At 54.2% G+C, this 120,624-nt stretch overlaps 4 protein-coding genes across 4 annotated transcripts; 3 read left to right on the forward strand and 1 right to left on the reverse strand.

Annotated features, from left to right (window-relative positions):
- Positions 1-8,543: 8,543 nt before the first annotated feature.
- On the forward strand, positions 8,544-10,181 carry LOC142922610 (uncharacterized). The gene is made up of 3 exons (XM_076063429.1): positions 8,544-8,555; positions 9,021-9,200; positions 9,346-10,181. The coding sequence occupies exons 1-3, from the start codon at positions 8,544-8,546 to the stop codon at positions 10,165-10,167; spliced, it is 1,014 nt and encodes a 337-aa protein (XP_075919544.1). The 3' UTR covers positions 10,168-10,181.
- Positions 10,182-42,484: 32,303 nt separating this feature from the next.
- Positions 42,485-56,541, forward strand: LOC142922609 (uncharacterized). Its single transcript, XM_076063428.1, has 4 exons — positions 42,485-42,849; positions 43,903-43,966; positions 50,326-50,465; positions 56,357-56,541. The coding sequence occupies exons 1-4, from the start codon at positions 42,506-42,508 to the stop codon at positions 56,514-56,516; spliced, it is 708 nt and encodes a 235-aa protein (XP_075919543.1). The 5' UTR covers positions 42,485-42,505; the 3' UTR covers positions 56,517-56,541.
- Positions 56,542-57,026: 485 nt separating this feature from the next.
- LOC142922606 (cholesterol side-chain cleavage enzyme, mitochondrial-like) lies at positions 57,027-86,600 on the forward strand. Its single transcript, XM_076063425.1, has 10 exons — positions 57,027-57,088; positions 64,528-64,742; positions 70,667-70,870; positions 71,933-72,034; positions 72,745-72,917; positions 75,302-75,465; positions 78,635-78,713; positions 80,066-80,177; positions 85,024-85,244; positions 85,914-86,600. The coding sequence occupies exons 1-10, from the start codon at positions 57,042-57,044 to the stop codon at positions 86,037-86,039; spliced, it is 1,443 nt and encodes a 480-aa protein (XP_075919540.1). The 5' UTR covers positions 57,027-57,041; the 3' UTR covers positions 86,040-86,600.
- Positions 86,549-117,946, reverse strand: LOC142922608 (nondiscriminating glutamyl-tRNA synthetase EARS2, mitochondrial-like). Its single transcript, XM_076063427.1, has 8 exons — positions 117,767-117,946; positions 116,105-116,289; positions 112,809-112,969; positions 110,672-110,780; positions 102,681-102,816; positions 95,025-95,155; positions 93,616-93,757; positions 86,549-88,136 (listed from the first exon to the last, which is right to left on the reverse strand). The coding sequence occupies exons 2-8, from the start codon at positions 116,200-116,202 to the stop codon at positions 88,053-88,055; spliced, it is 861 nt and encodes a 286-aa protein (XP_075919542.1). The 5' UTR covers positions 116,203-116,289; positions 117,767-117,946; the 3' UTR covers positions 86,549-88,052.
- Between the last annotated feature and the right edge of the window lie 2,678 nt (positions 117,947-120,624).

Below are 120,624 nucleotides of genomic sequence, written 5' to 3' on the forward strand. Positions count from 1 at the left end.
AGTGAGTGGTGAGTGAGTGAGTGAGTGGTGAGTGAGTGGTGAGTGAGTGAGTGGTGAGTGAGTGGTGAGTGAGTGGTGAGTGAGTGAGTGGTGAGTGAGTGGTGAGTGAGTGAGTGGTGAGTGAGTGGTGAGTGAGTGGTGAGTGAGTGGTGAGTGAGTGAGTGAGTGGTGAGTGAGTGGGTGAGTGAGTGAGTGAGTGACTGAGTGAGTGAGTGAGTGGTGAGTGAGTGGTGAGTGAGTGGTGAGTGAGTGGTGAGTGAGTGAGTGAGTGGTGAGTGAGTGGTGAGTGAGTGGTGAGTGAGTGAGTGGTGAGTGAGTGAGTGGTGAGTGAGTGGTGAGTGAGTGGTGAGTGAGTGAGTGGTGAGTGAGTGAGTGGTGAGTGAGTGGTGAGTGAGTGGTGAGTGAGTGGTGAGTGAGTGAGTGGTGAGTGAGTGAGTGGTGAGTGAGTGGTGAGTGAGTGGTGAGTGAGTGAGTGGTGAGTGAGTGAGTGGTGAGTGAGTGGTGAGTGAGTGGTGAGTGAGTGGTGAGTGAGTGAGTGAGTGGTGAGTGAGGGTGAGTGAGTGAGTGGTGAGTGAGTGGTGAGTGAGTGGTGAGTGAGTGGTGAGTGAGTGTGAGTGAGTGAGTGGTGAGTGAGTGAGTGGTGAGTGAGTGGTGAGTGAGTGGTGAGTGAGTGAGTGAGTGGTGAGTGAGTGGTGAGTGAGTGGTGAGTGAGTGGTGAGTGAGTGAGTGAGTGGTGAGTGAGTGGTGAGTGAGTGGGAGTGAGTGAGTGGTGAGTGAGTGGTGAGTGAGTGGTGAGTGAGTGGTGAGTGAGTGGTGGTGGTGAGTGAGTGGTGAGTGAGTGGTGAGTGATGAGTGAGTGGTGAGTGAGTGGTGAGTGAGTGGTGAGTGAGTGAGTGGTGAGTGAGTGGTGAGTGAGGGTGAGTGAGTGGTGAGTGATGAGTGAGTGGTGAGTGAGTGGTGAGTGAGTGGTGAGTGGGAGTGGTGAGTGAGTGGTGAGTGGTGAGTGAGTGGTGAGTGAGTGAGTGGTGAGTGAGTGGTGAGTGAGTGGTGAGTGAGTGGTGAGTGAGTGGTGAGTGTCCCTCTAGGATCGTCTCGCTGGACTCGATGGGCCGTTGGAGTTCCTGCAGGCAGCTGGATTCCAGCTGACATCACTTCCTGTCTCTGCCCCTGCTGGTGAGTGATGTCACTTCCTGTTCACGGTGGCCGTGTGGGTGGGTGGGTGGGGTTCACGGTGACCGTGTGGGTGGGTGGGTGGGTGGGTGGGGTTCACGGTGTCCGTGTGGGTGGGTGGGGTTCACGGTGGGTGGGTGGGTGGGGTTCACGGTGACCGTGTGGGTGGGTGTGGTTCACGGTGACCGTGTGGGTGAGTGAGCGTGGTTCACGGTGACCGTGTGGGTGAGTGAGCGTGGTTCACGGTGACCGTGTGGGTGGGTGTGGTTCACGGTGTCCGTGTGGGTGAGTGTGGTTCACGGTGACCGTGTGGGTGAGTGTGGTTCACGGTGTCCGTGTGGGTGGGTGGGGTTCACGGTGACCGTGTGGTGAGTGTGGTTCACGGTGACCGTGTGGGTGAGTGTGGTTCACGGTGACCGTGTGGGTGGGTGGGGTTCACGGTGACCGTGTGGGTGGGTGAGTGGGTGAGCGTGGTTCACGGTGACCGTATCCATCCCTCTCTCCCCCACCCCCCCCCCAAACCCCCCCGCATCAGCCACAGGAGAGCCGCTGACGGTCGTCCCTGCGGACAACGTCCTGGGGGCCAACGAGAAGGAGCCGTACCTCGTCTTCAGCTCTCCTCCACCGCCTCCTCGTCCTCCTCCTCCTCCTCCTCACGAGGACGAGGACGATGAGAAGAAGGCGGAGGAGAAGGCGGAGGAGGCGGCGGAGGCGAAGGCGGAGGAGGCGGTGGAGGCGAAGGCGGAGGAGGCGGTGGAGGAGAAGGCGGAGGAGGCGGTGGAGGCGAAGGCGGAGGAGGCGGTGGAGGCGGGCTCCGTGAGCGGCATCAGCGGCGGGGTCCACCCAACCGTGAGCTGGCTGGGCGGCCTCCGGCAGCGGCTGACGTCCGGCGGGGCGGTGCCGACGTTCACGCTGGACCGGGGAGCGACCGTCTACCGGGCGTCTGGAGCCGGGCCCGGCGCTCTCGCCGGACGGTTTCAACCTGCCCAGCGACTTCTACCGGCTGACGGCGGAGGAAGTGAGGCGGGAGCAGATGAGGAGGTGCGGGTCGGGTTGGCCGGGTGGGTGGGCGGGGTGGGTGGGTGGGTGGCTGAGTGGGCGGGTGGGTGGGTGGGTGGCTGAGTGGGTGGCTGGGTGTGTGACTTGAGTGGGTGACTGAGTGGGTGACTGAGTGACTGAGTGGGTGACTGAGTGGGTGACTGGGTGGGTGGCTGAGTGACTGAGTGGGTGACTGAGTGACCGAGTGGGTGGCTTGAGTGGGTGACTGAGTGACTGAGTGACTGAGTGGGTGGCTGAGTGGGTGGCTGGGTGGGTGACTGAGTGACCGAGTGGGAGACTGAGTGGGTGACTGAGTGACCGAATGGGTGACTGAGTGGGTGACTGAGTGGGTGGCTGGGTGGGTGACTTGAGTGGGTGACTGAGTGGGTGACTGAGTGACTGAGTGGGTGACTGAGTGACTGAGTGGGTGACTGAGTGGGTGACTGAGTGACCGAGTGGGTGACTGAGTGGGTGACTGAGTGACCGAGTGAGTGACTAAGTGGGTGACTGAGTGACCGAGTGGGTGACTGAGTGCCCGAGTGGGTGACTGAGTGACCGAGTGGGTGACTGAGCGTGTGACTGAGTGAGTGACTGAGTGACTGAGCGGGTGACTGAGTGGATGACTGAGTGACCGAGTGGGTGACTGAGTGACCGAGTGGGTGACTGAGTGACTGAGCAGGTGACTGAGTGGGTGACTTGAGTGGGTGACTGAGTGGGTGACTGAGTGACCGAGTGGGTGACTGAGTGGGTGACTGGGTGGGTGGCTGGGTGGGTGGCTGGGTGGGTGACTGAGTGACTGAGCGGGTGACTGAGTGGGTGTCTGGATAGGTGAATGAGTGGGTGGCTGGGTGGGTGACTTGAGTGGGTGGCTGGGTTGGTGACTGGGTGAGTGGCTAGGTGGGTGTCTGAGTGGGTGACTGAGTGACTGAGTGGGTGGGTGGCTGGGTGGGTGACTGATTGACTGAGTGGGTGACTGAGTGGGTGAATGAGTGGGTGGCTGGGTGGGTGGCTGGGTGGGTGGCTGGGTTGGTTACTGGGTGCGTGGCTGGGTGGGTGACCGAGTGGGTGACTGAGTGGCCGACTGAGTAACTGAGTGGGTGACTCAGTGGGTGACTGAGTGGGTGACTGAGTGACTGAGTGGGTGACTGAGTGACCGAGTGGGTGACTGAGTGGGTGACTGAGTGACTGAGTGGGTGACTGAGTGACCAAGTGGGTGACTGAGTGACTGAGTGGGTGACTGAGTGACCGAGTGGGTGACTGAGTGGGTGACTGAGTGACCGAGTGGGTGACTGAGTGGGTGGCTGGGTGGGTGGCTGGGTGGGTGGCTGGGTGGGTGACTGGGTGGGTGACTGAGTGACTGAGCGGGTGACTGAGTGGGTGGCTGGGTAAGTGAATGAGTGGGTGGCTGGGTGGGTGACTTGAGTGGGTGGCTGGGTTGGTGACTGGTTGAGTGGCTAGGTGGGTGTCTGAGTGGGTGACTGAGTGACTGAGTGGGTGGGTGGCTGGGTGGGTGACTGAGTGACTGCGTGGGTGACTGAGTGGGTGGCAGGGTGGGTGAATGAGTGGGTGGCTGGGTGGGTGTCTGGGTGGGTGGCTGGGTTGGTTACTGGGTGCGTGGCTGGGTGGGTGACTGAGTGACCGAGTGGGTGACTGAGCGTGTGACTGAGTGAGTGAGTGGATGACTGAGTGACCGAGTGGGTGACTGAGTGGGTGAATGAGTGACTAAGTGGGTGACTGAGTGACCGAGTGGGCGACTGAGTAACTGAGTGGGTGACTCAGTGGGTGACTGAATGACCGAGTGGGTGACTGAGTGGGTGACTGAGTGACTGAGTGGGTGACTGAGTGGGTGACTGAGTGACTGAGTGGGTGGCTGGGTGGGTGACTGAGTGACCGAGTGGGTGATTGAGCGGGTGACTGAGTGAGTGACTGAGTGACTGAGCGGGTGACGGAATGGGTGACTGAGTGACTGAGCGGGTAACTGAGTAGGTGACTGAGTGACCGAGTGGGTGACTGAGTGAGTGAGTGACTGACTGACTGAGCGAGTGACTGAGTGACTGTATGGGTGAGTGAGCGAGTGAATGAGTGAGTGAGTGACTGAGTGAGTTACTGAGTGAGTGACTGAGTGAGTGACTGACTGAGTGAGTGGGTGACTGAGTGGGTGACTGAGTGACCGAGTGGGTGACTGAGTAGGTGACTGAGTGACCGAGTGGGTGACTGAGTATGTGACTGAGTGACTGAGTGGGTGGCTGGTTGGGTGACTGAGTGACCGAGTGAGTGAGTGACTGACTGACTGACTGAGTGAGTGAGTGACTGAGTGAGTGACTGAGTGAGTGAGTGACTGACTGAGTGAGTAGAGTGAGTTACTGACTCATTGAGTGACTGAGTGAGTGACTGTGCGGGTGACTGAGTGAGTGGGTGAGTGACTGAGTGAGTGGGTGAGTGACTGAGTGAGTGAGTGAGTGACTGACTGAGTGACTGATTGAGTGACTGACTGAGTGAGCGGGTGACTGTGTGGGTGACTTTGTGAGTGACTGAGTGAGTGAGTGAGTGACTGAGTGAGTGGGTGAATTTGCGGGTGACTGTGCGGGTGACTTTGTGGGTGACTGAGTTACTGAGTGACTGATTGAGTGAGTGACTGAGTGAGCAGGTGACTGTGCGGGTGACTTTGTGAGTGAGTGAGTGAGTGACTGAGTGAGTGACTGAGTTAGTGACTGACTGAGTGAGTGACTGACTGAGTGAGTGACTGGTTGAGTGAGTGACTGACTGTGCGGGTGACTGTGCGGGTGACTCGGTAGGACCCAGGATGTTGAGAAGGCATCCGTGCTCCGCACGAGAGCTATGCGGGAACGAGAGAACGACTTGGAGCGTCCACCCCGCCAGTACCTCTACTGCCTGCTGCGAGTTCGCATGCCAGACGGGGTCCTGCTGCAGGGTGACTAGTCACTCAGTCACTCAGTCACTCAGTCACTCACTCAGTCACTCAGTCACTCACTCAGTTAGTCACTCAGTCACTCACTTAGTCACTCAGTCACTCAGTCACTCAGTCAGTCACTCAGTCACTCAGTCAGTCACTCAGTCACTCACTCAGTCACTCACTCAGTCACTCAGTCAGTCACTCACTTAGTCACTCACTCAGTCACTCAGTCACTCAGTTAGTCACTCAGGCAGTGACTCAGAACGAGAGAACGACTTGGAGCGTCCACCCCGCCAGTACCTCTACTGCCTGCTGCGAGTTCGCATGCCAGACGGGGTCCTGCTGCAGGGTGACTAGTCACTCAGTCACTCAGTCAGTCACTCAGTCACTCAGTTAGTCACTCACTCAGTCACTCAGTCAGTCACTCACTCACTCAGTCACTCAGGCAGTGACTCAGTCACTCACTCAGTCACTCAGTCACTCAGTCAGTCACTCAGTCACTCAGTCACTCACTCAGTCACTCAGTCACTCAGTCAGTCAGTCACTCAGTCACTCACTCAGTCACTCACTCACTCACTCAGTCACTCAGTCAGTCACTCAGTCACTCAGTCAGTCACTCAGGCAGTGACTCAGAACGAGAGAACGACTTGGAGCGTCCACCCCGCCAGTACCTCTACTGCCTGCTGCGAGTTCGCATGCCAGACGGGGTCCTGCTGCAGGGTGACTAGTCACTCAGTCACTCAGTCACTCACTCAGTCACTCAGTCACTCACTCAGTCACTCACTCAGTCACTCAGTCAGTCACTCAGTCACTCACTTAGTCACTCAGGAGTGACTCAGAACGAGAGAACGACTTGGAGCGTCCACCCCGCCAGTACCTCTACTGCCTGCTGCGAGTTCGCATGCCAGACGGGGTCCTGCTGCAGGGTGACTAGTCACTCAGTCACTCAGTCAGTCACTCAGTCACTCACTCAGTCACTCAGTCACTCACTCAGTCAGTCAGTTAGTCACTCACTCAGTCACTCACTCAGTCACTCAGTCACTTAGTTACTCACTTAGTCACTTAGTCACTCACTCAGTCAGTCACTCAGTCAGTCACTCAGTCACTCAGTCACTCACTCAGTCACTCACTCAGTCACTCAGTCAGTCACTCAGTCAGTCACTCAGTGACTTAGTCAGTCACTCAGTCAGTCACTCAGTCAGTCACCCAGGCAGTGACTCAGAACGAGAGAACGACTTGGAGCGTCCACCCCACCAGTACCTCTACTGCCTGCTGCGGGTTCGCATGCCAGACGGGGTCCTGCTGCAGGGTGACTAGTCACTCAGTCACTCAGTCACTCACTCAGTCAGTTAGTCACTCAGTTAGTCACTCAGTCACTCAGTCACTCACTCACTCAGTCACTCAGTCACTCAGTCACTCACTCAGTCACTCACTCAGTCACTCACTCACTCACTCAGTCACTCAGTCAGTCAGTCACTCAGTCACTCAGTCAGTCAGTCACTCAGTCAGTCAGTCACTCAGTCACTCAGTCACTCAGTCACTCACTTAGTCACTCAGTCAGTCACTCACTCAGTCACTCACTCAGTCACTCACTCAGTCACTCAGTCAGTCACTTAGTCAGTCACTCAGTCAGTCAGTCACTCAGTTATTCACTCACTCAGTTACTCACTCAGTCACTCAGTCACTCATTTAGTCACTCAGTTACTCAGTCAGTCACTCAGTCACTCAGTCATGCACTCAGTTACTCACTTAGTTACTTACTCAGTCACTCACTCAGTCACTCACTTAGTCACTCAGTCAGTCACTCAGAACGAGAGAACGACTTGGAGTGTCCACCCCACCAGTACCACTACTGCCTGCTGCGAGTTCGCATGCCAGACGGGGTCCTGCTGCAGGGTGACTAGTCACTCAGTCACTCAGTCAGTCACTCAGTCACTCACTCAGTCAGTTAGTCATTCAGTCACTCAGTCACTCACTCAGTCACTCAGTCACTCACTCAGTCACTCACTCAGTCAGTTAGTCATTCAGTCACTCAGTCACTCACTCAGTCACTCAGTCACTCAGTCACTCACTCAGTCACTCAGTCACTCACTCAGTCACTCAGTCACTCACTCAGTCACTCAGTCACTCAGTCACTCACTCAGTCACTCACTCAGTCAGTCACTCAGTCACTCAGTCACGTAGTCACTCAGTCAGTCTCTTACTCACTCAGTTAGTCACTCACTCAGTCACTCAGTCACTCACTCAGTCACTCAGTCACTCAGTCACTCAGTCAGTCACTCAGTCACTCAGTCAGTCACTCAGTCACTCAGTCAGTCACTCAGTCAGTCACTCAGTCACTCAGTCAGTCACTCAGTCAGTCACTCAGTCACTCAGTCAGTCACTCAGTCACTCAGTCAGTCACTCAGTCACTCACTCAGTCAGTCACTCAGTCACTCAGTCAGTCAGTCAGTCACTCAGTCACTCACTCAGTTAGTCAGTTAGCCACTCACTCAGTCACTCAGGCAGTGACTCAGAACGAGAGAACGACTTGGAGTGTCCACCCCGCCAGTACCTCTACTGCCTGCTGCGGGTTCGCATGCCAGACGGGGTCCTGCTGCAGGGTGACTAGTCACTCAGTCACTCAGTCACTCAGTCAGTCACTCACTCAGTCACTCAGTCACTCACTCAGTCACTCACTCAGTCACTCAGTCACTCAGTCAGTCTCTTACTCACTCAGTTAGTCAGTCACTCAGTTACTCAGTCAGTCACTCAGTCAGTCACTCAGTCAGTCAGTCACTCAGTCAGTTACTCAGTCAGTCACTCAGTTAGTCACTCACTCAGTCAGTCAGTCACTCAGTTAGTCACTCACTCAGTCAGTCACTCACTCAGTCACTCAGTCACTTAGTCAGTCAGTCACTCACTCACTCAGTCACTCACTTAGTCACTTAGTCAGTTACTTAGTCACTCACTCAGTCACTCACTCAGTCACTCACTCAGTCACTCAGTCACTCACTCAGTCACTCACTCAGTCACTCAGTCACTCACTTAGTCACTCACTCAGTCAGTCAGTTAGTCACTCACTCAGTCACTCAGTCAGTCACTCAGTCACTCAGTCAGTTACTCAGTCAATCACTCAGTCACTCAGTCAGTCAGTCACTCAGTCACTCACTCAGTCACTCAGTCACTCAGTCAGTCACTCAGTCACTCAGTCAGTCAGTCACTCACTCAGTCACTCATTCAGTCACTCAGTCAGTCACTCAGTTACTCACTCACTTAGTCAGTCAGTCACTCAGTCACTCACTCAGTCACTCAGTCACTCAGTCAGTCACTCAGTCACTCACTTAGTCACTCAGGCAGTCACTCAGGCAGTGACTCAGAACGAGAGAACGACTTGGAGTGTCCACCCCACCAGTACCTCTACTGCCTGCTGCGGGTTCGCATGCCAGACGGGGTCCTGCTTCAGGGTGACTAGTCACTCAGTCACTCAGTCAGTCACTCACTCAGTCACTCAGTCAGTCAGTCAGTCACTCAGTCACTCAGTCACTCAGTCAGTCACTCAGTCACTCAGTCAGTCATTCAGTCACTCAGTTAGTCACTCAGTCACTCAGTCACTCAGTCAGTCAGTCACTCAGTCACTCACTCAGTCACTCACTTAGTCACTCAGTCACTCAGTCACTCACTCAGTCACTCAGTCACTCACTCAGTCACTCAGTCACTCAGTCACTCACTCAGTCAGTTAGTCACTCAGTTAGTCACTCAGTCACTCAGTCACTCAGTCAGTCACTCAGTCAGTCACTCAGTCAGTTACTCAGTCACTCAGTTACTCACTCAGTCACTCACTAAGTCACTCAGTCAGTCACTCAGTCACTCAGTCACTCACTCAGTCACTCACTCAGTCACTCAGTCACTCAGTTAGTCACTCAGTCACTCAGTCAGTCACTCAGTCACTCAGTCAGTCAGTCAGTCACTCAGTCAGTCACTCACTCAGTCACTCAGTCACTCAGTCAGTCAGTCACTCAGTCAGTCACTCAGTCACTCACTCAGTCAGTCACTCAGTCAGTCTCTTACTCACTCAGTCACTCAGTTAGTCAGTCATGTCACTCAGTCAGTCACTTAGTCAGTCACTCAGTCAGTCAGTCACTCAGTTATTCACTCACTCAGTTACTCACTCAGTCACTCAGTTACTCAGTCACTCACTCAGTCACTCAGTCACTCACTCAGTCACTCACTCAGTCACTCAGTCACTCAGTTACTCACTCAGTCACTCAGTCAGTCTCTTACTCACTCAGTCAATCACTCACTCAGTCACTCACTCAGTCACTCAGTCACTCAGTTACTCAGTCAGTCAGTCTCTTACTCACTCAGTCACTCAGTTACTCAGTCACTCAGTCAGTCAGTCACTCAGTCAGTCACTCAGTCAGTCACTCAGTCACTCACTCAGTCAGTCACTCAGTCACTCAGTCAGTGAGTCAGTCACTCAGTTACTCAGTCAGTCACTCAGTCACTTAGTCAGTCACTCAGTCACTCAGTCAGTGAGTCAGTCACTCAGTTACTCAGTCAGTCACTCAGTCACTCAGTCAGTCACTCAGTCTCTCAGTCACTCACTCGTCAGTCACTCAGTCACTCAGTCAGTCAGTCACTCACTCACTCAGTCAGTTACTCACTCAGTCACTCACTCAGTCACTCACTCAGTCAGTCGCTGTGTGTGTGTGTGTGACTGTGTGTGTCACTGTGTGTGTGACTGTGTGTGTGTGACTGTGTGTGTCACTGTGTGTGTGTCACTGTGTGTGTCACTGTGTGTGTGTCACTGTGTGTGTGTCACTGTGTGTGTATCACTGTGTGTGTGTGTCACTGTGTGTGTATCACTGTGTGTGTGTGTCACTGTGTGTGTGTGTCACTGTGTGTGTATCACTTTGTGTATCACTGTGTGTGTGTGTCACTGTGTGTGTCACTGTGTGTATGTGTGTCACTGTGTGTGTCACTGTCACTGTGTGTGTGTGTGTCACTGTGTGTCACTGTGTGTGTGTGTGTATCACTGTGTGTGTGTGTGTCACTGTGTGTGACTGTGTGTGTCACTGTGTGTACAGGTACCTTTGGCGTGACTGAGGCAGTCTGCAGGGTCTACGACTTTGTGCGAGATTGTCTGGCTCAGCAGTGGCTCCCATTTCCACTGTGTGTGACTGTGTGTGTGTGTGTATCACTGTGTGTGTGTGTCACTGTGTGTGTGTCACTGTGTGTGTGTCACTGTGTGTGTCACTGTGTGTGTGTGTGTGTACAGGTACGTTTGGCGTGACTGAGGCAGTCTGCAGGGTCTACGACTTTGTGCGAGATTGTCTGGCTCAGCAGTGGCTCCCATTTTCACTGCTGGGACCCCGTGGGAATTCCCTTCCCAACGACCAAGACACCCCACTGTCCCGCACAGGACTGGTGAGCGGACAACTCACCAGCTCACCACTCACCACTCACTCGCTCACCACTCACCCGCTCGCTCACTCACTCACTCACTCACCCACTCACTCACTCACCACTCACTCACCCACTGTCCCGCACAGGACTGGTGAGCGGACAACTCACCGCTCACCACTCACCACTCACCCGCTCGCTCACTCACTCACCACTCACCGCTCACCACTCGCCCACTCACTCACTCGCTCACCACTCGCCCACTCACTCACTCACTCACCCACCCACCCACCCACTCACTCACTCACCACTCACCCACTCTCCCGCACAGGACTGGTGAGCGGACAACTCACCTGCTCACCACTCACCACTCACTCACTCACCACTCACCACTCGCCCCCTCGCTCGCTCACTCACTCACTCACTCACCCACTCACTCACTCACCCACTCACCACTCACTCACTCACTCACCCACTCACTCACCCGCTCACCACTCACCACTCGCCCACCCACCCACTCACTCACTGTCCCGCACAGGCCTGGTGAGCGGACAACTCACCGCTCACCACTCGCCCGCTCGCTCGCTCACCACTCACTCACTCACCCACCCACTCACCCGCTCACCACTCACCACTCGCCCACCCACCCACCCACCCACTCACCCACCCACTCACTCACTCACCCACCCACTCGCTCACTACTCACCCACTCGCTCGCTCGCTCACTCACCCACTCACCCGCTCACTCACTCACTCACCCACTCACTCACTCACTCACCACTCACTCACCACTCACTCACCCACTCACCACTCGCCCGCTCGCTCGCTGACTCGCTCACCCACTCACCCGCTCACTCACCCGCTCACCACTCACTCACTCACTACTCACCCACTCTCCCGCACAGGACTGGTGAGCGGACAACTCACCGCTCACCACTCACCCACTCACTCACTCACTCACTCGCTCACCCGCTCACCCACTCACCCACTCACTCACTCACCCACTCACTCACCCACTCACTCACTCACCCACTCATCCGCTCACTCACTCACCCACTCACCCGCTCACCACTCACTCACTCACCCACTCATCCGCTCACTCACTCACCCACTCACCCACCCACTCACTCACCCACTCACTCACTCACCCGCTCACCACTCACCCACTCACCCGCTCACCACTCACCCACTCACTCACCACTCACCCGCTCACCACTCACCCACTCACTCACTCACTCACCCACTCACTCACCCGCTCACCCACTCACTCACTCACCACTCACCCACTCACCTGCTCACCACTCACTCACCTGCTCACCACTCACCCACTCACTCACTCACTCACCCACCCACTCACCACTCACTCACCCACTCACTCACCCACTCACTCACCCACTCACTCACTCACTCACCACTCACCCGCTCACTCACTCACCGCTCACCCACTCACTCACCCACCCACCCACTCACTCACTCACCACTCACCCACTCACTCACCCACCCACTCACTCACCACTCACCCACTCACCGCTCACCCCCTCACCACTCACCCCATCACCATTCACCACTCACCACCCACCCACTCACCTGGGTGGAGTTCACGGTGTCCGTGTGGGTGTAAGTGTGGGTGTAAGTGTGGGTGTAAGTGTGGGTGTAAGTGTGGGTGTAAGTGTGGGTGTCACTGTGTGTGTGTGGGTGTGTGGGTATAAGTGTGGGTGTAATTGTGGGTGTAAGTGTGGGTGTAAGTCTGGGTATAAGTGTGAGTGTAAGTGTGGGTGTGTGTGTGGGTGTAAGTGTGGGTGTAAGTGTGGGTGTAAGTGTGGGTGTAAGTGTGTGTGTGTGGGTGTAAGTGTGGGTGTAAGTGTGGGTGTAAGTTTCTGTGTATGTAAGTTTCTGTGTGTGTGTGGGTGTAAGTGGGGGTGTAAATATGGGTGTGTGTGTGGGTGTAAGTGTGGGTGTAAGTGTGGGTGTCACTGTGTGTGTGTGGGTGTGGGTGTAAGTGTGGGTGTAAGTGTGGGTGTAAGTGTGGGTGTGTGTGTCACAAAACAACCCCCTACCCCACCGCGGTGCCGGACGGGCAACGCTGTCGTGGACAGTGCTGTGGGGGGAGATCCAATTCCGATTGGCACCTCCCCTCATGGCGTCTGTGACCACCACAGTGGCTAAACGGGGGCTCCGGACGGGTGCGAGGGGCTGGTAACCCCTCCACCTTCAATAAGTTACCACTAAACCACGTCTAAAATATCTAACTAATAAGCTTGTGCCGGAGAATCCGGGGGGACAGGCGTCTATGACGTCTCCTGGCCAAACCCCAATTGGCGGAGCCAGGAGATTGAATCTCTACCCTCGGGGCTCCTCCAGAAACAACGAAAAGCCACTTCGTGTGGCCACGTGGAATGTTCGAACGCTCACTGCAGAGGAGAGGCTGCCACTCCTCTGTCGGGAGCTGGACCGGTACCGCCTGGATCTATGCGGCATTCAGGAGGTCCGGTGGACCGGTTCTGGCTCCTGCCACCATGAGGGGTGGACAGTCCTCTACTCGGGGCAGCAGACTGCCAAACAACAGGGTGTGGCTCTTGTTTTGAACAAAAGTATGAAGGGGGTGTGGGAGCGTGGCGATGAGGTGTGGGAAGCTGTAAGCCCCAGGCTACTTTGGGCTCGCCTTTCCATCAACCGGAGGCGAGGAGTGGTGGTCGTGGTTACTTATGCCCCCACTGAAGATGAACATCCTTGGAGGGATGCAGGCAAGGCCGATGAATCAGATGCCTTCTATGACCTCCTGTCACAGGTGCTGGCTAAAGTGGCCCCTCGGGATAGAGTCAACTTGTTGGGTGACTTCAATACCCGAGTTGGTCATGATGCTGGCACCTGGTCTGGAGTGATTGGAAGGCATGGGCCAGATCAGCTCAATAACAACGGTAGGAGGCTCCTAGATTTTTGTGCAGCCCATGGGCTTGTAATTACCAACACGCTGTTCTGGCATCGGCGCATCCACACAACATCATGGATGCATGCCGGGTCTAAGCAAGAACATCTGCTGGACTGCATAGTGACGGACCAGCGGATGCGAGCCCATGTCCTTGACACCAGGACCTACCGTGGAGCTGATCTGCCCACTGACCATCGACTTGTCATTTGTAAGATGTGCCTGCCATTCTTCCACTCTGGTGGTGGGTGTACACCCAGGACCCCATTCCTACCTAAGGTGGCCTGGTCTCAGTTATCTGATGAAAGTTGCAAGCGAGAATTTCATCATCGCTTGCGGCTGGGATTGGCATCGTCCCCGACTCCTCCTGATGTCGAGGGTAAATGGGCAAGGTTTAGGACTGTGACTCATGCAGCTGCAATGGCTGCTTTGGGTACGCGGTCTAGACCTCCCCATGGACCCTGGCTGACAGAGGAGGTGTTCAAGCTGGCTGAGAAAAAGCGACAGGCCCACTCTCATCGGCTACAGAATCCCACGTCAGAGAATGCGGAGGCTTACCGCACCCTTCGCTCGGAGGTTCGGAGAGCCGTGAGGCGCTCAAGGATGGGTGGTGGTCGCGGGTTGCTGAGGAGATGGAGTCTGCCTCAGTGGCCCGTGATCACAAATCTCTATTTAACGCCATCAAAAAAGTAACCTGCAGCGCCACACCTATTACCATCATTAGGGGAAAAAACGGTGATCCAATCTCCGACCCCCAGGAACAGGTTCGCAGATTTGCTGAGCATTTCTGTGAGGTCCTGGGGGAGGGAAAATCCCTCAGCCAGGAAAACAACGTGGCACAAAGTGAGGATGACCCTGCTGAGGCTGCGGTGCCTCAAATATTGGAAGAAGTCACCCCCTGCGAGTGGCTGGCTGAGGTGCCATCTGCTGAGGAAGTATTGAAGGCGATCCGGAGTCTGAGACCAGGAAAGGCAGCGGGCAGAGATGATCTCCCAAGTGAAATGCTGAGGGAGGGTGGCGTTTGTGCACAGACTGCCCTATATGACATCATAACAACAGTCTGGACCACTGGACGGGTTCCGCAGGATTGGAAGGATGCCCTGGTGGTCCCCCTTTTTAAGAAGGGGGACCGCACAGACTGTAACAACTACAGGGGCATCTCACTCCTCAGTGTGCCGGGAAAGGTCCTGGCAAGGATTATTCAGCATCGCCTAGCCAGGCACGCTGAGGAGAGGCTTGCGGAGCCCCAATGCGGTTTCAGGAAAGGGCGGTCCTGCACAGATGCCATATTTTCTGTCCGTCTGCTACAGCAGAGGTGTTGGGAATTCCAACAAGACCTACATCTCTGCTTTATTGACCTGGTCAAGGCCTATGATACCATCAGTAGGCCTGGGCTCTGGGTCGTTCTTCGTGCTTTTGGAGTACCTGACCCTCTGCTCACGATCATTAAGGACCTTCATGATGGTGAGCGGGCCCGGGTAAAACTACGTGGCCGGGAGTCAGAGCCATTCCCTGTACACCTTGGGGTGCGACAGGGATGTCCTCTGGCTCCCACATTATTTAACATCTATTTTGACCACGTAATTCGTGAAGCCTTCAATAGCTGTACCGGGGGAATCTCCATATGGTACAGATATAATGGGAGGCTAATCGATGCCCGGGTGCGGTCAAGGGATGGCTCCCTATTGCTCAACCACGTTATGTATGCTGATGATTTGGTAATAGCTGCTCAGTCAGAGGAGGAATTGGAGACGCTGCTGCTGAGACTGGAGCGTGCCACTAAGAGGTGGGGCCTTACCATCAGCCCCACCAAAACTAAGCACCTGCCTGGGTATTTTGTACCATCGGACACTCCACCCCCACAACTCCCAATCGGTGATGGGGCAGTTGTGGAGAGAGTGGAGAGTTTCCCATACCTGGGCAGTGTGCTTATGACTGGCTCCAGTTTAACAGCAGAGGTCTCACTCCGAATCAGTCGAGCGGCGATATCTTTTCATCGGTTGCGTAACGCTGCGTGGAAGCTACCTGGTCTGTCGCTCCGCACTAAGCTTCAGGTCTTCTCGGCCACGGTCATTCCCTCCCTTCTCTACGCTTGCGAAACGTGGACCCCCCTAATGGAACATCTTCGCCGGTTAGAAACATTTAGGCTGGCTTGCCTACGATCCATCCTGGGTTTAACCAGACTGGATTGTGTGAGGAGCTCACAAATTCTTGAAAGATCTGGGCAGGGTCCCAGCGGTGAGCTCCTCCGGCAGGCAAGGCTGCGATGGCTGGGTCATGTAGCCCGCATGCCCAGCCACCGCATGCCGAAACAGCTTTTGTTTGGCCGGATTGAGGGGGCTAAGCGGGCGCGGAACGGGCTAGAGAAGAGATGGAGTGATGTGGTACAGGAGGACGTGGAGCTGAGTGGACTTGCCGATGACTGGTACCAGCGGTGTCAAGATCGGCCTCTGTGGAGGAGGCTCGTGAAGGATGCTACTGGGCAGTTGGAGGCAGTCGCCCTCCAACAACAACGGAGGGCGGAGGAGCGACGCTCAGAACAACGAGCGGAGCGCCGGGTGGCTAAAGCACAGCAGGTTGGCACAGTAGGGGGCACAGGTGGTGCACCAGCCAGTCATCTCAGTCAGTCGACCCGTGGCACCGGGGTCTGCCCCGTGACCTCCTGCCAGCGGGCGTTCGACACTTCACGTGGCCTCAGGGTGCACATAGCCTGGCACAAGCGTCGTGGTGACGTCACCGCCACTTAGTGGTGAATGGCGGTTGTTGTGTGTGTGAAGGTGTGTAAGTGTGTGCGTGTAAGTGAGTGTGTAAGTGTGTGTGTAAGTGTGTGTGCGTGTAAGTGTGCGTGTAAGTGTGTAAGTGTAAGTGTGTAAGTGTAAGTGTGTAAGGGCGTGTAAGTGTGTGTGGGGTTCACGTTGCCCGGGCCTCTCTCCCCGCTAGGTTCCGTCTGCCCTTCTGACCTTTGTCCTGGACCCAGATGTCTACGCCGACATTCTTTCTGCATCGCCGCCGCCATCATCATCAGCATCATCATCATCCTCCTCCTCCTGCGCTACTCCCTGCTGTCTCAAAGCGGAACTTATGGAACGCTGCCTCACCCTGTCCTGACCTCTGTCCTGACCTCTGTCCTGAACTCTGTCTTGACCTCTGTCCTGACCTCTGGCTTGAACTCTGTCCTGAACTCTGTCCTGACCTCTGTCCTGAACTCTAGCTTGACCTCTGTCCTGAACTCTGTCCTGACCTCTGTCCTGACCCCTGTACTGACCTCTGGCTTGAACTCTGTCCTGACCTCTGTCCTGACCTCTGGCTTGACCCCTGTCCTGACCTCTGTCCTGAACTCTGTCTTGACCTCTGTCCTGAACTCTGTCTTGACCTCTGTCCTGAACCTCTGGCTTGACCTCTGTCCTGACCTCTGTCCTGAACTCTGTCCTGAACTCTGTCTTGAACCTCTGTCCTGAACTCTGTCTTGACCTCTGTCCTGAACTCTGTCCTGACCTCTGGCTTGACCTCTGTCCTGACCTCTGTCCTGACCTCTGCCCTGACCTCTGGCTTGACCTCTGTCCTGACCTCTGTCCTGAACTCTGTCTTGACCTCTGTCCTGAACCTCTGTCCTGAACTCTGTCCTGAACCCTGTACTGACCTCTGTCTTGACCTCTGTCCTGAACTCTGTCCTGAACTCTGTCCTGACCCCTGTCCTGAACTCTGTCCTGAACTCTGTCCTGACCTCTGTCCTGAACTCTGTCCTGAACTCTGTCCTGAACTCTGTCTTGACCTCTGTCCTGAACCTCTGTCCTGACCTCTGTCCTGAACCCTGTCCTGAACTCTGTCCTGAACTCTGTCTTGACCTCTGTCCTGAACCTCTGTCCTGACCTCTGTCCTGAACCCTGTCCTGAATTCTGTCCTGAACTCTGTCTTGACCTCTGTCCTGACCTCTGTCCTGAACCCTGTCCTGAACTCTGTCCTGAACTCTGTCTTGACCTCTGCCCTGAACTCTGTCCTGACCTCTGTCCTGAACTCTGTCTTGACCTCTGTCCTGAACTCTGTCCTGACCCCTGTCCTGAACTCTGCCCTGAACTCTGTCCTGACCTCTGGCTTGACCTCTGTCCTGACCTCTGTCCTGACCTCTGTCCTGACCTCTGTCCTGAACTCTGTCCTGACCTCTGTCCTGAACTCTGTCTTGACCTCTGTCCTGAACTCTGTCCTGACCTCTGTCCTGAACTCTGTCCTGACCCCTGTACTGACCTCTGTCTTGACCTCTGTCTTGACCTCTGTCCTGACCTCTGTCCTGACCCCTGTCCTGAACCCTGTCCTGACCTCTGTCTTGACCTCTGTCCTGACCTCTGTCTTGACCTCTGTCCTGAACCTCTGACTTGACCTCTGTCCTGACCTCTGTCCTGAACTCTGTCCTGACCTCTGTCTTGACCTCTGTCCTGGACCTCTGGCTTGACCTCTGTCCTGACCTCTGTCCTGAACTCTGTACTGACCTCTGTACTGACCCCTCCCGTGACTCCTCCCTACTGGCTCCTCCCCTTCCCGTGACTCCCCCTCCTCCCAGTAACTCCTCTCCCTCTTCCCTGTAACTCCTCCCCCTGACTCATCCCTGTAACTCCTCCCCCTTTCCTTGACTCCTCGCTGTGACCCTCCCCCTCCCTGTAACTCCTCCCACTCCCCGTAACTCCTCCCCGTGACTCCTCTCCGTGACTCCTCCCCCTTCACCTGACTCCGCCCCCTGACTCCGCCCCTGACTCTTCCCCGTGACTCCTCCCGTGACTCCTCCTCCTGGCTCCCTCCCTCCCCCCCCCCGACTTCACCCCTCCCAGTGACTTCCCCATCCCCGTGACTCCTCCCCCTCCGCCTGACTCCGCCCCCTGACCCTTCCCCGTGACTCTTCCCCCTCCGCCTGACTCCGCCCCCTGACCCCTCCCCATGACTCCTCCCCCTCCGCCTGACTCCGCCCGCTGACCCTTCCCCGTGACTCCTCCCCCTCCGCCTGACTCCGCCCCCTGACCCTTCCCCGTGACTCCTCCCCCTCCTCGTGTCTCTCTGTTCACTGGGTATTTAATATTCTTGGTTCTTCCGGTAAAGTCACCACCACGTAGAAGGGAAACAATGAAATAATAAAATTTAAAACAATAAAATTATTGTAAAACAATAAGATTGTTATTCTTGGTTCTTTCGGTAAAGTCACCACCACGTAGAAGGGAAACAATGAAATAATAAAAATATAAAACAATAAATTATTGTAAAACAATAAGATTGTTATTCTTGGTTCTTTCGGTAAAGTCACCACCACGTAGAAGGGAAACAATGAAATAATAAAAATATAAAACAATAAAATTATTGTAAAACAATAAAATTGTTATTCTTGGTTCTTTCGGTAAAGTCACCACCACGTAGAAGGGAAACAATAAAATAATAAAAATATAAAACAATAAAATTCTCACGACGTTTCTACTGCAACACAAAGCAACAATCATCATCAGGTGTGAAAACCACAGCAAGAATTTTTTTTAAAAAGTGGCGTTTTGTTTTTAACGTTAAGCCCAGAATCCATGTTCTCGGTTGAAATTGTCTCCGTGTTTGTATACGTGGATAGCCTCACGAACGAATCTCTGATGGTAAGCGTGAACACTCAATTAAGACCCGAAATGGTTTAGCAAATCCTTCCAATGATTGCTAAGCCCAGAATCCATCTTCTCGGTTTGAAATTGTCGCCATGTTTGTATATGTGGATAGCCTCATGAACGAATCTCTCATGGTAAGCGTGAACAATCAATTAAGACCCGAAATGGTTTATCAAATCCTTCCAATCATTGCTAAGTCCAGAATCCATCTTCTCGGTTGAAATTGTTTCCGTGTTTGTATATGTGGATAGCCTCATGAACGAATCTCTCATGGTAAGCGTGAACAATCAATTAAGACCCAAAATTGTTTATAAAATCCTTCCAATTATTGCTAAGCCCAGAATCCATCGGTTGAAATTGTCTCTGTGTTTGTATATGTGGATAGCCTCACGAACGAATCTCTCTCATGGTAACCGTAAGCATGAAAAATCAATTAAGACCCGAAATGGTTTATCAAATCCTTCCAATGATTGCTAAGCCCAGAATCCATCTTCTCGGTTTGAAATTGTCGCCGTGTTTGTATACGTGGATAGCCTCACGAACGAATCTCTCACGGTAACCGTAAGCGTGAACACTCAATTAAGACCCGAAATGGTTTATCAAATCCTTCCAATGATTGCTAAGCCCAGAATCCATCGGATGAAATTGTCTCTGTGTTTGTATATGTGGATAGCCTCACGAACGAATCTCTCTCATGGTAACCGTAAGCGTGAAAAATCTATTAAGACCCGAAATGGTTTATCAAATCCTTCCAATGATTGCGCAGCCCAGAATCCATCTTCTCGGTTGAAATTGTCTCCGTGTTTGTATACGTGGATAGCCTCACGAACGAATCTCTCATGGTAAGCGTGAACAATCAATTAAGACCCGAAATGGTTTATCAAATCCTTCCAATGATTGCTGATCCCAGAATCCATATTCTCGGTTGAAATTGTCTCCGTGTTTGTATACGTGGATAGCCTCACGAACGAATCTCTGATGGTAAGCGTGAACACTCAATTAAGACCCGAAATGGTTTAGCAAATCCTTCCAATGATTGCTAAGCCCAGAATCCATCTTCTCGGTTTGAAATTGTTTCCGTGTTTGTATATGTGGATAGCCTCATGAACGAATCTCTCATGGTAAGCGTGAACAATCAATTAAGACCCGAAATTGTTTATAAAATCCTTCCAATGATTGCTAAGCCCAGAATCCATCGGTTGAAATTGTCTCTGTGTTTGTATATGTGGATAGCCTCACGAACGAATCTCTCTCATGGTAACCGTAAGCATGAAAAATCAATTAAGACCCGAAATGGTTTATCAAATCCTTCCAATGATTGCTAAGCCCAGAATCCATCTTCTCGGTTTGAAATTGTCGCCGTGTTTGTATACGTTGATAGCCTCACGAACGAATCTCTCACGGTAACCGTAAGCGTGAACACTCAATTAAGACCCGAAATGGTTTATCAAATCCTTCCAATGATTGCTAAGCCCAGAATCCATCTTCTCGGTTTGAAATTGTCGCCGTGTTTGTATACGTGGATAGCCTCATGAACGAATCTCTCATGGTAAGCGTGAACACTCAATTAAGACCCGAAATGGTTTATCAAATCCTTCCAATGATTGCTAAGCCCAGAATCCATCTTCTCGGTTTGAAATTGTCGCCGTGTTTGTATACGTGGATAGCCTCATGAACGAATCTCTCTCATGGTAACCGGAGGGCTTGCAGAGAACCTCCGTCTTGGAGAAGTCGATGTCGTGTGAGCCCACTGATCTGCCACGGCCGAGGTGTTGGTCCTACCGTGTTTCAGGTGTGCTTTGCGTTCACGAGTTAAATAATACAATACTCCATAGTTCTTCAGGTGAAGTCTACGTACTGTATCAAATAAGTGTCGAGTTGGTCGTGTGGTTGAAAGCTTTGGGCCTGCGGCCGAGGCTTGAAATTGGTGGCAGTCCAGTTTTAGTGGGGCACGTGCGAGTGTTTTAGTGGGGGCACGTGCGAGTTTTTTAGGGGGCATGTGCGAGTTTTTTAGGGGGCATGTGCGAGTGTTTTAGTGGGGGCGTGCGAGTGTTTTAGTGGGGCACGTGCGAGTGTTTTAGTGGGGGCACGTGCGAGTTTTTTAGGGGGCATGTGCGAGTGTTTTAGTGGGGGCGTGCGAGTGTTTTAGTGGGGCACGTGCGAGTGTTTTAGTGGGGGCACGTGCGAGTTTTTTAGGGGGCATGTGCGAGTTTTTAGGGGGCATGTGCGAGTGTTTTAGTGGGGGCGTGCGAGTGCTTTAGTGGGGCACGTGCGAGTGTTTTAGTGGGGGCACGTGCGAGTTTTTTAGGGGGCATGTGCGAGTGTTTTAGTGGGGGCGTGCGAGTGTTTTAGTGAGGCACGTGCGAGTGTTTTAGTGGGGGCACGTGCGAGTGTTTTAGTGGGACGTGCAAGTGTTTTAGTGGGGGCACGTGCGAGTGTTTTAGTGGGACGTGCGAGTGTTTTAGTGGGGACGTGCGAGTGTTTTAGTGGGCACGTGCGAGTGTTTTAGTGGGGGCACGTGCGAGTGTTTGTGGGGCACGTGCGAGTGTTTTAGTGGGGCACGTGCCAGTGTTTTAGTGAGGGCACGTGCGAGTGTTTTAGTGGGACGTGCGAGTGTTTTAGTGGAGCGCGTGCGAGTGTTTTAGTGGGGCACGTGCGAGTGTTTAGTGGGGGCGTGCGAGTGTTTTAGTGGGGACGTGCGAGTGTTTTAGTGGGGCACGTGCGAGTGTTTTAGTGGGGACGTGCGAGTGTTTTAGTGGGACGTGCGAGTGTTTTAGTGGTGGCACGTGCGAGTGTTTTAGTGGGGCACGTGCGAGTGTTTTAGTGGGGGCGTGCGAGTGTTTTAGTGGGGGCACGTGCGAGTTTTTTAGGGGGCATGTGCGAGTTTTTTAGGGGGCATGTGCGAGTGTTTTAGTGGGGGCGTGCGAGTGTTTTAGTGGGGCACGTGCGAGTGTTTTAGTGGGGGCACGTGCGAGTTTTTTAGGGGGCATGTGCGAGTGTTTTAGTGGGGGCGTGCGAGTGTTTTAGTGGGGCACGTGCGAGTGTTTTAGTGGGGGCACGTGCGAGTTTTTTAGGGGGCATGTGCGAGTTTTTAGGGGGCATGTGCGAGTGTTTTAGTGGGGGCGTGCGAGTGCTTTAGTGGGGCACGTGCGAGTGTTTTAGTGGGGGCACGTGCGAGTTTTTTAGGGGGCATGTGCGAGTGTTTTAGTGGGGGCGTGCGAGTGTTTTAGTGAGGCACGTGCGAGTGTTTTAGTGGGGGCACGTGCGAGTGTTTTAGTGGGACGTGCAAGTGTTTTAGTGGGGGCACGTGCGAGTGTTTTAGTGGGACGTGCGAGTGTTTTAGTGGGGACGTGCGAGTGTTTTAGTGGGCACGTGCGAGTGTTTTAGTGGGGGCACGTGCGAGTGTTTGTGGGGCACGTGCGAGTGTTTTAGTGGGGCACGTGCGAGTGTTTTAGTGGGACGTGCGAGTGTTTTAGTGGGACGTGCAAGTGTTTTAGTGGGGGCACGTGCGAGTGTTTTAGTGGGACGTGCGAGTGTTTTAGTGGGGACGTGCGAGTGTTTTAGTGGGCACGTGCGAGTGTTTTAGTGGGGGCACGTGCGAGTGTTTGTGGGGCACGTGCGAGTGTTTTAGTGGGGCACGTGCCAGTGTTTTAGTGAGGGCACGTGCGAGTGTTTTAGTGGGACGTGCGAGTGTTTTAGTGGAGCGCGTGCGAGTGTTTTAGTGGGGCACGTGCGAGTGTTTAGTGGGGGCGTGCGAGTGTTTTAGTGGGGACGTGCGAGTGTTTTAGTGGGGCACGTGCGAGTGTTTTAGTGGGGACGTGCGAGTGTTTTAGTGGGACGTGCGAGTGTTTTAGTGGTGGCACGCACGAGTGTTTATAGTGGGGCACGTGCGAGTGTTTTAGTGGGGACGTGCGAGTGTTTTAGTGGGGCACGTGCGAGTGTTTTAGTGGGGACGTGCGAGTGTTTTAGTGGGGCACGTGCGAGTGTTTTAGTGGGGGCACCTGCGAGTGTTTTAGTGGGGGCACGTGCGATTGTTTTAGTGGGGCACCTGCGAGTGTTTTAGTGGGGCACCTGCGAGTGTTTTAGTGGGGCACGTGCGAGTGTTTTAGTGGGGCACGTGCGAGTGTTTTAGTGGGGGCACCTGCGAGTGTTTTAGTGGGGGCACGTGCGATTGTTTTAGTGGGGCACCTGCGAGTGTTTTAGTGGGGCACCTGCGAGTGTTTTAGTGGGGCACGTGCGAGTGTTTTAGTGGGTAGCGCAGGCTGAGCTTCTCCTCTGCGGTGGCAACATCATCACCATCATCATCATCATCATCACTACTACCATCATCACCATCATCATCATCACCATCACCACCATCACCACCACCACCACCATCACCACCATCACCACCACCACCACCATCACCACCACCACCACCATCATCATCACCATCATCACCATCATCACCATCATCACCACCATCACCACCATCATCATCACCATCATCACCATCATCATCACCATCATCATCATCACTACTATCATCATCACCACTATCATCATCACCACCACCATCATCATCATCACCACCATCATCATCATCACCACCATCACCACCATCACCACCACCATCATCATCATCACCACCATCATCATCATCACCATCATCACCATCACCACCATCACCACCACCACCACCATCACCACCACCACCATCACCACCATCACCACCACCATCACCACCATCACCACCATCACGACCACCACCATCACCACCATCACCACCACCATCACCACCATCACCACCATCACGACCACCACCATCACCACCACCACCATCACCACCACCATCACCACCACCACCATCACCACTATCACCACCATCACCATCACCACCATCACCACCACCACCATCACTACCATCACCACCACCACCATCACCACCACCATCACCATCACCACCATCACCATCACTACCATCACCACCATCACCACTACCACCACCATCATCACCACCACCATCACTACCATCACCACCATCACCACTACCACCACCATCACCACCACCACCATCACCACCATCACCACCACCATCACCACCATCACCACCATCACGACCACCACCATCACCACCACCACCATCACCACTATCACCACCATCACCATCACCACCATCACCACCACCACCATCACCACCACCATCACCATCACCACCATCACCATCACTACCATCACCACCATCACCACTACCACCACCATCATCACCACCACCATCACTACCATCACCACCATCACCACTACCACCACCATCACCACCATCACCACCATCACCACCACCACCATCACCACCATCACCACCACCACCATCACCACCAGCATCACCACCATCATTATCACCACCATCACCACCACCATCATCACCACCACCATCACTACCATCACCACCATCACCACTACCACCACCATCATCACCACCACCATCACCACCACCATCATCACTACTACTACCATCACCACCATCACCACTACTACCACCATCACCACCATCAACACTACTTCCACCATCACCACCATCACCACCACCACCATCATTATCACCACCATCACCACCATCACCACCACCATCATCACCACCATCACCACCACCATCACCACCACCACCACCATCACCACCATCACCACCACCATCATCACCATCACCATCATCACCATCATCACCACCACCATCATCACCACCATCACCACCACCATCACCACCACCATCACCACCATCATCACCACCATCACCACCACCATCACCACCATTATCACCACCATCACCACCATCACCACCATCACCACCGCCATCACCACCACCATCACCACCATCATCACCACCACCATCACCACCACCATCACCACCACCACCATCACCACCACCATCACCACCACCATCATCACCATCACCATCATCACCATCACCATCATCACCACCATCACCACCATCACCACCACCACCACCATCACCACCATCATCACCACCATCACCACCACCATCACCACCATTATCACCACCATCACTACCATCACCACCATCACCACCACCATCACCACCACCATCACCACCATCATCACCACCATCACCACCACCATCACCACCACCATCACCACCACCATCATCACCATCGCCATCATCACCATCACCATCATCACCACCACCATCATCACCACCATCACCACCATCACCACCACCATCACCACCACCATCACCATCATCACCATCATCACCACCACCACCATCACCACCACCATCATCACTACTACTACCATCACCACCATCACCACTACTACCACCATCACCACCATCAACACTACTTCCACCATCACCACCATCACCACCACCACCATCATTATCACCACCATCACCACCATCACCACCACCATCATCACCACCATCACCACCACCATCACCACCACCACCACCATCACCACCATCACCACCACCATCATCACCATCACCATCATCACCATCATCACCACCACCATCATCACCACCATCACCACCACCATCACCACCACCATCACCACCATCATCACCACCATCACCACCACCATCACCACCATTATCACCACCATCACCACCATCACCACCATCACCACCGCCATCACCACCACCATCACCACCATCATCACCACCACCATCACCACCACCATCACCACCACCACCATCACCACCACCATCACCACCACCATCATCACCATCACCATCATCACCATCACCATCATCACCACCATCACCACCATCACCACCACCACCACCATCACCACCATCATCACCACCATCACCACCACCATCACCACCATTATCACCACCATCACTACCATCACCACCATCACCACCACCATCACCACCACCATCACCACCATCATCACCACCATCACCACCACCATCACCACCACCATCACCACCACCATCATCACCATCGCCATCATCACCATCACCATCATCACCACCACCATCATCACCACCATCACCACCATCACCACCACCATCACCACCACCATCACCATCATCACCATCATCACCACCACCACCATCACCACCACCATGTGTGTGTGTCTGTGTGTGTCTGTGTGTGTCTCTGTGTGTGTGTCTGTGTGTCTGTGTCTCTGTGTGTGCCTGTGTGTGTCTTTGTATGTCTGTGTCTCTGTGTGTCTGTGTTTGTGTGTCTGTGTGTCCGTGTGTGTGTCTGTGTGTGTGTGTGTCTCTGTGTGTCTGTGTGTGTGTGTCTGTGTGTGTGTGTCTGTGTGTGTGTGTCTGTGTGTGTGTCTCTGTGTGTCTGTGTGTGTCTCTGTGTGTCTGTGTGTGTGTCTCTGTGTGTCTGTGTGTGTGTTTGTGTGTGTTTGTGTGTGTGTGTCTGTGTGTGTGTCTCTGTGTGTCAGTGTGTGTGTCTGTGTGTGTGTCTGTGTGTGTGTCTCTGTGTGTCAGTGTGTGTGTCTGTGTGTGTGTCTGTGTGTGTGTCTGTGTGTGTGTCTGTGTGTCTGTGTGTGTCGGTGTGTCTGTGTGTGTGTCTGTGTGTCTGTGTGTCTGTGTGTGTGTCTGTGTGTCTGTGTGTGTGTGTGCCCTTGACTGGAGACCAGCCGCGGTGGTAGTGGTTGTGGTGATTGTTGTGGTTGTTGTTGTGGTGGTGGTGGTGGTTGAGGTCGTTGTGTTCATGTCCTCGACTGAAAATCAGTGGAGGAATGCATCCAAGGTTAATAGGGTCCTTGACGCGTTCACCGCAGATTGACGAGATAAGTCATCCAGCTGGGAAGATGTTCACTACCTCGCCTGGTCTACAGGAGGTCGTGGGTTCGATTACCTTGAGAGATGTTGACTACCTCGCCTGGTACACAGGAGGTCGTGGGTTCTATTACCCTGAGAGATGTTGACTACCTCGCCTGGTACACAGGAGGTCGTGGGTTCAATTACTTTAAGAGATGTTGACTACCTCGCCTGGTACACAGGAGGTCGTGGGTTCGATTACCCTGAGAGATGTTGACTACCTCGCCTGGTACACAGGAGGTCGTGGGTTCTATTACCCTGAGAGATGTTGACTACCTCGCCTGGTACACATGAGGTCGTGGGTTCGATCCCAGCTCATTCAGGAGATGTTGACTACCTCGCCTGGTACACAGGAGGTCGTGGGATCGATTACCCTGAGAGATGTTGACTACCTCGCCTGGTCTACAGGAGCTCCCGTGGGTTCGATTACCCTGAGAGATGTTGACTACCTCGCCTGGTACACAGAAGGTCGTGGGTTCGATTACCCTGAGAGATGTTGATTACCTCGCCTGGTACACAGGAGGTCGTGGGATCGATTACCCTGAGAGATGTTGACTACCTCGCCTGGTACACAGGAGGTCGTGGGTTCGATCCCAGCTCATTGATGAGATGTTGACTACCTCGCCTGGTACACAGGAGGTCGTGGGTGAGTGAGTGGGTGAGTGAGTGGGTGAGTGGGTGAGTGGGTGAGTGAGTGAGTGAGTTGGTGGGTGAGTGAGAGCGTGGGTGAGTGAGTGAGTTGGTGGATGAGTGAGTGGGTGAGTGAGTGAGTGGGTGAGTGAGTGAGTGAGTGGATGAATGAGTGAGTGGATGGGCGAGTGGGTGGGTGATTGAGTGGGTGAGTGAGTGGGTGAGTGAGTGAGTGGGTGAGTGAGTGGGTGAGTGAGTGGGTGAGTGAGTGGTTGAGTGAGTGGGTGAGTGAGTGGGTGAGTGAGTGGGTGGGTGAGTGAGAGAGTGGGTGAGTGAGTGAGTGGGTGGGTGATTGAGTGAGTGGGTGAGTGAGTGAGTTGGTAAGTGGGTGAGTGGGTGAGTGAGTGGATGAATGAGTGAGTGGGTGGGTGATTGAGTGGGTGAGTGAGTGGGTGAGTGAGTGGGTGAGTGAGTGGGTGAGTGAGTGGGTGAGTGGTTGAGTGTTTGGGTGAGTGAGTGGGTGAGTAGGTGGGTGAGTGAGTGGTTGAGTGTTTGGGTGAGTGAGTGGGTGAGTAGGTGGGTGAGTGAGTGAGTGGGTGAGTGAGTGAGTGAGTGGGTGAGTGGGTGAGTGAGTGAGTGGGTGAGTGGGTGGGTGATTGAGTGGGTGAGTGAGTGGGTGAGTGAGTGAGTGAGTGGGTGAGTGAGTGAGTGGGTGGTGAGTGAAAGAGTGGGTGGGTGAGTGAGTGAGTGGGTGAGTGAGTGATCGAGTAGGTGGTTGGGTGAGTGAGTGAGTGGGTGGGTGAGTGAGTGGGTGGTGAGTGAGTGGGTGAGTGGGTAGGTGATTGAATGAGTGGGTGAGTGAGTGGGTGAGTGGGTGAGTGAGTGGGTGAGTGAGTGGGTGGGTGGGTGAGTGAGAGAGTGGGTGAGTTAGTGAGTGAGTGGGTGGGTGATTGAGTGAGTGGGTGAGTGAGTGAGTGAGTTGGTAAGTGGGTGAGTGGGTGAGTGAGTGGGTGGGTGAGTGAGTGGGTGGGTGAGTGGGTGGGTGAGTGGGTGAGTTGGTAGGTGGGTGAGTGAGTGGGTGAGTATGAGTGGGTGAGTGGGTGGGTGATTGAGTAGGTGAGTGAGTGGGTGAGTGAGTGAGTGAGTGGTTGAGTGTTTGGGTGAGTGAGTGGGTGAGTAGGTGGGTGAGTGAGTGATTAAGTAGGTGGGTGGGTGAGTAAGTGAGTGAGTGGGTGAGTGGGTGGTGAGTGAGTGGGTGAGTGGGTGAGTGAGTGGGTGAGTGGGTGAGTGGGTGGGTGAGTGAGTGAGTGGGTGGGTGATTGAGTGGGTGGGCGAGTGAGTGGGTGAGTGGGTGGGTGAGTGAGTGAGTGAGTGGGTGAGTGGGTGAGTGAGTGAGTGGGTGAGTTGGTGGGTGGGTGAGTGAGTGGGTGAGTTGGTGGGTGGGTGAGTGAGTGAGTGGGTGAGTGAGTGAGTGGGTAAGTGAGTGAGTGGGTGGGTGAGTGAGTTGGTGAGTGAGTGGGTGAGTGGGTGACTTGGTGAGTTGGTGGGTGGGTGAGTGGGGTGGGTGAGTGGGTGAGTGAGTTGGTGGGTGAGTGGGTGAGTGGGTTAGTGGCTCTGTCACATGTTCTCCCGCACCTAGCCGGGCACAGCACTACAAACCCCACGGCACCTGCCGGGTCTGTCACGCGACCTCCTCCTCCTCGTGCACCTAGCCTGGCACAGCACTACAAACCCACGGCACCTGCCGGGTCTGCCTCCGTGCACCTTGGCCCCGAGACGAATCTCCTCCTCAGCCACAGCGACGGGCCAACCAGAAGCGAGGCGTCCTGGAGGCCCAAACCAGACTCCCGGAGGATGGATCGAGCACCGGCCTGGACACTGAGGACATCCGGGCCTGGTGTTTGCAGGTAGCTCGGCACCTCGACAACTTGCGGGGCCGACGCCGGAGCCGCCGATGGTGACCTACCCACCGCTTTCCGGCAGACGAGTTGAACCTCTGCCTTCATTTGCCCGGCTCCGATGGCGACACAGCTAGGGGGACAGCGTCACTTGAAAACCTCAAAAAACCCCCGAGGGATAGGGCTGTGGCGGGCGGCGGCGGCGACGGCGGCCCAGGACGCGTGCCTCTGTGGATGTGTAGGCTTTGACTTTAACGTAGCTATTTCTGTGGCCAGTCACAAGCTAATCACTCAGCTATTTCGACGGTTAAATTCTCCTGTTTGATTTGTACTAGGTGCCTCTGTGGATGTGTAGGCTTTGGCTTTAACATAGCCATTTCCGTGACCAGTCACAAGCTAATCACTCAGCTATTTCAATGCTAAATTCTCCTGTTTGATTTGTACTAGGTGCCTCTGTGGATGTGTAGGCTTTGACTTTAACATAGCTATTTCTGTGACCAGTTACAAGCTAATCACTCAGCTATTTCAATGCTAAATTCTCCTGTTTGATTTGTACTAGGTGCCTCTGTGGATGTGTAGGCTTTTACTTTAACATAGCCATTTCCGCGACCAGTCACAAGCTAATCACTCAGCTATTTCGACGCTAAATTCTCCTGTTTGATTTGTACTAGGTGCCTCTGTGGATGTGTAGGCTTTGACTTTAACATAGCTATTTCCGTGACCAGTCACAAGCTAATCACTCAGCTATTTCAATGCTAAATTCTCCTGTTTGATTTGTACTAGGTGCCTCTGTGGATGTGTAGGCTTTGACTTTAACATAGCTATTTCTGTGACCAGTCACAAGCTAATCACTCAGCTATTTCAATGCTAAATTATCCTGTTTGATTTGTACTAGGTGCCTCTGTGGATGTGTAGGCTTTGACTTTAACATAGCGATTTCCGTGACCAGTCACAAGCTAATCACTCAGCTATTTCGATGCTAAATTCTCCTGTTTGATTTGTACTAGGTGCCTCTGTGGATGTGTAGGCTTTAACTTTAACATAGCCATTTCTGTGACCAGTCACAAGCTAATCACTCAGCTATTTCAATGCTAAATTCTCCTGTTTGATTTGTAGTAGGTGCCTCTGTGGATGTGTAGGCTTTGACTTTAACGTAGCCATTTCCGTGACCAGTCACAAGCTAATCACTCAGCTATTTCGACGCTAAATTATCCTGTTTGATTTGAACTAGGTGCCTCTGTGGATGTGTAGGCTTTGACTTTAACATAGCTATTTCCGTGACCAGTCACAAGCTAATCACTCAGCTATTTCGATGCTAAATTATCCTGTTTGATTTGTACTAGGTGCCTCTGTGGATGTGTAGGCTTTGACTTTACCATAGCCATTTCTGTGACCAGTCACAAGCTAATCACTCAGCTATTTCGATGCTAAATTCTCCTGTTTGATTTGTACTAGGTGCCTCTGTGGATGTGTAGGCTTTGACTTTAACATAGCTATTTCCGTGACCAGTCACAAGCTAATCACTCAGCTATTTCAATGCTAAATTCTCCTGTTTGATTTGTACTAGGTGCCTCTGTGGATGTGTAGGCTTTGACTTTAACATAGCTATTTCTGTGACCAGTCACAAGCTAATCACTCAGCTATTTCAATGCTAAATTATCCTGTTTGATTTGTACTAGGTGCCTCTGTGGATGTGTAGGCTTTGACTTTAACATAGCGATTTCCGTGACCAGTCACAAGCTAATCACTCAGCTATTTCGATGCTAAATTCTCCTGTTTGATTTGTACTAGGTGCCTCTGTGGATGTGTAGGCTTTAACTTTAACATAGCCATTTCTGTGACCAGTCACAAGCTAATCACTCAGCTATTTCAATGCTAAATTCTCCTGTTTGATTTGTACTAGGTGCCTCTGTGGATGTGTAGGCTTTGACTTTAACATAGCTATTTCTGTGACCAGTTACAAGCTAATCACTCAGCTATTTCAATGCTAAATTCTCCTGTTTGATTTGCACTAGGTGCCTCTGTGGATGTGTAGGCTTTGACTTTAACATAGCTATTTCCGTGACCAGTCACAAGCTAATCACTCAGCTATTTCAATGCTAAATTCTCCTGTTTGATTTGTACTAGGTGCCTCTGTGGATGTGTAGGCTTTGACTTTAACATAGCTATTTCTGTGACCAGTCACAAGCTAATCACTCAGCTATTTCGATGCTAAATTCTCCTGTTTGATTTGTACTAGGTGCCTCTGTGGATGTGTAGGCTTTGACTTTAACATAGCTATTTCTGTGACCAGTCACAAGCTAATCACTCAGCTATTTCGATGCTAAATTCTCCTGTTTGATTTGTACTAGGTGCCTCTGTGGATGTGTAGGCTTTGACTTTAACATAGCTATTTCTGTGGCCAGTCACAAGCTAATCACTCAGCTATTTCAATGCTAAATTCTCCTGTTTGATTTGTACTAGGTGCCTCTGTGGATGTGTAGGCTTTGACTTTAACATAGCTATTTCCGTGACCAGTCACAAGCTAATCACTCAGCTATTTCAATGCTAAATTCTCCTGTTTGATTTGTACTAGGTGCCTCTGTGGATGTGTAGGCTTTGACTTTAACATAGCTATTTCCGTGACCAGTCACAAGCTAATCACTCAGCTATTGCAATGCTAAATTATCCTGTTTGATTTGTACTAGGTGCCTCTGTGGATGTGTAGGCTTTGACTTTAACATAGCTATTTCTGTGACCAGTTACAAGCTAATCACTCAGCTATTTCAATGCTAAATTCTCCTGTTTGATTTGTACTAGGTGCCTCTGTGGATGTGTAGGCTTTGACTTTAACATAGCTATTTCTGTGGCCAGTCACAAGCTAATCACTCAGTTATTGCAATGCTAAATTCTCCTGTTGGATTTGTACTAGGTGCCTCTGTGGATGTGTAGGCTTTGACTTTAACATAGCTATTTCTGTGGCCAGTCACATCTAATCACTCAGCTATTGCAATGATAAATTCTCCTGTTTGATTTGTACTAGGTGCCTCTGTGGATGTGTAGGCTTTGACTTTAACATAGCTATTTCTGTGACCAGTTACAAGCTAATCACTCAGCTATTTCAATGCTACAAGGGGTACCTCTGCGGATGTGTATACTTTAACTTAGCTATTTCAATGAGCCATTTCAATGCTAAATTCTATGCTAATTCCTTTGTCAAGGGGTACCTCTGCGGATGTGTATACTTTAACTTAGCTATTTCAATGAGCCATTTCAATGCTAAATTCTATGCTAATTCCTTTGTCAAGGCGCTTTGTGTTTTTCTTCTGACAGCTTAAAGGTCGTGATCTGAGCTTGTGGCTTTGTTCGCTCCAGCGCTGTCCTCCAGACAGTCCCGTCCCTTCACCTGATGAAGGCCGCTTGTGTTGTGGCCGAAACGTCGTGATTTTTTGTTATTTTATTTTCACCTACGTGACTTTACCCAATAGAACCAAAGAGTACGATCCTCTAACCGGCCAGTAGCACTGACGCCGGTGGCGATGGGGCGCTTTTAAAACTCCTGTCCGGAGTCGCATCGTTGCCAACATTGCTCCACCCACCGAAGCCTTGACCCCCCACAAGTTTAAATTTTTATTTAAAGCTTTCGTGACTGCAGTGATTCATATTCTCAGCTCTTTAGGTAAAGTCACCACGTTGAAGGGAAACAATAAAATAATACAAATATTTATAAAACAATAAAAATTATCACGACGTTTCGACCGTAACACAAACGGTCATCATCAGGTGTGGGGGAGGAGTCTATGCGTGGGGGAGGAGTCTACGTGTGGGGGAGGAGTCTACGCGTGGGGGAGGAGTCTAACTGGTGTGGGAGTAGTCTCACTCGTGGGGGAGGAGTCTACTAGTGGGGGAGGAGTCTACGGGTGGGAGAGGAGTCTACACGTGGGGGAGGAGTCTACAGGTGGGGGAGGAGTCTACAGGTGGGGGAGTAGTCTCACTGGTGGGGAGGAGTCTACGTGTGGGGAGGAGTCTACGCGTGCGGGAGGAGTCTAACTGGTGTGGGATGTAGTCTCACTGGTGGGGGAGGAGTCTACGGGTGGGGGAGGAGTCTACAGGGGGGAGGAGTTTTCGTGTGGGGAAGAAGTCTGCGGGTGGGGGAGGAGTCTACGGGTGGGGGAGGAGTCTACGTGTGGGGGAGAAGTCTGCGGGTGGGGGAGGAGTCTACGTGTGGGGGAGAAGTCTGCGGGTGGGGGAGGAGTCTACGGATGGGGGAGGAGTCTACGGGTGGGGGAGGAGTCTACGGGTGGGGGAGGAGTCTACGTGTGGGGGAGAAGTCTACGGGTGGGGGAGGAGTCTAACTGGTGTGGAGTAGTCTCACTGGTGGGGGAGGAGGAGTCTAACTGGTGGGGGAGGAGTCTAAGAGTGGGGGAGGAGTCTACTGGTGGAGGCGGAGTCAACGTAGACTCCTCCCCCACACCTGAAGACGACCGTTTGTGTTATGGTCGAAACGTCGTGAGGATTTTTATTGTTTTATATATTTTATTATTTTGTTGTTTCCCTTCAACGTGACTTTACCGAAAGAACTAAGAATATGAATTACTGCAGTCACGAAAGCTTTAAATCAAAATTTGGTGTGGGAGTAGTCTCACCGGTGGGGGAGGAGGAGTCTAACTGGTGGGGGAGGAGTCTACACGTGGGGGAGGAGTCTACTGGTGGAGGCGGAGTCAACGTAGACTCCTCCCCCACACCTGATGACGACCGTTTGTGTTACGGTCGAAACGTCGTGTAGACTCCTCCCCCACCTGTAGACTCCTCCCCCACCTGTAGACTCCTCCCCCACCTGTAGACTCCTCCCCCACCAGTGAGACTACTCCCACACCAGTTAGACTCCTCCCCCACGCGTAGACTCCTCCCCCACACCATAATCTTAGCTCTTTCGGTAAAGTCACCACGTTGAAGGGAAACAATAAAATAATAAAATATATAAAAACAATAAAAATTCTCACGACGTTTCGACCATAACACAAACGGTCGTCTTCAGGTGTGGGGGAGGAGTCTACGTTGACTCCGCCTCCACCAGTAGACTCCTCCCCCACCCTTAGACTCCTCCCCCACCAGTTAGACTCCTCCTCCCCCACCAGTAGACTCCTCCCCCACCAGTTAGACTCCTCCCCCACGCGTAGACTTCTCCCCCACCAGTAGACTCCTCCCCCACCCGTAGACTCCTCCCCCACCCGTAGACTTCTCCCCACACGTAGACTCCTCCCCCACCCGTAGACTCCTCCCCACCCGTAGACTCCTCCCCCACCCGCAGACTTCTTCCCCACACGAAAACTCCTCCCCCCCCCCCCACGTAGACTCCTCCCCCACCAGTGAGACTACATCCCACACCAGTTAGACTCCTCCCCCACGCGTAGACTCCTCCCCCACGTGTAGACTCCTCCCCCACCCGTAGACTCCTCCCCCACCAGTGAGACTACATCCCACACCAGTTAGACTCCTCCCCCACGCGTAGACTCCTCCCCCACACCTGATGATGACCGTTTGTGTTATGGTCGAAACGTCGTGATAATTTTTATTGTTTTATATATATTTTATTATTTTTATTGTTTCCCTTCAACGTGGTGACTTTACCGAAAGATCTAAGAATATGAATTACTGCAGTCACGAAAGCTTTAAATCAAGATGCACTGACTGGTGAGCACTTTAAATTTCGTTGCACCGGTGACAATGACAATAAAGGATCTATCTATCTACCTAGCCTGGCATTAGCAGTACAACCCATGACACCTGCAGGGTCTGTCACGTGACCTCATGCACCTAGCCTGGCACAGCAGCACAACCCATGGCACACACCTACACACACCTACACACACACCTACACACACACCTATACACCTACACACACAAACCTACACACACACCTACACACCTACACACACGTACACACACACCTACACACCTACACACACACCTACACACCTACACATCTACACACACACCTACACACCTACACACACACCTACACACCTACACACACACACCTACACACACACCTACACACACACACCTACACACACACCTACACACACACACCTACACACACACACCTACACACACACACCTACACACACACACACACACCTACACACACACCTACACACCTACACACACACACCTACACACACACCTACACACACACCTACACACCTACACACACATCTGCACACCTACACACACACCTATACACCTACACACCTACACACCTACACACACACCTACACACCTACACACACACCTAGACACGTACACACACACACCTACACACACACACCTACACACACACCTATACACCTACACACACACACCTACACACACACCTACACACCTACACACACCTACACACACACCTACACACACACCTACACACCTACACACACATCTCCACACCTACACACACACCTATACACCTACACACCTACACACCTACACACACACCTACACACCTACACACACACCTAGACACGTACACACACACCTACACACACACACCTACACACACACCTATACACCTACACACACACACCTACACACACACCTACACACCTACACACACCTACACACACACCTACACACACACCTACACACCTGCACACCTACACATACACCTACACACCTACACACACACCTACACACCTGCACACCTACACACACACCTACACACACACCTACACACCTACACACACACCTGCACACCTACACTCACACCTACACACCTACACACAAACCTACACAACAACAACCGCCATTCGCCACTAAGTGGCGGTGACGTCACCACGACGCTTGTGCCAGGCTATGTGCACCCTGAGACCACGTGAAGTGTCGAACGCCCGCTGGCAGGAGGTCACGGGGCAGACCCAGGTGCCACGGGTCGACTGACTGAGATGACTGGCTGATGCACCACTTGTTCCCCCTACTGTGCCAACCCGCTGAGCTTTAGCCACCCGGCGCTCCGCTCGTTGTTGTGAGCGTCGTTCCTCCGCCCTCCGTTGTTGTTGGAGGGCGACTACCTCCAACTGCCCAGTAGCGTCCTTCACGAGCCTCCTCCACAGAGGCCGACACCGCTGGTACCAGTCATCGGCAAGTCCACTCAGGTCCACGTCCTCCTGTACCACGTCACTCCATCTCTTCTCTAGCCCGTGCCGCGCCCGTTTAGCCCCCTCAATCCGGCCAAACAAAAGCTGTTTCGGCATGCGGTGGCTGGGCATGCGGGCTACATGACCCAGCCAACGCAGCCTTGCCTGCCGGAAGAGCTCACCGATGGGACCTTGCCCAGATCTTTCAAGGATTTGTGGTTAAACCCAGGATGGATCGTAGGCAGGCCAGCCTAAATGTTTCTAACCGGCGAAGATGTTCCATTAAGGGGGTCCACGTTCGCCCACTCACCCACTCACTCACCCACTCACTCATTCACCCACTCACTCACCCACTCACTCACTCACCCACCCACTCACTCACCCACCCACACACTCACCCACCCACTCATCCACACACCCACCCACTCACTCACCCACTCACCCACTCACTCACCCACTCACCCACCCACCCACTCACCCACTCACCCACCCCCTCACTCACCCACTCACTCACCCACTCACTCACACCCACTCACCCACTCACCCACCCACCCACTAACCCCCTCACTCACCCACCCCCTCACTCACCCACCCACTCACCCACTCACCCACTCATCCACCCACCCACTCACTCACCCACCCACTCACCCACCCCCTCACTCCCCCACCCCCTCACTCACCCACCCACTCATCCCCTCACTCACCCACCCCCTCACTCACCCACCAACTCACCCACTCACCCACCCACTCACTCACTCACCCACCCACCCATTCACCCACCCACCCACTCACCCACCCACTCACCCACTCACTCACCCACTCACCCACCCACCCACTAACCCACTCACCCACTCACCAACCCCCTCACTCACCCACCCACTCACCCCCTCACTCACCCACCCCCTCACGCACCCACCCACCCACTCACCCCCTCACTCACCCACCCACTCACGCACCCACCTACTCACCCACTCACCCACCCCCTCATTCACCCACCCACTCACCCACTCACCCACCCCTCACTCACTCACCCCCTCACTCACCCACCCACTCACCCACCCACCCACTCACCCCCTCACTCACCCACCCACTCACCCACTCACCCACCCACTCACCCACCCACCCACTCACCCACCCACTCACCCACCCACCCCCTCCTCACCCACACACTCACCCACTCACCCACCCCCTCACTCACCCACCCACCCACTCACCCCCTCACTCACTCACCCACTCACTCACCCACCCACTCACCCACCCACTCAACCCCTCACTCACTCACCCACCCACTCACCCACTCACTCACTCACCCACCCACTCACCCACTCACTCACCCACTCACCCACTCATTCACTCACCCACCCACTCACCCACTCACCCACCCACCCACCCACTCACTCAGCACCCCCTCACTCACCCACCCACCCACCCCCTCACTCACTCACCCACTCACTCCACCCACCCACCCACTCACCCACCCACTCACCCACCCACTCACCCATTCACCCACCCACCCACTCACCCCCTCACTCACCCACCCCCTCACTCACTCACCCACTCACTCACCCACCCACCCACTCACCCACCCACTCACCCACCCACTCACCCATTCACCCACCCTCTCACCCACCCACTCACCCACCCACTCACCCACCCACCCACCCACTCACCCACCCACTCACCCACCCACCCACCCACTCACCCACCCACTCACCCACTCACCCACCCACCCCCTCACTCACCCACCCCCTCACTCACCCACCCACCCACTCCCTCACTCACTCACCCACTCACCCACTCACTCACCCACCCACTCACCCACCCACTCACCCCCTCACTCACCCACCCACTCACTCACCCACTCACTCACTCACTCACCCACCCACTCACCCACTCACTCACCCACCCACTCACCCACTCACTCACTCACTCACCCACCCACCCACTCACCCACTCACCCACCCACCCACTCACTCACCCACCCCCTCACTCACCCACCCACCCACTCACTCACCCACCCCCTCACTCACTCACCCACTCACTCACCCACCCACCCACTCACCCACCCACTCACCCACCCACTCACTCACCCACCCACTCACCCCCTCACTCACCCACCCCCTCACTCACCCACCCACTCACCCACCCACCCATTCACCCACCCACCCACCCACTCACCCAACTCACTCACTCACCCACTCACTCACCCACTCACCCACCTACCCACTCACCCACTCACCCACCCACTCACCCACCCACCCCCTCACTCACCCACTCACTCACCCCCTCACTCACCCACTCACCCCCTCACTCACCCACCCACTCACCCACCCACTCAACCCCTCACCCACCCACTCACTCACTCACCCCCTCACTCACCCACTCACCCACCCCCTCACTCACCCACCCACTCACCCCCTCACTCACCCCCTCACTCACCCACCCCCTCACTCACCCACACACTCACCCCCTCACTCACCCACCCCCTCACTCACCCACCCACTCACCCACCCACCCATTCACCCACCCACCCATTCACCCACCCACCCACTCACCCACCCACCCATTCACCCACCCACCCACTCACCCCCTCACTCACCCACCCCCTCAAACACCCACCCACCCCTCACTCACCCACCCACTCACCCACCCACCCACTCACCCCCTCACTCACCGACCCACTCACCCACTCACCCACCCACTCACCCACCCACCCACTCACCCACCCACTCACCCACCCACCCCCTCACTCACCCCACACACACCCACTCACCCACCCCCTCACTCACCCACCCACCCACTCACCCCCTCACTCACTCACCCACTCACCCACTCACTCACCCACCCACTCACCCACCCACTTACCCCCTCACTAACTCACCCACCCACTCACCCACTCACTCACTCACCCACCCACTCACCCACTCACTCACCCACCCACTCACCCACTCAATCACTCACCCACCCACTCACCCACTCACCCACCCACCCACCCACTCACTCACCCACCCCCTCACTCACCCACCCACCCACTCACTCACTCACCCACTCATTCACCCACCCACCCACTCACCCACCCACTCACCCACCCACTCACCCATTCACCCACCCACCCACTCACCCCCTCACTCACCCACCCCCTCACTCACTCACCCACTCACTCACCCACCCACCCACTCACCCACCCACTCACCCACCCACTCACCCATTCACCCACCCACTCACCCACCCCCTCACTCACCCACCCACTCACCCACCCACCCACTCACCCCCTCACTCACCGACCCACTCACCCACTCACCCACCCACTCACCCACCCACCCACTCACCCACCCACTCACCCACCCACCCCCTCACTCACCCACACACTCACCCACTCACCCACCCCCTCACTCACCCACCCACCCACCACCCCCTCACTCACTCACCCACTCACCCACTCACTCACCCACCCACTCACCCACCCACTCACCCCTCACTAACTCACCCACCCCCTCACCCACTCACTCACTCACCCACCCACTCACCCACTCACTCACCCACCCACTCACCCACTCATTCACTCACCCACCCACTCACCCACTCACCCACCCACCCACCCACTCACTCACCCACCCCCTCACTCACCCACCCACCCACTCACTCACCCACCCCCTCACTCACTCACCCACTCATTCACCCACCCACCTACTCACCCACCCACTCACCCACCCACTCACCCATTCACCCACCCACCCACTCACCCCCTCACCTCACCCCCCCCTCACTCACTCACCCACTCACTCACCCACCCACCCACTCACCCACCCACTCACCCACCCACTCACCCATTCACCCACCCCACTCACCCACTCACTCACTCACCCACCCACTCACCCACTCACCCACCCACTCACCCACTCACCCACCTACCCCCTCACTCACCCACACACTCACCCACTCACCCACCCCCTCACTCACCGACCCACCCACTCACCCCCTCACTCACTCACCCACTCACCCACTCACTCACCCACCCACTCACCCACCCACTCACCCCCTCACTCACCCACCCACTCACTCACCCACTCACTCACTCACCCACCCACTCACCCACTCACTCACCCACCCACTCACCCACTCACTCACTCACCCACCCACTCACCCACCCACCCACTCACTCACCCACCCCCTCACTCACCCACCCACCCACTCACTCACCCACCCCCTCACTCACTCACCCACTCACTCACCCACCCACCCACTTACCCACCCACTCACCCACCCACTCACCCACCCACTCACCCCCTCACTCACCCACCCCCTCACTCACCCACCCACTCACCCACCCACCCATTCACCCACCCACCCACTCACCCAACTCACTCACTCACTCACCCACTCACCCACCCACCCACTCACCCACTCACCCACCTACCCACTCACCCCCTCACTCACCCACCCCTCACTCACCCACCCACTCACCCACCCACCCCCTCACTCACCCACTCACTCACCCCCTCACTCACCCACTCACCCCCTCACTCACCCACCCACTCACCCACCCACCCACTCACCCCCTCACCCACCCACTCACTCACTCACCCCCTCACTCACCCACTCACCCCCTCACCCACTCACTCACTCACCCCCTCACTCACCCACCCACTCACCCCCTCACTCACCCCCTCACTCACCCACTCACCCACCCACCCACCCACTCACCCACCCACTCACCCCCTCACTCACCTACCCCCTCACTCACCCACACACTCACCCCCTCACTCACCCACCCCCTCACTCACCCACCCACTCACCCACCCACCCATTCACCCACCCACCCACCCACTCACCCACCCACCCACCCACTCACCCACCCACCCATTCACCCACCCACCACACCAGGCCTTGGGTGCCAATAGCAGCGTCAACCTTCGGGAGAGTGGGGGGGGGGAGTGGGGGGAGGGGAGAGTTGGGGAGGGGGAAGTGGGGGAGGGGGAAGTGGGGAGGGGGGAGTGAGGGGGAGGGGGGAGGGTGGAGTGGGGGAGGGGGGAGTAGGGAGGGGGGAGTGGGGGGAGGGGCGAGTGGAGGGGGAGGGGCGAGTGGAGGGGTAGAGGGGGAGGGGGTAGTGGAGTGGGAGGGGTGAGTGAGGGGGAGGGTGGAGTGGGGGAGTGGGGAGGGGGTAGTGGAGGGGGAGGGGCGAGTGGAGGGTGAGTGAGGGGTGAGTGGGGGGGAGGGGAGAGTGGGAGGGGTGAGGGGGTAGAGGGGGAGGGGGTAGTGGAGTGGGAGGGGCGAGTGGAGGGGTAGTGGAGGGGGAGGGGTGAGTGGAGTGGGTAGAGGGGGAGGGGCGAGTGGAGGGGGAGGGGTGAGTGGAGGGTGAGGGGTGAGTGGAGGGTGAGGGGTGAGTGGAGGGGAGGGGGGAGTGGGAGGGGTGAGGGGGTAGAGGGGGAGGGGGTAGTGGAGTGGGAGGGGCGAGTGGAGGGGTAGTGGAGGGGGAGGGGTGAGTGGAGTGGGTAGAGGGGGAGGGGCGAGTGGAGGGGGAGGGGTGAGTGGAGGGTGAGGGGTGAGTGGAGGGTGAGGGGTGAGTGGAGGGGAGGGGGGAGTGGGAGGGGTGAGGGGGTAGAGGGGGAGGGGGTAGTGGAGTGGGAGGGGCGAGTGGAGGGGTAGAGGGGGAGGGGCGAGTGGAGGGGGAGGGGCGAATGGAGGGGGAGGGGTGAGTGGAGGGTGAGTGAGGGGTGAGTGGGGGGGAGGGGGGAGTGGGAGGGGTGAGGGGGTAGAGGGGGAGGGGTGAGTGAGGGGGAGGGGCGAGTGGAGGGGGTAGTGGAGTGGGAGTGGCGAGTGGAGGGGGTAGTGGAGGGGGAGGGGGTGAGTGGAGTGGGAGGGGCGAGTGGAGGGGTGAGTGGAGTGGGAGGGGCGAGTGGAGGGGGTAGTGTAGTGGGAGTGGTGAGTGGGGGGGAGGGGTGAGTGTAGTGGGAGTGGTGAGTGGGGGGGTAGTGGAGGGGTGAGTGGGTGAGGGGTGAGGGGGAGGATTTTCTCTAACGCGATGTTCGCACGAGGCAACGCCTCACTCCGATTGTGGTGGAAGCAGAGAGAGGGACACGGAGAGAGAGCTGCTGAGTCGTCCACCAGAGCCGCTGAGTCGTCCACCAGGGCCGCTGAGTCGTCCACCAGAGCCGCTGAGTCGTCCACCAGAGCCGCTGAGTCGTCCACCAGAGCCGCTGAGTCGTCCACCAGGGCCGCCGAGTCGTCGACCAGGGCCGCCGAGTCGTCCACCAGGGCCGCCGAGTCGTCCACCCGGGCTGCTGAGTCTCTCGCTCTGCTGAGTCGACCCAGCAGCTGTACGAGGATGAACAGAATCGTGGCCAGAGTCGTCCCTCGCTACTCCGCGTGAGTCGACCTTCCAAACTGTCACCTGTTGCGACACCCCCCCACACCCCCAGGCTGATGAATAGTCGACCTTTGTTGATGAAGATTCTATCTATGTTAATGAATAGTCCACCCCTAGCTGATGAATAGTCCACCCATGACGACGAAGAGTCTATCTATGTTAATGAATAGTCCACCCCCAGGCTGATGAATAGTCGACCTTTGTTGATGAAGATTCTATCTATGTTAATGAATAATGGACCCCTAGCTGATGAATAGTCCACCCATGACGACGAAGAGTCTATCTATGTTAATGAATAGCCACCCCTAGCTGATGAATAGTCCACCCATGATGACGAAGAGTCTATCTATGTTAATGAATAGTCCACCCCTAGCTGATGAATAGTCCACCCATGATGACGAAGAGTCTATCTATGTTAATTAATATTCCACCCCTAGCTGATGAATAGTCCACCCATGATGACGAAGAGTCTATCTATGTTAATGAATAGTCCACCCCTAGCTGATGAATAGTCCACCCATGACGACGAAGAGTCTATCTATGTTAATGAATAGTCCGCCCCTAGCTGATGAATAGTCCACCCATGACGACGAAGAGTCTATGTTAATGAATATTCCACCCCTAGCTGATGAATAGTCCACCCATGATGACGAAGAGTCTATTTATGTTAATGAATAATCCACCCCTAGCTGATGAATAGTCCACCCATGATGACGAAGAGTCTATCTATGTTAATGAATAGTCCACCCCTAGCTGATGAATAGTCCACCCATGATGATGAAGAGTCTATCTATGTTAATGAATAGTCGACCCCTAGCTGATGAATAGTCCACCCATGACGATGAAGAGTCTATCTATGTTAATGAATAGTCGACACCTAGCTGATGAATAGTCCACCCATGATGATGAAGAGTCTATCTATGTTAATGAATAGTCCACCCCTAGCTGATGAATAGTCCACCCATGATGACGAAGAGTCTGTCTATGTTAATGAATAGTCGACCCCTAGCTGATGAATAGTCCACCCATGATGATGAATAGTCCACCCTCAGGGCTGCATTGGCAGCGAGGAGATGGACATCGTCGGTGGTGAAGCCGCAAGTCACACAGAGAGAGGTGAGTCACTGTGTGTGTCACTGTGTGTGTCACTGTGTGTGTGTGTCACTGTGTGTGTCACTGTGTGTGTGTCACTGTGTGTGTGTGTCACTGTGTGTGTCACTGTGTGTGTGTGTCACTGTGTGTGTCACTGTGTGTGTGTCACTGTGTGTGTGTGTCACTTTGTGTGTCACTTTGTGTGTCACTGTGTGTGTGTGTCACTGTGTGTGTGTGTCACTGTGTGTGTATGTCTGTTGTTTCTGTAACAACTACAGGGGCATCTCACTCCTCAGTGTGCCGGGAAAGGTCCTGGCAAGGATTATTCAGCATCGCCTTGCCAGGCACGCTGAGGAGAGGCTTGCGGAGCCCCAATGCGGTTTCAGGAAAGGGCGGTCCTGCACAGATGCCATATTTTCTGTCCGTCTGCTACAGCAGAGGTGTAGGGAATTCCAACAAGACCTACATCTCTGCTTTATTGACCTGGTCAAGGCCTATGATACCATCAGTAGGCCTGGGCTCTGGGTCGTTCTTCGTGCTTTTGGAGTACCTGACCCTCTGCTCACGATCATTAAGGACCTTCATGATGGTGAGCGGGCCCGGGTAAAACTACGTGGCCGGGAGTCAGAGCCATTCCCTGTACACCTTGGGGTGCGACAGGGATGTCCTCTGGCTCCCACATTATTTAACATCTATTTTGACCACGTAGTTCGTGAAGCCTTCAATAGCTGTACCGGGGGAATCTCCATATGGTACAGATATAATGGGAGGCTGATCGATGCCCGGGTGCGGTCAAGGGATGGCTCCCTATTGCTCAACCACGTTATGTATGCCGATGATTTGGTAATTGCTGCTCATTCAGAGGAGGAGTTGGAGATGCTTCTGCTGAGACTGGAGCGTGCCACTAAGAGATGGGGCCTTATCATCAGCCCCACCAAAACTAAGCACCTGCCTGGGTATTTTGTACCATCGGACACTCCACCCCCACAACTCCAAATCGGTGATGGGGCAGTTGTGGAGCGAGTGGAGAGTTTCCCATACCTGGGCAGTGTGCTTATGACCGGCTCCAGTTTAGCAGCAGAGGTCTCACTCCGAATCAGTCGAGCGGCAATATCTTTTCATTGGTTGCGTAACGCTGTGTGGAAGCTACCTGGTCTGTCGCTCCGCACTAAGCTTCAGGTCTTCTCGGCCACGGTCATTCCCTCCCTTCTCTACGCTTGCGAAACGTGGACCCCCCTAATGGAACATCTTCACCAGTTAGAAACATTCAGGCTGGCCTGCCTACGATCCATCCTGGGTTTAACCAGACTGGATTGTGTGAGGAGCTCACAAATCCTTGAAAGATCTGGGCAAGGTCCCATCGGTGAGCTCCTCCGGCGGGCAAGGCTGCGATGGCTGGGTGATGTAGCCCGCATGCCCAGCCACCGCATGCCAAAACAGCTTTTGTTTGGCCGGATTGAGGGGGCAAAGCGGGCGCGGCACGGGCTAGAGAAGAGATGGAGTGATGTGGTACAGGAGGGCGTGGAGCTGAGTGGACTTGCTGATGACTGGTACCAGCGGTGTCAAGATTGGCCTCTGTGGAGGAGGCTCGTGAAGGACGCTACTGGGCAGTTGGAGGTAGTCGCCCTCCAACAACAACGGAGGGCGGAGGAGCGACGCTCACAACAACGAGCGGAGCGCCGGGTGGCTAAAGCACAGCAGGTTGGCACAGTAGGGGGCACAGGTGGTGCATCAGCCAGTTATCTCAGTCATTCAGCCCGTGGCACCTGGGTCTGCCCCGTGACCTCCTGCCAGCGGGCGTTCGACACTTCACGTGGCCTCAGGGTGCACATGGCCTGGCACAAGCATCGTGGTGACGTCACCGCCACTTAGTGGTGAATGGCGGTTGTTGTTGTATGTCTGTGTGTGTGCCACTGTGTGAACGTGAAGAACCAGTGGCATCTACAGAACGTGAAGAACCAGTGGCATCTACATCTACAGAACGTGAAGAACCAGTGGCATCTACATCTGCAGAACGTGAAGAACCAGTGGCATCTGCAGAACGTGAAAAACCAGTGACATCTACATCTGCAGAACGTGAAGAACCAGTGACATTTCCATCTGCAGAACGTGAAGAACAAGTGGTATCTACATCTGCAGAACGTGAAGAACCAGTGGCATCCTCATCTGCAGAACGTGAAGAACCAGTGGCATCTACATCTGCAGAACGTGAAGAACCAGTGGCATCTACATCTGTAGAACGTGAAGAATCAGTGGCATCTACATCTGCAGAACGTGAAGAACCAGTGGCATCTACATCTACAGAACGTGAAGAACCAGTGGCATCTACATCTGCAGAACGTGAAGAACCAGTGGCATCTACATCTGTAGAACGTGAAGAACCAGTGGCATCTACATCTGCAGAACGTGAAGGACCAGTGGCATCTACATCTGCAGAACATGAAGAACCAGTGACATCTACATCTGTAGAACGTGAAGAACCAGTGGCATCTACATCTGCAGAACGTGAAGGACCAGTGGCATCTACATCTGCAGAACATGAAGAACCAGTGACATCTACATCTGTAGAACGTGAAGAACCAGTGGCATCTACATCTGCAGAACGTGAAGGACCAGTGGCATCTACATCTGCAGAACATGAAGAACCAGTGACATCTACATCTGTAGAACGTGAAGAACCAGTGGCATCTACATCTGCAGAACGTGAAGGACCAGTGGCATCTACATCTGCAGAACATGAAGAACCAGTGACATCTACATCTGCAGAACATGAAGAACCAGTGACATCTACAGAACGTGAAGAACAAGTGGCATCTACATCTACAGAACGTGAAGAACCAGTGACATCTACATCTGCAGAACGTGAAGAACCAGTGACATCTACATCTGCAGAACGTGAAGAACCAGTGGCATCTACATCTACAGAACGTGAAGAATCAGTGGCATCTACATCTGCAGAACGTGAAGAACCAGTGGCATCTACATCTACAGAACGTGAACCAGTGGCATCTACATCTGCAGAACGTGAAGAACCAGTGGCATCTACATCTGTAGAACGTGAAGAATCAGTGGCATCTACATCTACAGAACGTGAAGAATCAGTGGCATCTACATCTGCAGAACGTGAAGAACCAGTGGCATCTACATCTACAGAACGTGAAGAACCAGTGGCATCTACATCTGCAGAACGTGAAGAACCAGTGGCATCTACATCTGTAGAACGTGAAGAATCAGTGGCATCTACATCTACAGAACGTGAAGAACCAGTGGCATCTACATCTACAGAACGTGAAGAACCAGTGGCATCTACATCTACAGAACGTGAAGAACTAGTGACATCTACATCTACAGAACGTGAAGAACCAGTGACATCTACATCTGTAGAACGTGAAGAACCAGTGGCATCTACATCTGTAGAACGTGAAGAACCAGTGGCATCTACATCTACAGAACGTGAAGAACCAGTGACATCTACATCTGCAGAACGTGAAGAACCAGTGGCATCTACATCTGCAGAACGTGAAGAACCAGTGGCATCTACATCTACAGAACGTGAAGAACCAGTGGCATCTACATCTGCAGAACGTGAAGAACCAGTGGCATCTACATCTGTAGAACGTGAAGAACCAGTGGCATCTACATCTGCAGAACGTGAAGAACCAGTGGCATCTACATCTGCAGAACGTGAAGAACCAGCGGCATCTACATCTGTAGAACGTGAAGAACTAGTGACATCTACATCTACAGAACGTGAAGAACCAGTCGCATCTACATCTGCAGAACGTGAAGAATCAGTGGCATCTACATCTACAGAACGTGAAGAACCAGTGGCATCTACATCTACAGAACGTGAAGAACCAGTGGCATATGCAGAACGTGAAGAACCAGTGGCATCTACATCTACAGAACGTGAAGAACCAGTGACATCTACATCTGCAGAACGTGAAGAACCAGTGGCATCTACATCTACAGAACGTGAAGAACCAGTGGCATATGCAGAACGTGAAGAACCAGTGGCATCTACATCTACAGAACGTGAAGAACCAGTGACATCTACATCTGCAGAACGTGAAGAACCAGTGGCATCTACATCAACAGAACGTGAAGAACCAGTGGCATATGCAGAACGTGAAGAACCAGTGGCATCTACATCTACAGAACGTGAAGAACCAGTGGCATCTACATCTGCAGAACGTGAAGAACCAGTGGCATCTACATCTGTAGAACGTGAAGAACCAGTGGCATCTACATCTGCAGAACGTAAAGAACCAGTGGCATCTACATCTGCAGAACGTGAAGAACCAGCGGCATCTACATCTGTAGAACGTGAAGAACCAGTGACATCTACAGAACGTGAAGAACCAGTGGCATCTACATCTGCAGAACGTGAAGAACCAGTGGCATCTACATCTACAGAACGTGAAGAACCAGTGGCATATGCAGAACGTGAAGAACCAGTGGCATCTACATCTACAGAACGTGAAGAATCAGTGACATCTACATCTGCAGAACGTGAAGAACCAGTGGCATCTACATCTACAGAACGTGAAGAACCAGTGGCATATGCAGAACGTGAAGAACCAGTGGCATCTACATCTACAGAACGTGAAGAACCAGTGACATCTACATCTGCAGAACGTGAAGAACCAGTGGCATCTACATCTACAGAACGTGAAGAACCAGTGGCATATGCAGAACGTGAAGAACCAGTGGCATCTACATCTACAGAACGTGAAGAACCAGTGGTATCTACATCTACAGAACGTGAAGAACCAGTGGCATCTACATCTACAGAACGTGAAGAACCAGTGGCATCTACATCTACAGAACGTGAAGAACCAGTGGCATCTACAGAACGTGAAGAACCAGTGGCATCTACATCTGTAGAACGTGAAGAACCAGTGGCATCTACATCTACAGAACGTGAAGAACCAGTGGCATCTACATCTACAGAACGTGAAAAACCAGTGGCGTCTACATCTGTAGAACGTGAAGAACCAGTGGCATCTGCAGAACGTGAAGAACCAGTGACATCTACATCTACAGAACGTGAAGAACCAGTGGCATCTACATCTACAGAACGTGAAGAACCAGTGGCATCTACATCTGTAGAACGTGAAGAACCAGTGGCATCTACATCTACAGAACGTGAAGAACCAGTGGCATCTACATCTACAGAACGTGAAAAACCAGTGGCGTCTACATCTGTAGAACGTGAAGAACCAGTGGCATCTGCAGAACGTGAAGAACCAGTGACATCTACATCTACAGAACGTGAAGAACCAGTGGCATCTACATCTACAGAACGTGAAGAACCAGTGACATCTACATCTGCAGAACGTGAAGAACCAGTGGCATCTACATCTGCAGAACGTGAAGAACCAGTGGCATCTACATCTACAGAACGTGAAGAACCAGTGGCATCTACATCTGCAGAACGTGAAGAACCAGTGGCATCTACATCTGTAGAACGTGAAGAACCAGTGGCATCTACATCTGCAGAACGTGAAGAACCAGTGGCATCTACATCTGCAGAACGTGAAGAACCAGCGGCATCTACATCTACAGAACGTGAAGAACCAGTGGCATATGCAGAACGTGAAGAACCAGTGGCATCTACATCTACAGAACGTGAAGAACCAGTGGCATCTACATCTGTAGAACGTGAAGAACCAGTGGCATCTACATCTGCAGAACGTGAAGAACCAGTGGCATCTACATCTGCAGAACGTGAAGAACCAGTGGCATCTACATCTACAGAACGTGAAGAACCAGTGGCATCTACATCTACAGAACGTGAAAAACCAGTGGCGTCTACATCTACAGAACGTGAAGAACCAGTGGCATCTACATCTGTAGAACGTGAAGAACCAGTGACATCTACATCTGCAGAACGTGAAGAACCAGTGACATCTACATCTGCAGAACGTGAAGAACCAGTGGCATCTACATCTACAGAACGTGAAGAACCAGTGGCATCTACATCTACAGAACGTGAAGAACCAGTGGCATCTACATCTACAGAACGTGAAAAACCAGTGGCGTCTACATCTGTAGAACGTGAAGAACCAGTGGCATCTACATCTACAGAACGTGAAGAACCAGTGGCATCTGCAGAACGTGAAGAACCAGTGACATCTACATCTACAGAACGTGAAGAACCAGTGGCATCTACATCTACAGAACGTGAAGAACCAGTGGCATCTACATCTACAGAACGTGAAGAACCAGTGGCATCTACATCTGCAGAACGTGAAGAACCAGTGGCATCACTTTGCCTCACCACGTATTCTGCTAACGGCTTGTTGATCGCCAATATTTGGTGTACTGTCACCTGTCACCTGTCACCCACCTCTACCCCTTCTCTCTACCCCCTGACCCAGGGCCCCCTGCCTCTGTCGGCCATGCCGGGCCCTTCGGCAGGAGGCTGGCTTCACCTCGTCCAAGTTCTGCGACGGGGAGGCCTGCCCAGGATTCACCAGATCAGTCAAGAGGACTTTGACACGTATGGACCGGTGTACAGGTGGGTGGGTGTACAGGTGGGTGGGTGTACAGGTGTGTGGGTGTGTGTGTGGGTGTACAGGTGGGTGGGTGTGTGTGTGGGTGTACAGGTGGGTGGGTGTACAGGTGGGTGGGTGTACAGGTGGGTGGGTGTACAGGTGCGTGAGTGTGTGGGTGTACAGGTGTGTGTGTGTGGGTGTACAGGTGTGTGGGTGTACAGGTGTGTGGGTGTACAGGTGTGTGGGTGTACAGGTGTGTGTGTGTACAGGTGTGTGGGTGTACAGGTTTGTGGGTGTACAGGTGGGTGTACAGTTGTGTGGGTGTACAGGTGTGTGAGTGTGTGGGTGTACAGGTGGGTGGGTGTACAGGTGTACGGGTGTACAGGTGGGTGGGTGTACAGGTGGGTGGGTGTGTGGGTGTGTGGGTGTACAGGTGGGTGGGTGTACAGGTGTGTGGGTGTACAGGTGGGTGGGTGTGTGGGTGTACAGGTGTACAGGTGTGTGGGTGTACAGGTGCGTGAGTGTGTGGGTGTACAGGTGTATGGGTGTGTGTGTACAGGTGGGTGGGTGTACAGGTGGGTGGGTGTACAGGTGGGTGGGTGTGTGTGTGTACAGGTGCGTGGGTGTACAGGTGTGTGGGTGTACAGGTGTGTGGGTGTACAGGTGGGTGGGTGTACAGGTGGGTGGGTGTGTGGGTGTACAGGTGCGTGAGTGTGTGGGTGTACAGATGTGTGGGTGTGTGTGTGGGTGTACAGGTGTGTGGGTGTACAGGTGTGTGGGTGTACAGGTGTGTGGGTGTACAGGTGGGTGGGTGTACAGGTGTGTTGGTGTACAGGTGTGTGGGTGTACAGGTGGGTGGGTGTACAGATGTATGGGTGTATGGGTGTGTGGGTGTACAGGTGGGTGGGTGTACAGGTGTGTGGGTGTGTGGGTGTACAGGTGTGTGTGTGGGTGTACAGGTGTGTGGGTGTACAGGTGTGTGGGTGTGTGTGTGGGTGTGTGGGTGTACAGGTGTATAGGTGTGTGGGGTGTTTGTGTGGGTGGGTGTGTGTACAGGTGTACGGGTGTGTGGGTGTGTGTGTGGGTGTGGGTGGGTGGCTGTGTGGGTGTGTGGGTGTGTTTGGGTGGGTGTACGGGTGTACAAATGGGTGGCTGTGTGGGTGTGTGGGTGTACAGGTGGGTGGGTGTGTGGGTTTGTGGCTGGGTGTGTGGGTGTGTGGGTGTGTGGGTGTACAGGTGGGTGGGTGTGTGGGTGTGTGGCTGGGTGTGTGGGTGTGTGGGTGTACAGGTGGGTGGGTGTGTGGCTGGGTGTGTGGGTGTGTGGGTGTGTGGGTGTACAGGTGTGGCTGGGTGTGTGGCTGTGTGGGTGTACAGGTGGGTGGGTGTGTGGCTGGGTGTGTGGGTGGGTGTGTGGGTGTACAGGTGTGTGGGTGGGTGGATGTGTGGGTGGATGTGTGGGTGGATGTACAGGTGGGTGGGTGTGTGGGTGTACAGGTTGGTGGGTGTACAGGTTGGTGGGTGTGTGGATGTGTGGGTGGATGTACAGGTGTGTGGGTGTGTTGGTGTACAGGTGTGTGGGTGGGTGTGTGGGTGGGTGTACAGGTGTGTGGGTGGGTGGGTGGGTATGTGGGTGTACAGGTGGGTGGGTGTGTGGGTGGGTAGGTGTGTGTGTGTGTGAGGTTGAAAGATCTGGGCAAGGTCCCATCGGTAAGCTCCTCCGGCAGGCAAGGCTGCGTTGGCTGGGTCATGTAGCCTGCATGCCCAGCCACCGCATGCCGAAACAGCTTTTGTTCGGCCGGATTGAGGGGGCTAAGCGGGCGCGGCACGGGCTAGAGAAGAGATGGAGTGATGTGGTACAGGAGGACGTGGAGCTGAGTGGACTTGCCGATGACTGGTACCGGCGGTGTCAAGATCGGCCTCTGTGGAGGAGGCTCGTGAAGGACGCTACTGGGCAGTTGGAGGCAGTCGCCCTCCAACAACAACGGAGGGCGGAGGAGCGACGCTCACAACAACGAGCGGAGCGCCGGGTGGCTAAAGCACAGCGGATTGGCACAGTAGGGGGCACAGGTGGTGCATCAGCCAGTCATCTCAGTCAGTCGACCCGTGGCACCTGGGTCTGCCCAGTGACCTCCTGCCAGCGGGCGTTCGACACTTCACGTGGCCTCAGGGTGCACATAGCCTGGCACAAGCGTCGTGGTGACATCACCGCCACTTAGTGGCGAATGGCGGTTGTTGTGTAAGTGTGTGTGTGGTAGTGTGTGTGTGGTAGTGTGTGTGTGTGTGTGTTAGTGTGTGTGGTAGTGTGTGTGTGGTAGTGCGTGTGTGTGTGGTACTGTGTGTGTGTGTGTTTTAGTGTGTGTGTGTACGGCAAAACAACCCCCTACCTCCTCGCGGTGCCGGACGGGCAACTCTGTCGTGGACAGCGCTGTGGGGGGAGATCCAATTTTGATTGGCTCCTCCCCTCATGGCGTCTGTGTCCACCACAGGGGCTAAACGGGGGCTCTGGACGGGTGCGAGGGGCTGGTAACCCCTCCACCTTCAATAAATTACCACGAAACCACGAGTTCAACTGAAATATGTAACTAATAAGCTTGTGCCGGAGGCCCCGGGGGGCCAGGCGTCTATGATGTCTCCTGGCCAAACCCCAATTGGCATTCGACACTTCACGTGGCCTCAGGGTGCACATAGCCTGGCACAAGCGTCGTGGTGATGTCACCGCCACTTAGTGGCGAATGGCGGTTGTTGTTGTTGTTGTGTGTGACTGTGTGTGTCTGTCTGTGTGTGGTAGTGTGTGTGTGTTAGTGTGTGTGTGTGTGGTAGTGTGTGTGTGTGTGTGGTAGTGTGTGTGTGTGTGGTAGTGTGTGTGTGGTAGCGCGTGTGTGTGTGATAGTGTGTGTTAGTGTGTGTTAGTGTGTGTGTGTGGTACTGTGTGTGTGTGTCAGTGTGTGTGTGTGTTAGTGTGTGTGTGTGGTAGTGTGTGTGTGTGTGGTAGTGTGTGTGTGTGTGGTAGTGTGTGTGTGTGTGGTAGTGTGTGTGTGTGTGGTAGTGTGTGTGTGTTAGTGTGTGGATGACAGAGGAGTTGTTCACGATGGTTGAGAAAAAGCGACAGGCCCACTGTCATCGGCTACAGAATCCCACGTCAGAGAATGAGGAGGCTTACCGCAGCCTTCGCTCGGAGGTTCGGAGAGCCGTGAGGCGCTGCAAGGATGGGTGGTGGTCGCGGGTTGCTGAGGAGATGGAGTCTGCCTCAGTGGCCCGTGATCACAAATCTCTATTTAACTCCATCAAAAAAGTAACCTGCAGCGCCACACCTATTACCATCATTAGGGGAAAAAACGGTGATCCAATTTCCGACCCCCAGGAACAGGTTCGCAGATTTGCTGAGCATTTCTGTGAGGTCCTGAGGGAGGGAAAATCCCTCAGCCAGGAAAACATCGTGGCACAAAGTGAGGATGACCCTGCTGAGGCTGCGGTGCCTCAAATATTGGAAAAAGTCACCCCCTGTGAGTGGCTGGCTGAGGTGCCATCTGCTGAGGAAGTATTGAGGGCGATCCGGAGTCTGAGACCAGGAAAGGCAGCGGGCAGAGATGATCTCCCAAGCGAAATGCTGAGCGAGGGTGGCGTTTGTGCACAGACTGCCCTATATGACATCATAACAACAGTCTGGACCACTGGACGGGTTCCGCAGGATTGGAAGGATGCCCTGGTGGTCCCCCTTTTTAAGAAGGGGGACCGCACAGACTGTAACAATTACAGGGGCATCTCACTCCTCAGTGTGCCGGGAAAGATCCTGGCAAGGATTATTCAGCATCGTCTTGCCAGGCACGCTGAGGAGAGGCTTGCGGAGCCCCAATGCGGTTTCAGGAAAGGGCGGTCCTGCACAGATGCCATATTTTCTGTCCGTCTGCTACAGCAGAGGTGTAGGGAATTCCAACAAGACCTACATCTCTGCTTTATTGACCTGGTCAAGGCCTATGATACCATCAATAGGCCTGGGCTCTGGGTCGTTCTTCGTGCTTTTGGAGTACCTGACCCTCTGCTCACGATCATTAAGGACCTTCATGATGGTGAGCGGGCCCGGGTAAAACTACGTGGCCGGGAGTCAGAGCCATTCCCTGTACACCTTGGGGTGCGACAAGGATGTCCTCTGGCTCCCACATTATTTAACATCTATTTTGACCACGTAGTTCGTGAAGCCTTCAATAGCTGTACCGGGGGAATCTCCATATGGTACAGATATAATTGGAGGCTAATCGATGCCCGGGTGCGGTCAAGGGATGGCTCCATATTGCTCAACCACGTTATGTATGCTGATGATTTGGTAATAGCTGCTCAGTCAGAGGAGGAGTTGGAGACGCTGCTGCTGAGACTGGAGCGTGCCACTAAGAGGTGGGGCCTTACCATCAGCCCCACCAAAACTAAGCACCTGCCTGGGTATTTTGTACCATCGGACACTCCACCCCCACAACTCCCAATCGGTGATGGGGCAGTTGTGGAGAGAGTGGAGAGTTTCCCATACCTGGGCAGTGTGCTTATGACCGGCTCCAGTTTAACAGCAGAGGTCTCACTCCGAATCAGTCGAGCGGCAATATCTTTTCATCGGTTGCGTAACGCTGTGTGGAAGCTACCTGGTCTGTCGCTCCGCACTAAGCTTCAGGTCTTCTCGGCCATGGTCATTCCCTCCCTTCTCTACGCTTGCGAAACATGGACCCCCCTAATGGAACATCTTCGCCGGTTAGAAATATTTAGGCTGGCCTGCCTACGATCCATCCTGGGTTTAACCAGACTGGATTGTGTGAGGAGCTCACAAATCCTTGAAAGATCTGGGCAAGGTCCCATCGGTGAGCTCCTCCGGCGGGCAAGGCTGCGATGGCTGGGTCATGTAGCCCGCATGCCCAGCCACCGCATGCCGAAACAGCTTTTGTTTGGCCGGATTGAGGGGGCTAAGCGGGCGCGGCACGGGCTAGAGAAGAGATGGAATGATGTGGTACAGGAGGATGTGGAGCTGAGTGGACTTGCCGATGACTGGTACCAGCGGTGTCAAGATCGGCCTCTGTGGAGGAGGCTCGTGAAGGACGCTACTGGGCAGTTGGAGGCAGTCGCCCTCCAACAACAACGGAGGGCGGAGGAGCGACGCTCACAACAGCGAGCGGAGCGCCGGGTGGCTAAAGCACAGCAGGTTGGCACAGTAGGGGGCAGAGGTGGTGCATCAGCCAGTCATCTCAGTCAGTCGACCCGTGGCACCTGGGTCTGCCCCGTGATCTCCTGCCAGCGGGCGTTCGACACTTCACGTGGCCTCAGGGTGCACATAGCCTGGCACAAGCGTCGTGGTGACGTCACCGCCACTTAGTGGCGAATGGCGGTTGTTGTTGTTGTGTGTGTGTGTTAGTGTGTGTGCGCGTGTGTGTAGCCGTGTGTGTGTGTGGTAGTGCGTGTGTGTGTGTGTGCGTGTGTGTGTGTGATAGTGTGTGTTAGTGTGTGTGTGTGTGATAGTGTGTGTTAGTGTGTGTGTGTGTGGTACTGTGTGTGTGTGGTAGTGCGTGTGTGTGTGTTAGTGTGTGTGTGTTAGTGCGTGTGTGTGTGCGTGTGTGTGTGTTAGTGCGTGTGTGTGTGTATGTAGCAGTGTGTGTGTGTGTGCTTGTGTGTGGTACTGCGTGTGTGTGTTAGTGCGTGTGTGTGTTAGTGTGCGTGTGTTAGTGCGTGTGTGTGTGTATGTAGCCGTGTGTGTGTTAGTGTGTTAGTGTGTGTGTGTTAGTGTGTGTGTGTATGTAGCCGTGTGTGTGTTAGTGTGTTAGTGCGTGTGTGTGTTAGCTTGTGTGTGTGTATGTAGCAGTGTGCGCCTGCCTGCTCAGTATCAACTTGGTGCTGTTTGTTGCTGCCCGCTCGCCTGCCTGTCCCCTGCCCGCCACCACAGACAAAAGCTGGGCTCCCTGGAGTCCGTGAACGTCCTCCTCCCCAGCGACGCTGCTCATGTGTTTGGGGTGGAGGGTGCACGTCCAGAACGCCAGCTGGTGGACTCTTGGATGGAGTACCGTAAACACCGCAGACGGAGCTTGGGAGTCCTGCTGCAGTGAGTGGGGTAGGGGGGGTGAGGGAGGGACTCGCTCACTCGCTCGCTCACTCACACACTCGCTCGCTTACTCGCTCGCTCACTCAGTCACTCACCTACTCACTCACTCACTCACACGTCCAGAACGCCAGCTGGTGGACTCTTGGATGGAGTACCGTAAACACCGCAGACGGAGCTTGGGAGTCCTGCTGCAGTGAGCGGGGGGTAGGGGGGGTGAGGGAGGGACTCGCTCACTCGCTCGCTCACTCACTCGCTCGCTCGCTCACTCACTCGCTCACTCAGTCACTCACCTACTCACTCACTCACTCACACGTCCAGAACGCCAGCTGGTGGACTCTTGGATGGAGTACCGTAAACACCGCAGACGGAGCTTGGGAGTCCTGCTGCAGTGAGTGGGGTAGGGGGGTGAGGGAGGGACTCGCTCACTCGCTCGCTCACTCACTCACTCGCTCGCTCACTCACTCGCTCGCTCACTCACTCACCTACTCACTCACTCACACGTCCAGAACGCCAGCTGGTGGACTCTTGGATGGAGTACCGTAAACACCGCAGACGGAGCTTGGGAGTCCTGTTACAGTGAGTGGGGGGTAGGGGGGGTGAGGGAGGGACTCGCTCACTCGCTCGCTCACTCACTCACTCGCTCGCTCACTCGCTTACTCACTCACTCACTCACCTACTCACTCACTCACTCACACGTCCAGAACGCCAGCTGGTGGACTCTTGGATGGAGTACCGTAAACACCGCAGACGGAGCTTGGGAGTCCTGCTGCAGTGAGTGGGGGGTAGGGGGGGTGAGGGAGGGACTCGCTCACTCGCTCGCTCACTCACTCACTCGCTCGCTCACTCACTCGCTTACTCACTCAGTCACTCACCTACTCACTCACTCACTCACACGTCCAGAACGCCAGCTGGTGGACTCTTGGATGGAGTACCGTAAACACCGCAGACGGAGCTTGGGAGTCCTGTTGCAGTGAGCGGGGGGTAGGGGGGGTGAGGGAGGGACTCGCTCACTCGCTCGCTCACTCACTCGCTCGCTCACTCACTCGCTTACTCACTCACTCACTCACACGTCCAGAACGCCAGCTGGTGGACTCTTGGATGGAGTACCGTAAACACCGCAGACGGAGCTTGGGAGTCCTGTTGCAGTGAGTGGGGTAGGGGGGGTGAGGGAGGGACTCGCTCACTCGCTCGCTCACTCACTCGCTCGCTCACTCACTCACTTACTCACTCGCCCACTCACTCACTCGCTCACTCAGTCACTCACTTACTCACTCACCCACTCACTCGCTCAACTACTCACTCACTCGCTCACTCACTCACTCACTCGCTCGCTCACTCACTCACTCGCTCACTCAGTCACTCACCTACTCACTCACTCACCCACTCACTCGCTCAACTACTCACTCACTCGCTCACTCACTCACTCACTCGCTCAACTACTCACTCACTCACTCGCTCACTCGCTCGCTCACTCACTCGCTCACTCGCTTACTCACTCACTCACCCACTCACTCACTCACTCACCACTCACTCACTCACTCACCCACTCACTCACTCACTCACCCACTCACTCACTCACCCACTCACTCACCACTCACTCACTCAACCACTCACTCACCACTCACTCACTCACTCACACACTCACTCACTCACACACTCACTCACCACTCACTCACTCACTCACCCACTCACTCACTCACCACTCACTCACTCACTCACACACTCACCCACCACTCACTCACCACTCACTCACTCACTCACCCACTCACTCACTCACCACTCACTCACTCACTCACCCACTCACTCACTCGCTCGCTCACTCACTCGCTCACTCACTCACTCGCTTACTCACTCACTCGCCCACTCGCTCACTCACTCACCTACTCACTCGCTCACCTACTCACTCACTCGCTCACTCGCTCGCTCACACACTCACCCACTCACTCATCCACCTACTCACTCTCTCACCCACTCACTCACCCACTCACTCACTCACCCACTCGCACACCTACTCACTCGCTCAACCGCTCACTCACCCACTCACTCACCCACTCACCCACTAACCCACTCGCTCGCTCACTCACCCACTCGCTCACTCACTCACCCACTCACTCGCTGACCCACTCGCTCATTCACCCACTCACTCACCCACTCACTCACCCACTCACCCACCCGCTCACCCACTCACTCACCCACTCACCCACCCGCTCACCCACCCGCTCACTCACTCACTTACCCACTCACCCACCCACTCACCCACTCACTCACCCACTCACCCACTCACTTACCCACTCACCCAATCGCTCACTCACCCACTCACCCACTCACCCACTCACCCACTCACTCACCCACTCACTCACCCAATCGATCACCCACTCACTCACTCACCCACTCACTCACTCGCTCGCGGTGAGTGAGTGAGTGGGTGAGTGAGCGGGTGAGTGAGTGAGTAGGTGAATGAGTGAGTGAGTGGGTGAGTGAGTGGGTGAGTGAGTGAGTGGGTGAGTGTGTGAGTGGGTGAGTGGGTGAGTGAGTGTGTGAGTGAGTGAGTGGGTGAGTGAGCGAGTGGGTGAGTGTGTAGGTGAGTGAGTAGGTGAATGAGTGAGCGAGTGAGTGGGTGAATGAGTGGGTGAGTAGGTGAGTGAGTGAGTGAGTAGGTGAATGAGTGAGTGAATGGGTGAGTGAGTAGGTGAGCGAGTGGGTGAGTGAGTAGGTGAGCGAGTGAGTGAGTAGGTGAATGAGTGAGTGAGTAGGTGAGCGAGTGGGTGAGTGTGTAGGTGAATGAGTGGGTGTGTAGGTGAGCGAGTGGGTGAGCGAGTGGGTGAGTGAGTGAGTAGGTGAATGAGTGGGTGAGTGTGTAGGTGAGTGTGTAGGTGAGTGTGTAGGTGAGTGTGTAGGTGAGCGAGTGGGTGAGCGAGTGGGTGAATGAGTGGGTGAGTGTGTAGGTGAGTGGGTGAGTGTGTAGGTGAGTGTGTAGGTGAGTGAGTGGGTGAGTGAGTAGGTGGATAAGTGGGTGAGTGTGTAGGTGAGTGTGTAGGTGAGTGTGTAGGTGAATGAGTGAGTGTGTAGGTGAGTGTGTAGGTGAGTGGGTGAGTGTGTAGGTGAGTGAATGAGTGAGTGAGTAGGTGAATGAGTGAGTAGGTGAATGAGTGAGTGAGTAGGTGAGCGAGTGGGTGAGTGTGTAGGTGAGTGAGTAGGTGAATGAGTGAGTGAGTGGGTGAATGAGTGGGTGAGTGAGTGAGTGAGTAGGTGAATGAGTGAGTGGGTGAGTGAGTGTGTAGGTGAATGAGTGAGTAGGTGAGTGAGTAGGTGAATGAGTGAGTAGGTGAGTGTGTAGGTGAATGAGTGAGTGGGTGAGTAGGTGAGCGAGTGGGTGAGTGTGTAGGTGAGTGTGTAGGTAAGTGGGTGAGTGTGTAGGTGAGTGAGTAGGTGAATGAGTGAGTGTGTAGGTGAGCGAGTGGGTGAGTGTGTAGGTGAGTGGGTGAGTGTGTAGGTGAGTGAGTGGGTGAGTGAGTGAGTGAGTGGGTGAGTGAGTGAGTGGGTGAGTGAGTGGGTGGGTGAGTGAGTGGGTGAGTGAGTGGGTGAGTGAGTGGGTGAGTGTGTAGGTGAGTGAGTGGGTGAGTGTGTAGGTGAATGAGTGAGTGGGTGAGTGTGTAGGTGAGTGAGTGAGTGAGTGTGTAGGTGAGTGAGCGAGTGGGTGAGTGAGTAGGTGAATGAGTGGGTGAGTGTGTAGGTGAATGAGTGAGTGAGTGTGTAGGTGAGTGAGTGGGTGAGTGAGTGATTGGGTGAGTGTGTGGGTGAATGAGTGAGTGAGTGTGTAGGTGAATGAGTGAGTGTGTAGGTGAGTGAGGTATCACCCCCCCCCACCCCGCCCCCAGGAGTGGTGACGAGTGGTGGTCCCGGTGAGTGAGTGGGTGGGTGAGTGAGTGGGTGGGTGAGTGGGTGAGTGAGTGAGTGAGTGTGTAGGTGAGTGTGTAGGTGAGTGAGTGAGTGTGTAGGTGAGTAGGTGAGTGTGTAGGTGAGTGAGGTATCACCCCCCACCCCGCCCCCAGGAGTGGTGACGAGTGGTGGTACCGGTGAGTGAGTAGGTGAGTGTGTAGGTGAGCGAGTGGGTGAGTAGGTGAGTGTGTAGGTGAGTGTGTAGGTGAGTGAGTGAGTGAGTGTGTAGGTGAGTGAGTGGGTGAGTGAGTGAGTGGGTGAGTGTGTGGGTGAATGAGTGAGTGTGTAGGTGAGTGAGTGAGTGGGTGAGTGAGTGAGTGAGTGGGTGAGTGAGTGAGTGGGTGAGTGAGTGAGTGAGTGGGTGAGTGAGTGGGTGAGTGAATGAGTGAGTGTGTAGGTGAGTGAGCTACCCACCCCCACACCGCCCCCAGGAGTGGTGACGAGTGGTGGTCCCGGTGAGTGAGTGTGTGAGTGAGTGAGTGGGTGAGTGTGTAGGTGAGTGAGTGGGTGAGTGAGTGGGTGAGTGAGTGAGTAGGTGAGTGAGTGGGTGAGTGAGTGGGTGAGTGAATGAGTGAGTGTGTAGGTGAGTGAGCTACCCCCCCCCACCCCGCCCCCAGGAGTGGTGACGAGTGGTGGTACCGGTGAGTGAGTGGGTGAGTGAGTGGGTGAGTGAATGAGTGAGTAGGTGAATGAGTGAGTGAGTGGGTGAGTGTGTAGGTGAGTGTGTAGGTGAATGAGTGAGTGTGTAGGTGAGTGAGCTATCACCCCCCCCCACCCCGCCCCCAGGAGTGGTGACGAGTGGTGGTACCGGTGAGTGAGTGGGTGAGTGAGTGGGTGAGTGAGTGTGTAGGTGAATGAGTGAGTGAGTGGGTGAATGAGTGAGTGGGTGAGTGTGTAGGTGAATGAGTGAGTGAGTGTGTAGGTGAATGAGTGAGTGAGTAGGTGAGCGAGTGGGTGAGTGTGTAGGTGAGTGAGTGGGTGAGTGTGTAGGTGAATGAGTGAGTGAGTGGGTGAATGAGTGAGTGAGTGGGTGAGTGTGTAGGTGAGTGAGTGAGTGTGTAGGTGAATGAGTGAGTGAGTGGGTGAATGAGTGAGTGAGTGGGTGTGTAGGTGAGTGGGTGAGTGTGTAGGTGAATGAGTGAGTGAGTGGGTGAATGAGTGAGTGAGTGGGTGAGTGTGTAGGTGAGTGAGTGAGTGAGTGTGTAGGTGAATGAGTGAGTGAGTGGGTGAATGAGTGGGTGAGTGTGTAGGTGAGTGGGTGAGTGTGTAGGTGAATGAGTGAGTGTGTAGGTGAGTGTGTAGGTGAATGAGTGGGTGAGTGAGTGTGTAGGTGAATGAGTGAATGTGTAGGTGAGTGAGCTATCACTCACCCCCCCCCCACCCCGCCCCCCCCAGGAGTGGTGACGAGTGGTGGTCCCGGTGAGTGAGTAGGTGAGTGTGTAGGTGAATGAGTGAGTGAGTAGGTGAATGAGTGAGTGAGTGGGTGAATGAGTGAGTGAGTGGGTGAGTGTGTAGGTGAGTGAGTGGGTGAGTGTGTAGGTGAGTGAGTGAGTGTGTGAGTAGGTGAGTGAGTGAGTGTGTAGGTGAATGAGTGAGTGAGTGGGTGAGCGAGTGAGTGAGTGGGTGAATGAGTGAGTGAGTGGGTGAGTGAGTGAGTGAGTGGGTGAATGAGTGAGTGAGTGGGTGAGTGAGTAGGTGAGTGAGTGGGTGAGTGAGTGTGTAGGTGAATGAGTGAGTGAGTGTGTAGGTGAGTGAGTGTGTAGGTGAGTGAGTGTGTAGGTGAATGAGTGAGTGTGTAGGTGAGTGAGTGAGTGTGTAGGTGAATGAGTGAGTGAGTGGGTGAATGAGTGAGCGAGTGGGTGAGTGAGTGAGCGAGTGGGTGAGTGTGTAGGTGAGTGAGTGAGTGTGTAGGTGAGTGTGTAGGTGAGTGAGTGAGTGTGTAGGTGAGTGTGTAGGTGAGTGTGTAGGTGAATGAGTGAGTGTGTAGGTGAGTGAGTGAGTGTGTAGGTGAGTGAGCTATCACCACCCCACCCCATCCCGCCCCCAGGAGTGGTGACGAGTGGTGGTCCCGGTGAGTGAGTGGGTGAGTGTGTAGGTGAATGTGTAGGTGAGTGTGTAGGTGAGTGTGTAGGTGAGTGAGTGAGTGAGTGTGTAGGTGAGTGTGTAGGTGAGTGAGCTATCACCACCCCACCCCATCCCGCCCCCAGGAGTGGTGACGAGTGGTGGTCCCGGTGAGTGAGTGGGTGAGTGTGTAGGTGAGTGTGTAGGTGAGTGGGTGAGTGTGTAGGTGAGTGAGTGGGTGAGTGAGTGGGTGGGTGAGTGTGTAGGTGAGTGAGTGGGTGAGTGAGTGGGTGGGTGAGTGTGTAGGTGAGTGAGTGGGTGAGTGAGTGTGTAGGTGAATGAGTGAGTGAGTGTGTAGGTGAATGAGTGAGTGTGTAGGTGAATGAGTGAGTGAGTGTGTAGGTGAATGAGTGAGTGAGCTATCACCCCTCACCCCGCCCCCCAGGAGTGGTGACGAGTGGTGGTCCCGGTGAGTGAGTAGGTGAGTGAGTGAGTGAGTGTGTAGGTGAATGAGTGAGTGAGTGGGTGAGTGTGTAGGTGAATGAGTGAGTGAGCTATCACCCCCCCTCACCCCACCCCAGGAGTGGTGACGAGTGGTGGTCCCGGTGAGTGTGTAGGTGAGTGTGTGGGTGAGTGAGTAGGTGAGTGTGTAGGTGAGTGTGTAGGTGAGTGAGCTATCACCCCCCGCCCCCCCCAGGAGTGGTGACGAGTGGTGGTACCGGTGAGTGAGTGAGTGTGTAGGTGAGTGAGTGAGTGTGTAGGTGAATGAGTGAGTGAGTGGGTGAATGAGTGAGCGAGTGGGTGAGTGAGTGAGTGTGTAGGTGAGCGAGTGGGTGAGTGTGTAGGTGAGTGAGCTATCACCACCCCCCATCCCGCCCCCAGGAGTGGTGACGAGTGGTGGTCCCGGTGAGTGTGTAGGTGAGTGTGTAGGTGAGTGTGTAGGTGAGTGTGTAGGTGAGTGTGTAGGTGAGTGTGTAGGTGAGCTATCACTCCCCACCCCACCCCAGGAGTGGTGACGAGTGGTGGTCCCGGTGAGTGAGTGAGTGTGTAGGTGTGTAGGTGAGTGTGTAGGTGAGTGAGTGAGTGTGTAGGTGAATGAGTGAGTGTGTAGGTGAGTGTGTAGGTGAGTGAGTGAGTGTGTGGGTGAGTGTGTAGGTGAATGAGTGAGTGAGCTATCACTCCCCACCCCACCCCAGGAGTGGTGACGAGTGGTGGTCCCGGTGAGTGTGTAGGTGAGTGTGTAGGTGAGTGAGTGAGTGTGTAGGTGAGTGAGTGAGTGTGTAGGTGAGTGAGTGAGTGTGTAGGTGAGTGAGTGTGTAGGTGAGTGTGTAGGTGAATGAGTGAGTGAGTGTGTAGGTGAGTGAGTGGGTGAGTGTGTAGGTGAGTGAGTGAGTGTGTAGGTGAGTGTGTAGGTGAGTGAGTGAGTGTGTAGGTGAGTGAGTGAGTGTGTAGGTGAGTGAGTGTGTAGGTGAGTGAGTGAGTGTGTAGGTGAATGAGTGAGTGAGTGTGTAGGTGAGTGTGTAGGTGAATGAGTGAGTGAGCTATCACTCCCCACCCCACCCCAGGAGTGGTGACGAGTGGTGGTCCCGGTGAGTGTGTAGGTGAGTGTGTAGGTGAGTGAGTGAGTGTGTAGGTGAGTGAGTGAGTGTGTAGGTGAGTGAGTGAGTGTGTAGGTGAGTGAGTGTGTAGGTGAGTGTGTAGGTGAATGAGTGAGTGAGTGTGTAGGTGAGTGAGTGGGTGAGTGTGTAGGTGAGTGAGTGAGTGTGTAGGTGAGTGTGTAGGTGAGTGGGTGAGTGTGTAGGTGAATGAGTGAGTGTGTAGGTGAGTGTGTAGGTGAGTGAGTGTGTAGGTGAGTGAGTGTGTAGGTGAGTGAGTGTGTAGGTGAGTGAGTGAGTGTGTAGGTGAATGAGTGAGTGAGTGTGTAGGTGAGTGTGTAGGTGAATGAGTGAGTGAGTGTGTAGGTGAGTGTGTAGGTGAATGAGTGAGTGAGCTATCACTCCTCACCCCGCCCCCAGGAGTGGTGACGAGTGGTGGTCCCGGCGATCCTCTCTGAATCGCGAGCTGCTGTCCCCGTCCGCCGTGTCGCGCCAGGCGGCGGTGCTGGCCGCTGTGAGCCACGACTTCGCCCTGAGGCTCGGCATGCTCAGCCTCAGCGCCCGAGGCGGTGGTGGCGGTGGCACGGGCCACGTGGCCCGCCTGGACAACGAGCTGTTCAAGTTCGCTCTGGAGTGTACGTGGGGGGTTGGAGGGTGTGGTGGTGTGGTGTGGTGGGTGGGTGTGGTGTGGTGTGGTGGGTGGGTGGGGTTCACGATGCCCGTGTGGGTGGGTGCGGTTCACCCACCCAGCCAGTCACCCATTCGCTCACCCACTCACTCACTCACCCACTCACTCGCTCGCTCACCCACTCACTCACCTACTCACTCACCCACCCAGCCAGTCACCCACTCACTCACCCACTCACTCACCCACCCAGCCAGTCACCCACTCACTCACCCACTCACTCACTCACTCACCCACTCACTCACTCACCCACTCACTCACCCACCCACTCACTCGCTCACCCACTCACTCACCCACTCACTCACCCACCCAGCCAGTCACCCACTCACTCACCCACCCAGCCAGTCACCCACTCACTCACCCACTCACTCACTCACTCACCCACTCACTCACCCACCCACTCACTCGCTCTCCTACTCACTCACCCACCCAGCCACCCACCCACCCAGCCACCCACCCACCCAGCCACTCACTCACTCACCCATCCCATGTCCCACCCAGCCACTCACCCATCCAATGTCCCACCCAGCCACTCACCCACCCACTCACGCACTCACCCACTCACCCACTCACCTACACACCCATCCCACTCACCCACCCAGCCACTCACTCACTCACTCACCCATCCAATGTCCCACCCAGCCACTCACTCACCCACTCACCCACTCACCCACTCACCTACACACCCATCCCACTCACCCACCCAGCCACTCACCCACTCACCTACACACCCAGCCACTCACCCACTCACCCACACACCCACTCACCCACACACCCACTCACCTACACACCCACCCACTCACTCACCTACACAACAACAACCGCCATTCGCCACTTAGTGGCGGTGACATCACCACGACGCTTGTGCCAGGCTATGTGCACCCTGAGGCCACGTGAAGTGTCGAACACCCGCTGGCAGGAGGTCACGGGGCAGACCCAGGTGCCACTGGTCGACTGACTGAGATGACTGGCTGATGCACCACCTGTGCCCCCTACTGTGCCAACCTGCTGTGCTTTAGCCACCCGGCGCTCCGCTCGTTGTTCTGAGCGTCGCTCCTCCGCCCTCCGTTGTTGTTGGAGGGCGACTACCTCCAACTGCCCAGTAGCAGCGTCCTTCACGAGCCTCTTCCACAGAGGCCGATCTTGACACCGCTGGTACCAGTCATCGGCAAGTCCACTCAGCTCCACGTCCTCCTGTACCACATCACTCCATCTCTTCTCTAGCCCGTACCGCGCCTGCTTAGCCCCCTCAATCCGGCCGAACAAAAGCTGTTTCGGCATGCGGAGGCTGGGCATGCGGGCTACATGACCCAGCCATCGCAGCCTTCCCCGCCGGAGGAGCTCACCGATGGGACCTTGCCCAGATCTTTCAAGGATTTGTGAGCTCCTCACACAATCCAGTCTGGGTAAACCCAGGATGGATCATAGGCAGGCTAGCCTAAATGTTTCTAACCGGTGAAGATGTTCCATTAGTGGGGTCCACGTTTTGCAAGCGTAGAGAAGGGAGGGAATGACCGTGGCCGAGAAGACCTGAAGCTTAGTGCGGAGCGACAGACCAGGTAGCTTCCACACAGCGTTACGCAACCGATGAAAATATATTGCCGCTCGACTGATTCAGAGTGAGACCTCTGCTGTTAAACTGGAGCCAGTCAAAAGCACACTGCCCAGGTATGGGAAACTCTCCACTCTCTCCACAACTGCCCCATCACCGATTGGGAGTTGTGGGGGTGGAGTGTCCGATGGTACAAAATACCCAGGCAGGTGCTTAGTTTTGGCGGGGCTGATGGTAAGGCCCCACCTCTCAGTAGCACGCTCCAGTCTCAGCAGCAGCGTCTCCAACCCCTCCTCTGAATGAGCAGCTATTACCAAATCATCAGCATACATAACGTGGTTGAGCAATAGGGACCCATCCCTTGACCACACTCGGGCATCGATCAGCCTCCCATTATATCTGTACCATATGGAGATTCCCCCGGTACAGCTATTGAAGGCTTCACGAACTACGTGGTCAAAATAGATGTTAAATAATGTGGGAGCCAGAGGACATCCCTGTCGCACCCCAAGGTGTACAGGGAATGGCTCTGACTCCCGGCCACGTAGTTTACCCGGGCCCGCTCACCATCATGAAGATCCTTAATGATCGTGAGCAGAGGGTCAGGGACTCCAAAAGCACGAAGAACAATCGAGAGCCCAGGCCTACTGATGGTATCATAGGCCTTGACCAGGTCAATAAAGCAGAGATGTAGGTCTTGTTGAAATTCCCTACACCTCTGCTGTAGCAGACGGACAGAAAATATGGCATCTGTGCAGGACCGCCCTTTCCTGAAACCGCATTGGGGCTCCGCAAGCCTCTCCTCAGCGTGCCTGGCAAGGCGATGCTGAATAATCCTTGCCAGGACCTTTCCCGGCACACTGAGGAGTGAGATTCCCCTGTATTTGTTACAGTCTGTGCGGTCCCCCTTCTTAAAAAGGGGGACCACCAGGGCATCCTTCCAATCCTGCGGAACCCATCCAGTGGTCCAGACCGTTGTTATGATGTCATATAGGGCAGTCTGTGCACAAACGCCACCCTCCCTCAGCATTTCGCTTGGGAGATCATCTCTGCCCGCTGCCTTTCCTGGTCTCAGACTCCGGATTGCCTTCAGTACTTCCTCAACAAATGGCACCTCAGCCAGCCACTCACAGGGGGTGACTTCTTCCAATATTTGAGGCACCGCAGCCTCAGCAGGGTCATCCCCACTTTGCGCCACGATGTTTTCCTGGCTGAGGGATTTTCCCTCTCCCAGGACCTCACAGAAATGCTCAGCAAATCTGCAAACCTGTTCCTGGGGGTCGGAGATTGGATCACCGTTTTTTCCCCTAATGATGGTAATAGGTGTGGCGCTGCAGGTTACTTTTTTGATGGAGTTATGTGATCACGGGCCACTGAGGCAGACTCCATCTCCTCAGCAACCCACGACCACCACCCATCCTTGCAGCGCCTCACGGCTCTCCGAACCTCCGAGCGAAGGCTGCGGTAAGCCTCCTCATTCTCTGATGCGCGATTCTGTAGCCGATGACAGTGGGCCTGTCGCTTTTTCTCAACCATCCTGAACACCTCCTCTGTCAGCCAGGGTCTCTGGGGAGGTCTGGACCACGTACCCAAAGCAGCCATTGCAGCTGCATGAGTCACAGTCCTAAACCTCGCCCATTTACCCTCGACATCAGGAGGAGTCGGGGACGATGCCAATCCCAGCCGCAAGCAATGATGAAATTCTCGCTTGCAACTTTCATCAGATAACTGAGACCAGGCCACTTTAGGTTGGAATGGGGTCCTGGGTGTACACCCACCACCGGAGTGGAAGAATGGCAGGCACAGCTTACAGATGACTAGTCGATGGTCAGAGGGCAGATCAGCTCCACGGTAGGTCCTGGTGTCAAGGACATGGGCTCGCATCCGCTGGTCCGTCACTATGTAGTCCAGCAGATGTTCTTGCTTGGACCCGGCATGTAACCATGATGTTGTGTGGATGCGCCGATGCCGGAACAGCGTGTTGGTAATTACAAGCCCATGGGCTACACAAAAATCTAGCAGCCTCCTACCGTTGTTATTGAGCTGATCTGGCCCATGCCCTCCAATCACTCCAGACCAGGTGCCAGTATCATGACCAAATCGGGCATTGAAGTCACCCAACATGATGACTCTATCCCGAGGGGTCACTTTAGCCAGCACCTGTGACAGGAGGTCTTAGAAGGCATCTGACTCATCGGCTTTGCCTGCATCCCTCCGCAGATGTTCATCTTTGGTGGGGGCATAAGTAACCACGACCACCATTCCTCACCTCCGGTTGATGGGAAGGCGAGCCCAAAGTTGCCTGGGGCTTACAGCTTCCCACACCTCACCGCCACGCTCCCACGCCCCCTTCATTCTTTTGTTCAAAAGAATAGCCACACCCTGTTGTTTGGCAGTCTGCTGCCCCGAGTAGACAACTGTCCACCCCTCATGGTGGCAGGAGCCAGAGCCGGTCCACCGGACCTCCTGAATGCCACATAGATCCAGGCGGTACCGGTCCATCTCCCGACAGAGGAGTGGCAGCCTCTCCTCCGCTGTGAGCGTTCGAACATTCCATGTGGCCAGCCGTAGTGGCTTTTCGTTGTTTCTGGAGGAGCCCCGAGGGTAGATATTCAATCTCCTGGCTCCGCCAATTGGGGTTTGGCCAGGAGACGTCATAGACGCCTGGCCCCCCGGGGCCTCCAGCACAAGCTTATTAGTTTAGATATTTCAGTTTAACTCGTGGTTTAGTGGTAATTAATTGAAGGTGGAGGGGTTACCAGCCCCTCACACCTGTCCAGAGCCCCCTTTTAGCCCCTGTGGTGGACACATATGCCATGAGGGGAGGAGCCAATCAAAAATTGGACCTCCCCTCACAGCACTGTCCACGACAGAGTTGCCCGTCCGGCGCCGCGAGGAGGTAGGGGGTTGTTTTGCCGGACACCCACCCACTCACCCACCCAGCCACTCACCCAGCCACTAACCCACTCACCCACCCACTCACTCACCTACACACCCACGCACTCACTCATCCAGCCACTCACCCACCCAGCCACTCACTCACCCAGCCACTCACCCAGCCACTCACCTACACACCCATCCCACTCACCCACCCAGCCACTCACCCACTCACCCACCCACTCACTCACCTACACAGCCACCCACTCACTCACCCAGCCACTCACCCACCCAGCCACTCACCCATCCCACTCACCCACTCACCTACACACCCATCCCACTCACCCACCCAGCCACTCACCCACTCACCCACCCACTCACTCACCTACACACCCACCCACTCACTCACCTACACACCCACCCACTCACCTACCCAGCCACTCACCCACTCACCCACCCACTCACTCACCTACACACCCACCCACTCACTCACCCAGCCACTCACCCAGCCACTCACCCAGCCACTCACCCACCCACTCACTCACCCACCCAGCCACTCACCCATCTTACTCACCCACTCACCTACACACCCATCCCACTCACCCACCCAGCCACTCACCCACTCACCCACCCACTCACTCACCTACACACCCACCCACTCACTCACCCAGCCACTCACCCACTCACCTACACACCCATCCCACTCACCCACCCAGCCACTCACCCACTCACCCACCCACTCACTCACCTACACACCCACCCACTCACTCACCCAGCCACTCACCCACCCAGCCACTCACCCAGCCACTCACCCACTCACCCACCCACTCACTCACCTACACACCCACCCACTCACTCACCCAGCCACTCACCCACCCAGCCACTCACCCACCCAGCCACTCACCCACCCAGCCACTCACCCACCCAGCCACTCACCCACTCACCTACACACCCATCCCACTCACCCACCCAGCCACTCACTCACTCACCTACACACCCACCCACTCACTCACCCAGCCACTCACCCACCCAGCCACTCACCGAGCCACTCACCCACCCACTCACTCACCTACACACCCACCCACTCACTCACCCATCCCACTCACACACTCACCTACACACCTACACACCCATCCCACTCACCCACCTAGCCACTCACCCACTCACCCACCTACACACCCATCCCACCCACCCACTCACCCACACAGCCACTCACCCACCCAGCCACTCACCTACCCACCCATCCCATGTCCCACCCAGCCACTCCCCCACCCACCCACCCACTCACTCACCTACACACCCACCCACTCACCCACCCACCCACACACCTATCCCACCCACCCACCCAGCCACCCACCCACCCACTCACCCATCCCACTCCCCCACCCACCCACCCACTGACCCACACCACCCCCCCACCAACCGCCCCCCACCAATCTCCACAGCGGTGTGCAGTGCCCTGTTTGGCGAGCGTCTGGGCCTGCTGCACCCCGTGGTGCCCCCTGAATCCGAGCGCGTCATCGACGCCATCTCTGTCATGTTCCACTCCACGGTGCCCATGTTGGTGGTCCCGGCCGGCCTGCACCGGGCCCTCCACACTCCAACGTGGAGACGTCACACACACGCCTGGGACCTCATCTTCACCTACGGTGGGCGGGGTGGGTGGGTGGCGGTGTGGTGGGTGGGGTGGGTGGGTGGGTGGGGTTCACGGTGACCGTGTGGGTGGGTGGGTGGGGTTCAGGGTGGGTGGGGTTCACGGTGACCGTGTGGGTGGTCCCGGCCGGCCTGCACCGGGCCCTCCACACTCCAACGTGGAGACGTCACACACACGCCTGGGACCTCATCTTCACCTACGGTGGGCGGTGGGGTGGGTGGGTGGGTGTGGTGGGTGGGTGGGTGGGGTGGGTGGGTGGGTGGGGTGGGTGGGTGGGGTTCAGGGTGGGTGGGGTTCACGGTGACCGTGTGGGTGGTCCCGGCCGGCCTGCACCGGGCCCTCCACACTCCAACGTGGAGACGTCACACACACGCCTGGGACCTCATCTTCACCTACGGTGGGCGGGGTGGGTGGGTGGGTGGGTGGGTGGGGTTCACGGTGACCGTGTGGGTGGGTGGGTGGGGTTCAGGGTGGGTGGGGTTCACGGTGACCGTGTGGGTGGTGCCGGCCGGCCTGCACCGGGCCCTCCACACTCCAACGTGGAGACGTCACACACACGCCTGGGACCTCATCTTCACCTACGGTGGGCGGGGTGGGTGGGTGGGTGGGTGGGTGGGGTTCACGGTGACCGTGTGGGTGGGTGGGTGGGGTTCAGGGTGGGTGGGGTTCACGGTGACCGTGTGGGTGGTGCCGGCCGGCCTGCACCGGGCCCTCCACACTCCAACGTGGAGACGTCACACACACGCCTGGGACCTCATCTTCACCTACGGTGGGCGGGGTGGGTGGGTGGGCGGGGTGGGTGGGTGGGTGGGGTGGGTGGGTGGGTGGGGTGGGTGGGTGGGTGGGTGGGGTTCACGGTGACCGTGTGGGTGGTGCCGGCCGGCCTGCACCGGGCCCTCCACACTCCAACGTGGAGACGTCACACACACGCCTGGGACCTCATCTTCACCTACGGTGGGCGGGGTGGGTGGGGTGGGTGGGTGGGGTGGGTGGGGTGGGTGGGTGGGTGGGGTTCACGGTGACCGTGTGGGTGGGTGGGGTTCAGGGTGGGTGGGGTTCACGGTGACCGTGTGGGTGGTGCCGGCCGGCCTGCACCGGGCCCTCCACACTCCAACGTGGAGACGTCACACACACGCCTGGGACCTCATCTTCACCTACGGTGGGCGGGGTGGGTGGGTGGGTGGGGTGGGGTGGGTGGGTGGGTGGGGTGGGTGGGGTTCACGGTGACCGTGTGGGTGGGTGGGGTGGGGTTCACGGTGGCCGTGTGGGTGGGTGGGGTTCACGGTGTGGGTGGGTGGGTGGGGTTCACGGTGTGGGTGGGTGGGGTTCACGGTGGCCGTGTGGGTGGGTGGGGGTCACGGTGACCGTGTGGGTGGGTGGAGTTCACCACCCCCACCACCACCACCACCCTCACCACCACCCTCACCACCACCACCCACACCACCACCACCCTCACCACCACCACCCTCACCACCACCACCACCCTCACCACCACCACCACCCACACCACCACCACCCTCACCACCACCACCACCACCCTCACCACCACCCTCACCACCACCCTCACCACCACCACCACCACCCTCACCACCCTCACCACCACCCTCACCACCACCACCCTCACCACCACCACCACCCTCACCACCACCCTCACCACCACCACCACCCTCACCACCACCACCACCCTCACCACCACCACCCTCACCACCACCACCACCCTCACCACCACCACCACCCTCACCACCACCCTCACCACCACCACCATCATCACCACCACCCTCACCACCACCACCACCCTCACCCTCACCACCACCACCACCACCCTCACCACCACCACCACCACCCTCACCACCACCACCACCACCCCAGCCAACAGATGGATCCAGAAGTCCGTCCTCTCGTTCCGTGCGGGGGCGAGCGGCGATGGCGGAGCCCGGGCGGGTCACGTGAGCATCATGGCGGGCCTGCTGCAGAGGGACAGCCTCTCACTGGGAGACCTCGCGGCAAGCGTGACAGAGCTCATGGCAGGGGGGGTGGACACGGTGGGTGGGTGGGGGGGTGGTGGGGGGGTGAGTGGTGGGTGGGTGGGGGGGTGGGTGGGTGGGGGGGTGGGTGAGTGAGTGGGTGAGTGAGTGAGAAGGTGAGTGGGTGAGTGGGTGGGTGAGTGGGTGAGTGAGTGGGTGGGTGGATGGATGGGTGAGTGAGTGGGTGGGTGGATGGATGGGTGAGTGAGTGGCTGAGTGGGTGGGTGGGTGAGTGAGTGAGTGGGTGGGTGGGTGGGTGGGGGGGTGAGTGGGTGAGTGAGTGAGTGGGTGGGTGGGTGGGGGGGTGAGTGGGTGAGTGAGTGAGTGGGTGAGTGGGTGGGTGAGTGGGTGGGTGGGTGAGTGGGTCGGTGAGTGAGTGGTTGAGTGAGTGAATGGGTGAGTGAGTGGGTGGGTGGGTGAGTGAGTGGGTGGGTGGGTGAGTGAGTGTGTGGGTGGGTGGGTGGGTGAGTGAGTGGGTGATTGGTGAGTGGGTGAGTGGGTGGGTGAGTGGGTGGGTGGGTGGGTGAGTGGGTCGGTGAGTGAGTGGTTGAGTGAGTGAGTGGGTGAGTGTGTGAGTGAGTGGGTGAGTGAGTGGGTGAGTGAGTGGGTGAGTGAGTGAGTGGGTGAGTGAGTGGGTGAGAGAGAGAGTAGGTGAGTGGGTGAGTGAGTGAGTGGGTGAGTGAGTGGGTGAGTGAGTGAGTGGGTGAGTGGGTGGGTGGGTGGGGGGGTGAGTGGGTGAGTGAGTGAGTGGGTGAGTGGGTGGGTGAGTGGGTGGGTGGGTGGGTGAGTGGGTCGGTGAGTGAGTGGTTGAGTGAGTGAGTGGGTGAGTGAGTGGGTGGGTGGGTGAGTGAGTGGGTGGGTGGGTGAGTGAGTGTGTGGGTGGGTGGGAGGGTGAGTGAGTGGGTGATTGGTGAGTGGGTGAGTGGGTGGGTGAGTGGGTGGGTGGGTGGGTGAGTGGGTCGGTGAGTGAGTGGTTGAGTGAGTGAGTGGTTGAGTGAGTGAGTGGGTGAGTGTGTGAGTGAGTGGGTGAGTGAGTGGGTGAGTGAGTGGGTGAGTGAGTGAGTGGGTGAGTGAGTGGGTGAGAGAGAGAGTAGGTGAGTGGGTGAGTGGGTGAGTGAGTGGGTGAGTGAGTGAGTGGGTGAGTGGGTGGGTGGGTGAGTGAGTGGGTGGGTGTGTGGGTGAGAGAGTGAGTAGGTGAGTGGGTGAGTGAGTGAGTGGGTGAGGGGGTGGGTGAGTGTGTGGGTGGATGAGTGGGTGAGTGAGTGACTGGGTGAGTGAGTGAGAGGGTGAGTGAGTGGGTGAGTGAGTGGGTGCTGAGTGGGTGAGAGAGTGGGTGGGTGAGTGGGTGAGTGAGTGAGTGGGTGAGGGGGTGGGTGAGTGTGTGGGTGGATGAGTGGGTGAGTGAGTGAGTGAGTGGGTGAGTGAGTGGGTGAGTGGGTGAGTGAGTGGGTGGGTGAGTGGATGGTTGATGTTGTTGATGTTGTTGTTGATGTTGTTGATGTTGCTGTTGATGTTGTTGATGTTGTTGTTAATGATGTTGTTGATGTTGTTGTTGATGTTGTTAATGATGTTGTTGTTAATGATGTTGTTGTTGTTGATGTTGTTGATGTTGTTGTTGATGTTGTTGTTGATGTTGTTATTGATGTTGTTGATGTTGTTGTTAATGTTGTTAATTATGTTATTGTGGTTGATGTTGTTGTTGATGTTGATGTTGTTGATGTTGTTGTTGATGTTGTTGATGTTGTTGTTGATGTTGTTGATGTTGTTGTTGATGTTGTTGATGTTGTTGATGGTGTTGTTGATGTTGTTGATGATGATGATGTTGTTGTTGTTGATGTTGTTGATGTTGATGATGTTGTTGATGTTGTTGATGTTGTTGATGTTGATGATGTTGTTGTTGTTGATGTTGTTGTTGATGTTGATGTTGATGATGATGATGTTGTTGATGTTGATGATGTTGTTGATGTTGTTGATGTTGTTGTTGATGTTGTTGTTGTTGATGTTGTTGATGTTGTTGTTGTTGATGTTGTTGATGTTGTTGATGTTGATGATGTTGTTGTTGTTGATGTTGTTGTTGATGTTGATGTTGATGATGATGATGTTGTTGTTGTTGATGTTGTTGATGTTGATGATGTTGTTGATGTTGTTGTTGATGTTGTTGTTGATGTTGTTGTTGATGTTGTTGATGTTGTTGATGTTGTTGATGTTGATGTTGTTGATGATGTTGTTGTTGATGTTGACGTTGATGTTGTTGATGATGTTGTTGATGTTGTTGTTGTTGATGTTGTTGATGTTGTTGTTGATGATGTTGTTGTTGATGTTGACGTTGATGTTGTTGATGATGTTGTTGTTGATGTTGATGTTGTTGTTGTTGATGTTGTTGTTGATGTTGTTGTTATCAGACCTCCATCACACTGCTCTGGGCTCTCATGGAGCTGTCCCGTAACCCCTCGCTCCAGGAGGAGCTGAGGTCAGAAGTCACGAAGGCCATGACCCCTGGAGCTGACCCCTTAGAGGTCATCCGCCTGACCCCACTCATACGACTCACCCTCACCGAGACGCTGCGGTGAGCACTCACCCACTCACTGTTACACTCACTCACTGTTACACCCACTGTTACACTCACTGTTACACTCACTCACTGTTACACTCACTGTTACACCCACTCACTGTTACACCCACTCACTGTTACACTCACTGTTACACTCACTCACTGTTACACCCACTGTTACACTCACTGTTACACTCACTCACTCACTGTTACACCCACTCACTGTTACACCCACTCACTGTTACACCCACTGTTACACTCACTGTTACACTCACTCACTCACTGTTACACCCACTCACTGTTACACTCACTGTTACACTCACTGTTACACTCACTCACTGTAACACTCACTGTTACACTCACTCACTGTTACACCCACTCACTGTTACACTCACTGTTACACCCACTCACTGTTACACCCACTGTTACACTCACTGTTACACTCACTCACTGTTACACTCACTGTTACACCCACTCACTGTTACACCCACTCACTGTTACACTCACTGTTACACTCACTCACTGTTACACCCACTGTTACACTCACTGTTACACTCACTCACTCACTGTTACACCCACTCACTGTTACACCCACTCACTGTTACACCCACTGTTACACTCACTGTTACACTCACTCACTCACTGTTACACCCACTCACTGTTACACTCACTGTTACACTCACTGTTACACTCACTCACTGTAACACTCACTGTTACACTCACTCACTGTTACACCCACTCACTGTTACACTCACTGTTACACCCACTCACTGTTACACCCACTCACTGTTACACTCACTCACTGTTACACCCACTCACTGTTACACCCACTCACTGTTACACTCACTCACTGTTACACCCACTCACTGTTACACTCACTCACTGTTACACTCACTCACTGTTACACCCACTCACTGTTACACTCACTGTTACACTCACTGTTACACTCACTCACTGTTACACTCACTGTTACACTCACTCACTGTTACACCGACTCACTCACTGTTACACTCACTCACTGTTACACTCACTGTTACCCCCACTCACTGTTACACTCACTCACTGTAACACTCACTCACTGTTACACTCAGTGTTACACTCACTGTTACACTCACTCACTGTTACACTCACTGTTACACTCACTCACTGTTACACTCACTCACTGTTACACTCACTCACTGTTACACCCAATCACTGTTACACCCACTCACTGTTACACCCACTCACTCACTGTTACACCCACTCACTGTTACACCCACTCACTCACTGTTACACCCACTTACTGTTACACTCACTCACTGTTACACCCACTCACTGTTACACTCACTCACTGTTACACCCACTCACTGTTACACTCACTCACTGTTACACTCACTCACTGTTACACCCACTCACTCACTGTTACACTCACTCACTGTTACACCCACTCACTCACTGTTACACCCACTCACTGTTACACCCACTCACTGTTACACCCACTCACTGTTACACCCACTCACTGTTACACCCACTCACTCACTGTTACACCCACTCACTGTTACACCCACTCACTCACTCACTGTTACACCCACTCACTCACTGTTACACCCACTCACTGTTACACTCACTCACTGTTACACCCACTCACTGTTACACTCACTGTTACATCCACTCACTCACTGTTACACCCACTCACTGTTACACCCACTCACTGTTACACTCACTCACTGTTACACCCACTCACTGTTACACCCGCTCACTGTTACACCCACTCACTGTTACACCCACTCACTGTTACACTCACTGTTACACTCACTCACTGTTACACTCACTCACTGTTACACCCACTCACTGTTACACTCACTGTTACACTCACTCACTGTTACACTCACTCACTGTTACACCCACTCACTGTTACACCTACTCACTCACTCTTACACCCACTCACTGTTACACCCACTCACTGTTACACCCACTCACTGTTACACCCACTCACTGTTACACCCGCTCACTGTTACACCCACTCACTGTTACACCCGCTCACTGTTACACCCACTCACTGTTACACCCGCTCACTGTTACACCCGCTCACTGTTACACCCGCTCACTGTTACACCCACTCACTGTTACACCCACTCACTGTTACACTCACTGTTACACCCACTCACTGTTACACTCACTCACTGTTACACTCACTCACTTACACCCACTCACCCACTCACTCACTGTTACACTCACTCACTCACTGTTACACCCACTCACTGTTACACTCACTCACTGTTACACCCACTCACTCACTGTTACACCCACTCACTGTTACACCCACTCACTGTTACACCCACTCACTGTTACACCCACTCACTGTTACACCCACTCACCACTCACCCACTCACTCACTCACCCACTCACTCACCCACTCACTCACTCACCCACTCACTCACTCACTCACCCACTCACTCACTCACCACTCACTCACCCACTCACCCACTCGCTCAGCCCACTGAGAGGCTACCTGGGGAAACTTTGCCTCTGTCTGCACTTGCCCCTACAGCCCACTGAGAGTGCTACCTGGGGAAACTTTGCCTCTGTCTGCACTTGCCCCTACAGCCCACTGTGAGGCTACCTGGGGGACCTTTGCCTCTGTCTGCACTTGCCCCTACAGCCCACTGAGAGTGCTACCTGGGGAAACTTTGCCTCTGTCTGCACTTGCCCCTACAGCCCACTGTGAGGCTACCTGGGGGACCTTTGCCTCTGTCTGCACTTGCCCCTACAGCCCACTGAGAGTGCTACCTGGGGGACCTTTGCCTCTGTCTGCACTTGCCCCTACAGCCCACTGAGAGTGCTACCTGGGGGACCTTTGCCTCTGTCTGCACTTGCCCCTACAGCCCACTGAGAGTGCTACCTGGGGGACCTTTGTCTCTGTCTGCACTTGCCCCTACGGCCCACTGAGAGGCTACCTGGGGGAACTTTAGCTGTCTCTGCACTTGCCCCTACAGCCCACTGTGAGGCTACCTGGGGGACCTTTGTCTCTGTCTGCACTTGCCCCTACGGCCCACTGAGAGGCTACCTGGGGGAACTTTAGCTGTCTCTGCACTTGCCCCTACGGCCCACTGAGAGGCTACCTGGGGGACCTTTGTCTCTGTCTGCACTTGCCCCTACAGCCCACTGTGAGGCTACCTGGGGGACCTTTGTCTTTGTGCCGCAGGCTCCACCCAGTCGCGTTGTCTGTGCAGAGGTACATCGCTGACGACGTCATCATTCAGAACTACCTCGTACCACGTGGGGTGAGAGTGGGCGTGGTCGTGAGGGGGCGTGGTCGTGCGTGGGCGTGGTCGTGAGGGGGCGTGGTCGTGAGTGGGCGTTGTTGTAAGGGGGCGTGGTCGTGGAGGCGGTGGGGGTGATGGTAGTGATGGTGATGTTGTTGATGGTAGTGATGGTGATGTTGTTGATGTCGTTGATGGTAGTGATGTTGTTGATGTTGTTGATGGTAGTGATGTTGTTGATGGTAGTGATGTTGTTGATGATGTTGTTGATGTTGTTGTTGATGGTAGTGATGTTGTTGATGATGATGTTGTTGATGATGATGTTGATGTTGTTGATGTTGTTGATGGTAGTGATGTTGTTGATGTTGATGATGTTGATGTTGTTGATGTAGTTGATGTTGTTGTTGATGTTGTTGTTGTTGATGTTGTTGATGTTGTTGTTGATGTTGTTGATGATGTTGATGATGTTGTTGTTGATGTTGTTGATGTTGTTGTTGTTTATGATGTTTTTGATGTTGATGATGGTAGTGTTGATGTTGTTGTTGTTTATGATGTTGTTGATGTTATTATTGATGTTGTTTATGTTGTTGATGTTGTTGTTGTTTATGATGTTGTTGATGTTATTATTGATGTTGTTGATGTTGTTGTTGTTGATGTTGTTTATGATGTTGTTGATGTTGTTGATGTTGTTGTTGATGTTGTTGATGATGTTGTTGACGTTATTGTTGTTGATGTTGTTGATGTTTATGTTGTTTATGATGTTGTTTATGTTGATGTTGTTGATGTTGTTGTTGATGTTGTTGATGTTGTTGTTGTTTATGTTGATGGTAGTGATGTTGTTGATGTTGTTGTTGTTGATGTTGTTGTTGTTGATGTTGTTGTTGATGTTGTTGATGTTGTTGATGATGTTGATGATGTTGATGTTGTTGATGTTGTTGTTGATGTTGTTGATGTTATTGTTGATCTTGTTTATGTTGTTGATGTTGTTGATGATGTTGATGTTGTTGATGTTGTTGATGATGTTGTTGTTGATGTTGTTGTTGATGTTGTTTATGTTGTTGATGTTGTTGTTGATGTTGTTGATGATGTTGTTGATGTTGTTGTTGATCTTGTTGATGTTATTGATGTTGTTGATGATGTTGATGTTGTTGATGTTGTTGTTGATGTTGATGATGTTATTGTTGATCTTGTTGATGTTGTTGATGTTGTTGTTGATGTTGTTGATGTTGTTGATGTTGATGATGTTGATGTTTATGTTGTTGATGTTGTTGTTGTTGTTGATGTTGTTTGTTGTTGTTGTTGTTTATGTTGTTGTTGTTGTTGATGTTGTTGTTGTTTATGATGTTGTTGTTGTTGATGTTGACGTTGTGTAGACGCTGGTTCAGGTGGGGATCTTTGCGATGGGTCGCCATCCGGCCATCTTCCCCGACCCGGAACGCTTCTGGCCACAACGCTGGGCCCGGCAGCCGCAGGACAGCGTCACGGGTAGCCCCCTAACTCATTCATTCATTCATTCACTCATTCACTCATTCACTCACACACTTACTCATTCACTCACTCACTCATTCACTCACTCATTCACTCAGTCATTCACTCACTCAGTCATTCACTCATTCATTCACTCATTCACTCATACACTCATTCATTCATTAAATCATTCATTCACTCATTCACTCATTCGTTTACTCATTCACTCACTCATTCACTCACTCATACACTCATTCATTAAATCATTCATTCACTCACTCATACACTCATTCATTCAATCATTCACTCATTCACTCACTCACGCATTCATTCACTCATTCACTCAGTCATTCACTCACTCAGTCATTCACGCATTCATTCACTCCATTCATTCACTCAGTCATTCACTCATTCATTCACTCATACATTCACTCATTCACTCAGTCACTCACTCAATCATTCACTCATTCATTAACACACTTACTCATTCACATCAACAACATTCATTCACTCACTCATTCACTCAGTCATTCACTCATTCATTCACGCATTCATTCACTCAGTCATTCACTCACTCACACTCACTCACACATTCACTCATTCATTCATACACTCACTCATTCATTCACTCATTCACTCAGTCATTCACTCATTCATTCACTCATTCATTCACTCACACACACTCACTCAGTCATTCACTAATTCACTCACTCATTCATTCACACTCATTCATTCACTCATTCATACTCACTCATACACTCACTCATTCACTCACTCTCATACACTCATTCATACACTCATTAATTCACTCATTCATTCACTCATCCATTTACTCATTCATTCACTCACCCTCATTCACTCATTCATTCACTCATTCACACTCACTCATTCACTCATTCATACTCATTAATTTACTCATTCACTCATTCATTCACTCACTCAGTCACTCATTCATTCACTCACTCATACACTCACTCAGTCATTCACTAATTCATTCACTCATTCACTCACTCATACACTCACTCATTCACTCTCACTCATACACTCACTCATTCATTCACTCACCCATTCAATCATTCACTCTCATTCATCCACTCATTCACTCACTCGTTCACTCACTCATTCATACACTCACTCATACACTCATTCATTCACTCACTCATTCATTCACTCATACTCACTCACTCATTCACTCATTCACACATTCATTCACTCACTCATTCATACTCATTAATTCACTCATTAATTCACTCATTAATTCACTCAGTCATTCACTCATTCATTCACTCACACACTCACTAATTCATTCACTCATACACTCACTCATTCACTCACTCAGTCATTCATTCACTTATTCATTCACTCACTCATTCACTCACTCACTCATACACTCACACTCATTCATTCATTCACTCATACTCACTCATTCACTCATTCATACACTCATTCACTCAATCATTCGCTCACTCATTCATTAACTCATTCATTCACTCACTCATACACTCACTAATTCATTCATTCACTCATACACGCATTCATTCACTCACTCATTCACTCACGCATTCATTCACTCATTCACTCACTCATACACTCAGTCATTCACTCACTTATTCACTCATTCATTCGTTCACTCATTCGTTCACCCATTCACTCACACACTCATTCATTCACTCATTCAATCATTCATTCACTCATTCAATCATTCATACACTCACTCACTCATTCACTCAGGCATTCATTCACTCACTCATTCATTCACTCATCCATTTACTCATTCACCCTCATTCATACAATCATTCATACACTCACTCATTCACTCACTCACTCTCACTCATTCATTCACTCACACACTCAGTCATTCACTAATTCATTCACTCATGCACTAACTCATTCATACACTCACTCATTCACTCTCACTCATACACTCACTCATTCATTCACTCACCCATTCAATCATTCACTCTCATTCATTCACTCATTCACTCATTCATCCATTAATTCACTCACTCACACGCATTCATTCACTCACTCATTCATACACTCACTCATACACTCATTCATTCACTCACTCATACTCACTCACTCATTCATTCACTCACACATTCACTCACTCATTCACTCAGTCACTCATTAATTCACTCATTCATTCACTCATTCATTCACTCACACACTCACTCATTCACTCACTCATTCACTCAATCATACACTCACTCATTCACTCATTCATTCACTCACTCACTCATACACTCACACTCATTCACTCACTCATACTCACTCATTCATACACTCATTCACTCACTTATTCGCTCACTCATTCATACTCATTAATTCACTCACTTATTCACTCATTCATTCGTTCACTCATTCGTTCACTCATTCGTTCACCCATTCACTCACACACTCACTCACACACTCATTCACTCATTCAATCATTCATACACTCACTCATTCATTCACTTATTCACTCACTCATTCATTCAATCACTCATTCATTCACTCAGGCATTCACTCACTCATTCATTCATTCACTCACACACTCATTCATTCATACACTCACTCACACATTCACTCAGTCATTCACTCATTCATACTCTCATTCATACTCATTCATTCACTCATTCATACTCACTCATTCATTCACTCATTCATTCACTCATTCATTCACCCATTCATTCACTCACTCATTCACTCACACTCATGCATTCACTCATGCACTCACTCATTCACTCACTCATTCACTCACTCATTCACTCACACACTCACTCATACACTCACTCACACATTCATTCACTCATTCGCTCACACACTCACTCAGTCATTCACTCATTCATACACTCATTCATTCACTCATTCATACACTCATTCATTCACTCAGTCATTCACTCATTCATTCACTCATTCATTCACTCACTCATACAGTCATTCATTCACTCACTCATTCACTCACACACTCATTCATTCACCCATTCATTCATGCACTCACCCTCTCACCCACCCACTCACCCTCTCACCCACCCACTCACGCACTCACTCACTCACCCACTCACTCACCCACTCACTCACCCACTCACTCACCCACTCACCCACCCACCCGCTCACTCACTCACTCACCCACCCACTGACTCACCCACTCACGCACTCACTCACCCACTCACCCACTCACTCACTCATTCACCCACTCACCCACTCACTCACTCACTCACCCACTCACTCACTCACTCACCCACTCACCCGCCAACCCACTCACTCACTCACCCACTCACTCACTCACTCACCCACCCACTCACTCACCCACTCACTCACCCACTCACTCACCCACTCACTCACTCACCCACCCACCCACTCACTCACCCACTCACTCACTCACTCACTCACCCACTCACTCACCCACTCACCCACCCACTCACTCACTCACTCACCCACTCACCCACCCACCCACTCACTCACCCACTCACTCACTCACTCACCCACTCACTCACCCACTCACCCACCCACTCACCCACTCACCCACCCACTCACTCACTCACCCACTCACTCACCCACTCACTCACTCACCCACTCACTCACCCACTCACTCACTCACTCACCCACTCACCCACTCACTCACCCTCTCACCCACCCACTCACCCTCTCACCCACCCACTCACGCACTCACTCACTCACCCGCTCACTCACCCACTCACCCACCCACCCGCTCACTCACTCACTCACCCACTCACGCACTCACTCACCCACTCACCCACTCACTCACTCATTCACCCACTCACTCACCCACTCACTCACCCACTCACTCACCCACCCACCCACTCACTCACCCACTCACTCACCCACTCACCCACTCACCCACCCACCCACTCACTCACCCACTCACTCACCCACTCACCCACCCACTCACCCACTCACCCACCCACTCACTCACTCACCCACTCACTCACCCATTCACTCACTCACTCACCCACCCACCCACTCACTCACCCATTTACTCACTCACCCACTCACCCACTCACTCAATCACCCACTCACTCACTCACCCACTCACTCACCCACTCACTCACTCACTCACCCACTCACCCACCCACTCACCCACTCACCCACTCACTCACCCACTCACTCACCCACCCACTCACTCACCCACCCTCCCACTCACCCACCCACTCACCACTCACTCACCCAATCACCCACTCACTCACTCACCCACTCACTCACCCACTCACTCACTCACCCACTCACCCACTCACTCACCCACTCACTCACTCACTCACTCACCCACTCACCCACTCACTCACCCACTCACTCACTCACTCACCCACCCTCTCACCCACTCACTCACTCACCCACTCACTCACCCACTCACCCACTCACTCACCCACCCACTCACTCACTCACCCACTCACTCACCCATTCACTCACTCACTCACCCACCCACCCACTCACTCACCCATTTACTCACTCACCCACTCACCCACTCACTCAATCACCCACTCACTCACTCACCCACTCACTCACCCACTCACTCACTCACTCACCCACTCACCCACCCACTCACCCACTCACCCACTCACTCACCCACTCACTCACCCACCCACTCACTCACCCACCCTCCCACTCACCCACCCACTCACCACTCACTCACCCAATCACCCACTCACTCACTCACCCACTCACTCACCCACTCACTCACTCACCCACTCACCCACTCACTCACCCACTCACTCACTCACTCACCCACTCACCCACTCACTCACCCACTCACTCACTCACTCACCCACCCTCTCACCCACTCACTCACTCACCCACTCACTCACCCACTCACCCACTCACTCACTCACTCACCCACTCACTCACCCTCTCACCCTGTCAACAGGAGGAGAGAGGGAGGCTTGTGGGATGACTGCTGGAGGTGGAGGAGCTGGAGGGGGAGGAGCTGCAGGGGGAGGAGCTGGAGGAGTGGGAGGAGCTGGAGGAGGGGGAGGAGCTAGAGGGGGAAGTCGTCATCACTTCCAGGCTCTGAGTTTTGGCTTTGGGCCGCGACAATGTCTGGGCAGGAGGCTGGCCATGATGGAGATGCATCTCCTCCTGGCACACGTTAGTGGTGGTGATGGTGGTGGTGATGATGGTGGTGGTGATGATGGTGATGGTGGTGACGGTGGTGATGGTGGTGGTGATGGTGGTGGTGGTGATGGTGGTGGTGATGGTGGTGATGGTGGTGGTGATGCTGCTACTGATGATGTTGTTGATGCTACTGTTGTTGATGATGATGATGTTGTTAAAGATGATGCTACTGATGATGATGGAGATGATGATGTTGATGTTAATGATGTTGATGATTTTGATATTGTTGGTGATGATGTTGTTGATGTTGATGGGGTTGATGTTGATGGGGTTGATGTTGATGATGTTGATGTTTATGTTGTTGATATTGTTGATGCTGTTGATGTTTATGTTGATGTTTATGTTGATGTTGATGAGGTTGATGATGATGAGGTTGATGTTGATGTTGTTGTTGATGGTAGTGTTGATGTTGTTTTTGTTGATGTTGTTGTTGATGTTGTTGATGTTTTTGTTGATGTTGTTGATGTTGTTGTTGATGTTGTTGTTGATGTTGTTGATGATGTTGTTGATGTTGTTGATGATGTTGTTGTTGATGTTGTTGTTGATGTTGTTGATGTTGTTGATGCTGATGTTGTTGATGCTGATGTTGTTGATGTTTGTTGTTGATGTTGTTGATGTTGTTGTTGATGTTGTTGTCCCCAGGTGCTGCGTGACTTCCGGGTCACGCCCTTTGACCTCCAACCCATTGGGACGAAGTTTGACCTCATCCTGACCCCTGACCGCCCCATCCGCCTGAACTTTAACCCCGTGAACCCACGGCCATCGTGAACCACTCGCAAACTCACAAACTCACTCACAAACTCACTCACCCATACACTCACAAACTCACTCACCCACTCACCCATACACTCACTCACTCACAAACTCACAAACTCACCCATACACTCACTCACAAACTCACCCATACACTCACTCACAAACTCACTCACCCACTCACTCACAAACTCACTCACCCACTCACTCACAAACTTACTCACCCATACACTCACAAACTCACTCACCCACTCACTCACAAACTCACTAACTCACCCATACAATTATTCACAAACTCACCCATTCACTCACAAACTCCCCCACTCACCCACTCACTCACAAACTCCCCCACTCACCCACTCACTCACAAACTCCCCCACTCACCCACTCACTCACCCATACACTCACCCACTCACTCACCAATACACTCACTCACCCACTCACCCACCCACTCACCCACTCACTCACCCCGTGCCCATTCACTTTCACTGTGAATCTCAATGGAGGCTCTCAGGAGATCAATCAGCTGTACTCACTGTGGTCATGTTGCAGTAATAAAAGTGTTACACAGTGTCACTGTGTCACTGTGTGTGTGTCACTGTGTGTGTGTGTCACTGTGTGTGTGTGTCACTGTGTGTGTCACTGTGTGTGTGTGTCACTGTGTGTGTGTCACTGTCACTGTGTGCGTGTCACTGTGTCACTGTGCGTGTCACTGTGTCACTGTGTGTGTCACTGTGTGTGTCACTGTGTGTGTCACTGTGTATCACTGTGTGTGTGTTACAGTGTCACTGTGTGTGTGTCACTGTATGTGTGTGTCACTGTGTGTGTCACTGTGTGTGTGTGTCACTGTGTGTGTCACTGTGTGTGTCACTGTGTGTGTGTCACTGTGTCACTGTGTGCGTGTCACTGTGTCACTGTGTGTGTCACTGTGTGTGTCACTGTGTATCACTGTGTGTGTGTTACAGTGTCACTGTGTGTGTGTCACTGTGTGTGTGTCACTGTGTGTGTGTCACTGTGTGTGTGTCACTGTGTGTGTCACTGTGTGTGTGTCACTGTGTGTGTGTGTCACTGTGTGTGTGTCACTGTGTGTGTCACTGCGTGTGTCACTGTGTGTGTGTGTCACTGTGTGTGTGCGTCACTGTGTGTGTGTCACTGTGTGTGTGTCACTGTGTCTGTGTCACTGTGTGTGTGTCACTGTGTGCGTGTGTTTGTGACTGTGTGTGTGTGTGTCTCTGTATGTGTGTCTGTGTGTGTGTGTCTGTGTCTCTGTGTCTGTGTGTGTGTGTATCTGTGTGTGTGTATCTGTGTGTGTGTGTGTATCTGTGTGTGTGTGTCTGTGTCTCTGTGTGTGTGTGTCTGTGTCTCTGTGTGTGTGTGTCTGTGTGTGTGTGTGTGTATCTGTGTGTGTGTGTCTGTGTCTCTGTGTGTGTGTGTCTGTGTCTCTGTGTGTGTGTGTCTGTGTCTCTGTGTGTGTGTGTCTGTGTGTGTGTCTGTGTCTCTGTGTGTGTGTGTCTGTGTCTCTGTGTGTGTGTGTCTGTGTGTGTGTGTGTGTATCTGTGTGTGTGTGTCTGTGTCTCTGTGTGTGTGTGTCTGTGTCTCTGTGTGTGTGTGTCTGTGTCTCTGTGTGTGTGTGTCTGTGTGTGTGTCTCTGTGTGTGTGTGTGTCTGTGTCTGTGTGTGTGTGTGTCTGTGTCTCTGTGTGTGTGTGTCTGTGTGTGTGTGTGTGTATCTGTGTGTGTGTGTCTGTGTCTCTGTGTGTGTGTGTCTGTGTCTCTGTGTGTGTGTGTCTGTGTCTCTGTGTGTGTGTCTCTGTGTGTGTGTGTGTCTGTGTCTCTGTGTGTGTGTCTCTGTGTGTGTGTCTGTGTGTGTGTCTCTGTGTCTGTGTATGTCTTTGTGTCTGTATGTGTCTCTGTGTCTGTATGTGTGTATGTATCTGTGTGTGTCTCTGTGTGTGTGTCTGTGTGTGTGTCTGTGTGTGTGTCTCTGTGTGTGTGTCTCTGTGTGTGTGTCTCTGTCTCCGGTCGTAGTCTCAGGCCGTGAGGACGGTGTGGAGTCTGTCCCTGGTCTCCGTGAGTCCGAGACACAGAATGATGTCTGCCACACTAGGGCCCGTCTAGAGACACGGGGGGAGAGACACGGGGAGAGAGACACGGGGAGAGAGACACGGGGGGAGAGACACGGGGGGAGAGAGACACGTGGGGAGAGACACGGGGAGAGAGACACGGGGGGAGAGACACGGGGGGAGAGAGACACGGGGAGAGAGACACGGGGGGAGAGACACGGGGGGAGAGACACGGGGAGAGAGACACGGGGGGAGAGACACGGGGGGAGAGACACGGGGGGAGAGACACGGGGGGAGAGACACGGGGGGAGAGACACAGGGGGAGAGACACGGGGGGGGGGGGGGAGGGAGAGACACGGGGAGAGAGACACGGGGGGAGAGAGACACGGGGAGAGAGACACGGGGGGAGAGACACGGGGAGAGAGACACGGGGGGAGAGACACGGGGGGGGGGAGAGACACGGGGGGAGAGACACGGGGGGAGAGAGACACGGGGGGAGAGAGACACGGGGGGAGAGACACGGGGAGAGAGACACGGGGGGAGAGACACGGGGGGGAGAGACACGGGGGGAGAGACACGGGGGGAGAGACACGGGGGGGAGAGACACGGGGGGAGAGACACGGGGAGAGAGACACGGGGGGAGAGACACGGGGGGAGAGACACGGGGGGAGAGAGACACGGGGGGAGAGAGACACGGGGAGAGAGACACGGGGGGAGAGACACGGGGAGAGAGACACGGGGGGAGAGACAAGGGGGGGGGGAGAGACACGGGGAGAGAGACACGGGGGGAGAGACACGGGGGAGAGAGACACGGGGGAGAGAGACACGGGGGGAGAGACACGGGGGGAGAGAGACACGGGGGGAGAGACACGGGGGGAGAGACACGGGGGGGAGAGACACGGGGGGGAGAGACACGGGGGGAGAGACACGGGGGAGAGAGACACGGGGGGGAGAGACACGGGGGAGAGAGACACGGGGGGAGAGACACGGGGGGAGAGACACGGGGGGAGAGACACGGGGGAGAGAGACACGGGGGAGAGAGACACGGGGGGAGAGACACGGGGAGAGAGACACGGGGAGAGAGACACGGGGAGAGAGACACGGGGGGGGAGAGACACGGGGGGAGAGACACGGGGAGGGAGACACGGGGGGAGAGACACGGGGGGAGAGACACGGGGGGAGAGACACGGGGGGAGAGACACGGGGGGAGAGACACGGGGGGAGAGACACGGGGGGAGAGACACGGGGGGAGAGACACGGGGAGAGAGACACGGGGAGAGAGACACGGGGAGTGATAGTGTAGCGGTTAGCGCTACGCTGCACTATGAACCTGGCAACCCGGGTTCGATTCCCGCTCATGGCCAACACCAGTGACGATTATCTGAACCGGTCCCGGGCCTCCCCTAGGTCGACTCAGCCTCAAATGAGTACCTGGTGTAGCGGTGTGTAAACATCGTCACTCTGTGTGTCACTCTGTGTGTGTGTGGGTGTGTGTCACTGTGTGTGTGTCACTGTGTGTGTGTGTCTGTGTCCGGCAAAACAACCCCCTACCTCCTCGCGGTGCCGGACGGGCAACTCTGTCGTGGACAATGCTGTGGGAGGAGATCCAATTTTGATTGGCTCCTCCCCTCATGGCGTCTGTGTGCACCACAGGGGCTAAACGGGGGCTCTGGACGGGTGCGAGGGGCTGGTAACCCCTCCACCTTCAATTAATTACCACGAAACCACGAGTTAAACTGAAATATCTAAACTAATAAGCTTGTGCCGGAGGCCCCGGGGGGCCAGGCGTCTATGACGTCTCCTGGCCAAACCCCAATTGGCGGAGCCAGGAGATTGAATCTCTACCCTCGGGGCTACTCCAGAAACAACGAAAAGCCACTACGGGTGGCCACGTGGAATGTTCGAATGCTCACTGCAGAGGAGAGGCTGCCACTCCTCTGTCGGGAGCTGGATCGGTACCGCCTGGATCTCTGTGGCATTCAGGAGGTCCGGTGGACCGGCTCTGGCTCCTGCCACCATGAGGGGTGGACAGTCCTCTACTCGGGGCAGCAGACTGCCAAACAACAGGGTGTGGCTCTTCTTTTGAACAAAAGAATGAAGGGGGCGTGGGAGCGTGGCGGTGAGGTGTGGGAAGCTGTAAGCCCCAGGCCACTTTGGGCTCGCCTTCCTATCAACCGGAGGCGAGGAATGGTGGTCGTGGTTCCTTATGCCCCCACCGAAGATGAACATCCGTGGAGGGATGCAGGCAAAGCCGATGAGTCAGATGCATTCTATAATCTCCTGTCACAGGTGCTGGCTAAAGTGGCCCCTCGGGATAGTCATCATGTTGGGTGACTTCAATGCCCGAGTTGGTCATGATACTGGCACCTGGTCTGGAGTGATTGGAGGGCATGGGCCAGATCAACTCAATAACAACGGTAGGAGGCTGCTAGATTTTTGTGCCGCCCATGGGCTTGTAATTACCAACACGCTGTTCCGGCATCGGCGCATCCACACAACATCATGGATGCATGCCGGGTCCAAGCAAGAACATCTGCTGGACTACATAGTGACGGACCAGCGAATGCGAGCCCATGTCCTTGACACCAGGACCTACCGTGGAGCTGATCTGCCCTCTGACCATCGACTAGTCATCTGTAAGATGCGCCTGCCATTCTTCCAATCCGGTGGTGGGTGTACACCCAGGACCCCATTCCAACATAAAGTGGCTTGGTATCAGTTATCTGATGAAAGTTGCAAGCGAGAATTTCATCATCGCTTGCGGCTGGGATTGGCATCGTCCCCGACTCCTCCTGATGTCGAGGGTAAATGGGCGAGGTTTAGGACTGTGACTCATGCAGCTGCAATAGCTGCTTTGGGTACGCGGTCCAGACCTCCCCAGAGACCCTGGCTGACAGAGGAGGTGTTCAGGATGGTTGAGAAAAAGCGACAGGCCCACTGTCATCGGCTACAGAATCCCACGTCAGAGAATGAGGAGGCTTACCGCAGCCTTCGCTCGGAGGTTCGGAGAGCCGTGAGGCGCTGCAAGGATGGGTGGTGGTCGCGGATTGCTGAGGAGATGGAGTCTGCCTCAGTGGCCCGTGATCACAAATCTCTATTTAACTCCATCAAAAAAGTAACCTGCAGCGCCACACCTATTACCATCATTAGGGGGAAAAACGGTGATCCAATCTCCGACCCCCAGGAACAGGTTCGCAGATTTGCTGAGCATTTCTGTGAGGTCCTGGGGGAGGGAAAATCCCTCAGCCAGGAAAACATCGTGGCACAAAGTGAGGATGACCCTGCTGAGGCTGCGGTGCCTCAAATATTGGAAGAAGTCACCCCCTGTGAGTGGCTGGCTGAGGTGCCATCTGCTGAGGAAGTATTGAAGGCGATCCGGAGTCTGAGACCAGGAAAGGCAGCGGGCAGAGATGATCTCCCAAGCGAAATGCTGAGGGAGGGTGGCGTTTGTGCAAAGACTGCCCTATATGACATCATAACAACAGTCTGGACCACTGGACGGGTTCCGCAGGATTGGAAGGATGCCCTGGTGGTCCCCCTTTTTAAGAAGGGGGACCGCACAGACTAACAACTACAGGGGCATCTCACTCCTCAGTGTGCCGGGAAAGGTCCTGGCAAGGATTATTCAACATCGCCTTGCCAGGCACGCTAGGAGAGGCTTGCGGAGCCCCAATGCGGTTTCAGGAAAGGGCGGTCCTGCACAGATGCCATATTTTCTGTCCGTCTGCTACAGCAGAGGTGTAGGGAATTCCAACAAGACCTACATCTCTGCTTTATTGACCTGGTCAAGGCCTATGATACCATCAGTAGGCCTGGGCTCTGGGTCGTTCTTCGTGCTTTTGGAGTACCTGACCCTCTGCTCACAATCATTAAGGACCTTCATGATGGTGAGCGGGCCCGGGTAAAACTACGTGGCCGGGAGTCAGAGCCATTCCCTGTACACCTTGGGGTGCGACAGGGATGTCCTCTGGCTCCCACATAATTTAACATCTATTTTGACCACGTAGTTCGTGAAGCCTTCAATAGCTGTACCGGGGGAATCTCCATATGGTACAGATATCATGGGAGGCTAATCGATGCCCGGGTGCGGTCAAGGGATGGCTCCCTATTGCTCAACCACGTTATGTATGCTGATGATTTGGTAATAGCTGCTCAGTCAGAGGAGGAGTTGGAGACGCTGCTGCTGAGACTGGAGCGTGCCACTAAGAGGTGGGGCCTTACCATCAGCCCCACCAAAACTAAGTACCTGCCTGGGTATTTTGTACCATCGGACACTCCACCCCCACAACTCCCAATCGGTGATGGGGCAGTTGTGGAGAGAGTGGAGAGTTTCCCATACCTGGGTAGTGTGCTTATGACTGGCTCCAGTTTAACAGCAGAGGTCTCACTCCGAATCAGTCGAGCAGCAATATCTTTTCATCGGTTGCGTAACGCTGTGTGGAAGCTACCTGGTCTGTCGCTCCGCACTAAGCTTCAGGTCTTCTCGGCTACGGTCATTCCCTCCCTTCTCTACGCTTGCGAAACGTGGACGCCCCTAATGGAACATCTTCGCCGGTTAGAAACATTTAGGCTGGCCTGCCTACGATCCATCCTGGGTTTAACCAGGCTGGATTGTGTGAGGCGCTCACAAATCCTTGAAAAATCTGGGCAAGGTCCCATCGGTGAACTCCTCCGGCGGGCAAGGCTGCGATGGCTGGGTCATGTAGCCCGCATGCCCAGCCAACGCATGCCGAAACAGCTTTTGTTCGGCCGGATTGAGGGGGCTAAGCGGACGCGGCACGGGCTAGAGAAGAGATGGAGTGACGTGGTACAGGAGGACGTGGAGCTGAGTGGACTTGCCGATGACTGGTACCAGCGGTGTCAAGATCGGCCTCTGTGGAGGAGGCTCGTGAAGGATGCTACTGGGCAGTTGGAGGCAGTCGCCCTCCAACAACAACGGAGGGCGGAGGAGCGATGCTCAGAACAACGAGCGGAGCGCCGGGTGGCTAAAGCACAGCAGGTTGGCACAGTAGGGGGCACAGGTGGTGCATCTGCCAGTCATCTCAGTCAGTCGACCCGTGGCACCTGGGTCTCCCCCGTGACCTCCTGCCAGCGGGCGTTCGACACTTCACGTGGCCTCAGGGTGCACATAGCCTGGCACAAGCGTCGTGGTGACGTCACCGCCACTTAGTGGTGAATGGCGGTTGTTGTTGTTGTTGTTGTGTCACTGTGTATGTGTGTCTGTGTGTGTGTGTCACTGTGTGTGTGTGTATGTGTGTATGTGTGTGTATGTGTGTATGTGTGTGTGTGTCACTGTGTGTGTCACTGTGTGTGTCTGTGTGTGCCTCACCTCCTGCCCTGTCAAGACGAGTCTCAGGCTCCTCATGTGTATGTGTGTGTCACTGTGTGTGTGTGTCATTGTGTGTGTGTGTATGTGTGTGTGTGTCACTGTGTGTATGTATGTATGTGTGTGTCACTGTGTGTGTGTGTCACTGTGTCTGTGTGTGTGTGTCACTGTGTGTGTCACTGTGTGTGTCTGTGTGTGCCTCACCTCCTGCCCTGTCAAGGCGAGCCTCAGGCTCCTCATGGCCGTCGGGAATGTCGTGGGAGAGGCCTCCTGCTGAAGGCCTTTCCTGAGCAGCGAGCCCAGCTGCTGGGCAGACGCTGACTCAGCCTCGTCCGACGATAGGATCCTGGGACGGGATCATCGTCAGCATCATCATCATCATCATCAGTATCATCATCATCATCAGTATCATCAGCATTATAATCATCACCATCATCACCATCATCATCATCAGTATCATCATCATCAGTATCATCATCAGTATCATCATCATCATCATCACCATCATCACCATCATCATCAGAATCATCATCACCATCAGAATCATCATCATCAGTATCATCATCATCAGCAGCATCATCATCAGTATCATCATCATCATCAGCATCATCATTTTCAGCATCATCATCAGTATCATTATCAGTATCATCAGCATCATCATCACCATCATTATCATCAGTATCATCATCAGCAGCATCATCATCACCATCATCACCATTACCAGCATCATCATCATCAGCATGATTATCATCAGCATCATCATCAGTATCATCAGTAGCATCATCACCATCATCATTATCAACATCATTATCAGCATCATCATCATCAGTATCATCATCAGCAGCAGCATCATCAGTATCATATGTGTGTGTGTCTGTGTGTGTGTGTCTGTGTGTATGTGTGACCTCCTGCCAGCGGGCGTTCGACACTTCACGTGGCCTCAATGTGCACATAGCCTGGCACAAGCGTCGTGGTGACGTCACCGCCACTTAGTGGCGAATGGCGGTTGTTGTTGTTGTTGTGTGTGACTGTGTGTGTCTGTCTGTGTGTGTGTGACTGTGTGTGTGACTGTGTGTGTGTGTGTGTCTGTGTGTGTGTCTATGTGTCTGTGTGTGTGTGTCTGTGTGTATGTGTGTGTGTCTGTGTGTGTGTGTGTCTGTGTGTCTGTGTGTGTGTGTGTCTGTGTGTCTGTGTGTGACTGTGTGTGTGTGTCTGTGTGCTGAGTGTCTGTGTGTGTGTGTGTCTGTTTGTCTGTGTGTGTGTGTGTGTCTGTGTGTCTGTGTGTGTGTCTGTGTGTGTGTGTCTGTGTGTGTGTGTCTGTGTGTGTGTGTCTGTGTGTGTGTCTGTGTGTGTGTGTGTCTGTGTGTGTGTGTGTGTCTGTGTGTGTGTCTGTGTGTGTGTGACTGTGTGTGTGTGTGTGTGTCTGTGTGTGTGTGTATGTGTGTGTGTGTGTCTGTGTGTGTGTGTCTGTGTGTGTGTATGTGTGACTGTGTGCTGTGTGTGTCTGTGTGTATGTGTGTCTGTGTGTGTGTCTGTGTGTGTGTCTGTGTGTGTGTCTGAGTGTGTGTGTGTCTGAGTGTGTGTGTCTGTGTGTGTGTGTGGTGTCTCTCCACCTGATGACGCATGCACACAGGGGTGCGTACGCAGGGTTTATTGAATCCATCTGTGCGGCCGAGACGCTGGGCCGTTTCCACACAAAGTCATAGGGGGCAGACACCAACTCGGACAGCTGGGACACGTGGCCCTGACACACGGGGAGAGAGACACGGTTAGACACGGGGAGAGAGACACGTGGCCCTGAGACACGGGGAGAGAGACACGGGGAGAGAGACACGGAGAGAGACACACGGGGAGAGAGACACACGGGGAGAGAGAGACACGCAGAGAGAGACACACGGGGAGAGAGAGACACGGGGAGAGAGAGACACGGAGAGAGAGACACACGGGGAGAGAGAGACACGGGGAGAGAGACACGTGGCCCTGACACACGGGGAGAGAGACACGGAGAGAGAGACGGTTAGACACGGGGAGAGAGACACGGGGAGAGAGACACGGGGAGAGAGACACACGGGGAGAGAGAGACACGTGGCCCTGACACACGGGGAGAGAGACACGGAGAGAGAGAGACGGGGAGACACACGGGGAGAGAGACACGGAGAGAGACACACGGGAAGACACGGGGAGAGAGAGAGACACGTGGCCCTGACACACGGGGAGAGAGACACGGAGAGAGAGAGAGACGGGGAGACACACGGGGAGAGAGACACGGGGAGACACACGGGGAGAGAGAAACGGTTAGACACGGGGAGAGAGAGACACGGGGAGAGAGAGACAGTTAGACACGGGGAGAGAGAGACACGGGGAGAGAGAGACAGTTAGACACGGGGAGAGACACGGGGAGAGAGAGACACGGGGAGAGAGAGAGACACGGGGAGAGACACAGTGAGACACGGGGAGAGAGAGAGACACGTGGCCCTGACACACGGGGAGAGAGACACGGGGAGAGACACACGGGGAGAGAGAGACACGGGGAGAGAGAGACACGGTGAGACACGGGGAGAGAGAGACACGGGGAGAGAGACACGGGGAGACACACGGGGAGAGAGAGACACGGGGAGAGAGAGACACGGTTAGACACGGGGAGAGAGACACGGGGAGAGAGACACGGGGAGACACACGGGGAGAGAGAGACACGGGGAGAGAGAGACACGGTTAGACACGGGGAGAGAGACACGGGGAGAGAGACACGGGGAGACACACGGGGAGAGAGAGACACGGGGAGAGAGAGACACGGTTAGACACGGGGAGAGAGACACGGGGAGAGAGACACGGGGAGACACACGGGGAGAGAGAGACACGGGGAGAGAGAGACACGGTTAGACACGGGGAGAGAGACACGGGGAGAGAGAGACATGGGGAGAGAGAGACACGGGGAGAGAGAGACACGGGGAGAGAGAGACACGGGGAGAGAGAGACACGGGGAGAGAGAGACACGGGGAGAGACAGACACACGGAGAGAGACGCACGGTTAGACACGGGGACAGAGACACGGGGAGAGAGACACGGGGAGAGAGAGACACGGTTAGACACGGGGAGAGAGAGACACTGGGAGAGAGACACGTGGCCCTGACACACGGGGAGAGACACACGGGGAGAGAGAGACACGGTTAGACACGGGGAGAGAGAGACACGGGGAGAGAGACACGTGGCCATGACACACGGGGAGAGAGACACGGGGAGAGAGAGACACGGTTAGACACGGGGAGAGAGACACGGGGAGAGAGAGACACGGTTAGACACGGGGAGAGACACGGGGAGAGAGAGACACGGGGAGAGAGAGACACGGGGAGAGAGAGACACGGGGAGAGAGAGACACGGGGAGAGAGAGACACGTGGCCCTGACACACGGGGAGAGACACGGGGAGAGAGAGACACGGTTAGACACGGGGAGAGAGAGACACGGGGAGAGAGACACACGGTTAGACACGGGGAGAGAGAGACGGCGAGAGAGACACAGTGAGAGAGAGACACGGGGAGAGAGAGAGACACGGGGAGAGAGAAACGGGGAGAGAGACACGGGGAGAGACACGGGGAGAGAGAGACACGGGGAGAGAGAGAGACACGGGGAGAGAGACACGGGGAGAGAGAGACGGTTAGACACGGGGAGAGAGACACGGGGAGAGAGACACGGGGAGAGAGAGACACGGGGAGAGAGACACGGGGAGAGAGACACGGTTAGACACGGGGAGAGAGAGACACGGGGAGAGAGAGAGAGACACGTGGCCCTGACACACGGGGAGAGAGACACGGAGAGAGAGAGACACGGGGAGAGAGACACGGGGAGAGAGAGAGACACGGGGAGAGAGACACGGGGAGAGAGACACGGGGAGAGAGACACGGGGAGAGACACGGGGAGAGACACGGGGAGAGAGACACGGGGAGAGAGAGACACGGGAAGAGAGACACGGGGAGAGACACGGGGAGAGACACGGGGAAAGACACGGGGAGAGACACGGGGAGAGAGACACGGGGAGAGAGACACGGGGAGAGAGAGACACGGTTAGACACGGGGAGAGAGACACGGGGAGAGACACGGGGAGAGAGAGACGCAGGGAGAGAGACACGGGGAGACACGGGGAGAGAGACACGGAGAGAGAAACACGGGGAGAGAGACACGGGGAGAGAGACACGGGCAGAGAGACACGGGGAGAGAGAGAGAGACAGGGGGAGAGAGACGCGGGGAGAGAGACATGGGGATAGAGACACGGGGAGAGAGTCACGGGGAGAGAGACACGGGGAGAGAGAGACACGGGGAGAGAGAGACACGGGAAGAGAGACACGGGGAGAGACACGGGGAGAGACACGGGGAGAGACAAGGGGAGAGAGACACGGGGAGAGAGACACGGGGAGAGAGAGACACGGTTAGACACGGGGAGAGAGACACGGGGAGAGACACGGGGAGAGAGAGACGCGGTTAGACACGGGGAGAGAGACACGGGGAGAGAAAGACACGGGGAGAGAGAGACGGTTAGAGACGGGGAGAGAGACACGGGGAGAGAGACACGGGGAGAGAGAGACACGGGGAGAGAGACACGTGGGGAGAGAGAGACACGGGGAGAGAGACACGGGGAGAGAGAGACACGGGGAGAGAGAGACACGGGGAGAGAGAGACACGGGGAGAGACACGGGGAGAGAGAGACACGGGGAGAGAAAGACACGGGGAGAGAGACACGGGGAGAGAGACATTGAGAGAGAGAGACACGGGGAGAGAGACACGGAGAGAGAAACACGGGGAGAGAGACATGGGGAGAGAGACACGGGCAGAGAGACACGCAGGGAGAGAGAGACACGGGGAGAGAGACACGGGGATAGAGACACGGGGAGAGAGTCACGGGGAGAGAGACACGGGGAGAGAGAGACACAGGGAGAGAGAGAGACACGGGGAGAGAGACACGGGGAGAGAGAGACGTTAGACACGGGGAGAGAGACACGGGGAGAGAGAGACGGTTAGACACGGGGAGAGAGACACGGGGAGAGAGACACGGGGAGAGAGACACGGTTAGACACGGGGAGAGACACGGGGAGAGAGAGACACGGGGAGAGAGAGACACGTGGCCCTGACACACGGGGCGAGAGACACGGAGAGAGAGAGACACGGGGAGAGAGACACGGGGAGAGAGAGACACGGGGAGAGAGACACGAGGAGAGAGACACGGGGAGAGAGACACGGGGAGAGACACGGGGAGAGACACGGGGAGAGAGACACGGGGAGAGAGAGACACGGGAAGAGAGACACGGGGAGAGACACGGGGAGAGACACGGGGAGAGAGACACGGGGAGAGAGACACGGGGAGAGAGAGACACGGTTAGACACGGGGAGAGAGACACGGGGAGAGAGAGACACGGGGAGAGAGACACGGGGAGAGAGACACGGTTAGACACGGGGAGAGATACGGGGAGAGAGAGACACGGGGAGAGAGAGAGACACGTGGCCCTGACACACGGGGATAGAGACACGGAGAGAGAGAGACACGGGGAGAGAGACACGGGGAGAGAGACACGGGGAGAGAGACACGGGGAGAGACACGGGGAGAGAAACGGGGAGAGACACGGGGAGAGACACGGGGAGAGAGACACGGGGAGAGAGACACGGGGAGAGAGAGACACGTGGCCCTGACACACGGGGAGAGACACGGGGAGAGAGACACGGGGAGAGAGACACGGTTAGACATGGGGAGAGAGACACGGTTAGACATGGGGAGAGAGACACGGGGAGAGAGACACGGGGAGAGAGAGAGACACGGGGAGAGAGACACGGGGAGAGACACGGAGAGAGAGAGAGACACGGGGAGAGAGACACGGTTAGACACGGGGAGAGACAAGGGGAGAGAGAGACACGGGCGAGAGACACGGTTAGACACGGGGAGAGAGACACGGGGAGAGAGAGACACGGGGAGAGAGAGACACGGGGAGAGAGAGACACGGGGAGAGACACGGGGAGAGAGAGACACGGGGAGAGAAAGACACGGGGAGAGAGACACGGGGAGAGAGACATTGAGAGAGAGAGACACGGGGAGAGAGACACGGAGAGAGAAACACGGGGAGAGAGACATGGGGAGAGAGACACGGGCAGAGAGACACGCAGGGAGAGAGAGACACGGGGAGAGAGACACGGGGATAGAGACACGGGGAGAGAGTCACGGGGAGAGAGACACGGGGAGAGAGAGACACAGGGAGAGAGAGAGACACGGGGAGAGAGACACGGGGAGAGAGAGACGTTAGACACGGGGAGAGAGACACGGGGAGAGAGAGACGGTTAGACACGGGGAGAGAGACACGGGGAGAGAGACACGGGGAGAGAGACACGGTTAGACACGGGGAGAGACACGGGGAGAGAGAGACACGGGGAGAGAGAGACACGTGGCCCTGACACACGGGGCGAGAGACACGGAGAGAGAGAGACACGGGGAGAGAGACACGGGGAGAGAGAGAGACACGGGGAGAGAGACACGAGGAGAGAGACACGGGGAGAGAGACACGGGGAGAGACACGGGGAGAGACACGGGGAGAGAGACACGGGGAGAGAGAGACACGGGAAGAGAGACACGGGGAGAGACACGGGGAGAGACACGGGGAGAGAGACACGGGGAGAGAGACACGGGGAGAGAGAGACACGGTTAGACACGGGGAGAGAGACACGGGGAGAGAGAGACACGGGGAGAGAGACACGGGGAGAGAGACACGGTTAGACACGGGGAGAGATACGGGGAGAGAGAGACACGGGGAGAGAGAGAGACACGTGGCCCTGACACACGGGGATAGAGACACGGAGAGAGAGAGACACGGGGAGAGAGACACGGGGAGAGAGACACGGGGAGAGAGACACGGGGAGAGACACGGGGAGAGAAACGGGGAGAGACACGGGGAGAGACACGGGGAGAGAGACACGGGGAGAGAGACACGGGGAGAGAGAGACACGTGGCCCTGACACACGGGGAGAGACACGGGGAGAGAGACACGGGGAGAGAGACACGGTTAGACATGGGGAGAGAGACACGGTTAGACATGGGGAGAGAGACACGGGGAGAGAGACACGGGGAGAGAGAGAGACACGGGGAGAGAGACACGGGGAGAGACACGGAGAGAGAGAGAGACACGGGGAGAGAGACACGGTTAGACACGGGGAGAGACAAGGGGAGAGAGAGACACGGGGCGAGAGACACGGTTAGACACGGGGAGAGAGAGACACGGGGAGAGAGACACGGGGAGAGAGACACGGTTAGACACGGGGAGAGAGAGACACGGGGAGAGAGACACGGGGAGAGAGACACGGTTAGACACGGGGAGAGAGAGACACGGGGAGAGAGAGACACGTGACCCTGACACACGGGGAGACACACGGGAAGAGAGACACGGGGAGAGAGACACGGGGAGAGACGCGGGGAGAGAGGGACACGGGGAGAGAGACACGGGGAGAGAGAGAGACACGGGGAGAGAGAGACACGCGGAGAGAGAGACACGGGGACACAGAGAGACACGGGGAGAGAGAGACGTGGGGAGAGAGACACGGGGAGAGAGAGACACGCGGAGAGAGAGACATGGGGAGAGACATGGGGAGAGAGACACAGGGAGAGAGAGACACGGGGAGAGAGACACGCGGAGAGAGAGACATGGGGAGAGAGACACGGAGAGAGAGACAAGGAGAGAGACACAGAGACACGGGGAGACCACGGAGAGACACGGGGGAGACATGGGGGAGACACGGTGAGACACGGGGAGACACGGTGAGACACGGAGAGACCACGGAGAGACACGGTGAGACACGGTGAGACACAGGGAGACACGGTGAGACACGGGGGAGACACGGGGAGACACGGGGGAGACACGGTGAGACACAGGGGAGACACAGGGGAGACCCAGGGGAGACACGGGGAGACACGGGGGAGACACGGGGAGACACGGGGGAGACACGGTGAGACACAGGGGAGACACAGGGGAGACACGGTGAGACACGGTGAGACACGGGGAGACACGGGGAGACACGGGGGAGACACAGGGGAGACCCAGGGGAGACACGGGGAGACACGGGGAGACATGGTGAGACACGGGGGAGACACAGGGGAGACCCAGGGGAGACACGGGGAGACACGGGGGAGACACGGTGGAGACACAGGGGAGACACGGGGAGACACGGGGGAGACACGGAGAGACACGGGGAGACACGGGAGAGACACGGAGAGACACGGGGGAGACACGGTGAGACACGGAGAGACACGGGAGAGACACGGGGAGACACGGGGGAGACACGGTGAGACACAGGGGAGACACGGTGAGACACGGAGAGACACGTTGAGACACGTTGAGACACGGGGAGACACGGGGAGACACGGGAGAGACACGGAGAGACACGGGGGAGACACGGTGAGACACGGAGAGACACGGGAGAGACACGGGGAAACACGGGGGAGACACGGTGACACACAGGGGAGACACAGGGGAGACACGGTGAGACACGGAGAGACACGTTGAGACACAGGGGAGACACAGGGGAGACACGGGAGAGACACGGGGTGACACGGGGTGACACGGGGGAGACACGGGGTGACACGGGGAGACACGGGGAGACACCGGGAGACCACAGGGAGACACGGGGAGACATTGGGAGACACGGGGAGAGAGAGACATGGAGAGACACGTAGAGACACGGAGAGACACGGGGAGACACGAGGAGACACAGGCGAGACACGGTGACACACAGGGGAGACACAGGGGAGACACGGGGGAGACACGGGGGAGACACGGTGAGACACGGAGAGACACGGGGAGACACGGGGAGACACGGGGAGAGAGAGACATGCGGAGACACGGGGAGACACGGGGAGAGAGAGACATGGGGAGACACGGTGAGAAACGGAGAGATACGGGGAGACACGGTGAGACACGGGGAGAGAGACACGGGGAGACACCAGGAGACACGGGGGAGACACGGGGAGAGAGAGACATGGGGAGACACGTAGAGACAGGGAGAGACACAGGGAGACACGAGGAGAGAGACACGGGGAGACACGGTGAGACACGGGGGAGACACGGTGAGACACGGGGAGACACGGGGAGACACGGGGGAGACACGGTGAGACACGGGGAGACACGGGGAGACACGGGGGAGACACGATGAGACACAGTGAGACAGGGAGAGACACGGGGAGACACGGAGAGACACGGGGAGACGCGGGGAAGACACGGAGAGACACGGGGAGACACGCGGAGACCTTTCTGAAGAGCAGGAGTCTCCTTGCGAGCTCCGGGGAGGGGACAACGTTGTAGGTGAGAGACACCAAGTTGATTAGCTGAGACACGTGGTGGGACAGGGACACCGGGTCCTCAAGCTCGCGAGACAGGTGCTGTCTGAGGACACACAGAGAGACACAGAAACACACAGAGACACACAGAGACACACAGTGACACACAGTGACACCAGGTTGAGTAGCTGAGACACACAGAGACACACAGAGACACAGTGAGACAGAGACACACAGAGACACACAGAGACACACAGAGACACACAGAGACACACAGAGACACACAGAGAGACACAGAGACACACAGAGACACAGAGACACAGAGACACACAGAGACACACAGAGACACACAGACACACAGTGACACACAGAGACACACAGAGACACACAGTGACACACAGAGACACACAGAGACACACAGACACACAGTGACACAGAGACACACAGTGACACACAGAGACACAGTGACACAGAGACACAGAGACACACAGTGACACAAGAGACACAGTGACACACAGAGACACACAGAGACACACAGAGACACAGTGACACACAGAGATACACAGAGACACAGAGACACACAGTGAGACACTGAGACACAGTGAGACACAAAGAGAAACACAGAGACACACAGAGACACTCAGAGACACACAGAGAAACACAGAGACACAGTGAGACACAGTGAGACACAGAGACACACAGAGACACACAGAGACACACAGAGACACAGAGACACAGAGACACACAGTGACACACAGAGACACAGAGACACACAGAGACACACAGAGACACACAGTAAGACACACAGTGAGACACACAGTAAGACACAGAGACACACAGAGACACAGTGAGACACAGAGACACAGAGACACACAGAGACACACAGAGACACACAGTGAGACACACAGAGACACACAGAGACACACAGGGACACAGAGACACACAGTGAGACACACAGAGACACACAGAGACAAAGACACACAGTGACAGAGACACACAGAGACACACAGAGACACACAGAGACACAGAGACACACAGAGACACACAGAGACACAGTGACACAGTGAGACACAGAGACACAGAGACACACAGATACACAGAGACACACAGACACACAGAGACACACAGTGACACACAGAGACACACAGAGACACACAGAGACACAGTGACACAGAGACACAGAGACACACAGAGACACACAGAGACACACAGAGACACACAGAAACACACAGAGACACACAGAGACACAGTGAGACACACAGAGACACACAGAGACACACAGTGACACACAGAGACACAGTGACACACAGAGATACACAGAGACACACAGACACACACAGTGACACACAGAGACACAGTGAGACACAGAGACACACAGAGACACAGAGACACACAGAGACACACAGTGAGACACAGTGAGACACAGTGAGACACAGAGACACACAGAGACACACAGAGACACACAGTGACACAGAGACACACAGAGACACACAGAGACACCAGGTTGAGTAGCTGAGACACGTGGTGGGAAAGAGACACACAGAGACACACAGAGGCACACAGTGACACAGAGACACACAGAGACACACAGAGACACACAGAGACTAACAGAGACACACATAGACACACAGAGACACAGAGAGACACACAGAGACACACAGAGACACAGTGAGACACACAGAGACACACAGAGACACACAGACACACAGAGACACACAGAGACACACAGTGAGACACACAGTGAGACACACAGTGACACACAGAGACACACAGAGACACACAGAGACACAGAGACACACAGAGACACAAAGAGAAACACAGAGACACACCGAGACACAGAGACACACAGAGACACACAGATACACACAGAGACACACAGTGAGACACAGAGACATAGAGACACACAGAGACACACAGAGACACACAGTGACACACAGAGACACACAGTGAGACACAGAGACACAGAGAGACACACAGTGACACACAGTGACACAGAGACACACAGAGACACACAGTGACACAGAGACACACAGAGACACACAGTGACACAGAGACACACAGTGAGACACACAGTGAGAGACACAGTGACACAGAGACACAGTGAGACACAGAGACACACAGAGACACACAGTGACACACAGAGATACACAGAGACACAGAGACACACAGAGACACACAGAGACACAGTGACACACAGAGACACAGTGACACACAGTGAGACATAGAGACACACAGAGACACACAGAGACACACCGAGACACACAGTGACACAGAGTCACACAGAGACACACAGAGACACAGTGACACACAGAGACACACAGAGACACACAGAGACACACAGTGACACAGTGACACACAGAGACACACAGAGACACAAAGAGACACACAGAGACACACAGTGACACAGAGAGACACACAGAGACACACAGTGACACACAGTGAGACACAGAGACACAGAGACACACAGAGACACACAGAGACACACAGTGACACACAGTGAGACACAGAGACACAGAGACACACAGAGACACAGAGACACACAGAGACACAGTGACACACAGAGACACACAGAGACACACAGAGACACACAGTGACACACAGAGACACACAGAGACACAGAGACACACAGAGACACACAGAGACACACAGAGACACACAGTGAGACACAGAGACACAGTGAGACACACAGAGACACACAGAGACACAGTGAGACACACAGAGACACAGTGAGACACAGTGAGACACAAAGACACAGAGAGACACAGAGAGACACACAGAGACACACAGAGACACACAGTGACACAGAGACACAGATACACACAGAGACACAGTGAGACACAGAGAGACACACGCAGAGACACACAGAGACACCAGGTTGAGTAGCAGAGACACACAGTGACACACAGAGACACACAGTGACACACAGAGACAGAGAGACACACAGTGACACAGAGACACACAGAGACACACAGAGAGACACAGAGAGACACAGAGAGACACAGAGAGACACACAGAGACAGAGAGACACACAGAGACACAGAGAGACACACAGAGACACACAGTAACACACAGCGACACAGAGACACGCAGAGACACACAGAGACACACAGAGACACGCAGAGACACGTGGTGGGACAGAGAGACACACAGAGACACCAGGTTGAGCAGCAGAGACACACAGTGAGACACAGAGACACATAGAGACACAGTGAGACACACAGACACACACAGACACACACAGAGACACACAGTGAGACATAGAGACACACAGAGACACAGAGACACACAGAGACACACAGAGACACAGAGACACACAGTGACACACAGAGACACACACATACACACAGTGACACACAGAGACACACAGTGACACACAGAGACAGAGAGACACAGAGAGACACAGAGAGACACACAGAGACAGAGAGACACACAGAGACACAGAGAGACACACAGAGACACACAGTAACACACAGCGACACAGAGACACGCAGAGACACACAGAGACACACAGAGACACGCAGAGACACGTGGTGGGACAGAGAGACACACAGAGACACCAGGTTGAGCAGCAGAGACACACAGTGAGACACAGAGACACATAGAGACACAGTGAGACACACAGACACACACAGACACACACAGAGACACACAGTGAGACATAGAGACACACAGAGACACAGAGACACACAGAGACACACAGAGACACAGAGACACACAGTGACACACAGAGACACACACATACACACAGAGACACACAGAGACACACAGTGACACACAGAGACACAGTGACACACAGAGATACACAGAGACACACAGACACACACAGTGACACACAGAGACACAGTGAGACACAGAGACACACAGAGACACAGAGACACACAGAGACACACAGTGAGACACAGTGAGACACAGTGAGACACAGAGACACACAGAGACACACAGAGACACACAGTGACACAGAGACACACAGAGACACACAGAGACACCAGGTTGAGTAGCTGAGACACGTGGTGGGAAAGAGACACACAGAGACACACAGAGACACACAGTGACACAGAGACACACAGAGACACACAGAGACACACAGAGACACAGTGACACACATAGACACACAGAGACACACAGAGACACAGAGACACACAGAGACACACAGAGACACACATAGACACACAGAGACACAGAGAGACACACAGAGACACACAGAGACACAGAGACACACAGAGACACAGAGACACACAGAGACACACAGAGACACACAGTGACACACAGAGACCACAGTGAGACACACAGAGACACACAGAGACACAGTGACACAGAGACACAGTGACACACAGAGACACACAGTGAGACACAGAGACACAGAGACACAGAGAGACACAGAGACACACAGTGACACACAGAGAGACACAGAGACACAGAGACACAGAGAGACACAGAGACACACAGAGACACACAGTGACACACAGAGACACACAGAGACACACAGTGAGAGACACAGAGACACAGAGACACACAGTGACACACAGAGACACACAGAGACACACAGTGACACACAGAGACACACAGTGAGACACACAGAGACACAGTGAGACACACAGAGACACACAGAGACACACAGACACACAGAGACACACAGTGACACACAGAGACACACAGAGACACACAGAGACACAGAGACACAGAGACACACAGAGACACAGTGAGACACACAGAGACACACAGAGACACACAGACACACAGAGACACACAGAGACACACAGTGAGACACACAGTGAGACACACAGTGAGACACAGAGACACACAGAGACACACAGAGACACACAGAGACACAGAGACACACAGAGACACAAAGAGAAACACAGAGACACACAGAGACACAGAGACACACAGAGACACACAGATACACACAGAGACACACAGTGAGACACAGAGACATAGAGACACACAGAGACAGTGACACACAGAGACACACAGTGAGACACAGAGACACAGAGAGACACACAGTGACACACAGTGACACAGAGACACACAGAGACACACAGTGACACAGAGACACACAGAGACACACAGTGACACAGAGACACACAGTGAGACACACAGTGAGAGACACAGTGACACAGAGACACAGTGAGACACAGAGACACACAGAGACACACAGTGACACACAGAGATACACAGAGACACAGAGACACACAGAGACACACAGAGACACAGTGACACACAGAGACACAGTGACACACAGTGAGACATAGAGACACACAGAGACACACAGAGACACACCGAGACACACAGTGACACAGAGTGACACAGAGAGACACACAGAGACACACAGTGAGACATAGAGACACACAGAGACACACAGAGACACAAAGAGACACACAGAGACACACAGTGACACAGAGAGACACACAGAGACACACAGTGACACACAGTGAGACACAGAGACACAGAGACACACAGAGACACACAGAGACACACAGTGACACACAGTGAGACACAGAGACACAGAGACACACAGAGACACACAGAGACACAGAGACACACAGAGACACAGTGACACACAGAGACACACAGAGACACACAGTGACACACAGAGACACACAGAGACACAGTGACACACAGAGACACACAGAGACACACAGAGACACAGTGAGACACACTGAGATACACAGAGACACACAGAGACACACAGAGACACACAGTGAGACACAGAGACACAGTGAGACACACAGAGACACACAGAGACACAGTGAGACACACAGAGACACAGTGAGACACAGTGAGACACAAAGACACAGAGAGACACAGAGAGACACACAGAGACACACAGTGACACACAGAGACAGAGAGACACACAGTGACACAGAGACACACAGAGACACACAGAGAGACACAGAGAGACACAGAGAGACACAGAGAGACACACAGAGACAGAGAGACACACAGAGACACAGAGAGACACACAGAGACACACAGTAACACACAGCGACACAGAGACACGCAGAGACACACAGAGACACACAGAGACACGCAGAGACACGTGGTGGGACAGAGAGACACACAGAGACACCAGGTTGAGCAGCAGAGACACACAGTGAGACACAGAGACACATAGAGACACAGTGAGACACACAGACACACACAGACACACACAGAGACACACAGTGAGACATAGAGACACACAGAGACACAGAGACACACAGAGACACACAGAGACACAGAGACACACAGTGACACACAGAGACACACACATACACACAGTGACACACAGAGACACACAGTGACACACAGAGACAGAGAGACACACAGTGACACAGAGACACACAGAGACACACAGAGAGACACAGAGAGACACAGAGAGACACACAGAGACAGAGAGACACACAGAGACACAGAGAGACACACAGAGACACACAGTAACACACAGCGACACAGAGACACGCAGAGACACACAGAGACACACAGAGACACGCAGAGACACGTGGTGGGACAGAGAGACACACAGAGACACCAGGTTGAGCAGCAGAGACACACAGTGAGACACAGAGACACATAGAGACACAGTGAGACACACAGACACACACAGACACACACAGAGACACACAGTGAGACATAGAGACACACAGAGACACAGAGACACACAGAGACACACAGAGACACAGAGACACACAGTGACACACAGAGACACACACATACACACAGTGACACACAGAGACACACAGTGACACACAGAGACAGAGAGACACACAGTGACACAGAGACACACAGAGACACACAGAGAGACACAGAGATACACACAGAGACAGAGAGACACACAGAGATACAGAGAGACACACAGAGACACACAGTAACACACAGCGACACAGAGACACGCAGAGACACACAGAGACACACAGAGACACCAGGTTGAGTAGCAGACACAGAGACACATAGAGACACACAGAGACACACAGAGACACGCAGAGACACGTGGTGGGACAGAGAGACACACAGAGACACCAGGTTGAGCAGCAGAGACACACAGTGAGACACAGAGACACATAGAGACACAGTGAGACACACAGACACACACAGACACACACAGAGACACACAGAGACACACAGTGAGACATAGAGACACACAGAGACACAGAGACACACAGAGACACACAGAGACACAGAGACACACAGTGACACAGAGACACACAGTGACAGAGAGACACACAGTGAGACACAGTGAGTGGGTGGGTGAGTGAGTGAGTTGGTGTTTGAGTGAGTGAGAGAGTGTGTGGGTGAGTGAGAAGGTGAGTGAGTATGTGGGTGGGTGAGTGGGTGAGTGAGTATGTGGGTGAGTCAATGAGTGGGTGAGTGAGTGAGTGAGTATGTGGGTGAGTGAGTGAGTGGGTGAGTGAGTGGGTGAGTGAGTGAGTGAGTGGGTGGGTGAGTGAGTGGGCGAGTGAGTGAGTGAGTGGGTGAGTGAATGAGCGGTGAGTGAGTGAGTGAGTGGGTGAGTGAGTGAGTGACTGGGTGGGTGAGTCAGTGAGTGAGTGGCTGAGTGAGTAAGTTAGTGGGTGAGTGGCTGAGTGAGTGAGTGAGTGGGTGAGTGAGTGTATGGGTGAGTGTATGGGTGAATGGGTGAGTGAGTGAGTGGGTGAGTGACTGAGTAGGTGAGTGAGTGAGTGTATGGGTGAGTGTATGGGTGAATGGGTGAGTGAGTGAGTGGGTGAGTGAGTGAGTGGCTGAGTGAGTGAGTGTGTTGGTGAGTGAGTGGTGAGTGAGTGGTGAGTGAGTGAGTGAGTGGTGAGTGAGTGGTGAGTGAGTGGTGAGTGGTGAGTGTGTTGGTGAGTGAGTGAGTGTGTTGGTGAGTGGTGAGTGAGTGAGTGAGTGGTGAGTGAGTGGTGAGTGTGTTGGTGAGTGAATGAGTGGCTGAGTGGGTGAGTGAGTGAGTGGTGAGTGGTGAGTGAGTGGTGAGTGATCTTCACCGTGCAATGATGGTGAGGTGTTCCAGGTGCAGGATGGCTGAGTGGGTGGAGACACGTGACAGATCAAATGCCTCCACAAGGCGCTCCAATGAGGAGGTGTCACAGCCCTCTAGAACATCAACAACATCATCATCAACATCACCACCAACATCAACAACATCAACAACATCAACATCATCACCACTAACATCACCACTAACACCATCACCACCATCACCAACATCACCATCACCACCATCACCAACATCAACAACATCAACATCATCAACATCATCAACAACAACATCATCAACAACATCAACAACATCATCATCACCATCATCATCAACAACATCACCATCACCATCATCAACATCATCATCATCACCATCAACATCACCACCATCACCATCACCAACATCACCATCACCAACATCATCACCATCACCATCACCAACATCACCATCACCAACATCATCACCATCATCATCACCAACATCAACATCACCATCACCATCATCAACATCACCATCATCACCATCAACATCACCACCATCACCAACATCACCAACATGATCATCATCATCATCACCAACATCACCACCATCACCATCACCAACATCACCATCACCAACATCATCACCATCACCATCACCAACATCACCATCACCAACATCATCACCATCATCATCACCAACATCACCACCATCACCAACATCAACATCATCATCATCATCACCATCATCACCACCATGACCATCACCAACATCACCATCACCAACATCATCACCATCATCATCACCAACATCATCAACATCACCAACATCACCACTAACATCACCACCATCACCAACATTATTACCATCACCAAAATCACCAACATCACCAACATCATCAACATCACCAACATCACCAACATCACCATCATCACCACCATCACCAACATCACCACTAACATCACCACCATCACCACCATCACCACCATCACCATCTTCACCACCATCAACATCATCACCACCATCATCATCACCACCATCATCATCACCATCATCACCAACATCATCACCAACATCACCATCACCATCATCACCACCATCATCACCAACATCATCATCACCATCATCATCAACATCACCATCATCACCACCATCATCATCATCACCACCATCACCACCTCCAATGCCACCAAAACCGCCCACTCACCCACTCACCCACCCACCCACCCACTCACCCACCCACTCACCCACCCACTCACTTATACACTCACCCACTCACCCACTCACACACTCACACACTCACTCACCCACCCACCCACTCACCCACTCGCCCACCCACCCGCTCACCCACTCACCCACCCACTCACCCACTCACCCACCCACTCACCCACTCACCCACCCACCCACCCACTCACTCACACACTCACTCACTCACCCACTCACCCACCCACTCACTCACTCACCCACCCACTCACTCACTCACCCACTCACTCACTCACTCACATACCCACTCACTCACTCACCCACCCACTCACCCACTCACTCACTCACTCACCCACCCACTCACCCACTCACCCTCCCACTCACCCACTCACCCACTCACTCACCCACTCACTCACCCACTCACTCAACCACTCACTCAACCACTCACTCACCCACTCACTCACCCACTCACTCACCCACTCACTCACCCACTCACCCACCCACTCACCCACTCACTCACTCACTTACTCACCCACTCACTCATCCACTCACTCACTCACCCACTCACCCACTCACCCTCCCACTCACCCACCCACTCACCACTCACTCACCCACTCACTCACCCACTCACTCACCCACTCACTCACCCACCCACTCACTCACCCACCCTCCCACTCACCCACAAACTCACCACTCACTCACTCACTCACCCACTCACTCACCCACTCACTCACCCACTCACTCAATCACTCACTCACCCACTCACTCACCCACCAACTCACCCACCCACCCACCCACTCACCCCCCCACCCACCCACCCACTCACCCACCCACCCACTCACCCCCCCACTCACCCACCCTCCCACCCACTCACCCACTCTCCCACCCACTCACCCACCCCCCCCACTCACCCACCCACCCACCCACTCACCCACTCACCCACTCACCCACCCACTCACCCCGGAATCCACCACCACAGCGGGTGAGTAGCTGCAGCAGCACGAGAGGCTGGACTCCACCATCTCGGAAGCTGGCCACTGAGTCGTCACCACGTCGCTTGGACAGTTTTTGGCCGTCAGGCCTCATGAGCAGTGGGAGGTGGCCATACTGGGGGGCGGGGCTGGGGGGGGTGGGGGTGGGGGGTGGGGGTGGGGGGTGGGGGTGGGGGGTGGGTGGGTAGGTGATAGAGTGAGTGGGTGAGTGGGTGAGTGAGTGGGTGGATGGGTGAGTGGGTGGGTGGGTGGGTGAGTGGGTGAGTGAGTGGGTGAGTGAGTGGGTGAGTGGGTGAGTGGGTGGGTGGGTGAGTGATAGAGTGAGTGAGTGGGTGAGTGAGTGAGAGGGTGAGTGAGTGGGTGAGCGAGTGAGTGATTGAGTGAGTGGGTGAGTGGGTGAGTGGGTGGGTGGGTGAGTGAGTGGGTGGGTGGGTGGGTGAGTGAGTGAGTGGGTGAGTGAGTGAGTGAGCGAGTGAGTGATTGAGTGAGTGGGTGAGTGAGTGGGTGAGTGGGTGAGTGGGTGGGTGGGTGAGTGATAGAGTGAGTGAGTGGGTGAGTGAGTGAGAGGGTGAGTGAGTGGGTGAGCGAGTGAGTGATTGAGTGAGTGGGTGAGTGGGTGAGTGGGTGGGTGGGTGAGTGAGTGGGTGGGTGGGTGGGTGAGTGAGTGAGTGGGTGAGTGAGTGAGTGAGCGAGTGAGTGATTGAGTGAGTGGGTGAGTGGGTGAGTGAGTGAGTGAGCGAGTGAGTGATTGAGTGAGTGGGTGAGTGGGTGAGTGGGTGAGTGAGTGAGTGAGTGGGTGAGTGAGTGAGTGAGTGGGTGAGTGAGTGAGAGGGTGAGTGGGTGAGTGGGTGAGTGAGTGAGTGAGTGAGCGAGTGAGTGATTGAGTGAGTGGGTGAGTGGGTGAGTGGGTGAGTGAGTGAGTGAGTGGGTGAGTGAGTGAGTGAGTGGGTGAGTGGGTGAGTGGGTGAGTGAGTGAGAGGGTGAGTGGGTGAGTGAGTGGGTGAGTGTTAGAGTGAGTGGGTGAGTGAGTGGGTGAGTGAGTGAGTGGGTGGGTGGGTGAGTGGGTGAGTGAGTGAGTGAGTGGGTGGGTGAGTGGGTGGGTGGGTGAGTGGTTGAGTGGGTGAGTGGGTGAGTGAGTGGGTGAGTGAGTGAGTGAGTGGGTGGGTGAGTGGGTGGGTGAGTGGGTGGGTGAGTGGGTGAGTGGGTGAGTGAGTGGGTGGGTGAGTGGTTGAGTGAGTGAGTGAGTGGGTGAGTGAGTGATAGAGTGAGTGAGTGGGTGAGTGAGTGAGAGGGTGAGTGAGTGGGTGGGTGAGTGGGTGGGTGAGTGGGTGAGTGGGTGAGTGAGTGGGTGAGTGAGTGAGTGAGTGGGTGAGTGAGTGAGTGCGTGGGTGGGTGAGTGAGTGAGTGACTGAGTGACTGAGTGAGTGACTGAGTGAGTGACTGACTGAGTGACTGAGTGACTGAATGAGTGACTGAGTGACTGAGCGAGTGACTGAGTGAGTGACTGAGCGAGTGACTGAGTGACTGAGTGAGTGACTGAGTGACTAAGTGACTGAGTGACTGAGTGAGTGACTGACTGAGTGACTGAGTGATTGAGTGAGTGACTGAGTGACTGAATGAGTGACTGAGTGAGTGACTGACTGAGTGACTGACTGAGTGAGTGACTGAGTGAGTGACTGAGTGAGTGAGTGACTGAGCGAGTGACTGAGTGAGTGAGTGACTGACTGACTGACTAAGTGAGTGACTGACTGACTGAGTGACTGACTGAGCGAGTGACTGAGTGAGTGACTGAGCGAGTGACTGAGTGAGTGACTGAGTGAGTGACTGAGTGAGTGACTGAGTGAGTGACTGCGTGACTGAGCGAGTGACTGAGCGAGTGACTGAGTGAGTGACTGAGCGAGTGACTGAGTGACTGAGTGAGTGACTGAGTGAGTGACTGAGTGACTGAGTAAGTGACTGAGTGAGTGAGTGACTGAGTGAGTGACTGAGTGACTGAGTGACTGACTGAGTGACTGAGTGACTCAGTGAGTGACTGAGTGAGTGACTGACTGAGTGAGTGACTGAGTGAGTGACTGAGTGAGTGAGTGAGTGACTGACTGAGTGACTGACTGACTGACTGAGTGACTGAGTGAGTGACTGAGTGAGTGACTGAGCGAGTGACTGACTGAGTGAGTGAGTGACTGAGTGAGTGACTGAGTGAGTGACTGAGTGAGTGACTGAGTGACTGACTGACTGACTGAGTGACTGAGTGAATATGAGTGACTGACTGAGCGACTGAGTGAGTGACTGAGTGAGTGACTGAATGAGTGAGTGACTGACTGAGTGACTGAGTGAGTGACTAAGTGAGTGACTAAGTGAGTGACTGAGTGACTAAGTGAGTGACTGAGTGACTAAGTGAGTGACTGAGTGAGTGACTGACTGAGTGAGTGGCTGACTGAGTGACTGAGCGAGTGACTAAGTGAGTGGTGAGTGAGTGACTAAGTGAGTGACTAAATGAGTGAGTGAGTGACTGACTGAGTGACTGAGTGACTAAGTGAGTGACTGACTGAGTGACTAAGTGAGTGACTAAGTGACTGACTGACTGACTGAGTGACTAAGTGAGTGACTAAGTGAGTGACTGAGTGAGTGACTGACTGACTGAGTGAGTGACTGAGTGAGTGACTGAGTGACTGAGTGAGTGACTGACTGAGTGACCGAGTGACTAGCTAAGCCTCTACACCAATGACTGAGTGAGTGACTGACTGACTGAGTGAGTGACTGAGTGACTGACTGACTGACTGAGTGACTGAGTGAATATGAGTGACTGACTGAGCGACTGAGTGAGTGACTGAGTGAGTGACTGACTGAGTGAGTGACTAAGTGAGTGACTAAGTGAGTGCCTGAGTGAGTGACTGACTAAGTGAGTGACTGAGTGACTGACTGACTGACTGAGTGAGTGACTGAGTGAGTGACTAAGTGAGTGACTGAGTGACTGACTGAGTGACTAAGTGAGTGACTGAGTGACTGAGTGACTGAGTGAGTGACTGAGTGAGTGACTAAGTGAGTGACTGAGTGACTGACTGACTGACTGAGTGACTAAGTGAGTGAGTGAGTGACTGAGTGAGTGACTAAATGAGTGAGTGAGTGACTGAGTGACTGAGTGAGTGACTGAGTGAGTGACTAAGTGAGTGACTGAGTGACTGACTGACTGACTGAGTGACTAAGTGAGTGAGTGAGTGACTGAGTGAGTGACTAAGTGAGTGACTGAGTGACTGAGTGATCACCCGTAGTTGTCCGTGTGCTGCAGGGCGTGGTGGATCTGCAGGTGCTTGCTGGTGGACACCAGCCACTCGACCCCACGCAGGACGTGAGTCACCCCCATTGCCCGGTCGTCCACCACGGACGCCAAGTGATAGGTAGGTCGACCATCACTCTTCAGGAGGATCGGGTCCCCTTCCACGGAGCTGACCTAAAGGTGGGACAGACACGGGGGGGGGGGGGGGTGAGGGGGTGAGGGGGTGAGTGAGTGGGTGGGTGAGTGGGTGAGTGAGTGAGTGGGTGAGTGGGTGAGTGAGTGGGTGAGTGAGTGGGGGGGTGAGGAGTGGGTGAGTGAGTGAGTGAGTGGGTGAGTGTGTAGGTGAGTGAGTGTGTGGGTGGGTGAGTGGGTGAGTGAGTGGGTGAGTGAGTGACTGAGTGAGTGAGTGGGTGAGTGTGTAGGTGAGTGAGTGAGTGGGTGGGTGAGTGGGTGGGTGAGTGAGTGGGTGAGTGAGTGAGTGAGTGGGTGAGTGAGTGAGTGAGTGGGTGAGTGAGTGAGTGGGTGAGTGAGTGAGTGAGTGGGTGAGTGAGTGGGGGGGTGGGTGAGTGAGTGGGTGAGTGAGTGGGGGGGTGAGGGAGTGGGTGAGTGAGTGAGTGAGTGGGTGAGTGTGTAGGTGAGTGAGTGTGTGGGTGGGTGAGTGAGTGAGTGAGTGGGTGAGTGTGTGAGTGAGTGAGTGGGTGGGTGAGTGAGTGGGTGAGTGTGTAGGTGAGTGAGTGAGTGTGTGGGTGGGTGAGTGAGTGAGTGGGTGAGTGAGTGAGTGGGTGAGTGAGTGAGTGAGTGGGTGGGTGAGTGAGTGGGTGAGTGAGTGGGTGAGTGGGTGAGTGAGTGGGGTGAGTGTGTAGGTGAGTGAGTGAGTGGTGGGGTGGGTGGGTGGGTGGGTGAGTGAGTGGTGAGTGAGTGAGTGGTGAGTGAGTGGTGAGTGAGTGAGGGTGAGTGAGTGGTGAGTGAGTGGTGAGTGAGTGAGTGGTGAGTGAGTGGTGAGTGAGTGGTGAGTGAGTGAGTGGTGAGTGAGTGAGTGGTGAGTGAGTGGTGAGTGGTGAGTGAGTGGTGAGTGAGTGGTGAGTGAGTGGTGAGTGAGTGGTGAGTGAGTGAGTGGTGAGTGAGTGGTGAGTGAATGGTGAGTGAGTGGTGAGTGAGTGGTGAGTGAGTGGTGAGTGAGTGAGTGGTGAGTGAGTGAGTGAGTGGTGAGTGAGTGGTGAGTGAGTGGTGAGTGAGTGGTGAGTGATGACGTACGTGGTGAGTGAGTGGGTGAGTGAGTGGTGAGTGAGTGAGTGAGTGGTGAGTGAGTGGTGAGTGAGTGAGTGAGTGGGTGAGTGAGTGAGTGGTGAGTGAGTGGTGAGTGGGTGAGTGAGTGGTGAGTGAGTGAGTGAGTGGTGAGTGAGTGGTGAGTGAGTGAGTGAGTGGTGAGTGAGTGGTGAGTGGGTGAGTGAGTGGTGAGTGAATGGTGAGTGAGTGGTGAGTGAGTGGTGAGTGAGTGGTGAGTGAGTGAGTGGTGAGTGAGTGAGTGAGTGGTGAGTGAGTGACTGAGTGAGTGGTGAGTGAGTGAGTGGTGAGTGAGTGAGTGAGTGGTGAGTGACTGAGTGACTGAGTGAGTGAGTGAGTGGTGAGTGAGTGGTGAGTGATGACGTACGTTGTGAGTGGTGAGCCCGTACACGAGGTCGTCATGGTGACTGTCTGCGAGGTTGCCATGGAGACGGAGTCGCACCACGTGGGATTCTCCCCCAGCCGCTCGCCGCTCAGCCTCCAGCGGAGGCAGGGAGCGACAGCGATTGTCATACCTGGGGGTAGCACTCACCACTCACTCACCACTCACTCACCACTCACTCACCACTCACTCACCACTCACTCACCACTCACTCACCACTCACTCACCACTCACTCACTCACCACTCACTCACCACTCACTCACCACTCACTCACCACTCACTCACCACTCACTCACCACTCACTCACCACTCACTCACCACTCACTCACCACTCACTCAGTCACACACTCACTCACTCACTCAGTCACTCACTCACTCACTCACTCAGTCACTCACTCACTCACTCACTCAGTCACTCACTCAGTCACTCACTCACTCACTCACCACTCACTCACCACTCACTCACCACTCACTCACCACTCAGTCACTCAGTCACTCACCACTCACTCACCACTCACTCACCACTCACTCACCACTCACTCACCACTCACTCACCACTCACTCACCACTCACTCACCACTCACTCACTCACTCACTCAGTCACTCACTCAGTCACTCACTCACCACTCACTCACCACTCACTCAGTCACTCACTCAGTCACTCACCACTCACTCACTCACTCACCACTCACTCACCACTCACTCAGTCACTCACTCAGTCACTCACCACTCACTCACTCACTCACCACTCACTCAGTCAGTCACTCAGTCACTCACTCAGTCAGTCACTCACTCACCACTCACTCACTCACTCAGTCACTCACTCACTCAGTCACTCAGTCACTCACTCACCACTCACTCACCACTCACTCACTCAGTCACTCACTCAGTCACTCACTCACTCAGTCACTCACCACTCACTCACCACTCACTCACCACTCACTCAGTCACTCACTCAGTCACTCAGTCACTCACTCACTCAGTCACTCACTCACTCACCACTCACTCACCACTCACTCACCACTCACTCAGTCACCCACTCACTCACTCACCACTCACTCACCACTCACTCACCACTCACTCACTCAGTCACTCAGTCACTCACTCACCACTCAATCAGTCACTCACTCACCACTCACTCACCACTCACTCACCACTCACTCACTCACTCACTCAGTCACTCAGTCACTCACTCACCACTCACTCACCACTCACTCACCACTCACTCACTCAGTCACTCACTCAGTCACTCACTCACTCAGTCACTCACTCACTCACTCACCACTCACTCCTCACTCACCCACTCACCACTCACTCACCACTCACCACTCACTCACCACTCACTCACCACTCACTCACCACACACTCACCACTCACTCAGTCACTCACTCAGTCACTCAGTCACTCACTCAGTCACTCACCACTCACCACTCACTCACTCACTCACCACTCACTCAGTCAGTCACTCAGTCACTCACTCAGTCAGTCACTCACTCACCACTCACTCACTCACTCAGTCACTCACTCACTCAGTCACTCAGTCACTCACTCACCACTCACTCACCACTCACTCACCACTCACTCAGTCACTCAGTCACTCACTCAGTCACACACTCACTCACTCACTCAGTCACTCACTCACTCACCCACCCACACACCCACTCACTCACCCACTCACTAACCCACTCACTCACTCACTCACCCACTCACCCACTCACCCACTCACTCACTCACCACTCACTCAGTCAGTCACTCAGTCACTCACTCAGTCAGTCACTCACTCACCACTCACTCAGTCACTTAGTCACTCATTCACCACTCACTCACCACTCACTCACCACTTGCTCACCACTCACTCACCACTCACTCACCACTCACTCACCACTCACTCACCACTCACTCACCACTCACTCACCCACTCACCACTCACTCACCACTCACTCACCACTCACTCAGTCAGTCACTCAGTCACTCACTCAGTCACTCACCACTCACTCACTCACTCACCACTCACTCAGTCAGTCACTCAGTCACTCACTCAGTCAGTCACTCACTCACCACTCACTCACTCACTCAGTCACTCACTCACTCAGTCACTCAGTCACTCACTCACCACTCACTCACCACTCACTCACCACTCACTCAGTCACTCAGTCACTCACTCAGTCACACACTCACTCACTCAGTCACTCACTCACTCACCACTTACTCACCACTCACTCACCACTCACTCACCACTCACTCACTCAGTCACTCAGTCACTCACTCACCACTCACTCACCCACTCACTCACTCACCACTCACTCACCACTCACTCACCACTCACTCACTCAGTCACTCAGTCACTCACTCACCACTCACTCACTCACTCAGTCACTCAGTCACTCACTCACCACTCACTCACCACTCACTCACCACTCACTCACTCATTCACTCACTCACATACTCACTCACACTCAGTCACCACTCACTCACCACTCACTCACCACTCAGTCACTCACCACTCACCACTCACTCACCACTCACTCACTCAGTCACTCACCACTCACTCACCACTCACTCACTCAGTCACTCACTCACACACTCACTCACCACTCACTCACCACTCACTCACTCACCACTCACTCACCACTCCTCACTCACTCACACACTCACTCACCACTCAGTCACCATTCACTCACTCACTCAGTCACTCACTCACTCAGTCACTCAGTCACTCACTCACTCACCACTCACTCACCACTCACTCACCACTCACTCACCACTCACTTACTCACCACTCACTCACCACCTCACTCACCACTCAGTCACCCACTCACTCAGTCCACTCACTCACTCACCA

Source organism: Petromyzon marinus, unplaced genomic scaffold (genome assembly GCF_048934315.1).
Source record: "Petromyzon marinus isolate PM22_M1 ecotype Great Lakes invasive population unplaced genomic scaffold, UKy_Petmar_22M1.pri1.0 PM_Scaffold_118, whole genome shotgun sequence".
NCBI lineage: Eukaryota > Metazoa > Chordata > Hyperoartia > Petromyzontiformes > Petromyzontidae > Petromyzon > Petromyzon marinus.

Coding starts and splice junctions, on each gene's coding strand:
- LOC142922610 (XM_076063429.1), top strand. Junction 9,201..9,345: donor TCACTCAGTTAGTCAGTCAT/GTCACTCAGTCA, acceptor TCAGTCACTCAG/TCACTCAGTTACTCACTCAG.
- LOC142922609 (XM_076063428.1), top strand. CDS start 42,506: ATGTTCGCACGAGGCAACGCCTCACTCCGATTGTGGTGGAAGCAGAGA. Junction 42,850..43,902: donor GTCGTCCCTCGCTACTCCGC/GTGAGTCGACCT, acceptor GTCCACCCTCAG/GGCTGCATTGGCAGCGAGGA. Junction 50,466..56,356: donor ACGTATGGACCGGTGTACAG/GTGGGTGGGTGT, acceptor CCGCCACCACAG/ACAAAAGCTGGGCTCCCTGG.
- LOC142922606 (XM_076063425.1), top strand. CDS start 57,042: ATGGAGTACCGTAAACACCGCAGACGGAGCTTGGGAGTCCTGTTACA. Junction 57,089..64,527: donor AGCTTGGGAGTCCTGTTACA/GTGAGTGGGGGG, acceptor CCCCGCCCCCAG/GAGTGGTGACGAGTGGTGGT. Junction 72,035..72,744: donor GGACCTCATCTTCACCTACG/GTGGGCGGGGTG, acceptor CCACCACCCCAG/CCAACAGATGGATCCAGAAG.
- LOC142922608 (XM_076063427.1), bottom strand. CDS start 116,202: ATGGGGGTGACTCACGTCCTGCGTGGGGTCGAGTGGCTGGTGTCCACC. Junction 112,970..116,104: donor CAGCACACGGACAACTACGG/GTGATCACTCAG, acceptor CACCCCCCCCAG/CCCCGCCCCCCAGTATGGCC. Junction 93,758..95,024: donor CTGTGTGCATGCGTCATCAG/GTGGAGAGACAC, acceptor ATCCCGTCCCAG/GATCCTATCGTCGGACGAGG.